Below are 144,179 nucleotides of genomic sequence, written 5' to 3'. Positions count from 1 at the left end.
ATCCTTCAGCCACAGCATCAGGGTCATAAAACAAGAGGGCTGCAATTTCCTCTCTTCCGGCACTGGCTCTGGCAGCATAAGGAATCGATGGAAGAAGGGGACGCTTCAGCTTCTGCATGTGGGTCTTAACTCCTCGCTCAGCTGGGCCTGGGAATTTTCACTGGCTGTGTCATAGTTGGGACTGAAATGGCATTTCCATCTCTGGGTTCAGAAACTTGGGAAATAGTGCCTAAAAGAAAGTAACAACCAACCACTGATGCTTTGAGAGTTTTATAATTTATGGGGTATTTATGCTTTATACATTGTAACTGTACCTCTGATTATTTCCCAAGTTGACTGAGCCAATGTGTGTGAGTCTTTTCGACCTTAAGTATTTTCAATAAAGGCTAGAAGATTAATCTAGAAAGCTGTCTTTTGCCCTTGAAGGAGCATTGGTTTAGGAGGCAGAAGACTTAGATTCTGAGCCATGATTTTCTCATCTTTAGAAGGGAGATAGTACTGCCTTGCCTGCTGTACATGGATATTGTGAACAGTAAGTGAAACACATGTAAATAGATGTTAGAAGTTCTCAAGTCCTAAAACTATTTAAAATAAAGGGAACTTATTATTGCTGTCACTTATAATACATGCATTTAGCTTCATATTCATGCAATGCAAATACTTCACTGCCCATCCTTGAAATGTATCTGTTTCTTTTCTGATATTCTGTAGCAATACTGATCTCTACATTCATGTAGCAATAAATCAGGTATTGCTTTGTGTATCTCAACTATTATCTTGTGTTCTTATTATCAGTGTTTCATGTAATAATAATTTCTTCTTTTCCAATTACACTGTAAATGCCACCCTGATGGAAACAATCTTAAAAGCCTTTATATCCTGTCTGATGTCACATGTGGCTTGCCTTGGCAGGAGTTCTTTAAGAGTGGCGGCTTTTCTGAGCTTCCTCCCCTTGGCACCAGAGCTCGGTGGGATCCATTTCAGGCATTTCTTAACATCATCCAAAGGAATTCTTTTATACTGAATTTCAATAAAGATAAACAAACAAAAAATAAGGTCGTTAAGAAGATAATAGGAACTGAACCCACACTATAGAATGAAACCACATAGAGTTTATTAAGTAGTTCATTTAAGAGCACAATTGAGAGGATAAGTGTGTGTACCCCAAAATAAAGGCACACTAAATAAAATACAAACAGAAAAGTCATTTTGGTTTTGGTGGTGTTTACTATTAAAAAACTGTACTCTGTAGAGTACTAGTGAAACCTTGAGCCGGGGAGTGATTAAGGGGCATTTCTCCCGTGAAGACGATGTTGGGGCCTCAACTGCTTTGTGCTCTTCTGGGTGCCAGACTGACCAGGACAGGACACACACAGCTGGCTACTTCCTTTGACCAATCCTGGTGGGTTACATTAACCAGGGAGAATGCTCATTCTCTCTCTGCCTGTGATTGCTCTAAGGTAAAAAATTGTCATCCCCTTTATTTCTTTGGTCCTACATCCGATCCTGTTTGTTGCATGCTTTTGCACAGTGCTGAACCTGAAGGAAGAAGGGTTTCTTTTATTATCTCTTCTGCGAACTTTCTTGCTTTGGTGACATATGACAGAACACTCTCTCTATGGCCTATGGCAGTAGAAGAGGATTTATAAGATTCCGTGGGAAGAGAACAACTTCAGACTGAAGGCTACCTTTGTTTCCCCCACTATTTATGGTTACTTCCTGGGTCACTGTCAAACCCTCCTTCTTTACCTGCTGAAGTAGGCTGAGCATTGGCTGTTTAACAACTCTGTATCTGCTATATATCTAGCACATAAAAATAACTCCATAAATTTTGTTAATGCGCTTCCTATCTTGGTTTAATGATTTCTATTTTATTGTAAGTGTGTCCTGCAAAGAACTGACATTGGAAAAACATGGAGGAGGTTAGGTTTATCTTTGGGCCCTCCTAACTTTCTCTTTCTCGGTAGTTTTTTTTTTTTTTTCTCTTGAGGGCACACTTTCTTCCAGGTGTCCAGTTATTTTATACCGCCTCCTCAGAAAACAGGGTGCCTTTGGGACAGCTTGTCTTTTAAAATCTGTTCTCAGCTAGTTGTCACAGAGAAAAGATGGTCACCACTGATGTGGGCTCTAAGTAAAATCTTGTGTGTCTGTCAAGAGGAAAAGGAAAAAGGACTTGAGTCATGCACCATTTTGTTTCACCTTATCAGAAGGAATGAATGACTCCTGGACTCCTAGACCAGGCAGAAAAAATAGAGCAAGATAGAAGCCCGAAAGAGATGTATTCTGAAGAAGGAAGGGGATCAAAATGAGTGCCAAGGATTGCCTCTCAGGCCACAGGCTGCTCTTTAACTATGATTGTTCTACAATTTTCTATGTAGAAGACATTTCACTTAATGGAGACAATAAACACAAAAATAAAAATTGAGTAGCTCTGGTTTCTTATTACTGTCTATTCACATTTCACCAGCTGTCCCAAGAAGTGGGCCTGTGACTCCTTTGATCTTCCTTTAGCTCTGACCATGGTTTAAAAGCACCCTTTTTGTTCTTGTTCTCAGGGTTATATGAAAACTTCATCTCCTACAATTTAGGAATTCTGACACTTTTCTTACAGGTAGGTCTCTGCTAATCTTGGAGAGGTCACTTCCTTACACATCTCATACATAAGCTGTACTCAAAGAGTGTTCCTAAGGCACCCACATTATATCTAAAGGTAGTTTTCCCTTTTTCTTTCTAATCAGGCATACTTGTAACTGAATAATCACAATTACATTTCTCAGACTTTGCCAGGCCTTTAAATCATCTTCCACTTTTGGAGCTATGGAGTTACATCAATTTTTTTCTATGTTGTTTGCTTCACTAAATACAGGAAAGGTGCAAGGGCTGGTAAGATGGCACACTGTGTCTCTAAATGAGTTGCAATTCCAGATTGTTAAAAAATATATATTAAACAAGATGTTAATTTTGGGAGTTTATTTGAGCAGTTTATGATTCACGAACCAAGCAGCATCCAAACTGCACATTGAAGGGAGCTCCACCAATGGGGTGGAAAGGGAGGCTTATATGGGTTGTGAGGAAATGTTCTGATTGGCTGATGTTAAATTTTACATAAGGGGGAGCAGATATACATTAAATAGCATGTTATGCTTTTCTATTCTGATAAACTCTTTCTACTGGACCAAAACTGGTTTATCACCAGGGCTGTTTATCTGCAATTCTGTAGGCTATAGTTCATTGTTCCATTTTCTCAAAAAGCCCCTGCAGGTCAAATGTTTTGGTCTTTTGGAAAATCCTTTCTGGGAAAGGGGTCCCTCATGGCAACGCCTAATGCAGGGAGCCCTTTTATTTTACTTGAAAAGATGCAGATGAACTACATCCCAGCAGGGCCAATACAATTGCAGATGTGATTATGGAATTTTTAGTTCTTGAAAATTTGGGATGGGCAGATGTCCTAATTTTCAAAGTAGTGGAAAAAGCTGTATGCACGAATTAGAGACCAGAGGACTTGCTTTCATTTTTGTGCAGAATTCTGGAATGGATTAATAATAATTTGCTTAAAAGAAATGAGTAATCCTCAAACATGATCCATACCAAGTTAACTTTAAAAAAACATGTTGTTAGGTTATTAAACTGGTAGACTGAGTTGGTAGATCTGTACTCTGCAAGACATTTGATATCACATGATAATCTCAGGAGGACATATGGGCTGGATACAAGCCTAATTAGGAAGATTACTAACAAACCGAATAACTTCATTCAAAGAATGATCAATGCCAACTTCAGGGAAGATGTCTAGTGGTATGCTGCAGGGCTCTGTCACTTGCCTGGTCTTGTTCAAAGCTTAGTCAGTGTATTAGTCAGGAATTGACAGGAAAGAGTTGATATATTCCAACTCGATGACTTGAGAATAGTTTAATAAAGGGGCAATTTACAAAGGTGTGGGCATGGTTTAGGGAAATCCACAAAGGATGGTGAAGTACCCCTTAGGTACCAACAGCTGAGAGCCTTTATCACCCCAAGCCTGGAGAGGTAAGAAGGAGTGGCTATCAGGCCCTGAAGGGGGTCACCTGAGAGGAACACAGCCAAACTAGAGAGCCATCCAGGGGCATGAACTCCCCAACCTCACTCGTATCCTAGCCTTCATCTCCCGCCAGTGCGCCAGTGTCTTCCAATGGCAGAATTCAATGAGAAGCCCAAGGGCAAGAGTGCCTGTTGATATAGAAGAGAGTGAGTTTGGAGAAGCAAAAGGAAGTTTTTTAGCGTTCTCAGTGTCTTAGATGAAGAAAAGAAGGAAGAAGGGGCTAAAGTTTGTGAATCTTCCTCTATGTTCTAGGTACAATGTAACAGACTGACATATGCAATCCAATTTGTGAATGACATGAAGCCAGAAGCAAAGATTAAAATCAGGATTCAATAAGATATTAACAAAGTAGAGGTATGGGCCAATAGAATGAATCCAACAAGATGAAATTTAGCAGGGACAAATGTAACATGTTCATTTGGATCCCAAAGACAATTGCTCATGTATTGGCTGAAGGAAGAGTATGAAAAAGCTTTGGGAATTTTAATCAGCAGTCAGCCACTGGGTAATATTGGGCAAGTTACTTATCTTCTCTGTACCTCATTTTTCTTGTCCATAAAATTGGAATTATAATATTCCTACTTAAGTGCTTAGACAAGTATTTAGTACAGAGTGTTTATTAAATAAATAGATATGATATGGTGTGGTGACATTGTTGGTGGCCCTCCAACAATGTCTGTTTGCCCCCTTTTCCTTCCTAAAATAACCTGTTTTATTGAGGTGTCCATCCCTCTCTCCTATCACTCAGGGAAAGGTGATTGCACCCCCTGGAATGGACACAGTAGTTCACCCAGGTTATTCATCATAAATTCAATCTCTTTAACCAATGATCCGTTTGGAAATAGGCATGTGACCCAATTCTCATCAATAAGATATAAAAGGAAGTCTGTCTAGAGACTTCTGGGGAAGGTTTCCTTGCTTTTTAGAAGAGACTTGGAAAAAATCATTTCTCTTTTTCCCTCTAGACACTGTAAAATTGGGATGTGACACCTGGAACTCTGGCAGCCATTTTCTACCAGGCAGAAGATGGAGCCAAACTCAGAAGATGGTCAAATTGAATGAATCTCAGGAAAGTAGCCTCAGAGCCCTAACATACTGTATATGGGGCTGTCTTATGTCCCCACCTCATTGTTTAAGTTAGTTTCCTTTGGTTTTTATTGTTGTTGTTACTTGTAGCCAAAAAGCATCCTAACTTCTACATATGACTGAGAGAGAGAGAGACAGAGAGAGACAGAGAAAGACAGAGAGAGACTGAGATTATAAGAACAGAATGCACTATCCAGATCATTGCACTGGTTGGACGTTATCTGGAGTCATTTACAAGGTAAAATTAAACATCTTGCAAAAGATACAGGATTCATGACTTGGAGTCAGCCAAAGAAAAGAAGACATAAGGGAATATGACGAATGAAATATCTGAAGAGTCATTACGTGCAACAAGCATTAGACTTTTGCACATGTTCTCAAGAGAGTTATGCAGTGAAACTAAAGAGAAACAAAATTCAGTTACAAAAGATCCTTTTTTCTGAAGATAACTACTTTTTAAGAAAGACCACCTAGCTAAATAAATCCAAATTTGGACAAAAATTTAATAACAAATAACTTTTAAAAAGGTTTGAAACAGTGTAACTATGTACTACTTCTCAGAATATAGAATGAATCAAGGTTTTTTTTGGTATGATATTTTTATAAAAGTTGATGTGATAGCATAATATTTCTTTTACTTAAAATTTTTTAGCCTAACCAATATGATGGTTATTTTTCCAAAGATTACTTGAAGATTTCATCAATTTTCTAAAAAGTCTAATGTAATCACTTGCTATTCAGATCATTCACTCAAACACACTTATTGAGTCATTACCCCTATCAGCTATCTGTCTAAGTGTGCTATAACTGCCAGATCATCATTGATTTTGAATGTCTTCCAACAGATACTTTTATCCAAGTCATGAATCCTGTATCTTATGCAAGATGTTTAATTTTACCTTGTAAATGACTTGCATTGCATTTACATTGCATGCTTGGACTTCTACAACATCTGGCAATTATCAGGAGTCTCACCTACAAATACATGGTATCATCAGGAGAGATATAAGTTTTGAACATGGAGGAATTTGGGTGAGAACCTATTTTATAAAGAGCTCATTAATGGTTTTTGCTTCCTGGACAATTTTGTAAGTGTGGAGACCACTCTGCCACCCCACCAATGTAAAGTGTCTAACATGGAAAGCTCTGCTATTTCCCAGTGGAAGTCTTAATACATAACTGGATGATCGCTTAATCAGGATGTAGGAGTCCAGTTATCTTATGGGAAGGTTTACCCTCTTCCTCAACATTACTGTCCTTTCCAACTTCTACTTTGGCTCAGGAGAATGCATGTATACACGCTTCTGAATGTGTGGCATATGCTCATGATCTGAACCTTAGCCTAAGCCACTCATTAACTGAGCAAACGCCTTCTTCCCATGGGCCATGCTGGGTTCTTCTCCTTTCCATTGCAATTCAAGATCCAGCTCCAGGAATCTTCCTCTGATTAGGTCAGCCCTGCTCTACTTCACTAACAGTGGGTCTGACCTATTTTTCTCCTGCAATGAACGTCCACGGTTTCATAATAATCTATTTTAGTTCCATTCATTTTTGTCTTCCATTTTTGACTCTAAGCCCATCTTCTTCCTTTTGTATCTATTTACATACCTAATGGGTTCCATATATACTTGCTACAGAAATGCTTGTTGTGGAAATGATAAAGGACTAGATTCAGACGTGACCCTCATGAGATTCTGAATACCTCATATGCAGGCAGAACTGGTGTCTACATCTTTGATGGTAACTCTGGTCTCCTTTGGCTATAAGCTGAGCTGTTTCCAGTCCTCAACCATAGGGCTCCGGACAGCAGCCCTCCCTTTACAGTCAGAGGCACTCAAAATGGGGACATTCTCATTTCCCCTCCCACCTCTATTCCACCTCATTTTCACCATCTCTCTCCGGTCAGCACATTAAAAACACTGAGAATCATGCTGTGCTGTACAAGGTGTTGTATGGAGAGACTCCCATGGGGACAGACCTTTGCTAGGAGGTTTTTTTTTTTTTTTTTCCATCTGAAGCCCTTTGGCTCCTGGTAGCAAAGGCAACAGTAGACAATCCTGAAGCGATAGACCTACCTCCAAAGGGTTCAGGGTGGGACTACCAGAAGGCAGTGAGATTACACAGACCTTTTCTGCTCCAGCATTTTGGGATCCCTTCAGCCTGTGAGCATCTTCCTGGAGGGGTCTCCAGAAATCCTTTTCCTGCCCCTTAGTTGCAAAAACACGTTCCTGGATTGGTAAGTCCAGAGAGGAGAAGCAACTTGTCCATGATTACATGGCTATTGATGGCTGAGCCAAGGCCAGAGCTGTATATTCTGACTCACGTTAAACCATTCTTTCACTGCTTAGCATATAGTTTAAATTTATACTTGGATATCTTTTTATCTCCCCACTAAGACTGTATTTGTTGCACAATTATTGAACATCTACCATCTGCCAGGCACTATGCTAGAAGATTTGTGGAAATAGTGTCGATTAAGATCTGATTCTTAGCTTTAATGAACTTCTAATGTAATGGGGACTGTAAGCAATGAACAATTTATAGTGCAAGATTTGAGAAGAGTGCTATGGGATCATAGTAGAAGGTGCCATTGTGACCTGGAGAATCCAAGAAGACTTGACAAGGAGGCATCAGCTTTCTAAGGGAAGGGAGGGTACCTTACACAAGTCTGTATTCTTCAGAGAATCTCACACAGTGTGATCTGAGATCTCAGCAGAGTTTAGAGAACTAGCCCAACCTGCTCTTGATCCCTGCTCTGAAGGATTCTAAAGACCAAGTTATCTCTTTTTCTCCTTCCCTTCTTTTTTTTCTCATGCCACTCCATCATCCTGGGCTCCTCTTCAAAGAATTGATGAAGATTAAAGTTCATTTTAGAGCCTGGATGTTTGTCACCACCTGGGAAATGAGAGGCCAATGAGTCACCCCTGGAGGCCCCAGGTTTCTGCTGCTCCCACTGGCTGGAAGGCTGGACTGATGACCCAAGGTGGCTTGGGGGAAGGAGAGGGAGTTATTACAGTCCAGGAAGGACTGCCTCTTAGCAAATGGAAGCATCCACCGCCCAACCATGAAATTCAGAGAAAGAAATCAATGACACGGGTGTTAGGAATACATTCTTTCCCACTGAGTTTTTCCTCCCTGGGGTACAGGCCTATGGAGTGACTTGGAACAGACTCAGCTTTCTGGGTGTTCCCTAGGTACCTGGACTGGCAAAGACTGAGATTTGGCCTGGTTCCCCATCAGGTTCCAGAGGCCAACAGAGAGCCCCCATATTGTGGGGCATTTAGATGAGTCTCTGCCCCCAGGTCCAGGTATTATTCTGCACTGGGTTTCTGCAGCACAAGCCTGGTCTAAACTAGAGGGAGGGGGGTGGAGAGGGCAGAGCCAGTCTGTCTTTAAAAGTTGGTTTCATTCTTTTCTTACTAGGTTGACCTTCAGGCCAAGGGCAAGTAACTAATTCTCCAAGGCTAAGAAGGACTTCATATAGCCGATGGGTGGTTAGAATAGAGGAGTTTTAAAGCTCTTTCCATCTCTGGGATCCGGAATTCCATAAAACAAACAAACAAACAAACGAACAAACAAACAAAAAAAAACCACTTTGCAAAGGCCCATTTGTCTTCTTTTCTATCTTTGTCATTATGCTGTCATTCTCACTTACCAGCGCTCTTACCTTCTCTAAGTGTCAGTGTCTTCAGCTGTAAAACAGGTATAATACTTTCTATTGTTCCGAGTTGTGAAGACCAAATGAAATAATGTACATGGAAGTGCATGATTCAGTGTCTGGCCCTTACTAGGAACATAATCAACATAAAATTTCCTCTTTTTCTCCCTTTCTTTGCTCCTTTTCTCTCATATCTTGCAAAGATATTGATGTCGTCAAGCATATCAACTGAAGCCAGTCTTGTACAAAAATGCAGCTGTCTAGTTGAAAAAGCATTGCCCTACACCAGATAAGCTGTGATAATGCCTGGTGTGGTCCCATTAGTCATTGCTTTCATCATATGGTATTGTATTATATGTATCAGTCATTAAAACTTTACTGTGAAATAATTTAAAAATCATAGCTTCTCAAAGTTGCAGGACACTTTGAACAACTCCTCCCCCTCCATCACCATTATTTTCATAATGCCTCTGACAGATAGACATTTAAACCATTCTTGAATAATTCCAATGATAAGAAGCTCACTACTTTATGAGTTCTGTTCCATTGTGGGGTAGCTGAAACTGATTGGACAATCTTTCCTAAGTTGAAATAAGTTTAACTCCACAAAACTTTGATTCATTTGCCTGAGTTCTGTGAAATTGAGCCAAACAGAGGTAAATCTACTCTCTCTTTCATTTGACAACCCTTTACATATTTGAAGATGGTGATCTCTTTTCTGGCCTCTACAACCTAGTTTATCCAATCCTTTCCCATGTGTCGGAGTTTCCAGATCCTTTGCAATCTTTGTTGTTCTTCTCTGAGGATTCTAAAGTTTGTCAATGTTTTCAAAATGTGGCACCTGAGCCCCACCCCAGGAGGGGTCCGACAGTGTAAACAATGGAAGGTTATAATCTCCCTTGGTCTGGATAAAGGCTGAAAGCATTAGAGTTTTTTTTTTAATCAAATTATTTTTTAATATTTAGTGTGTAATAAATTAAAACCTCAAGGCATTTCCATAGAAGTGCCTATCAAGTTAGACCTTTCTTGGGTTAGACTACAATATTAAGCAATTAAATATCTTAATCCTAATGCATACAATTTTCTCCTTCATTTAAAATCTCTCCCTTGATCCCCGCTTTTGTTTGTTTCAGTCCACTGTTCTTGTCTGTTCACTGAATCCTAATTTGTCAACCCACCTATTAGTTGTTCCACCCAGCTTTGTATCATCTGCAATTTTGAATAAGCAGTCAAATGACAGAGCCCTTTTGCCCAACACTACAGACTTTCCTAAAACTGGCACATACCCATCTTTCCTGAGTAAGGTTGCTGAACTGCAAAATTATTTAATAGTTCTCTCATTAAGGCTATAATCTTGAGAAATCCTGAGCCTGGTTCATTTCTACAGTCATTCATTTAGTAAGTGAATGTTCATTTGTTCATGATGTAGGTGGAGATCTTAAAATCCATACACTTAGCAGACAAAATTAATCAGCATGAGGTTTCTTGATGCCCACTGATGCTACCTAGCCAGGCAGAGTAATGCAGCAATCTTTGTTCTGGCCCAGAGGCAAGATATTCATTCAGTGAACAGTAGGAACATTAGCAAATGCACATGAGAAATTCTCAACTTGCTTGGATGTCTGAGAAGTTGGAGCAAGAGTTGACTGCAGCCTTTTACTCTGGACCTAATTCTGACAACAGAAGGGTTCCTGATCCACCTATGTTCCAGGATGCCCAATATTCAAAGTCCACTCCTGTTTTCACCTTCTGTCATTAACCAGAAAAGAATACTAGCGATTGCATAAAAGATTTCTGCTGTTGAGAAAAACTGTTAAGAAATTCAACGATTTGGACAACTGGGGAAGAAGGATATCTTGTCACTGGGAGGAGGCCTAAGACTTAGACAAGGCAGTTTGGAACCCTGGATGCTATATTGAGAGAAGGAGAGTCATAGTACCAGAAGTAGGTCAAAGGGAGGGGGAGGTTGTGGTATATAATTCTTTTTCTGAGACTGTAGACTCAGCTTGGCCACCTAAGTCATCACCCTCAAGTCTTATCCCCAATATTTAGAATCCCTCAGCACATTGGGGAATCCAACTATTAAGGTCCTAGCCTCCTTCTGAAACATTTGCCAACTTAGTGATGTGGAATTCAGAAACTTTGGGTTAAATAATCATATTTTCATGTAATTTGTAAAGGACAAGGAAGAGGGGTTCTGGTTTAAAATGTCATATATGGCTTATGGTTCCTGATAAAGTTTCTGAACACCTCAATGAAATCAATACCCTTGAAGGACTAAGAGGAAAAGGAAAAAAAAGCTTCTCAACACCCAAAACTAAAAATTATGGACAACTTCATGTGTTAGGTTAAAGGGCTCTGTTGTTGGACTGCTTATTCAAATTACAGATGATAACAAAACTGGGAGAAACCACTAATAGATAGGTTGACAAATTAAGATTCAGTGAACAGACTAGAACAGTGGCCTGAAACAAGCAAAAGGGGTGGGGGTGGGGGGGTAGATTTTAAATGAAGGATGAAATCATGTGCATTAAGATTAAGATATTTAACTGCTTAATAAATATAATAGTCTAATCCAAGAAAGGCATAACTTGATAGTCTTACTTGATAACTAAATAGTCAACTCCAAGAAAGCCCTAAATTGATAGCTTCTATGGAAATGTCTTGAGGTTTTAATTTATTGCACATGAAATAGTAAACAATTGTTTAATCTGCTAAAATAAAAACTGTAGTGCTATCAGCCTCTATCTAGACCAAGGGAGATTATAATCTTCTGTTTCAGTTTTCTAAAGCTGCCAAAATACAATATACCAGAAATTGGTTGACTTTTAACAATGGGGATATATTAGATTACAAGTTACAATTCTAAGGTCATGAAAATGTCTAAATTAAGGCATCAAAAAGAGGATACCTTCTCTGAAGAAAGGCTGCTAACATCTGGAGTTTCACTGTCATATGTTAAGGCACATGGTTGGTGTCTGCTGGCCCTTTGTTCCCAGGTCTCATTGCTTTCAGCTTCTGGTTCCAGTGACTTTCTCTCTGAGTGTCTGTGGGCCCTCTCTTAGCATCTCCAGGGCATCTCTCTCTCTCTCTCTCTCTCTGTGTGCATGTGTGTTTGTGTGTGTATGTTTCTTCTTTTTATCCTCTCATAAAGGACACCAGTAAAGGATTAAGAACCACCTTTAATTGGGTGGGTCACATCTCAATTGAAACAATCTAACCAAAAGTTCCCACCCATAATAGGTCTGCACCCACAGGGATGGATTAACAGAAGATGGCCTTCTCTGGGGTACATAAGAGTTCCAAGCTACCACACCTTCCATTGTCTACACTATCAGACCCCTCCTGGAGTAAGTCTCAGGTACCACATTTTGAAAACATTAACAGACTTGAGAATCCTCAGAGAAGAACAACAAAGATTGCAAAGGATCTGGAAACCCTGGCACAAAAGAAAGGATTGCATAAATCAGGTTGTAGAGGCTGGAAAAGAGATCACTATCTTCAAATATTTAAAGTGCTGTCAAATGAAAGAGGTAGTAGATTTACCACTCTTTGGCTCAGTTTCACAGAACTCAAGCCAATGAAACAGAATTTTGTGGAGGTAGACTCCTGCATAAACCCTGCACCACTGAAAGGCAACATCCTTATGGATAAGCTAGGGAAAGAAACTTCACACCACAGATATTGAGAGTGGGGAACCTTGCCTATCTTGGCCCTTGGGTGGAGGGGGAAAAGGCGAAAGTCTTCTCTGAGAATTCCTAACCTGCTTACCTTCATGTATATTTGGGATCAAAATTCACACCAACTATATGACTTGAAAAACAAGTCCCAAACTGAATATTTACTTTAATGAGAATCTCAGGGTTGGTAGCACCCAGGTACCTGGAAGAATCAAATGAAAATCCTCTCTGTATGAATAAAAAATCCCTACAGATAAATTTGCAAGGACTATGATCTTATAAACACACAGACATGCATACACACAAACACACACAGAAAGATGCCATGGGGGCTACAACCCATAGAATCAGATGCACAATGCTTTCATATATTAGAATTAGCAAATACAGAACTAAATTATGCTTAATAAGCTTATGTAAAAAAGGGTATTAAAAATGTTGCAAATGAAAAGGAGATTATTAAGAGTAACCAAAAAGATTTGAAAAGGAACCAAATAGAATTTCCAATTTATTAAAGAGTTTAAAGGGCAATTTAGCATCACATAAAGAGAAACTTGGTGAATTAAAATATAGACTAAAGAAACCACTCAGAATGCAGCACTGATTGCCAAGAGATAAAAAACTCATGAATGGCATGTTGGGAATCATGGAGGTTAGTAGAAGAAGGTTTTCCGTTAGCCTCATCAGAATTCCACAAGGAAAGAATATAGAGAATGAGTGATGGTGACGAGGGGGCAATATTCAAAGGGACAATGGCTGAGAATTTTCCATCTTTGATAAACTAAACCAATTCTTATATTCAGGAAGCCCAAGTAGGATAAACAGAAAGAAATTCACACTTAGACACACCATAGTGAACTGCAGAGAAACAAAACAAAACAAAAGATCATAAAAGCAGCCAAAAGAAAAAAGATCAATAACCAACAAAAGAATTCCAATTAGATTTTCAGTTGACTTTTAAACAGAAACAATAGAAATCAGAAGACAATGGAATAACATCTTCTAACTGTATAGCTAGAATTGCATACCTTTAAGAATGAGAGTAAAATAAAAACATTTTCACACAAACAAAAACTGAGCATTTACTACTAACAAATCCTAATTAGAGGACATTCTAAAAGGCATACATAGGTAGAAGAAAAATAAGCAAAGAAAGAAGGTATGAGATGGAAGAAGAAATGGTGAGCAAAGAAAAGGGTAAATGTGAGGGAAAATCTAAATAATCATCAGCTGAATAAATAATTATTATAATGTCTAATTGGTGGGAGAAAGAACAAGATAAACTAATTAGCATTAAAGTGTTCTAAGCTTCATTTTCAGGAGGATAATAAGAATACTGCTTATCTTGAGATCTCATGAAATACATGTGCATGTAAGAGTTCTAAATTAGCAGACATAAAAAATAAAATGGATAAGAAAACAAACACAAAATTTAATTCACTTAAAATCTAAATGACTAGAGACATTAACATGAAGTAATGCCACCTGGCTTCTATTGTATCATGATGCTGTCATCTCCATTGCTATCAACAAGCTAAGTTCTGTAACAACTTCTACTATCAGCCATGACCTACAGAAGAGAGCCTCCCCTGAGCTTTATAGTTATTCTGGGGCCCCTTTCACCAACACACACTTTATGGCGTTTGTAAATAATGTGTCCTCTGGGACATCCAGTGGAACATAATCATCTAGCAGTTCTTCTAATTGTACACAGCATATTCATTCCAGCATGACCAATTTCTTGAGATTTTTAATCTCTCATCTACCATCTGTCATGGCAAATCTGGCATTTTAGTTCTGCTCAGTGAGAGCTATAACTTTTTCAATGCTTCTGGGAGCTTTCCTAAAGCAAGTTTGGACCATCTCCTAGGATCCTTGTCAGTGTATTAAATCTTATATTTCAGGAGAATGCTTCCAAGTCAATGAGCCCTTCCTTATCCAATTGTATCTTTTAGATTCTTTGATCAGTCACTCAGTATCCAGTCCCAAGCATGCTTCCCTAGCATCTCCTGATACATGCTGACTAGGTCTTTCAGCTCCTTTGGTATATAGATCCCATTCTCCCTTACCAGGCCCAGCACATGCCTGGCTGGCTTTTGATTTAATGCAACTCTAGTTGCTAGGAGGGGAGGAGGAGTGGTGGGTACTGAGAGGGGCACATGTTAGTTTGCAGTGAAGAGGCCTCTGTACTCCCTTGGAGAGGTAGGGAAGGTAAGAGGAGCCATGTTATCTTTTAATAAGGAGTGGTTGGTTAAGGGCTAAATGTGCAATATTTAAAGGAATCTTGGGAGTCAAAACCAACCATGCAGATGTCCCTATCCTATGTTTTTAGGTCCCAGACTTTCTCATAGATAGCCCTGAATGTGGCACAACAGAACAGCTTGCTTGTTCATTTAACTGTTTTGAAGTTCAGCTACTCTGAATTTTAAGTGTTAGGAAGGGATGGGAGCTTTTTTGTATGCAACCAAATTACCTGCTAATTTTGTATACCACCAAATTACCTGTTAATCTTTTAGATATTATTTTCTCTACATATCTACAAACAAATGATATATCACTCCTATTAGTGCATTCCTGACTCCCAGTACATTCTCTCAATTCATCACTGTTGACATTTTTAACAATTCGAACACAACTTCTTCTAGGGGCTGCTGACATAATACCTGACATCAGTAATAGAGTCATCATTGCCAAAAAGGCTCCAAAATCTTACCTTATCGCCTGCCTTCTCAGGTCACTTCCAGTGCTAAGAGTGGCAGGTTGGGTTCTCCAGAAGCAGACACTGAGGGCTTTGGGTACAAGCTCCTTATGAGGGATCAATACATGTGAAGGGAAGGGGAGGAAGCAGGATTAGGCAAAGAAAGAAGTCTAACTGTGATGCAAGCCCAATAAACCTCTGCCAACTTGGCAGGGAGCTATGTACAACTATTGACCAGTAGAGCATCCACTATTAGGTTGAAAATACTAGAACTTTATATACCACCTTGCTTAATCTCCAGGAAAGACTCCTCTGGGAAGGGCATAACATCAGGCAATGCAGCTTTCTGTTGCTGAAGTAGACCCTAAAGTAGTTTACAGCTGGAGGTTGTCTACTTGCCCAATTCCCTACAGCTGGGCAGCAAGTCCTTCCTTAAAAAGGGGTCTGGGTGGCACATCTCTGTGGCAACAGAAAAATGTTATGGCTGCAGAGCTTTGATAATATGTTTAATATGGCCATTAAAAATTGTGCTAGAATGGGGATGGCATATGCAAATAAGTTTTAAATCATAATTGATGGTGGTATTGAGTATTGAGTATTGCTATGCTCAGTAGGTGTGTAATGTGTGTGTAATGTGTATATGTGTAATGTGGGATAAAGCAAATGAGTACTAATTGAGATATTGCAATTCTACCATCCCTGTGTTCTTGAGGAGAATTTTAAAAAAGTATATATTCACTGAAAAGGCTGAGAAAAAGGCAAAATCAGTAGCAATGAGCATTCATGGAACCTAGAATGTGATCTTGAATTACCGTTTTCTTCTAAAAGAAACCAGTTCCTTTTGGATAAACAATTGATTCAAGGTCTGGAGAATAAATGTATACGATGTATAGATATATGGAATATATTTTCATACAAGATAGCAGGGAAGGTAACAGAGACTACTAAAATCATATCAGCATACCTCAGGAGTCTACTTGAAGAGGCTCCTACTGGCCAATGAAAGGATAATCTGGTGTCAACAAGGACAAGAAAATGAAATATATTTAAATTCATGAATTTATAATGATATTCTAAAAAACTAATTTGTCAGCTTCGGATGAGGACAGAGAATCAGTTTATAATCTTAAAAACTAGTAAATGAAGTGAAAGAATAAGCATTTATTCTGCTTCCTAAATGAACTATACCAAACAGTAGCTGAGGAAAGCTCCTTTATGCAGCTAATAAATGAAAACAAAATGATAGAATTAGAATATCACAGTATCATTACCACGAATGAACTAATGAATCAGGGCGATAAGCGTCAATGTTTGCTAATATCAAAAAAAGAGAGACAACTAAACATTATCTGCTTCTTGATGCAAAAACACCAAAGGGACCAAACATGAGTCTAATCAGGTCTCTAGATCCTGTTGCCAATTTGTAAGAAATACAGGGGACAGAGGAACATGTTGAACACCACCATGAGTATGCAATCAGCAAAATCCCGATAGTAAGAGACTCTACAGGTCAGAAGACCCCGGTTCTTCAACAGATAAATCCTAAAGAAAGAAAGGGATGGACAGGAAGCAGTAGAATAAAAGAGAGTAAAAGACCTCACAAATATTTTGAAATGGGTAGAACTAAAGATTATAGTGTCTAACGATGCATACTTGGGTGCAGAAAAACCACCATAAAGAACATAAGAATGTGATTACCATAAAAGTCAGCACATAGTTTACCTTTTGGAGAAAAAAATTGGGTGTGATTGTGGCAGGGCACATGGGGGACTCCTGGGATGGCTGGCAAAATTCTAATTTTGATATTGGTGGTGGTTACATGGGTATTTGCTTTAATATTTCACTCAGTTATTCATTTTTTATGTCAGTCTCTATATTTGTGTTTTATTTTATAATAATGGATAAACATTTAAAAGAAACAAAGAAACAAAGACAAAAAAATTATTTGTGGGATAAAATTAAAGCTGTACACAGAGGGAAATTTATAGTCTTAAAATGTGTCCAAAAGAAGAGAAGTTAGGTGATAATTAATAAATTGTCAGAAAATAAAAATAAAATCAAACCACAGAAAGTGGAATGAAGGCAATCACGAAGATAGGGACAGAAATTAAAACAATAAAAAAACTAAGAAGGCTAACAAAGCCTAAGTTGAGTCATTGAAAAGAATTACAAAATTGAAAATGCTGTGTCAAGATTGATAAAGAAAAAAGGGAGAAATGGCATATATAAACAATAACATAGCTACAGAAACAGGATAGAGAAGACAAGAATATAACGAAAAACTCTATGCTTATAAAATGTGAAAACTTAGGTGAGAGGGAAAAATTCCTGGTCTCAACATTGTAAAAACTTGCCAAAACTGATCCAAGAAAAAAAAAAAAAAAGAAAATATTAATGTCCCTATAACCATTCAGGAATCAAATAAGTGTTTAAAGGTTTTCCTTTATAGAAAACACCAGTCCCAGACTGTTTTATAGGCAGTCCTCTAAGGATGCCTTCTATCATTACTTCTGTTCAATGTTATGCCAAAGGGCCTAGCCAGCAAAAAAGACAAGAATTAGGAATGCAACTTTAAAGGCTTGGAACAGAAAAAAAAAAAAAAAAAAAAAATGAAACCCTTATTTTCAGATATAATTATCTATATAGAAAACCTAAAATAATTGATAGTCAAATAATTGAAAGTAATGAGATTTATGAAGTGTGCCAGATACAAGATCAATATGTGAAAGTCTTGTATGTCTATACAATGGCAGCATCCAGTTAGAAAATGCATTTATATTGAGGTTTGAGGGAACCCAATTGATAGCACCCCTCACTGCAGTCTGAGTTGTGAACCAGTCAAAAGAGTAGGCAGTTAGAGGCTGAGACACCTTTATTTATCAATAATGTTGATTTGGAGAAGGTGGCATATATTTGTGTGTAAGAAAGAACCATAATCTTGAATTCCAGAATTAGAAAGTCTTACCCACTGAATCACTAGCAGCATAGGAACTCCAAAGCCGTCTCCTATAGGGGAAGGGTTGTTTCTGCTAAGCTTTCTGCAGAGCTTAGAGTAATCAAGACCACATGTTCTTATAGACAGAGCAGCTCCCAAGAGGAAGGGCAGAGGAAGGGGTTGGGCATGAAAGCCAAGTTTATCCTTCCAAACCGTTAATCAGATTATGTTGCTTCTCCTCCCCTGGGGCCAGAGGGAGGGGTGGATAGAGGCCAAGATTGTTTCACAGGTGAAGCTTCCTCCAAATGGAAGAAAGCAGAATTTATAATATCAACCAAAAAAAAAGCCCTTAGGAGTAGATTTAACCAAAGATGGGCAAGATCTTTCATGGAAAAAAAGTATAAACATTCATTTTCATTGTAGGGCATTAAAGAAGAGCTAAATAAATGGAGAAACACAAATATTGTGGTCACAAACAGGAATACTCAAGATGGTCAAGTTGCTAATTTTTCCAAAATCAATCCGCAGATCCAATGCAATTCTAATAAAATTACCAGCAATTGTTTTGGGGAATTTGATGAGCTATTTCTAAAATTCACAAGAATGAGCAAAAGGCCATAAATAGGCAATAACTCTTGAAGAAAAATGACAAAGTGAGGGCTTTGCCCTACCAGATAGCAAGTCTTATTTCAAGTTTTAGTGGTGAAGAAAGTGTGATTTGGGTGCAGGGATAGAAAGACATAACAATAGAAGAGAATAGAGAGCTCAGAGACAGGCCCATCCATACCCCCCAAAAACCACTATATGAAGAGCTGGCAACAATTAGTAGAAGATCATTTAGTAAAATATGGTCCATTTAACAGATGGTATTAAGACAAATGGTTTTCCATGTGGAAAAAACGATTGGATCTCTGCCCCTCACATATACAAATTGTAAATGAATGCAGGGTTTTGATTGAAAAGAAAGCTATAAAACTTTTAGAGGAAAATACAAAGCAATGTCTTTCGACTTTGAGAGTCTTAAACAAGATTCAAAGGAAGCAAACATTATAAATATTAGATTGATAATTTGACTGCATTAAAATTAAAAAAAAAAATTCTTCAAAAGACACCATAAAGAAAGTGAAAAGACAAGCCACAAACTAGTAGAAAGTATTTGTAACAGATTAACCTATAATAGATAACAAACTTATGTGAGTTAATAAGAAAAAGACAGACAACCCATTAGAAAAAAATAGGCCAAAGATATGAACAGACATTTCACAGAGAGGAAACAGGAGTGGTCAATAAACATACGAAAAGATTCTCAACCTCATAAGTATAATTACGTATCTACTAGATTTGCAAAATTTAACAAATCTGACAATGTTAAGTATCATCAAGGATATGGAACAATGGAAATATTCATACACTGCTAATTGGAGTATAAATTGAGAACAGTTTGGTATAACTGGACAGAGTTGAAAATGTACATACTGTATGATCCAGAAATTCTACACCGAGGAATATTTTCTAGAGAATTTGAACAGGTGCACCAATCATAGACAAGACTGTGATTCTGGCATGTTTTTAACAGCAAAAATTAGAAACAATACAAAATCATCAGCATTAGAATGGGTAAATAAATTGTAGTGTATTCATTCAATAAAATATTATATCAAGGTGAAAATGAATGACTAGAACTGTATGCACCAACATGGATGAATGTCATGTTGAGTAAAAAATTAAAAGTCATGAAAGGATACACAGAGCATGATTCCATTTACATAAAAATAAAAAAGGCAAAACAACTATTTTTAATTATAAATGCACTGATAAAAGGGAATGCTTAATAGCAAATTCAGGGCAGTGGTCACCTTCGAGTCAATGGAAGACACACGCAGAGGGGCAATGACCCCTAAGGAATGGGCCTAGTGACAAGAAATTCCTGCATGAGGTGGAGTGTCCCACTGAATGGCTTCCAAGTTCCCTGTAGACTCAGAGACTTTGCCATTCTGTGAACAGGGTCTGGTAGGTTTGGGAGAGTTTTCTTTGAAGAAAAAAATCTCACGAGTTTACACCCGGAGGGAAATGAATGGGGACATTTGGAAGTTGGGCTATTGATTCCTGGACAGTGGCAGTCAGACTTTCCCACACACCCTCAAGTTCCAGCCCACTTACCTTTGGCCACCTCTTTTCACATCCTGGAGAATGCCTTGGAGACAAAAACCATTTTTTGAAAAAATAAAATAAAAGAGAATAAAGCGAGTGCTCTTAATGCTGTAGAAAGAAAGCTCTGGTTTTGAGAGTTTGTTTTATTCTTCTTCGGTTATTTTCTAAGCAGCTTGGCCACAGACTTATTGGAGACAGCTTCTCCACTCTGGAGTGTGAGTTTTCCAAGCATTATAGGCACAGATGTTTTGGAAATCTAAACTGGCTGTCTGAAGCTGCTTTTATAAGTGAAGAACTGTTTTCAACTAATGTGGCAATCCATTTCAAGTCAGTATTTTAAAAGATTTTGTGTTAGCGTGAAAAGAAGTCTTACCTCTGGCCACAGAGGTTGTCAGAACTTCTGTACTGTTGAAATTGGGGGTCCCAGAGAACTGATTCTACAACAAATGAGGACTGTCACCCGCTGCCCCTCACCCCAGCTGCCCTTGGCATCCACCTCTGGAGGTCTTTTCTGTGCCTTTCTCATGTCAGGATGAATTTAATAAGAATTCTGTGTCTTTGGGCCTGGGTTATAATATGGTCAAACAGGAAAATAGGGCCAAACCTTAAAAAACATAGGGGATTAAAATCAACGGGGAAGTGACTTGAGGCTAATTGTAAGGCAATTAACAGATAAGCAGTTCTGACCATGGCAAGGGCAAAGATAGCTCACACACCAAGGCAATTTTTTTTTTCTGTAAAACAACTCAGATTATGGCAGCATCTTTGGAAACACGATTACAGAGGGGAGCAGTTCCAAAGTCTGTTACATAAATCTCAAAGTGCCATAGCTAATGCAACTGCCCTAGTTGGCCTCTGTTCTACAGGAGGCAATTTAGAACGGAGTATCAGGGAAGCTCTTGGTGTTAACTTGCTGGCAGCAGATCCTATGTATCTTTCACTTGTCTTTCAGCAAGAATGGAAAGTAGGAATAGTTTAAGCAATTGAATACAGTAACCCTGGTTAGTTCATGCTCATCAGATGAGTTTATGGGCAGTTATACATATTGTCATTCAAAATTCATTTTTCTTTTTTTTTTTCTGCACCCTTATCTTTTATGGGCTAACATTTGCTAAGCGCATGGTACCTGCCTGCCACAGAGATCATCTTCCTGTGGAGGAGACAGACTTGTGAACAAAATGACAAAATTCTAGATATAAAGAATTAACCAAGGCAAACTATTTCCTGGCCGCAGACCAAAAATAATTGTCTGTGACTGCTTTGCTTGTCAGGTGCACCAAACTGAACCTTAGAAGTGTCCATTGACAGGAACTGATAAACACTGTGTGTCATTTAGGGTTTGGAGAGTTAAAGAATGTGTCTCTATTCTTTTTCTGGCTCATGAATCTCACTATCAGCAGAACTTTCCAAGTAGTGATCTTATATAAGGCGGGGGAGGAGGGACTCAGATGTAAAACTCTCCCTCTTAACCCCGAAGGCTTCTTGCTGTGTCCCTCACTTGAAGGACAGGGGTCTCAGAAAGAATGCTGGGTTGGTTAACCAAGGACATGGGATCATTAGATTTTCTTAAAGATTGCAAAGTTATATGGCAATTGACTCTCCTTGTCTGTCAGGGCTTTTTCCCTGATGACTTGCATATTATCATACCTGGTTTCAGACTGGGGCACAAGTTCTTCTCTTAGAGCTTGCTGGTCTGTCTTTATTCTACAAGAAACCTGAATTCTGAGTGTGCATTACCACCTCATACAGAGCCTTCAACAGGGAGCCTAAATTATACAGTTCCTTTCTCCAGAATTTTTTTTTTCTTTCAGTAAATGAGCAATATCAGCTCCTGGCTGTCTGTCTGCACAATGAGGATTGATTTTCAAAATGGAAAGAGGTCTTCGGGATGGAAGATCCATATTTGGGACCCAGCTCCTACCTTTACTAGGTTAGTGGCTTTGTGTTCATTTAAACTCTTTAAGTCTCAGTTGTCTCATTTATAAAGTAGATTGAAGTAATTTAATGGATGCAGAATGGCTATAAAAATACAAGGCATATTTTTCCAAACATGCCCCTAGAATATTGCAATAGTAAGAAGGTTCTTGCTAAATTCACATGACCTGGAAATTTGAAGTCATCTTTGACACCTCCTTCTTCTTTGTGGCCTGTATCTAATCTTCCACAGAGCCCTGCTGATTCACCTCCACAGCACCTCTCAAGCCTGCCCTGGTGTATTTATTCCTACCATCACTTTCCTAATCCAGGCTTTCATCCCACAGCCATATCTCCTACCCCTTTCTCCCCTTGCCTTTCCTGGTGACTGATAGTCCCTTTAACCAGTGTATGGGTAGATGAGTAACAAAATGATAACACAAATATATAAATAATAGGGGGGATAAGGGGTATGGGATGGCTTGGGTGTTCTTTTTTATTACTTTACATTTTTTTCTTTATTTTGGAGTAATGAAAATGTTTGAAAATTGTGGCAATGAATGCACAACTATACAATGATACTGTGAGCCATTGATTGTATACTTTGCATGGATTATATGGTGTGTGAGTGTATCTCAACAAAATTGCATTAAAAAAGAAAAAATCTTGCAGAGGTGCTCACCTCACCAGCCCTGACTTCAGCTGTGCTGCATCTGGGCACAGCCCTATCCTTTCTACAAAGGAAGTGCCCATGGCTAAGGGGGCACAGAAGTGTGTACTTGCATGGCTGCTGCTGATGTTGATCAGAATAAAAGTGCATGGGGTAATAATTTATTTCTATGAACTGCTTTTCAGGGCTCTGCAGCCAATGGAAGGTTCTGCAAGGCAGCATCACCTTATGAACTCAAGAGAACTTTCAGCCATGGAGAGATTACAGCCACGAGGGAGTTTAGAAAGTTGAAAGCTCAGTAGAGGAAATAATATCCCAAATTAAATGGATTTGAACCATAACAAAATGAGTTTTCCTTGGAAACTGTTTTGTTTCTTCAAATAAAAAACCAAACATCTCAGGCTACAGAAAAACACGACCCAGAGACTTAGGCCGCTTTGGGAGCTCATTTGCTCCTGCCCTGCCTTTCCTTTCCCTTCTCTCTATTTGTTGAGTTCAGAAGGTACAAAGCAGGGTCAGATTTTAGAGTTGTATGAAATGATTTCTTTGACAACTGAACAGTCCCCAGCTTTGTTGTCCAGGAATCAGAAAAGCCTGTGTGACTTTCTAAAGTCAAGAGATGGGAAGTTTTCTTCAGGAGGATAGAAAGAGGAGGGCAGAAAATCTGATCAATTTATTCTATTCATCCCCCCAAAAATTATTTAGCTCATCTTTTTTCCAGTCACTGGAGATATGAAGAAAAAGACTCAGCCCCTATTCAGGAAGGGAGAAATAAGCATTAAATAGATAATTGCGGTCAGTTGTGTGATATGTATAAAGCAGCCTAGTGTGTGTAAAGTAACTTTTAAAGAATAGTTAACATTTGTTGAGTGTCACTGTTGAGTGTAAAGAGCTCAATATATTTCACTAAAATTCAATTGAGGGTAGAGATACCATTATTACCTATTCTTTTTAAATAGGGAAACTGAGGCATGAATTGGCTAAGTAATGGGCCCAAGGTCACACAGCAAGAGGTGACGCTGTAACTAGAGCCAGATCTGTCTGCCTTTATCACCAATAGAGTTAAACACAGAGTTATACACACACTATTTTATTTAATCCTCCCAGTAGACCTGGTAGGTAGGAATAAATATTTTTGTTTTACTAAATGAAGAAATGGAGGCTGACGGATTAAGTAATAACTTGTCTGAAGTCTCATGTCTATTGAGCGGCAGCGACAGGGATTGATTCGAAGTTTGTTTCCAGCAGTAAGCTCTGGAGGACAGTCCTAGGCAGCTAGTCATGACAAACCCATACTCTCAGGCATAGAAGGGGCTTTGGATATCAACTGGTGCCTGGCATACCGCAAACTCTCTATATGGTGTTTGTTCAATAAAATTTGATTTAACCTATTACTTTAACTCTCTCATAAGTGAAGAAACTAAGACTCAGAGAGTTATATGACTTGCTTGAGTTTTCATGGCTATTAAATGAAATTAAAACTAGAGAAGAAGAAATGCTTCTGTAAGAAGCCGAGTGCCTGGTTACTGCAACTGAGGTGAGGGTAGATCTCTGTTCATCAGGATAGATTAAATTACGCTGTGGGTATCTTTTGTTTTTGTTTTTGTTTTAAACCACAGAAAAATCAAATCTCAGTGGCTGAAATGTTTATGAAACATGTTTATTTCTTGTTCCTGCTTCATATCCCTGAGGGTTGATGGAGTACTCGGCTCACTCAGCCTTGGGAACCAGGCTAACAAGGGTTGCACCGTCTTTTGATTTCACCATCTCAACGTGAAGCTTTGGAGTTCACGGCTGCAAGTGAGGAGAAGGTGGAGAATTACATCCTGGAGCTGAAATGCTTGCACTAGAACAGAACCCACATTACTTCCACCCACTTCTTATTGACCAAAGCAAGTGACATGGCCACTCCCAGCTTTAAGGATGCAGGGTAGTGTCATCCTCCCTAGTGCCTGAGGGAGCAGAGAACTGGAAATACTGGTGAGTACTAATGATGCTTTCATCCAACGCATAATGCTTAAGAGCTTAGAACACTTAGGGCTCTGAATCCCACCTGAGACACTTACTGGCTGTGTGATCTTGACTAAGTCAGTCTCTTTCAACCGTGTTTTCCTCTTCTGTAAAATAGGGACAATACTAGTAACAAGTAAAGATTTTAGCCCAGTGTCTTAGTTTTCCAGGACTGCCATGATAAATACCATACAATCCATTGGCTTAAACAAGAAGAATGTATTGTCTCAGGATTTTGAAGACTGGAAGTCCAAAATCAAGATGTCGATGAGGCCATGTTTTTTCCAGAGTTGGTGGTATTCGAGTGACAGCAGTCCTACAGCACATGGCGATCTGCCTCTCCTTCGTTCTCTGGTGTCTACTTTTTCTGACTGACTCTGTCTGAATTTCCTTTCTTTATAAGGCCTCCAGTCATACACATTAAGACCTGCTCAGATTCAATTTGGTCACACTTTAACTAACAACAACATCTTCAAAAAGTCCTATTCACAAATGGGTTCATACACAGGAACACAGATTAAGATTTGAACATGCCTTTTGTGGGGTACATGATTGTGATGGCTAATTGCATGTATCAACTTGGCTAGGTTATGGTGTCCAGTTGTTTATATACATATATATCTTTTTGGCTCTGTTTCTCTGGAGAACTCTAATGCAACGACTCAATCCTCAACACCCAGGATCCGGCACAATATAAGCCCTAAATAAATATTAGCTACATCTATGAGGTCACAACCAGTTGGGAAATGTTAGAGTAATATTTGTGTTTTAAATAGTACAAGCTAGGGGGAGGGGAGTGGTATGAGGGTAGCAAGAATGGACACAAAAATCAGTGAGGAAGTTAGTGCAAGAATCCAGGCAAGAGATGATGATGGCTTGCAAAAGAGCAGTGGTTGCAGGGAGAGAGGGAACAGATCTGAAAAAATTCTGATTCTGATTCTGGTGATTCTGAACTTTATCTTAGAGTTACTTAAATTCTCTCTACTACCTTCGAGGATCATAGATGGTGACCTTGAGGAAGAGTGAGGCACCATGACTGAGCCCTAAAAGAGAAGAGGCTCTTAAAGGAGATGGGAAGAGTAATGGCTTTGAAGCAACCCTTCTCCCCCAAATTAGCCTGGGACAAATGGAAAATAGGAAAATTAGAAACTCTGAAGTGGGTGTTAGGGGAAGCAGTGTCCTCAGGAGGCGTCAGACTTCAGCTAAGGCCAGAGAGAGAGAGTGACAATAGAATGAAGTTTCTCGAGTATGCAAAGGGATGAGAAGGTATCTGTGCTGGTAGGAACCAGAGGAGAGTAAGCACAGCAGCGTGAATACTTGTCAATGGATTGATTGGGGGATAATCACCACTCAGGCTCCAGATCCCTGCAGGGAGGCCAAAACCTGCAGGCATGAGGTCTGAGGGATGGCAGGGTTTACCACGGGATCTTGTCTAATTTATCTGCATGGTCCGAGGATCTAGCGTGGGGCACATGGTTGGTGTCTAACAAATGTTTGCTGAGATGGAAGTGAGACCCACTTTAGGGAAGAGAAAGAGCCTGCAGAGCTCTCTTCCTGGCCAGACCTGAGATTGTCCTATCATTAATGTTGGACTGAGGACATTGGGCATCAAATGACACCACCATCTGAAGCTGGACAGTTTTGCAAGTCTGTCCTTGATGTCAGATGTCTTCAGACATCAAGTGCTGTCACTCTTGTCATTGTCTTTGAGCAGGACAGGGAGTGCCCCTGAGCTGAGATTCCTTGGACAGCCTCCCTGACACAGAGACTAATAGAACATCTGAGGACAAGCTCTCGGGTGTGAGTGTGTGCAAATCTGTGCCTGTCTCTGTTCCCAACAGCCCTGAGCAGACCTTGCACACATGCTGTGGATGGCTCAGCTCAGCTGATCTGTGCATGAGTGGGAGCATCAGCTGTGTGGGCAGTGCATGATAGCCTGGCCTTCCCACATGATGGGGACACAGTTACTCTGCATCAGCTCTGCAGATCATGTGTAGCCAGTGGCAGCCCTAGATCCTCTTGGCAGGATACTCCATGCACTGTAACACACTCTTCTCTTGTTAATAGTATCTGTCCAGGAACAAACATTCATTTACAAAGGAATAAGGAAAACATATTGTGGAATAGTATTAGTCACACTCTCTCTCATGTACCTGCATACACACAGGCTCCTAAGTTGTAAACCAAGCCAAATAAAAATGTTTTTGGATCAACTGTGCCACTGCTCATCTCCCTTTGTGCAGGTCACAAAAAATCTACTGGCTTTTAACTTGAATGCCAAGGACCGGGTTTGTATTTTTTCTATATTCCTGGAAATACAAAACTGCATCCAGCATCTCCTTCTGTCCTCCCTGTGTACATTACCCCGGGGAGAGATGACACTATTGAAATCACTCTGAAATGCCATCTCTTGCTCTGTAGGAAATGGGTCCTATTAAAATTCTTATGATCTGGAACCTCTGGCATTTTGCTTGTGGATTACATGACTCTTCTCCCTGGCACTTGGTGTATCACCTCCAGGTGGGCCCACACATTGTTCAAGAAGTGAGTACCCTCTCTTTCCTTTATGTGAGAGGACAATCATGCCAAAACCATTTTATGGTTATAGACACTGGGAAAACAGAAATAGTTTAAAATCAGATCATTTATTTCCATAGTTTAGATTTTTCTGGTAAAATTGTGGCTCGACAAGCCTAAGTTACTAGTGTCATTAAAAATCTCTTAAGGCCTCTTTTTGGGAACTCCTCCTATAAGCCTGTGTTTCCTGCTCACTCTGCTTCTTTATGGTCTAGTCTAGTATTGGAATGAAGTAGAAAAAGGGAGAGGAGAGGTTGTCATGTGTCAATTTCGGTATTCTCCTAGGGCAGCTGTTAGGGTTTGCTAATGCTGCCCTTTTTCAAAACACCAGAAATGGATTGGCTTTTATAAAGGTGGTTTATTTGGTTACAGAGTTACAGTCTTAAGGTCATAAAGTGTCCAAGGTAAGGCATCAACAAAGGGTACCTTCACTGAAGGATGACTGATGGCATCCACAAACCTCCATTAGCTGGGAAGGCTGGCATCTGCTTGCTCCCAGGTTACATTTCAAAATAGTGTTCTCCAAAGTGTTGCTCTTGGGGAATTTTGCCCTCTCTTAGCTGCAGCTCCTCTTCAAAATGTCATTTTTAGCTGCTCTAGCAGTGAGCTTCTTCTGTCTGAGTTTTTATAGGGCTCCAGTGAAGTAATCAAGGCCCACGCCGAATGGGTGGGTCCACACCTCCGCGGAAATTATCTAATCAGAGCTATCACCTACAGTTGAGTGGGTCACATCTCCACGGAAACAACCTAATCCAAAGGTTCCAACTTAATCAACACTAATATGTCTGCCCCCACATGGTTGTATTAAAGAATATGGCTTTTTCTGGGGGGAATAATATATACAAATTGGTACAGTGGCTTTGCCAGGTGGTATCACTTCTCTGTTGAGTTTGGAAGTTGACAAGGCAAAGAGAGCCAGGTCTTCACATCTTTCCCTGGGATAAGAACTCACTGGGCTGTAGCAAGGAGGGTCACTTTGCAAAGAAACTGTCCAAGTAGAGCTCATATTGGAACATAGGGGTCAAGAAAGAGATGTGAGAAGAAATTTAATGTAGAGAATTTATTCAGCCATTTGTTAAGGAAATCTTAACTGCACACCTAGTATTGTGTCAAGTTCTATATCGGATGCTAGAGTAACTAAGATGAATAAGACAATCCCTGCCCAGTAATTTATAGTCCAGGGGAGGAATTAATTTATCCATGTGAGATACTTGTGCCTATTCAGATGCTTGTGACTTTAACACAGTCACTCCACCTTGCACCACATCTTCAAGTGAAGATCCCTGAACTAGCCAGCTCTATTCATGGACATCTTGATCAGACTTGCCGCTCTGTCTCTGCCTTTACTTGGGGCCTGATCGCCCACTAGATCTTTTTGGATCCAGGCCTCATGTCAGATTCAGCTTCTTTATCTTGATATTCAGGCATTCTTCCATGGCCATTGTTTTATACTCATGTCCTGGACGTCTACTCTTCTCTGCCCCAAGTCACTGCCCTTTCTGACTTAGCCTGCCTGGCCCCTTGAACTGTCCCCTTACCTCGATCAGCCTGGTTCCCTTCCCCAGGAGAGGGTTATATGGCCAATTATTTTTATTAATTTTTTAATACCCACCCTTTTTCAGGATACCTTATGTTATACATATCAAGTCTCCATTGGACAGAGTGGGTGAAGATGCCAGATTTGATCTGTGTACTATGTCAGCCAAGCTTAATTTATTACTTTTTTGATAAAAATACAAACATAAGTTCTAACACTTTCTTCTCTTTCTCAAATGGAAGGTCTCCAGGTCCACTCTGAAGACTAGTACCCTCTAAACCTTGCTCTTCCTAAAGCATAGCCAATTCTAATATCATGAATTGATTTCTCCCTGCTTCCCACCTTTCTTCCTACTATTAGTAGTTGTGTGCTCAGAGAGTAGCAATATCAGGCCATTTTGGCACTAGACCAAGGAAAGCAATAACAGAAAGAAAAGCATGTGGCTATGTCTGTGTCTGTAGTGCTCTGCTATAATGTCTCTTTCAATGCTTTTTTTGAAGAACATGGCAGAAATTTCTTTGCTTTGTCTGCTTTGAGTTATCTATAAGGCTATTTTATTTCCTAAGGGTTATCACTTAAAGTATCGTTTCCTAGAATGTAATTGGCAGACCTCCTCCCTTCTCCTTTAACACCTACTAACATCCCATAGAACTAGACTTTTGTAGAACACACATTGGGAAAAACTGAAAACTCAGCAGGCCAACTCCAGCCATCTTTCCAGAGATTCTGTGATAGCACTGACATTTAGATTTTTCTAACAAACAAATCAAGGTAACACCATGTGTACAATTCCAGATGTATATGGGCCAAGCAGTTGTTGATGCCAAGATGAGTTAAAATTCCCTTTGACCCTTCATGATGACAAAATATCCTCTGCATGGCTGCCTGAGTGACCTTTCTAGAATGTAAATTGGAGTTTCACAGGTTTGCCATTTCCTATATGATAAACATCTAAACTCTAGAGAACAGTCTTCAAAGGTTTTCATGAGCTGACTGCTGCCAGTTTTTCCAAGGTGCCCAAGCACCTTCTTTCAGTTACTCAGTGTTCTATGCTATTCTTTATGTCTCTGCCTTGAAATGCTGTTCCCTCTGCCTGGGATTTCCTCTTGTACTTGTAGTGTGCTCTGTTCCTCTTTCAAGCATTAGCTCAAATGCCTCCTCCTGTAAAAGACCTTCCTTGCCTCTATAGATAGAGTCAAGTTTCTCTCTTCCATGTTACTGTTGATCACATTCACATCTATTCCATTACTCATTAATTGTTTTCATGTCTGTTTTTCCCACCTGACTGTGAGCCCTCAGAGGGCAAATACACTGTTGTATTCATATTTTAATCTCCAGTGTCTAGCACATAATAGGAACTTATGTTTGTTGAAAGAAGGGATGATTAAATAAATGAAAAACAAAAGTAGAGGATGTTATTGTTTGATTACAGATTTGTAGCCAATGTTCAGTAGACTTGGAGTGGAGGGAAATGGGCTTAAAGTTGCATAGTCACCAAGTGATGTATTTCTTACCAACACGGGAAAACATTAAATAAAAGAAAAGATTTGCTGAATGCTGCTATCCGTAATGAGTAAGTGAAGCTACTCCGAGGAAACAATGAGGGAGGCTCCTGTGTCCCTTCATGAAGGACTTCGTTTCTCACCCACTTCAAATCTTCTCAAGTATCCATAGATTCTCCCTCTTTGACTCCTTCCCTATGCTTTTAAAAATAATTTTAAACTTTTTATTTGAAATACTTAGAGGAGAGTTTTAAAAATAATACAAACCCCATTCAGAGAACTCCAACATATTCTTACCCCTCCAGATATACAGATCTGCCAATTTTACCATTTTGCCACATTTGCCTTATCGTTCTATCTATTTATTCATCTATCCATCTATCTGACTTCTATCTATTTATCAATCCATTTTCTGAACACTGAATGTTGTATACAACATGCTCCTTGAACACCTAATATTGCCATGTACATTTACTATGAACAAGGATATTCACTTATGTATTCACCTTAAGTGCAGTCATCAAGTTCAAGACATTTAACTTAGATACAGAACTTACTGTCCCTATTCCAATTTTTTTCATATATCACAATCATGTCCTTTTGAACCTTCATTCCTCCTTTGTTAGAGCCTGTCCAGGATCATGTACTGCCTTTAATAGCCATTGTCTCTTTAGTTGCTCTTTTTTTTAAATGGTGGGAACATACATACAGCATAAACTTTCCTATCTTAAGTACTCCCAAGCATACTATTCAGAGAGATTAATCACATTCACTACATTGCAGTATCTTTACCACTTTCCACAACTAAAATTTTCCCATTCCCCCAAACAAAAACCCCGCACCCATTATGCATTAACTCCTCATTCCCTCTGGCCTCCACCCCTGGCAAGCTGTACTCTAATTTCTGTCCCGATGAGCTTGCGTATTCTTAGATATTTTCTTTGTAGTTACCATGGGGCTTAATTTTAACATCCAAATCTGTAACAATCTCATTTGCTTTGATACTAACTTAACTTCAATAGTTTATACAAACTATTCTTTACCCGTCTATCCCCTGACCTTCATGTAGTTCTTGTCACAAATTACATGTTTACACATTATGAGTCCCAAACCACTGATTTCTTATTACATTTTATGCATTTGCCTTTTAGATCCCATAGGAAGTAAAGTGTGGAGTTACTTTACCACACTCATAGTACTGGCATTTATATTTGCCCCTGTGGTAACCCATACCAGAGATCTTTATTTCTTCATGTGGCTTTGATCTAGTGTCTTTTCAATCTGCAGAACTATCTTTAACATCTCTTCTAGGGCTGATCTAGTGGTGATGAATTCCCTCAGCTTTTGTGTATCTGGGAATGTTTTAATCTCTCCCTCATTTTTGAAAGGCAGTTTTGCCAGATATAGAATTCTTCATTGGCAGCATTTTGCTTTCAGCACTTATTAAATATATCAGCCCACTGCCTTCTTGCCTCCATGGTTTCTGATGAGAAATTGGCACTTAATCTTACTGAGGTTTCCTTGTGCGTGACACATTGCTTTGCCCTTGCAGCTTTCAGAATTCTCTCTTTATCTTTGGTATTAGACAGTTTGATTATAATATGGCGTGGTGTGGGTCTATTTGAATTTATCCTGTTTGGAGCTCATTGAGCAGTTTGGAGTATATATTCATGTCTTTCATGAAATATGGGAAGTTTCAGTCTTATTTCTTTGAATATTCTCTCTGCCCCTTTTTCTCTTTCTTCCTTTCTGGGACTCCCACAATGTGTATGTTGGTATATTTGATGGTATACCACAATTTCCTCAGGATCTGTTCACTTTTCTTCATTATTTCCTCTTTTGGATCTTCAGACTGGTTTCAATTGTCTTATCTTGAAGTTTTCTGAATCTTTCTTACGCACACTATAATCTGCTGTGGAAACCCTCTAGGGGATTTTAAATTTCTGTTTCTGTGGTCTTCAGCTTTCTTTGGTTCTTTTTCAAAGTTTCTATCTTTCTATTGATATTCTTTTTGTGTTCATCTATCATTTTCCTGATTTGTACTAGTTCCTTGTCTGTGTTTTTTCTTCTTTAGCTCTTTGAACATATTTAGAACCATTATTTAAAAGTCTTTGTCTGGACTGCGTGGTATGTGAATGTATCTCAATAAAATGAAGATAAAAAAAAAAAAAAAAAAAAGGTCTTTGTCTGGAATGTCCCAGATCTGGTCCTCCTGATTTGTGGTTCCTAATGCTTCAACCTTCTCCTTTGCCTGGGCAGGCCATCAATTCCCATTTCTTTGTACATTTTGTAATATGTTGTTGAAACCTGGAAATTTTGATATGTTCATGTGTTATCACTGGAATTTAGACTCTGCAGCATCTGTTCCTTATGCTTATATCCTGCTAAAGTTATGACAGAGCTTTCCTTGAATGCCAGTTGCTAACCAAAAGAAGAAGGAGGAAGAGGAGAAGGAGGAGGGATGGGGGGAGAAAACACCTTTCCTGGTCTTTGTAGATTGATCAGTTCAAGTGCTATCCTTCAAGGTATCTGCATTAGTTAGGGTTCTCTAGGGAAACAGAATCAATGAGAGATATCTATAAATATAAGGTTTATAAAAGTGGCTCATGCAACCGTGGGTATGCATGAGTCCAAATTCTGTAGGGCTGGCAACTCCAATGAAGATGTTCGAAGAACTCCTCAGGAAACGAACTGGCAACTTTGACGAACTCCTCAGGAAATGAACTGGCAACTTCAACAAACTCCTCAGGAAATGCTTTGCTGGTCAGCCGAAGAAGAACTGAAATTCCTCTATCTGTCTAGCTTAAAAGTCTTCAACTGATTAACTGGATTAAATCCAGCCAACTGCATTCTCTCATTGTGGAAGACATGCCCTTCATTGATGTCATCAGTCACAGCTGCAGCCAATTGACTAATGATTTAATAAACCAGCCTGTTGGTTTATTAACCAGCCACAAACGTCCTTGCAGCAACGGTTAGGCCAGTGCTTGACCAGACAGCTGGGTACCATCACCTGGCCAAGTTGACACATGAACCCCACCATCACAGTATCCATACAATGAGTTTAGAGAAAACACCAGGCCAAAGCATAGGGGACTCCCTGACCTTTCTGCACACGCATCTTATCTTCAGCATGGGTGTGTGGGCCTAGGAATTCCCCCACTTACATGGTTCTGAAAGTCCCCTTTTCCTAGGAAACAGTTTCCTCAGGGTCCCAGGCACTGAACTCTATGTCTTACAGCTAGCAATTCCTTGTCCCAGGCAGCACAACTTGACTTTGCTTCAACTTTCTGTAGGAGAGCTCTGTGAACTGCCTTCTATATGTGGGGCAAGTTCTGGGATACCAAGTCCCTCAGGTCACCACCAAACAGATTGGTGCAGATATACATGCTCCCAGTATGTGCCTGTGGTTACTCTGATCATTCCAGAACCAGGATGAGGGAAGTGTGCATTGGAAGCATGGGCTGTCTCCCCACCGAGCCAGTGAAGGTTGGGGGCAGGGCTGGCCAGGGCATACCCACTTTTAAGTAGCCTTTTTTTTTTATTTAATATTCACCATGTTACTGGAGTCCTTTAACTGTTTTCTGTAGCTTTGATAAAGTTGTTTCTGCCAGTTCTTCTGGTCATTCAAAGATTCTATTAAGAGATGGAGCTCTGAAGCATCTCACTCCACCATTTTGATCTCTGATGACTCCCTGTGTGTGATGGTTAGGTTCATGTGTCAACTTGGTCAGGTGATGGTGCCGAGGTGTCTCGTCAAGCAAGCACTGGCCTAATCTTTACTGCAAGGACATTTGTGGCTGGTTTATAAACCAGAAGGCTGGTTCATTAAATCATCAGTCAATTGGTTGCAACTGTGGCTGATTACATCAATGAAAGGAGTGTCTTCCACAATGAGGAGAGAATTCAATCAGCTGGATTTAACCCAATCAGTTGAAGACTTTTAAGGGAGAAGAGACAGAACTTTCATTTCTTCTTCAGCCCACTGGACTCTCCTGTGGAGTTGATCGAAGGCCTCATCAGAGTTGCCAGCTCACTGACTGCCCCAGGGAATTGGACTTGTGCATCCTGCCCTATAGAATTTGGACTTGTACATCTCCACAATTGTGTGAGACACTTTTATAAAATCTCATATTTACAGATATCTCCTATTGATTCTATTTCCCTAGAGAATCCTGACCAACAGATCTTGGTACCAGAAGTGGTTCTTGAGAAATAGAATTTTAAAATGGGCTTTTATAATTGGCTTTCTAATCTGATTAGATTCAAAGGCACAATGACTATATTTCTAATAGTCAAGATGGCACTGACAGTCCATGGCATGAGTTGGCAATAGAGATATGCAAAGTAGCACCATTTGATTCTCCTAATGATACTCTTGTATGTGGCAAAGCTCTAGGTGACAGTGCTTTTGACACCTTAACAGAGTTTTGTGGAGTTAAGAGGTATAATGATGTTGGCTGGTTGTTCTTAGATATGCTGGATACAGTTATAAAAGAAAGGGATGAGATGAAGCCTTCAAATTTGCAACTTAAACAACATATGAAAGATGTAAAGGTTTCTATGTGTGTCCTGAAAGAAAATCTTATTTTCTGTGGCTGCAGACAAGATCTCTGAAAACCAGACCCAGAGTCTCTTTGTACAAGTAGCAAATTTACAACATAAATTGAAATCTCAATCTTGCAGGATGTCTGCTATTAAAGTAAAGGCATTGACTGGAAAAGAATGGGATCCTGAAAATTGGGATGGGGACATATGGGTTGATAATGATGGCAGTGGGGACATTGGAACTCTGGATTCTGCTGAGTCTTTGCTAGATACACCTATAATGGTCTGCCTTGAGGAAACAGCTTCCTGTCCTCCAATTTGCCCTGAGGAGCCTGCCATCCAACTTCCACCTAAAGAGATTAACCCTTCAGTGCCTGCTAAACCTGTAATCACCTCTCCTGGGGAAACAGCTCTCACTCCTCTTTCTGGAGAGATTAATCCTGTTTCATGGAACAAAACTGCAACATAATGCCATGAGGTAATTGGTTTGAAGGATATTTCTAATTCTTTTCAGGACCTACCCCCACCACCACTCTTTTCTTTCAGGCCCATAACTAGACTAAAGTCTCATCAGGTCCTGAAAGGTGAGGTACAAAATGTGATTCATGAGGAAGTATGCTATACTACAAAAGAGCTACATGAGTTTTCCAATTTATAGAAACATAAATCAGGGGAATATGTGTGGGAATGGATATTAAGGGTGTGGGATAATGGTAGAAGGAATATAAAGTTGGATCAGGCTGAATTTATTGATATGAGCCCACTAAGCAGAAATTCTGCATTCAATGTTGTAGCTCGAGGGGTTATGAAGGGCGTTAACAGTTTTGGGTGGTTGGATCAAAAGGTGGCTGACATTACCTGAGAAGGAAACGCCAGAATTGCCCTGGTATGATGTAGAGGAGGGGATCCAAAGGCTTAGAGAGATTAGAATGATAGAGTTGATTTATCACGGAAGACCTGCTCACATACCCCAGGAATGTCGAGGAAACACCTTTTACCAGGACTATGAGGAATAAATTTGTGAGACTAGCTCCATCCTCCCTGAAGAGCTCTGTAGTCGCCCTTCTCTGTAGGTCAGATATTACTGTGGGAACTGCTGTCACTGAACTGGAATCCTTAACCACAATGGGGATAATCAGATCCTGGGTTGGCAGAAGCCATGTGACAGAAGTTAATCACCAAAGACAAGGGGCTATCTTGATGGACTACCATAATGGCTACCATAATGGACAGCAGCTCAAAGCAGCAGCCAAAATAATCTGACTTGCAGACACTTATGGCATTGGCTAGTAGATCATGGAGTACCTAGAAGTAAAATAGATGGGCAGTCTACTAAATTCTTGTTTGATCTGTATAAACAGAATTCTAGGTCAAGTGTACAAAAGTCTAACTTGAATTACAAAAACAAAGAGTCATGGCCCCTTACTCAATTCCCAGGCTTGAGACAGTTTAAAGACCCAGAGCCCTTTGAATGAGGGGAAGGCCGGGTACCCTTGGGGAAGGACGTGTTACACTGCCAAAATTTTATACTGTTAATCTTCCTTCCAGCCTTCCCCAAGGGGACCAATGGCCTTTTACCAGGGTAACTGTGCATTGGGAAAAGGGAAATGTTCAAATATTTCAGGGATTATTAGACACTGGCTCAGAAGTGACATTAATTCCAGGAGACCCAAAATGCTACTCTGGTCCATCAATCAGAGTAGGGGCTTATGGAGGTCAAATAATTGATGGAGTTTTAGCCCAGGTCCATCTCACAGTGGGTGCAGCAGATCCCCAGACCCATTCTGTGGTTATTTTCCCAGTTCTGGAATTCATAATCAGAATAGACATACTCAGCAACTGGCAGAATCCCCACATTGGTTCCCTGACTTGTGGAGTGAGGGCTATTACAGTACAAAAGTCCAAGTGGAGCCCCTAGGACTGCCCCTGTCTAACAAAATAGTAAACCAGAAACAAAACAGGATTCCTGGAGGGAATGTAGACATTAATGCCACTCTTATGGACTGAAGGATGCATGGGTGGTGATTCCCACCACATTCTCATTCAACTCTCCTATTTGGCCTGTGCAGAAAACATATGGGTCTTGGAGGATGATAGTGGATTATCATAAGCTTAATCAGGTGGTGACTCCATTTGCAGCTGCTGTTTCAGATGTGGTATCATTGCTTGAGCAAACCAACGTATCACCTGGTACCCTGGTATGCAGCTATTGATCTGGCAAATGCTTTTTTCTCAAAAACTGTTAGCAAGGACCACCAGAAACAGTTTGCTTTCAGCTGGCAAGACCAGCAGTATATCTTCACCGTCCTCCCTCAAGGGTATATCAACTCTTCAGCCATATGTCATAATCTTGTCTGCAGGGATCTTGATTGCTTCTTCATCCCACAAGACATCACGCTGGTCCATTATATGGATGATATCATGTTGATTGGACCTAGTGAGCAAGAAGTAGCAACTACTCTAGACTTATTGGTAAGGTATTTGTGCGTTAGAGGATAGGAGATAAACCCAACAAAAATACAGGGGACTTCCACCTCAGTAAAATTTCTAGGTGTCCAATGGTGTGGGACATGTTGAGATATCCCTTCTAAGGTGAAGGATAAGCTTTTGCATCTGGCCCCTTCTACAACCGAAGAGATGCACAATGCCTAGTTGGCCTCTTTGGATTTTGGAGACAAAATATTCCTCATTTGGGTGTGCTACTCCAGCCCATTTTCTGAGTGATCATAAAAGTTTCTAGTTTTGAGTGGGGACCAGAACAAGAGGATGTTCTGCAACAGGTCCAGGCTGCTGTGCAAGCTGCTCTGCCACTTGGACCATATGATCCAGCTGATCCAATGGTGCTGGAAGTGTTAATAGCAAATAGATCTGCTGTTTGGAGCCTTTGACCAGCTCCTATAGGATAATCACAAAGCAGGTCCTTAGGATTTTGTAGTAAAGCCTTACGATCCTCTGTAGATAACTACTCTCCTTTTGAGAAACAGCTTTTGGCCTGCTATTGGGCCTTAGTAGAGACAGAATGCTTAACCATGGGCCACCAAGTTACCACAAGACCTGAGTTGCCTATCATGAGCTGGGTGTTGTCTAACCTGCTGTGATGGGTAGGTTCATGTGTCAACTTGGCCAGGTGATGGTACCCAGGTGTCTGGTCAAGCAAGCACTGGCCTAACCATTACTGCAAGGACATTCATGGCTGGTTAATAAACCAGAATACTGGCTTATTAAATCATCAGTCAATTGGCTGCAGCTGTTACTGATTACATCAATGAAGGGTGTGTCTTCCACAATGAGAGAATGTAATCAGCTGGATTTAATCCAGTCAGGTGAAGACTTTTAAGCAAGACAGATAGAGGACCTTCACTTCTTCTTCAGCTAACCAGTGAAGCATTTCCTGAGGAGTTCATCAAAGTTGCCAGTTCATTTCCTGAGGAGTTCATCAAACACATTCATCGAAGTTGCCAGTTTGCTGCCTGAGGAGTTCATAGAACATCTTCATTGGAGTTGCCAGTTTGCTGCCTGCCCCATGGAATTTGGACTCATGCATACCCAAGTTATGTGAGACACTTTTATAAAATCTTATTTTTATAGATATCTCTTGTTGATTCTGTTTCCCTAGAGAACCCTAGCTAATACACCTGCCAGGCCATAAAGTTGGGTGCGCACAGCCACAATCCATCATAAAATGGAAATGGTATATTCGAGATAGGGCTCAAGTGGGTCCTGAAGGCATAAGTAAGTTCCATGAGAAAGTGGCCCAAATGCCCATGGCTTCCACTCCTGCCACATTACCTTCTTTTCCCAGCCCAGAGCTATGGCCTCGGGGAGTTCCTTACAATCACCTGGCTGGGAAGAAGAGAAACCTCAGGCCTGGTTTACAGATGGTTCTGCATGATATGCAGGTACCACCCAAAAGTGGACAGTTGTAGCACTGCAGACCCTTTCTGGGATGTCCCTGAAGGACAGTGTGAGGGGAAATCCTCCCAGTAGGCAGAACTTTGAGCAGTGCACCTGGTTGGTCATTTTGCTTTGGAGAACTGGCCAGAGGTGCATTTGGATACTGATTCGTGGGCTGTTGCTAATGGTCTGACTGGATGGTCAGAGACTTGGAAGGAACATGATTGGAAAATTGTTGACAAAGAAGCCTGGAGAGGAGGTATGTGGATAAACCTTTCTGAATGGGCAAAAAATGAAGATATTTGCGTTCCATGTGAATGCTCACCAGAGGGTGACTTCAGCAGAAGAAGATTTTAATAATCAAGTGGCTACAGGTCAGCCTCTTTCCCCAGCCATTCCTGTCATTGCCCAATGACATCACGAACAAAGTGGTCATGGTGGTAGGGATGGAGTTTATGCATGGGCTCAGCAATATGGACTCCAACTCACCAAGGCTGACATGGCCACAGCCACTGCTGAGTGCCCAATCTGCCAGCAGCAGAGACCCACACTCACTGTCAGATACGGCACCATTCCCTGAGGTGAACACCTTGCTACCTGGTGGCAGATTGATTACATTGGACCACTTCCATCATGGAAGGGGCAGCAATTTGTTCTAACTAGAATAGGTTCATACTCCAGATATGGGTTTGCCTTCCCAGCACAAAATGCTTCTGCCAAAACTACCATCCATGGACTTATGGAATGTCTTATCCACCATCATGGTATTCCACGCAGCATTGCTTCTGACCAAGGAACCCACTTCACAGCAACGAAGTGAGGGAATGGGCACATGCTCATGGAATTCTCTGGTCTTACCATGTTCTCCATCATCCAGAGGCAGCTGGATTGATAGAAAGGTGGAATGACCTTTTGAAGACTCAGTTATGGCAACAACTAGGTGGCAATATCTTGCAGGGCTGGGGCAGTGCTCTCCAGGAGGCCGTGTATGCGCTGAATCAGTATCCACTCTAAGGTGCTATTTCTCCCATAGCCAAGATTCACAGTTCCAGGAATAAAGGGGTGGAAATTGAAGTGGTACCACTCACTATCACCCCTACTAATCCACTAGGAAAATTTTTCCTTCCTGTCCCTACAACCTTAAGCTCTGCTGGTCTACAAGTCTTAGTTCCAAAAGGAGGAGTTCTCCTACCAGGAGATACAACAATAATTCCATTGAACTGGAGGTTAAGATTGCTACCTGGCCAGTTTGGGCTTCACATGCCTCTGAATCAACATGCAAGGAAAGGGATTACTGTACTGGCTGAGGTGATGGATCCTGACTATCAAGAGGAAATAGGACTACAACTACACAATGGAAGTAAAGAAGAGTTTTCCTGGAATACAGGAGATCTCCTGGGGTGTCTCTTAGTACTACCATGCCTTGTGATTCAAGTCAATGGAAAACTGCAACAACCCAATCCAGGCAGGACTACCAACGACCCAGAAACTTCAGGAATAAAGGTTTGGGTCTCCCCACCAGGCAAAGAATCATGGCCAGCTGAAGTGCTTGCTGAGGGTAAAGGGAACATGGAATGTGTAGTGGAAGAAGATAGTCATAAATATGAAATATGACTATGTAACCAGTTACAGAAAGGAGGACTGTGATGGCATGACTATTTCCTCCTTGTTTGGTTATAAGCATGTTTGTATTTGTACATAAAGCAAATATCTTTGTTTTCTTCTCTAGCTTCTCCCCTTATCATATGGCATAAATTGTATTGTTCATTTTGTAGTATTTATGTTATAGGATATCAAGTTTAAGAGTGAATGTTACTGCATCTTCCTTCAAGATTCCTGTTTCCCTTTCTGCTCTAGCTATGCTGGCCTCTCTTTTCAGCCTCCAATACTTGTTAGGCTCCCTCCTCCTTCAGAGCTTTGCAGAGGCTATTTTCTCTTCCTGGAAACTCCATTATGTCCTTCCTTACCTGGTTGATACCCTTACTTCTCCTCTCACATTTCGCTTTCTCCGTCCCAACTAGGTCAAATCTCTTTATTTTGGTGCTCATAGCCCCACTCATTTTATAAGCACTTATCATGGCTGCAATTTTCATTATTTTGTGGGTTGTCTTTCTGCTTCACTAGACTGTAAGTCCCATGCCTGATTTTTCTCATGTATAGATTCCACACAGGCTTTAGCTGGGATGAACAAATGAATGAATAAAAAAGCAAAAGTCCAAGTTAAGCAAATGCAAAGTCTGGAAGTCTGTGGGAAACTGTCTGGGGCCCAAAGCTGACAGGAACAAGCAGACAAACAAGGTGAGAGAGTTAGTGTTGAGACAAAATGAGTTTGCAGTGACTTCTTTGGACCAAGGCCACATACATTTGTGTTTCTTTTAAAAGCTTCAGGTTGGCCTGATCCCTCACAAAGTCACAATTCTCTGATAGTTGAGAGGATGACTTGATATGTTGGATTAACCAATCAATATTCAGAAAGAACTCAAGGCCAATGACCATTCTAGTTATTGAACATCTATCAGTCCCACGCTCTCACCTCTAGGGGGAGCTCAAGGTTTCCCCCTCCTCTCACAAGGTGGACAAAATAGAAGGGGTGGAGCTCCCAGTGGGAGGAATAAGGCAATTATAAATGGAGCTGCCTTGAGCAAACACTCTTTCATTCATCTCCCATTGCCCACAGTTGGCTCTTTTTTTCCTTTGCTCTCTTGCCTGCTGTGTTTGCCATCAGACAGGCTTGTTCAAATGAATTCATAGATATTCCACAAAGGTCAAAGTTGCTCCAGTACAAGTTGCTAGAGTGGGAGACAGCATAGGAATCTGGAGCCAATGCTGTTATTAGTAGTAAAGGTGGAGCGTTTGCTTGGTGCATTCTTGATGTCTTTATTCCTTAAGCTCTCATCTTGGTGGGAGGTAGCTGGTGGAAGATACAAATGAACACATTAATGGGCCAGGCACTGTGATAGGCTCTGGAATATCATAACAAGTTAGATGTGGCTCCTGCCCACAAAGACCTCAAGTCTCGCCATTTAGTCAGCCACACTCCTGTGTTTAGGCTAAATAATCACTGGCAAAAATTGCAAGATGGAAGAGTCCTGGTTTAATAATAGAAAACAAACAAAACGAAACAAAGGGTTATAATTTGCCATGAACTCAGAATGAAAATCTAGAGTGATGTGGCAGCTGAAAAAGGTTTTATAATTTTAGGCTCCATTAATAGAAATATACTATGTGGATCAAAGGAGTTAATAGTCCCACTGAAATTAGTGCTGGTCAGCCCACATCTGGAGTATTGTGTTTCCTTCTGGAAGCCACATTTAAGAGGAACATTGGCAAATTAGAGTGTTTCCAAAGAGGGCTGACCAGGATAGTAAGAGGTCTGAAAACACTATTATGGAGGAATGATTGAAGGACCTGGGAATGTTTAGCCTGGGAAAGAAAAGACTTAGGTAGGGGACATAATAGCTATTCTCAAAGATTTGTCATATGGAAAAGGGTAGGGATCAACTCCACTTATTGTTCCAGAGAACACTTACTGGGGATAGTACTTGGGTGAATGGGTGGAAATGTTGGGGAAAGATTTTTAGTTCAGCATAGGAGGAAATTACTAGCATTCAGGCTGTCCAACAGTGGACTGGGTGGTGTCTTTTCTTAGCACTTCACTTTCTTGTCTACTTTTATGGCTCTCCTTCTCAGAGTAGATTCTCAGGCAATCTCAAACCTCTGATCCTTCTTGGTCACCCTAATGAAATGAAACCCTAGGGTTCACTACTATGTGACTGAAAAGTAATAGTGATAACTAACACTGTGCTAAGCACTTTACAGACATAATATACTTGCTTCCTTAATGCAAAGGTATGGGTTAGATATAATCATCATTCCAATTTAACAGATGAAGAAACAGATCTTAGGTAACTTGCCCAAGGTCACAAAGCTAGTAAGTGGCCAAACCAGTATTTGAACCCAAGAATTCTGCTTCCATTAGTCTGTTCTCCTAACCTCTGTGCTATACTTGCTTCTCCCCCACCAAAATATAAATTCATTAACCCTTCTCCCCCCAAAGAAAACCCAGGATGATTTAGGAGTTTGGATCAATTTGGTCTATTGGAGAATCTCAAAGACATGGGAGAGAGGAAGGGTTTTTTGTTTTGTTTTTGTTTTTGTTTTTGTTTTTTTTTTGGTTAAGAAAGGGCAGAAGTGGAAGGCAGATATGAATGTGTAGTTTGTGTGAGTGTGTTGAGGGCAGTGTTGTTCAGTGTGTTCTCTTGGACTTGTCACTATTTTCCACCTGAACTGTGAACCATGTCTTTGTTAAAAGAAATCAGTACTCAGATCCAGATGTTTTCCACATGTCTCCAGGCTGAGCCCTCTTAGTGGCATAGCCGAGATTCTGATTTAAACATCAATTTCTTCTGACACTCTCTCCTCATTCCACTTGGGATCTGGGTATTCCATTTTAATTGCGTCTTTATTGCTTTACATAGGATAAAGCCTTTTATAATGAATAAAAAAATTGAAAAGTTTTTTCCTTATAAAAGCCTCTCTGACTCACCAAATACACACAAACCACAACCCAATAAAGCTGTGATTAAGGTCTGTGTAGAATAAATCTTTCAATGAGTAGAGCTTTGCTCTCTGTTACCACAAGTCATCCAAACCCTTTGATGTATGTTGGGCCCTCTTGTTCATGGACCTTTGCTCTATCATCACTTTCCCCAGCCATCAATCTTAGGCCAGTGTGATTGCTCAGTGGAGAAGACGACTTGTCCAACAGGAGGTTTCAAGAGAAGGCTTCCTGGAACATGTGAAGAAAAATCCTGAAAATGACCCAAGTGAAAGGTAAGCTCAGAAGAAGAAATCAACAGCAAACTGATAGCTTTCCCAGCTGGAAACTTTGCTCATGCTGAACTCAGAGACTAGTGGAATAAGTGAGCAAGACTGTTTCAGAGGGAGTTTTGCCCATATTTTGGTTTTCTGGCCCTTGCTCTGTGTAGAATCATGTTGTAAAATAAAAAAAAAAAAAAAAAAAAAAAAAAAATTTAAACCCTGTCAAATAGTCTCTGAGATGACATATTTTCCAGAGATAAATTTATATATACCACCTGAGGCTAGAAATCAGTGGCACCAAATATCTAGAAGTAAACCAAAAAGATTCACTAAGTTATCTGAATATACGGTTTCTGGTATACACAAAATGCATTTACTTTGATTTTATTGCTTCAAGCAACTATTAATTCAGTGAGAATTCAGTGGCCATCTGTTCTGATAAACTTTAGGTGGTTTGAGTTCTTTGCAATATATTTTCTAGCAAAACATCTCTTAGGGCAGTGGTAAGCCACATTTTTTATTGTGTTCAAAATCTTTTACCCAAAATAGAGTTATATTTTTATTTAATGGGTAAAATAGAGATGGTAATTACAGCAGCAACTGTTACAGACCCAGAAAGGAGCCAACTAAAGAGAGAAGGAATAGAACTGGTTATTTTTAAATAACATTCTTCAAATATGACAAACTGTAAATAAACTGTATATTGCCCTTTGAGGGAGAGAGCCTGAGGTGGAAACTCCACATATGGCCATTGAGAGGTCTGGTTTGGGGTTTTCAAATGCTTCAAGTGACTCCTGACATGGTTTGGTATGAAATTCATCCGCTTAAAGACAAAGGGAGACAAACTCTTTGAGTCTGATGGGAGCTACTTGTTTTATGCGTTTAACTGTGATTTTTTTTTCATTTGTATGAACATTGCCAATAGTTATATCAAGTGTTACATAAACTCTCCTGGGTGCAGTAAAAACAGCCTCTCTGGGGAGTTTTAGGACAGTCCAGAATATCTGATGCTGAGAAGTCAAAAGCTTTGATGAGGCTGACTTTTCATTTCTCTCTCATCAAGGAGAGGAAACTGAGGACCAAGGAGGAAAGAAAGCTTGCTCAGATTTATTTTGAGAAGCAAAGACTGCATTAGGCCTCCGTCGTGGTGTTTTCCTTGTCATTTCACTGCAAGTGGGATCAAGCCTGGTGTGTGGGGCAGGTGCCTTTGTCTCTTCCTGCCCCATTTCCAAATGCACATTGGAAGCCTGGCTCACATACCCCTGCCTCCTGGCTCCCCCTTGGAATGAATTCCAACCTCCTTGAGAATGGGATGTGGCCCCATCATTTTCTGCCTGGCATCAAGGAAGGGGAGTGGAGCAGACCTTGCGGAACACCAGCGCAGGAGCCTGAGGCAGAGGTTGGCTTTATGGCAGCTGGAACTAAAGCCAGGACTGTTCTTCCCGAGGCCAATTTTGACTCTGAGAGAAAAAGAGATGAGCCAGATCCAGGTTCCAAAGTGAGAACTGAGGTCGAAATCATGGGGAGACCTTGTTTGGTTTAGGACCTTGCTACTCAAAGGGTGGCCCCCAGACTAGCAATGTGGACAACACCTGGGAGTTTGTTAGAAATGCAGACGCTCGGGCTTTCAGCTCCTCGCTCACTTACTGAATCAGAACTTGCATTGTAACCATCTCTCCAGGTAATTCAAGTGAGCACTTAAGTTTGAGAATCACTGCTCAGAGAACCCAAAGCAGGGTCAGGATCAGGGTCAGTATCAGGTCACAGGATCAAGAGTTTGGAACTCAGCAGGGAAGAGATGGGAGCTAGAGCAGCTCCAGAATAAGCAGATGAAAGGCCAAGGTGGAAGGGGAGCAGGATTACTGCCAGCACCAGGAGAGGGTTGAGGCATCCATGTGCTATGAGTGTATGGTATATGGTTATTCAGACTGAAAACTAAAAGACAGAAGTCCTGTATGCAGCTGCCAACTTGGATGCTAGTGCTTGGAGGACAGGGAGCCTAAATTGTTCCTGTAGCTATTCAGGGTCTAGCATAGCACCTTATGCAGCACAGATGTGCAATCGGTCTCTGCTGAACTGCATGGAGCCCACTTGGCCTCTCCTGTCAACCACACAGCTTGGGATTATTGTAGTGGAGGGTTGTCACTGATTCTGCATTTCCCTTCAGGAGTTTCGTGGTGAGATGATGACATTTTGGCATTTTTGTCAGCAAAAAACATTCTGCTGGATCAGAAAGGATCTCACTATCACATCCCTTGACAATCCAGGCAGATCCCCAAGAGATCCGAGCTCCTGCCTGGGTGTCAACACGTCAGCATGCAATTTATGCAAGAAGGGAAATGGACCTGCTGAATCTCTGAAAAGTAGGTGCCTCGATGCCAAGACCAGAGCTTTGCTGTGCACTTGGGAAATTCTTATTGCCAGCCTCTGCAGAACCTCAGGAATGAGCTCTGCTTGCAGCAGCCTTCTCCTGGCAAGAGTTAACTCTAAGGTGCAGCTGAAGGCATGTGAAGGCTGGAGAGCCAGCTCAGGGGATTGCTATTGCAATCAGAAGGCGGCCCAAGTCAGAGTTCCAAAGCCCTTTGAAGGGATGCCAGCTCAGACACATGTTTCCAATTATCATACGCAATCTCGAGACAGTGTGCAAGTTGCACTTTCATTATGTCAAAGTGAAAGGAATGGTGAGGGCGAGATAAAGGGGGAGAGGCAGCCAAGCCGGAGACTGCACTTAGTTGTGGCTCCAAATGTTAGCCAAGGCGCCAAACTGGCTTCCAACCCAAGTCCGCTGCTAGGGGCACAAGGCATCTATTCTGAGAACCTCCCCTTTTCCTAATTATTTTAGGGGTAGAGGGAACTGAGCTGATATGGCAGGAGGAGGAACCATCTTCAGGAAGGTATTTGAACTAGCTCTTCAATATTTGGTCTGAACATGGACAAGATTTTGTGGAAATCATCCAGGGATTTTACCTTTGTACACAGAGCTTCACAAGCTGCTTTATTTATTTATTTTTCCTAAAATTTCCCAAGTTCTGTATCTGCAGAAGAAGTGAGTTCCTTTGCCTGTTGCATCAGAACAAGGTGAAAGAATAGAGGCAGCTCTTCTCTCTCTCTTCCATCCAGGGCCAGGCAGACTCTTGTTTGGATTTGACCTTGTTTGTAATTCTGGAATAGATCCCAGCACAAGACAATAATTTCACTCAACTTCTTTTTCCAAACATAGTTCAAAGGCTGTTTTCTTCAGGAAGTTGTCCCTGGTTTACTCTTTCCATCTGATTGCTTCTTATTACTGTAGTCATACTTTCAATGTTTATTTGCACCGATTTGCATGTTGCTCTGTGTTTTTATGACAGTGTATGGGTGCATGTGAGCATAGAATGTACATTTTCTGGCTGCATCTTAGCTCTCAGATTATATATACTGTGTGTGCATTTGTATATTGTATATATATGTGTGCATATATGTATATATAGCTGTGATTAAACATACCTCTACAGTTAATGTTTCACATATAATAATTTACCATGTGCCAAGCACTGGACTAAGTTCTTTACAACTCAACATTGGTTCTATTATTACCCACATTCTACATATCAGAAAACTGAAGCACAGAGAGATAAGGTGATTTCTCACTCAGCCAAGCCAGTGGGGGGGGCCAGGATTTGACCCAGCCAGTCTGATCATGCTCTTCCCAAGGCTACCAACCTCTGAAAGCACTGGCCTCAGGAAGAACCTTGTCTTCAACTCAGACCATCAATCCATTTTACTGCTGGCACCTGGTAGAGGCAGGGGGCAGGGGTGGGGATGGTGGCAGTGGAGAAAAAGATGGGAATAAATTCTGTCTCACCCACTCTCAGACACTGACAGAATGCCTGCCACACGCCAGATTGTGGCCCAGGTGCTGAGGAAAACACAGATGTGACACATCCTTGACTTCAAGGAACTTACAGGTGCCAGGTTGGAGGGATTCTCTTCAGTTTGCAGATGCAGGAAAGTCTGCCCAACTGGAACTTGGTCCTGGGCTCCCTGAGCCATCTCTACAAACCCAAGTAAACTTTGGGAAGGTCAGAGCTTTTCAGTTATAGACCTAAGTGAGTTAGAGCAAAACAGATCCCACGTGCTTGACACGTGGAAACTCTCAGAGCCAGGGGTTCATAAATCTGCCAAGGACTGGGGGAGTAAACACATCCCAGAGAACCGAGGAGCATTCTCTGGCAGGGATGCAGGCAAACAGAGCACAGCCTTCCGGCCACTCTCCTTAGGGTATGCTTAGTTTTAGAACCCGGAGGCTCACTCAGAGCTAATGCACGTGAAGTGTTTAGTACTCTGCTTGGCACAGAACAAGCTCTTAATAATGTTAACAGTTACTATTAATACTGCTTGTCACAGCACGACCCCATGGTACATCTATAAAACTGTCTGTTCGTGAGACTCCTGGCTTTCTAACATCCTTTCAGGGTTCCTCAGCCATCCCTACTTTTCAAAACTAAAATTTATTACATATTTCTTAAGTGCCAGGCACTTGTGTTTATTTATATATATTTTCCCATTTAATTATCTCTCAACTCACAGAGAAGAGTACTATTGTTAGTTCCATTTCACAGGTGAAGCAATTGAAACTCAGAGATGTAAAACAACTTACCCAAGGTCACACAGCTGATAAGTAGAAGAGACTTGCTTGACTGACTCCAAAGCCTATTGTCTTAACCACTACACTGGGACCTCCAGAATCGAGGGTGGCCTTCCTCAGATTCAAGCAGAGTCTGAAGCTGAAAAGTTGCTGTTTTTGCTCTTACCCTCCTGGGCCTGGCTGGGCTGCACCCACGCTCCCTGATAGTCCTCTGACCAGAGGGTTTCCCTTACCTAATCTACACATCCACCAGTAAACAAATAGCGAGTGCCAACATAGTTGTTACTCTCCTATAGTTAACACAAAAAATTGCTAAGTTTGGAATTAATTACTTTGCCTTATACTTGCATAGGACTTGACTGTTTATTTTCAAATACACAACTTCACGTCATGCTCACAATTCTGGGATACAGGAATGATTCTTTTCATTTCACAGCTGCAGGAACCAAGCTCAAAGAGGAGTGGTGGCGTGCCAAGTTTTCACAGATAGCAATGAGGGAGCTGGGCCTAGAACCTGGCTCCGCCGGTGCCAAGTGCAGTGTGTGATGCCATCACCCTGGGCTGCATCTTCAGGCACCAGGCTGGGTGGGTGACCTGGACTCCGAGGGCCAGGTGGCTCCCACGATCCATTCCGGCCTGTGGAAGACAGACTCGGAGGTGAGTGCTGAGTTTCGGCCTCTTGTGTTCTTGAGAGCCCACAGTTCCACTCAGTCTGCTTCCCCAGCCTAACTGTCCCTTTTCTCCAAGGAGTGGAGAACGTGTGGCCCAGGCGGGATGGCCCTTCGGGCATTTCAGGTCTGGGGCAGATGCTCCTTTCTTAATTCAGATTATGCTGAGGAGAAAGTGGTGAGCTTTTAGGAAGAATATTCCTTAGTTTCACAGGGATGAAAGTAACTGCTTGGTTGTTGCTGAAAATTTGTATCCCCGTTGCTAGTTGTCTGTTAATCGGGAAAGAAGATCTTGGGGTGGCAGTTCTCTGGCAGCAGGGCAGTCGGGGACAGACTTGGAATATAAACTAATCAGGCACATATTGCTCTCCTCTCCTAGAACCAGTTTTGTCTCAAGCTGATGTGAGAAAACGGCTTTGCTGGGAGGCCTAGGCTGTGTCTGCCTTTGGCGGGCCATGGGGATGCTTTCCAGGGAAGGAAGCTGTGGAGTGGGGAGGCATCTGCCTTTAGCCCTCTGGGTTTTGGGGAACCAGGGCAGAAAAACCTCAGTGAGGCCTGTGAAGAAAAGGTAGCTGCCGTTCCGCAGCAGAACATAATGGGCGGTTTCAGGCAGTTTTTTCAACGGGTCCAAATGGCTGAGGCCCTCGCGACCCACAGCCTCTCCCAGGGGCAGCCTGGTGGTTCCAAAAGCCAGAGCTCCCCCTTTTGTGTGGGAGCAGCATCCAAGCTGCGGAAACCACCGACCTCAGGGTTGTTTTTGGACCGCTCTGACGCTGTTCAGCCAAACTGATATCCCCTCATATTGTGTGAAAACATTGGCTCCCACGCTGTGACTCCAGCGTTTTGGCCCTGAGCAAATTTTGCCTTTGAGGATGTAGGGTGGTGTCCTGGCTGAGGGGGACCTCCTCTTACCATGAGGGGCAGGAGAACAACCCACACAGAAATGAGGCCCCTGAGGCTCTGTCCTGCCTCAGGGGTTCAGAGGCTAAATCTTCCCTCTAGGCCATCCAGAGGAGCTAAAGACAGGATTTAGATGTCCCAAGTGTCTTGCAGAGCTGGGAGTAGCTCTCGAGGACTCCACACTGGCGTTAACTGCTCACAGGCAGGACCCAGCAGGCCTGCCCAGCCTCATGAGAAAGGGCCCCCAGGAACTGTTTATAGGAGGGGCTTTGCAAGGCTGCGGCCATTGGCACCGGAGCCCAGTAAAAAAGCCACAGACTCAGGTCAGTGGGAGGGCTCCTTCCCCACGGCCTTTATCTAACCAAATATCTCAGCACAGAATGTTCTGGTTGGTGTTTCTTGAGCATAAATCTTTATTCCAACTGCAGGAGCCTTGATAGAAAAAGCAGGGCACATTTCACCATGCTTTTACCCTAATCAAATGTCTCTCATGCCAAAGCTCTCTACATTTCTAATTTGCCCTATTTGGAATGGGTGGGGGTGGGGAGGGACAGTAAAAGTTGCAGAGGGAATGAATACGACCATTTGCTTTTTATCGGAGGGACAATTTGGGCCTGTTCTCATAAAAACCAGAGTAGGCATTTCACCCTTGGGGGAGGGGGGCTGAGGAAGCAAAATTTCCATGTCAGTGTAAGTGCCCTGTTTGGGGAGAAAACTGTGGCTTCAGGAAAAATACAAAATGAAAGTTTCAGGGAGAGGCAGCAGTCTGAGGCTGGGTAGAGCCCAGCTCCTGACTGCGCCGGGAAGCTCTCTGTTACTTTTGTTTCTCTTTAAGACGCTCTTGATGTAGTAAGTATTGATGAGCTCATTTAAAAAAGAAAATAAAAAACACTATGAAAGGTGTTGGATTTCTTGGAGACAGGGGGATGCTGGTGAAGATGAGATCACACCCCCTTTCCTCGTTCTTTCTCTCTCTCCTGTTTGTTTTCCCCTCAGCCAGGGAGGAAACCCAGGTCCTGGTAGAGCAGGTGGCCAGTGCCCGTGGTTCCCTTTTCACAAGGCCCACCTCTCCTCCGTGTCTTCCCCTTGTTTATTAGTGTGGATTCTCACTCCATTGTTCTGTCTTTTCTCTCAGCCTCTTCTCTAGAGATCCCATGGCCCGGGCCAACTTTCGTCACTTGTGGAAATCACCCAGTTAGGAATAAAAAAAAAAGTTTTCAAAAGTTCTTTCCCAACAGGCCATTGGAAGTCGCTGTTAGTGGGTGGCAAGAGTGTTGGAGGCCCTGAGGTTTTCTCCGGGTAATGAGTCTTTCTGCAGGAAGCCACTGGAGGAGAACTTGAGGACCAGCCATTTAGTTCTAAGGCAATCTCAACATGAAATCAGATCTACCGTGACAGGTCTCATGAGATTATTTTGTTACAACTCTTTCAGACAGCTTTTCAGCAAAAAGCAGACCTCCCCCCTGAAAACCAGCTAGCTGCACAGGTCTTTGGGGGCAAGTCTCCTCCCCTCTATGTAAGTCCCTGCAGGACCGAGCCTGGGCTTTTCTGAGGTCAGGAGCAGCCTGGCGCCCAGCAGTGATCTGCCTTCTGAGGGGGCTCCGTGAACTTCCCCCAGTGAAGCAATCAAGACTTGTGGATCCAGGCTGTGGGGCACTAATCCAAGGATTAGGAAGCTCTGGCTCTGGAATGCAGAACAAAGTTGCATGCCGGCAGACTTCCCTTCCTAATCATGCCTAGTTTAGGCTAATATCTGAAACCAGTTTGCCTTCCCTGAAGTTGCAGCACTGGCTGGGGGCAGGATGACTGAGATACTGAGAGTAATGAGAGAAGGGCCAGCACACGGGATGCTTCCAAAAATTTAATAAATAATGATTTTTTAAAACTGTATAAACTATAAATTATCATGCAGTCCTTATAATTTAAAATAATTTACAGGTTGAGGTAGGGAGGGGCCCAGTAGAGGGTGGGGGGGGTCAGTGGAAGGTGGGGGGAATTGGGGGTCTCCCGCAGGTCAGGTTCTTCTCCCAGTCTTCCTGCTGAGCACACACACGCAGGCCGTGTCGATCCGGATAAACCGCCAGGCAGCCTGCTTGCCCTCCTTGGTCAGCGCCTTGACAAAGGTGTGAGTCGTGGTACAATACGAGTTCCAGTGCTTCGAGTCAATGCCCCTGCACCCGCCGTCGACGGGATTGGGGTCCCGGCACTTGGTCTCAAAAAAGTACTGTTTGAATACACTGTTGTTAATGTTCACTTCCCCCAACACCATCACCTCCTTGCCCTTGATGTCTGTGGCGGTGGTCTTATCCCCAACCCACACGCTGACACTGTCACACACTGAGAACTCCCCCCTGTGGAAAACGGGGTGGGACGAGGACCGCTTGCTCCTGTGAGTCCTGTTGAAGGGGGCTGCACCACCGTTCTCCAAGTCCAGATCCTGAGCATCCACGGCGACAGGTGGGGGCTGGGTGCTAAACAGCACCCGGGGTGAACGCAGCCGCCGCTTCTTAAAGAGTTTGGGGTCCACAGTGATGTTGCGGGTCTGCCCTGCCACCCTGGCAGCTATCGCCCCAGGCGGGGCGCTGTGGGCTCTGCGGAGGGCTGTGTCAAGGGAATGCTGAAGCTTAGTCCAGTGGGCTTGAGGGATGGCTTGTCCTGCTGGGACATTGCTCTCTGCCTGGGGTTCTGCCTGTATACCGATCAGAAAAGCTGTGATCAGAGCGTAGAACAACATGGACATTACGCTATGCACCTGGAATGAAACAGAAACGAGGATTATTACATGGAGGACTAAGTATTGCAAAAAGTCGCCTTTTCCTGGTTCCATCAGAGTTGATTGCCAAGAGGATCAGGTAGAAGTTTCGTCTGGTAGTCTATAGGTAAGGTGCCCCTAGAATTTATCATTCAAATGGGGACAGTTTTGAGAGTGAAAAGGGGTGCTGGCGGTGATTACACTGGGACAAAGGGCATAAACTAGAGCTGACAGACAAATTGGGATACATGGTTACCCCACCTACAGGGTGACTTTTTCCAAGGAAGGACAGAGCCACTGAAATTCTGCCCAATTGCATGGCATGAACTTGGGACATCACTTATAAATCATTTGAGTTCCTGCGCTGCCAGCTTGTGGTGGCATTGGAGGGAGTGGTATGTGTGCATGTGTATACTGGGCAGGTAGATGGAAGGCGTTGACAGCTTTCCCTAGAACTTGTGTCCTGGATGTGACAGTGCCTGCTGGTCCTGCCCAATGGCTTTGATGCCCCTGGGATGGCACTGGGATAGGCTGCTCATAGGACCCATTTCAAAGTATCGGCATCGAATAGTACCTCTACAGACCACAGTACTCTGAGATCTGGTGACTCCAAACCCTTGTTGTGAATCTGCAGAGAATCATCTTTGGCACACAAAAAAAATCCCTGTGGCTCTGGGTCCATCTCAGAGCTTCCATCTACTCAGCCATCACATAAAAGCATGATACTGATAATTATTCCTGTTTGTGTGATGTTTTTAAGTGTTTCAGATATGTTCTAATTTCACATTAGTCTGTGAGTTAGGTTAGGATTTATCAGCTCTCTTTCACATTCAAGGAAACTGAGCCACAGAAAATTAACTGACAGGTCTCAAGTCACAAATAAAAACTGGACCAGAAACAGAATCCAGAGTTGACTCCTTACTAAGAGAGTCCGTCATTCCATCTCTCCCTCCCTCCCTTTCTCTTTCATTCTTAAATATGCCTTTTCTTGTTATGATTTGTTCTCATGTGAGTACAGAACAAATGGCATGAATCTATCCATCCCTCAGGGGAAGTGCAAGGCTCTTTTGAACATGTGGACAGCCCCTGATGCTGCACTGCAGTTACCCATCAGCGACCATCCCCTGGGGCAACTAATTGTGGAATTAGCTCGGCCCTGGAGGTCTTTCACCTGCTTCTGGTGAGCTCCTATTCACACATGCAGACTTGTACCAAATGCCACCTTCTATGTGAAGCTTCCCCTGATCTTCTTGGTAGGGTTAAAGGCATCCAGAGGGTGCTCTCCAAACTTCCAATTCTATCTCTTCTCCCATCTCTCCTCACTCACACAGGTATTCTACTCCTTATCTATCCATCCAGACTGGCTCAGATACCACCTACTCCTGGAGGCCTTCTCAAATCATCCCAGTTAAAAGTAATTTTTTTTCCATTCTAAATTCCAGAATACTATATTTATGCACACATGCGTGTGTGTGTTCTCTACTGCTAAATCAGTATAATGAAAAAACTCCACTGGATCTGGGGTTAGAAAAACTTGTTTCAATTCCTAGCTTGGCTACTTATTAGCAGAGAGAAGCCACCTAATCCCTCTGAGCCTTTTCCTCATTGATAAAAGGGAGACAATAAACACTAGTTCACAGAGTTGTTGTTAGGATTAAATGGGTGTTCAAGATGGTCAGTCAAGGACTTTGTCTTCTTCAGTTCCACTGCTGAAGCACACTCCACTATTGCTGAGGACACTCCATCCATGCATTTTCATAGCACATTGTCTTATCTCTATCAGACTTCTTCCAAGGCATTGCAATTATTTGAGTCTACCAGTCTATTAGTTGTAAGGTCCTGGATGGCAGAGCCATGTCTCATCCCCCTGTATAGCTAGTTATACCATCCTTCAGCATGTACCTCCCTTGTCTTCCCTGGTGGTTTGTGCATTACCCTATCACTCCCCATAGTGTGTGGTTAATCATTTATGCATCTATTTCCCTGAGAGCTCTTTGGAAGCTGTGCCATTTGCATTTTAATATTTCTGGGACCATGTGCTGTACCCGGCAAGTAGCAGGTCCTCAAAAAATATAAGGATAATGACCAAAAGAGTAGACAGTGGATGGCCAGAGAAACTCACCACTTGACTTCTTTCCACCATGGTGCATGGTTTCTTTTGGACTTTGTGCATATGAGCACATGCTGTTTTCCCAATCTGGTTTAAAGTAATGTATTCTTCTCGATACTATGCTTTTATTTAGCTGGAAATCGGCAGCTCTTTGGGGGCATACCAAGAAGGAAACCACCAAATTCTTTTCTCTTTGGTTTCTTTGAAAAATGATTGTGTTTCCTTCAGTTCTCCAGCATTCCCTCCAGTGTCAGCCAGCCCTGCAGAGGAGGTGGTGGCACGTCTGGGCTTCTGACCACCATCCGTTCTGTTGGCTGATGGTCGCACAGATAAATGTCCAGCCAACTCCTAGAGAACTGATTATTCAGTTGGCAGTTAACTCAAGCCTTTTACTTTTGTTCCTTCTCTTGTTTCGTTTCTTTCTTCTCAGTACCATGATCTCTCTTTCAGAGGGTAGGTGAAAGGGGAAAAAACAAAACTGAAATTCATCCCTTTATGTCCAAATTAGTAACACTTGTTAGAATTTGCATAGGAAGAGGAAAAAATTGATTAAAATCTACAGTTTTTATGGAATTTATGGTCCATACTGCTCCTTATTCCCCATTACCGGAAGTTCAAATGTCATTTCATAGTCTCACCTTTGATGAGCTCACCTTCCTCTAGGGAGTCAACTGACATTTCTGTGTGATTGATACCCCGATCTGGATTTCTAGCCCAATAGCTCTTTTAAAAGCCAGTTCTGAACCTCCAGCTTCCAGAAAGGCAACGCTCCATGGACACTGGATTTTAAATGCAAGATATCTAAAATAAAAATTTTCAGACTCATAATCATTATGATCATCATCTCCCCCTCTTCCTCCTCTTTCTTGAACCCCAGCAGCCCCATTTTGGACCCAACTGATAATTTACAAAGTAGATCTACAGCTACTATCTCTTTTGATAATCTTTTCCCATCCTCCTAAACTGCTTCTCTGCATTTTCCTTTACTGTTAATGGAACCATTATTCCTTCACTCACCAGTACCAAACTTCAGACCATCACTGTATTCTGCACTTTGCACTTTCCCTTGTGCCCTTCATCCAGTCATCCATCCACCCTTTGTGGTTCTGCAGCTGTAGCATCTCTTGGAGCTGTACTTTCCTTTCCATTCTCCCCTCTTTGCCCTAGTTCAGGTCATGGGAATAGCCTCCTAGCTGATGCCCTGGACCCTCATCTCTCTTTTTCCAATGCCTACTACTCCTGGCAGCCCACTTTAGCTTCTTAAAGCACTGCTCTGATCACATTTCCCTGTTCAAAGGAGCCAGTGGTGAGTCCATTGCCTAGTGACTCAGTACGGAATCCTCATGGAGGCAATCAGGCTCTGCTCCCCTTCTCCTCCCTCTCCTCCCCTCACATATTTTGCATTCCAGGCAAACAGAACTCCTCAAGGGAAGTTCCTGCTCTGTGCTTCCACCCCACTGCTTTTGCTTGGTACTTCTCCACACCAGGACTGCTCCCCTGGCCGCTCCCTGTGCCTTCTCTGCTTTCTACCTTTGCTGGATGCAACACTCTCATCGTCTTCTAACACCCAACTTAAAAACCACCTCCACTGGGGAGTTCCTTCTAATTCCAAATGGACAAACTCTCTCCCTTCTCCCCATCTTAAAGCATTTTCTTTTTGTTCTCTGAGGGTAGTTGTGTTCTCCTCCTATTCTCTCCCCTAGGCTGTAAACCCCTGAAAACAGAAAAGCATCCTGTCCTATTCATCTTTGTTACCTCCATGTGACCTAGCACTCCCAGACTTGCTCCATCTCAAAGAATCAGAGTGTAGACAAGTCTCCTTCCTTCTTTGTTCTTAAATGTCTCCTGAATGATAACATTTAAGGTATTTTCCAACTCTGGCATTCTTTGGTTTTATGCAAGTATACAATTTTCTACCCCACCTAGTACTCTTCTTGTTCTACTTAACTGACTTCATGAAGATCTTAAACTCTAATGCTATTTGTCATTTCAGTCAAGGTAATGTGTGGTGCCTGGCATTTAATCACAATGAAGATTTGCATCATGGACAGACTGTTTATTAAGGTTTGAAAATGTTGCAAATACTTCTCTCATTTGGGTTTTAGTTTAAAAGGTGCTTTTTAAAAAAATAATGTTTGCTTTACTCATAAAAGGAGTGTGTTCCCTAAGACCTTTTAAATTTTTTAAATGTCTCTTCTTTTAAAACATCAATAGATTAAAGAAAAAGGGAAGAAAAGAAAACTACTGTGTTTTTCTTTCCAGTAATATAATGCATAAAGAACAGTTTAGAAAAGAACATTCTCTCCTTGGTTGAAGTGAATCAGGGGAGGAGTTTTATTTATTTACTTGGAAAAACAACCTTTGAAGCCTTTCTACTGAGCAGATGACAATCCTCTCTGTGGCTTCACTGACCTGAGCTCTGTGAGATGAATGATTTGTTGGAGGAAGATGCAACTAGGGACTCACACGTAGAAACATGTTCTATTTAATGGGTGAATGTTCTTCATTTGTTCTGCCCCTACCCAGAATGGAAGATAAATGGCTCCGAATGGGGGCCCAGTTGGGGTGCCTTTGAATCCAGGTGCTTCTGGGCATCTCAGCCCTCCTGCCCTCTTCTGGGCCTGGGGTACGTTCTGTGGATTTCCATTGGTTCACACACTCTAGGAATAGGAGAAATATCTTCTGCTAGGTGAATGATCTTCACAGTTTCTGGCCTCACCTGCTGGACAGAGCTAAGTAACTGGCCCAAATATTTGTTGTGGGTGGGAGGGCTGATAGTACTGGGAGGCTCACCAGTGGTGCCTATGGAGGTGTGCTATGGAAGGGAGTAAGATAATTCCTGCCTTAGGGAGAGAGAGGAGCCAAGAACCATTAATGATTCTTGGGCTAGAGAGCAGATCAGCTGGATCAGTGAACCAGGGTCACTAACCATTGGCAAGAAAGGAAATTCTTGTGGCTGAGGAAACCCAGCCTCCTCCTTCTCCATCTCACTGGCTACATTGAGAGGAGCTCAAGGGCCATTTCTTGTTTTACATTTGGCCTGTGCTCTAAATGTAAACTGGCTGCTGTCTAAGGTTTAAAGACTTGGACACCCTCGGTTCTTAGAGTCTGCACGGAGCGTGACAGGAATTCTGTGACTCCTCAACTCCCCAGGGAGGCATCCCAGAGGCATCCTGGACAGCAAGAGAGAAAGGCATCGGCAGCGTAAAATCCAGCGACCCTGCTAGCATCTCCCAGACAGGATTTACTGGGAGGAAGCAGGGACTGGAAAGGACCTACAAGAGCATCAAGTCCAGTGTTTTCCAAACTTCAGCACGCATCAAAATCACCTGCTGGGCTTGGTAAACCACAGGAAGCTGTGCCCCACCCCCAGAGTTTCTGATTCAGTAGGTTGGAGTGGGGCCTGAGAATCTTCATTTCTAACAAGTTCCCAGGTGACACAAATGCTGATGGTCTGGGGACCCCACTCTGAGAATCACTTATCTAATCCAACCCTTTTACTTTATAGAGTAAAGAAATGAATCTAGGAGAGGCTAAGTGACTTGGGGTTATGTAGCTAGCGAGTGGCAGAGGCAGCATGTGGAGTTGGGCCTGCCACTCACCTGGGCACCTGTTTGAGGAGTGAGGCCTGAGGCCACACCTAATTTGATAGGTCCTGGGGTACGTTACTCAGCCCCAGCATCGAAATGAAAATTCTGCCCAAAAGATTCTAAGTTTTACCTTCGTGATGCCACAAATTCAGATACCTGGGAACATGTGGATATTCATTGTTTTAATATCTGATTTATCAGGTTTCTGGGCATCAAAAGTTCTTAAAATGCCCATGGTAGAATTATGTAGCCAGAAAACACTGGCAGGTGCAGGCACTGCGGATTTATAGGTTGCCTCCAGGACAGGTGTGCTGACTGCTTAATGAGAACAGAATCTACTCGTCTGAATTCTTAGAGGCACATCTTAAAGGTGAATGCAGTGAGATTATAATTATTGTTATTATTGTTTATTGGGCATAATTATCTCATTAACTATCACAACAACCCTGGAAAGTAGGCTTTATTGTTTCCATTTTACAGATGAGGGAAAAAGACTGAGTAAATCAGGTAACTTGATCGTGGCCACACACTTGGCAGAACTGGAACTCAAAGCCAGGCCTGCCTGTCTGCAGTGTTGGGGCTCGTCCCCCAACTCTGCTCCACTGGCTGGGAGGATGTGGAGTGATTATGAACCTTCTTTCCACAAAGTCATCTGCTCAGAGTGATCAGAGAGCTGTGTGGAGGGTTGGACTAATGTTTACTATTCACGGCCCTGCATTCTGTGACTTCAGAGGTGGGCAGCTCTGATTCTAAGCATGGCCCTGGAAGCATGGGGCCAGCCTGAGAGCACAAGGGAATTTTTGTTGTAAACAGGATTGGAGGGTGACATTTGCCTGGATCACTAAGAGCCACCCAGGCCCCAGCAGTTGCATCCAACTGCCTTCCTCAGGCTGGGACTTATTTCCAGCTGTCCAGTCACTTGGGACCCCTGCTCCTGGCAGCTCCAAAACTAGGAAACAGATGCCTCTCAGGCGCTTACCTCAGCGTAGCCAGGACAGAAAGCTGCTCCCTTGGAAAAGCCTTTATTGGGCCCGGACGCTGAGCTGAGCTTGGGTCCAGCATGCCATCCAGCCCCCTGGTCTGCACAATCACGGGCCAGGACTCTGCAAGGAGAGAGCTGGCTTTAGACAGCCATTTCACCACAGTCCCAGGAGAAGGATAACCATGCACCAGGCAGGAGGGGAGGACACACTCCATTTCCCTGAATTCTGGGATTTCACCAGTGTCTGAGCCTATCCAAAAAGGTAAAAGAAACCAGCTAGTGAAATTGCCAAGTGTCTGCCTCTTGTCCCTGTGCCAAAGCCTCTTGGTTTGTGCCCGGACACAATCCATGGCTAATCTTACACCTGGTATAGGTGCTTCCAGACCCACACCAGAGTCCTGCTCCAGCAGACCCCTAATCCAGCTCCATCATTGAAATTCTCTGTACATTACACATGAGCATACACCGACCCAACTCTAGAGCAGCTTAAGATAAACCATACAGAAAAAAATGTCCCACCAGGTCAGAACAAGTACTAACTTGATGAAACTGCAGATGAACTATGTTAGCAAATAAGACAGCCTGACCACTTGGTAGATAACAGAGATCTTACAGAAATACGACAAGAATATCAGGAAATAATGCTGAAAGTAAAAATCAGGAATTGGAAGCTATGGAGATGATATGATGAGAGAAAATTCTATTCAATTTAGGTTGCAGTTTCTAGATGCAATGGGAAGTTTCTATTTCCCCTCATTTCCATATACCTGCTTCATTCATTCATTCATCAAATATTTCCTGAGCACCTACTGGCACCGTCCTAGGCGCTGGGGCCACAGAATAAGGTTCCTGCTCTTATGAGGCTAGTAGTCTTAAGTGTAAATAAACAAAATGTCTTCAGATTCTTTATGTGCCATGAAGGAAATAAGCAGAGTATGGTGATAGACGGTGACTGCAGGATGCAGTGAGGGGCCACTGTAGACCGGGAAAGAGCTGTCTGAAGATGTAGCCTTCAAGCTGAGATCTGAAGGATGAGAAGAAACTGAGGCGAGAGCAGTCCAGACAGAAGGAACAGCAAGTGCAAAGGCCCGGAGGTGGAAACAAGTCAAAGTTGCTGAGCATGTAGGGAAAAGACCCATGAAATGAGCTGGAGAAATAGAAGGAGCCAGGTCTGCAGGGCCATAATAAGGAACCACGGCTTTATTCTAAGGGCAACAGGAAAGGAGTGAAGTGCTTTAGAATGGGGCATGACATAGACTTTTGGATGAATGTATAAATGAACTATTATGTTCTACTCATGTCCTATTTCTGTAAGATCCTTCTATTGCTGAGCTTGTTGTAGGGTAGAACGGAACACCCCACCACTACAACAGCCCCCCCCCACACACACACACAAAGTTCTAAAATGACATCTTTATCCTCCCTGTCTCTATTCTCTTTCCAACTCCAACAACCCCTGGACCCATAATGTTTATCTCAGTGTGGAACCCCAGCATCTCTCTTCCTTTGACCTCCTTCCATCTTGTGCTACTGGAAGCAAATGACAGTGAAGCTACCATGGCCCCCAAGCCTCCCACGATAAAGATGAACCAGAGAGCAAGGGAGATAGAAAGGGCTCTGGAGTGATTTTTATGTAGAAATAATAAAATTAAGGACTAGGATAGTTCCATTTCTCTTCCATCCCCACTCCACTCAAAATATCCTTTTTGCCTCAGATAGTACCAGATAAAACTCCCAATGCAAAATGGGAAACATATTCAAATACCCTTAAAAAGTTAGACTCTGGGGCAAAGAATGTTCTTTTCACACTCTCTTGGGGTTGGTCTTGGCACAGGAGGGGGAGGATGGCGATGTCCTCCAGGATTAAGATGTGGACCCTATGGCGCCTGGTTCTCGTGCTCAAGGAAACAGAATCTGATCTCGTCCACAAACCCTTCATCTGGGTATGTGGCCAAACCTGACAGAGTGCTCGACTGGGTCCAAGAAACCTGTATCCTGGGTCCATTTGCTCTGTTACTCAGCATCTCTAAGCTGGAGCTTCTTCCTTCACAGGATGAGGAGCTGGCACAGATGGTAGTTAAGGTCCCTTCTATCTCCGATTGTTTGTGATTCTATGAGAGCTAATGTTTTCCAACCTCTATCCCTACTGAGTGCTTAAGTAATACTTTCCCCCAACCACTGGAGTTCATTTGTTTCATTCATTAAGCACTTAAACGCACAGACCATACTACCAGCCACTGTGTTAGGTGATAGGGACACAAAGAAGAATAAAACATAATAACTTCCAAGAGCAAATAATCTAGAGAAAAGGAAAGGCAAGCACAAGAACCAGCATTTAGAGTACAATGTATATGTGCTTTGTATGTGTGATTATATTTGACATGATATGGAAACAGGGTAGAGGGAGGAATTAGTTATATCAGGCCAGACTAGCCAGAGTCTTATGTTCATAGAGGAGGTAACATCTGAATAGGGTTCTTAAGGATGAATAGAAGTTCATAGGTGAAGAAGGGAAGGAAAGGTATCATGGAGCCACAGAGTTCAAGGCCTGGATGTCCAGGCTAGATGGCCAGCATGGCTCAGAATAGGGGTACATGGGAGAGAGTGATAGGAGTTCCTTATACATCACTAAGGAACCAATGAGTTTGAAAGCCTGTGGCTGTGCACTGCCCTCTTGACTTTCTCTGAAACACAAAAAGTTTCTATTTTTAATCTATGGGACAACCAAGGAAGTTAGGAGTGACTCTGAAAATATTCTGGATATTCTACTAGAAGCCAGGATAGTTTCCAGTCTAGAGGAAGGAGTGAAGAGGTCGGTGGTATGAATCAAAAATTCCACAACTCTTAGGCAGACCTGTGATCTTGGGGGATCAACTCTTGATCAACCATGACAGGTTCCCTGCCCCAGAGTACAGGTCAAGAAGGTGCCCCATATATCTGCAATCTTTGGCGCAAGCCACCTTGGTGCCTACCAGTGTCCCCTGCCTATCTCATCTAGATGCCTGATTGCTATATTTGACACCCTATCTAGCATCTTCTATGCCTTTGACCTTCTCTTGTTCAGTTTTCGTCTCAAGAGGAAGCAATTCCCTGTCCAGAAAATAATGAATGATTTTCATATTGTCGCTTTTTAGTGTTACGCTAGTGAAGGTTGGGACTCTAAAATAAAATCCAATTTGAATATTACCAATTTCTAATGCAAAGATAATAAAGACAAACAACCAAAATGCACATCTACACTTAAAGCCCTGTATGAATGGGGTAATCATTACTTAAGCAGAAATTGGATGCCTCCCCCACATTTGATAAATGCATGGAAATAATTCCCAGCTCATCTCAGGACCATGCTCTGTTCCTTCCTATAGAGCACAAGGGGATATATTAAAGTCTGGCCTAACTCCTATAGAGCCAGATAACCCTGACCTGGCCTGGGTCTCATGCTTTCAAAAAGCGGTTCTCCAAATGTGGTCCACAGACAGTAGCATCAGTAGTACCTCAAAACTGGTTAGAAATGCAAATCTGGGGGCTCCACCATAGACCTATTGAATCAGTAACTCTAGGGGTGAAGTCTAGTAATCTGTGTTTTATCAAGTACTTCAGGTGATTCTGAAACACAAGCTCAAGTTTGAGAACCATTGCTTTAGAGGGTCCCACTATGCCTCTCCTCCAGCTGCAACCTCCCCAGGAGTGACGGATCCGCAGGGCAAAGAGAAAGTGCCCACCCAGAGCCAAAGCTCCTCCCTGCTTCCAGTCCATACTCCCACGACTCAGGATCCCACTGCCCATCCAGCACTGAGCCTGCTTCCAGGGCATGGCCAGGCCTCTTCCCCAGTTCACCCTCCTGAGGGCAGCAGCAATGCTAATGTGGACACATCTAGGCAAGGAGAGCTAAGGAGCAACTCTCCTAGGGAGAGGAGTTTGGGTGAAGTTTGCACCTGTGGGCCCAGGGGTTTGCACACCTGGGCAGGAGGGCCCCTTATGGTATAGGACAGGAGTGGGAAGAAAAGGTGGAGCCTCCATTACTCTCACCCAGGCCTTGCAAATGTGAGGGGCAGACCTGTGGCCTGGTATTACAGAGCCAAAACTACTCCCTTTGGATCTAAAGATGAACTTGTTCTTTTCTCTGAGACACTCACTGCTCTGCAAACACTTAAGGGAAACCCAGGTGTGCCTAACTTTGTAAAATCAATCAATGTGCCCCTAAACATCTCTGTGGAATTTGCTTTAGAAAAATCAAACCATATCTTAAATTACCCCAATAGCTGACCCTCTGAAAGGTTCCTATAGGAAATCCTTGAGAACAACACCCTTAAATTTATCTATTGTGCAAATAATCTACTTCATCTATAATTTGTGGATTTCAACAAGCTACAACTGATAATCTAACAGTGTTGACAATAACCAACAATCTAACCAAGTCAAGCACATTGGAGGGTTTCATATTATCCAGGAGTTTGGAATATCATGTGGAGAATCTTTTTCATTAAAAGGGTGATTTTCATAAATAGGCTTGAGTGACTCAAATTGGATTTTAAGATGGTTGTAGGTTCTCTGTGTCACTTAAATTAGGCAAACCTAGTTTCCTCACTGTGTTCTTTGGATTCCAAAAAAGAGAGTAGTCACCAATTCCTTGGCCAGCAGGGCTCTCTCTGGGTTTGGAGGGAGTGAGCTAGAGCTAGAGGAAGAGAAGTTTCTTCTGAAGGCCCCTGTGGCTAAGCCTATTTGTATGGCTTACTAGGTTGATGTTTGCCTCTGAGTATCCTTCACTGTATTAAGGTCTTGATGATATTTTGGTCAATTAATTAATTAATCTAATTAAATCTAATTAATCTTATTAAATCTAAGAAGCTTAGATTTGAGGAAACTATCTGAGCCTCTGCTGGTTGTTTACCAGGGAGTGATGGGCATCAGCTGCAGCTATTGCAACCTGATAACTCTGTCAAGCAGCATCCACCTAAGTCCTACATGCTCTAAACTTGTGGAAGATTCTCTCTCTTCCTGGCTCCCGCTTTCTGCTGCTCTCCACCAAACCCTCTAGAGCAGTGGGTCTCAACCTTGGTCACACATTGGAATCACCTGGGGAGTTTTTACAAAATCTGGATGTCTGTGTCTCACCTCCAGAGATTCTGATTTAATCAGTCTAGGGTTCAGCCTGGGCATCAGGATCTTTTAAAGCTCCCCAGGTAACCCCAAGGTAAAGCCAGGGTTGAGGACCACTGCTCTACAGGGTGAATGGGAAGCCCAACGTTGGCTTTGATGGGCTAGCACTTGAGAGAAATTATCAGGAAATTAATATATCTCAGAGAATATAAAGTGCGGTGTGGTCATGTTACAAGCAATAAGAAGGTAGAGAAAATAGCTCGTGCCCCCCCACCCTTCTCACCCCCAATTGCCTATATATAACTGTTCTTTGTGCTTCAGAAAGTTTTCTTTTTATTCCTTGCATGCCACTTAAAATGTTCTTTGGTGCTGGCATTATTGTTAGCTTCTTGATAATAAGCAAAGGATTATTTCCAGACATTTTCAATACCAAAGACTTCGAGATGCTTGACCAGAAAGACTTCTTGGATCATTCCTTCCCTGTGCTCAGAAGCAATGGCTCATCGCAAGAGCAGTCTGCACTGCGTCAAAGATGCTAGGGCAGCTGGTGTGGAACCACAGCCTCCTTTCCCCTAGTTCCCACCCACTAGAGTTCTGCGAGTTGGGAAAACTCACTAGGAATTGTAGGTGCCATTGCTGTGATTTTCATTGCTGTAACTGTTGCCCTTATTCCTTCCTCTCTCTTTTAGTTCTTACCCTGAGCCTGTACCCAAAGGGAAAAGGAATTTAAAATCTTTACCCTTGCAGGTCAGTTTTCCTAGTTTTTGGCCTAATCTGAAATTTTCTACTATGGAATATGATCATGAGGTTTGCTTACTAGAAGCTCTTTTTCTGGGAAAAAAAAAAATCAATTTTGGCCATTTTGAGATGATTTGATGTGTTTTAATTGTTTTGTGGTTTTGGCATGTCCAACAGGGAAAACAGGGCATCTGGCACCAAGGACTTAGGAAGGCATTAAGGTTCAGAAAAATTGCTGTTCTTTCAAATGAAAGTTTCAGTGCTGACAATTCTAAAGTGCCTTGCCACATTTTCCTAAAAGAGAAATGGTCCTATGGCTCCTTGGGAGACTCTGGTTGGAATTACAAAACCCTTTCTAGCATTTTCCCAGAGATTCTGTTAGGTCAAGGAAGGAGCCATTGTGGTTGGCTAACCTTGAGTTCAGAATCAAAGACCGTTTGCTATGAATGTGAGTGGCCATTGTGTGTTAGCTGGCTACAGACTAAATGGTATTTATCTGACTGGATTCATGGGCTATGCAATGGCCAACACCACAGAGAGGTCTTCGTGAAGTGGCTAAATACAGTGACGTTAATGTGGTAGAAGAGAAGACATCTCAACACACAGCAGCCTTCCGTTACAGAGCTGAGGGCAGTCTATTTTCACAAGAATGTGCTGCTGAAATAACAGTCCTTGTAAAATAGCCCATCATCTTAGTAATATTAATAATATATCTATCATCTACATTCAACTGCCAAAAACAATCCAATAGTTTTTCAAACTTTTCTGCGACCCTAAGAAAACATCTCCTTGGTTCCAATTGGCTGATCCTTAAAGCACAAGAAAAAGACTCATTTCGGCTCTGTTTTTGGCCTTTCCCTAGTCTGTTCTTCCCATACATGGGACTAAGGGCAAACAGCAGTACTGGACAAAAAAGGGACTCCCAGTTTGGTTGGAATCAAAGTTTACATTTGATAATATCAGTACCTATTGAGGTCTCAGTTCACAGCAGACCTCTGATGACTACCTGGGATTGAACGCACGCATGAAAACAAAACGTTGCCTGTGAAGGTTAACACAGATCCAAGCCCTTTATGTTATTATTTGCTTTATAGGATTAAATGTCCTAAGCTCTTCTTGAGCTAGCCTTTTCCTCTCAGTGTGTGGTATGTTTTCATAGCAATAGGTCAAGACATGTTACAACACATAAGTCTATAATGCAATTCAGATGTAACATCAGAAATTAAGATGGGCTAAGGATCCATAGCCCTGACCCGGAAAAATCATGGCTTAACAGATCCACAGGGTTCTGGAGTTTTTAAAAAGTCAGGAGTACATCTTCAATGAAGGAGGGATAAGGGATGAGCCATGGGACTCGAATGTAAGGATTCCAGTAAAATGCTGCCCTTACTCTTTAAGGAGTCCAAGAAATGAGGCCATTTCTGTTTGAACAGCTGGACTTCAGTTTCACTGCAAAAATCGCTGCACCTCAACCACCCTGCATCCAGAAAAACATGGATCACAAGTAGCCAGCACCTAACACATCACAGAGGAGAAACCAAGTCCCAAGGACACATCAGGTGCCTTCCTACTCCACACAGCTCTGGAATGACAGCTGCCACCACATCCCAGGCTCCATCACTTTTCTGTGCTGGCATTTTCTGGCTTGTTTACTGACTTCACACCCAGAAAATCTGACTCCAGGCATGAAAGAGATAACTCAGCCCAGTTTTGCCCAGGCATGCGGCACATGTAAATCCTAGGTAACCCAGGGCTCAGATATGAGCTGGAAATGAAGAATTTCCATGTGTGTGTTTGTCAGGGACTTTGTGCTATTTTAGCTATTTCCTGTGTGTCACATTAACTGTCCCAGTCCCAAATGGGCTCCTAGCATGCAGTAACATATATGCCTGATGGGGAATTCTGGAATGTCATCGATGGTTAACTATCATGAAGGGCTATTTGACAAGCAGCTAGCTCTTTCATTATTTCAGGACGAAAAGGTCAGGGGAGATGAAAACCTGCCGTCCCCTCTAAAGTAATTTGATTCTCATATAATTATATTTAAGAACATTCCTAATCTCTAGTGTTTCTCCTTTTAGGTTTCATTTGACCATGACATCATGAACAAAAGAACTCTGCACTGGGGAAATTCACTCCAGAGCTAACAAGAGACCCACAGAGTGCATGTGTCTCCAGGGAACCAGAGCACAGTTAGTAATTAGAAATTCCAAAGTTGAGGGCAGACAGTTTTCCCCATTCAATTCCCCTACCCCCTACCCCTACACACAAATAGAGAGAAAGAGAGAGAGAGACTGGACATTCATCCTGTTGCCTCCAAAGAGGTACAGGTTTGGATTTTTAAGATTCAGAGAAATATAAACTTATTTATTTTAGAATCTCAGTTGATATTTTCCATAACCATATACTGTTAGAGTTTGTAAAGGGACATAAGTGGTTCTGCAGTCCAGCCGCTTCACTTACAGAGCATTGCCTATCTACCACTTATCAGCTGTGTGACCTTCAGCAAGTACTTAATCTCTCTGTGCCTTGGTGTCTCCACTGTAAAATTGCAATAATTATACCTTCCTGAAAGGATTTTATTAAAATAAGCATTTACCACAGTGGCTGGCACCTGGTTGATGCCAGACACATATTAGCTATTCTTACTAATATCATTAAAGACATTTGGCCAAAACCAGGCAGCTAGTCACTGGCAGAGCTGGGTGCAGATGCCTTGTGTCCAACCCATACCCCCATCTGACTGTCTCTAGCTGGAAGAAATTGTTGCTTTTTGTCCCAAGCTTTGGTCAGAATGGCTGGCCATGCATATACTTAGTGGCACCAGTCTGCAGCTGCGTGACTATTATTTCAACCATTTGCCAACAAAGATGCTGAGTAACAACTTAAACATTTGCTTTTGAAGGGACCCATTTTTAGCAGCCATGTTGTAGTCAGAGGGGGGAAACTGCTCCAGTAGCACAGCGATTGCCAGCTATCACAAAAACTGGCCAGGCACTGTAAAGTTAATAGCATCTCTGCTTAGGGTAATCGCTGCCTTTCTGGGAAAGTGAATCATAAGGAGAATACAATACGAAGGTATCTTCAGGGCCAAATTTATACTCAGTTATCCAGGGGTTTGGGACCAATTTAGGGATCTGTTAGATTAACTTCTTGAAGTCTCAGGAATATTTCTACCATAAGGCTCTCCGAGAGTAGGCACTTGATGAATGTTTATTGAACAGGGTGGAAAACCCTTCACACAGCTGCACCAGATTATTCAAAGTAAATCATTATTTTATATTATATTGGGAAATAACAAGTGGTCTCAATTTACATTCCTGGGTAACTAGGTGAGCCTCCCTTCCACTTTGGTGATATGGCATGTCATTCAAGAAAGAGAATGCCATTTTGGTGGGCTGACAGGTGCATTGCCAATGAAATGAGTATCTTAGCTCTTAGCAGAGCCTCCTAGTTCCACTTTTATTGCAAGCACTAAAAAGTGTACACAGGTGTTGTGCAAAACAAACCCCTCCTTATTTCCAGCTTGCTTATTTTTCTTGTTCAGAATTTCCTTGGAGAATGCTATGCTCCAAACCAATGTCTGGTGATGTTGTGCAATCCACCGGGATGGCAATCACCTCATTGTTTAGTTACAACCCACGAAAAGATGAAAAAATAAAATTAAAAAGCACAGCGCACACATTCAGAATGAGGGTGGAGACTGTGCAATGAAAATGAGAAACACTTGTTTGTATTTCACTCCTTTCTTTGTGAATCAGCCGAGTTCCTGGCACCAGGCCTCAGTCTGTGAAGGGCGCCGGCCCTCGAAGGCCTTCCAGGGACTCATTCTGCCATGTCCCATCTACAGTGTGACCTCCTTTGTCCCGAGGAAGGAGGGTGCAGGCCGGCAGGACTGACGGCCCCTGCTCACTCCAGGCCCCAGCACCAGGCTTGGCTCCTACTCGGACCATCTGCTGCAGCACCACTGGGTCATCCCGTGTGATTGTGCATTTCCCAGTTATTTTTAAGCTCTGCCTCAACCAGAGTTTGGTTTAGCTTGTGTAGGAAGGTAGTTCCTCTTTGCCATCTCCCTGCATGGTGTCCTCCCATCTGTGTCCTTCTGGAAAGGACTTTCAGCCCCTGCTTTCTTTTTAAACCGTTTCTACTTTCCTTTCTTCCCACGGATCTGAATTCCATATTTCCAAAACATATATTCAAGCTTTTTGAGGATAGAAAGCAAAAATAAATAAAATTTTGAACAGCAACAACAAAAGAACTCAACAAACAAAACGCTCCCAAACCATAACTTGCAGAAGAGTATATATTGGTCCATGCATGTTTGTTTTGCCTATGTTGTCCCCAAGAGAGGAGTCATCTTGAAAGACATGTGTTGTGGTTATAGGCAGAGACCAGGACCAGATCTTCTGTGCACTTGTATTCATTAATTCCTAGAACTCAAGCACGCTCCATCTCTCTCCCCATTTCTGTAATCAATCAAAGCATTTATACAAGCCAAGTCTCTCATTCAGATCTATGGCAACTGTATCTTCAGCTACCACTAGCACTACCACCACGTCCACTGCCATCACCATCACTACCTCCTCCATTACCACCACCACTCCCCATATCACCAGCACCACCCCCATCATCACTACCACCACAGTACCACCACCATTATCCCTCCCCCCGCAAAGGATTAAAGGATTTTTTGGAGCCCTGGTAGTCTGACCAATTTGTTCCAATGCCTCCTTTTAGGCCATTAACAAAATCAGCAGAGCCAGAAGAGAGCTAAGCTTGGAGGTCACTTAGCTTCTTCCAGAGTAGTCAATAAATATGTAACTCCCATATAACTCCCAACTGAGTTGTGAGTGGAGCTGGGTCTAGACCAATTCAATATTCTTGATTTCCAGTGTATTTTAGTATACTTATTTTCTAGCTAGCACCTTTTCTGGAAGCTGTTGTTTATTTCTTTCCTGAGATTTTTTTTTTTTTTTTTTTGGTCATACTTTATATTTCCAATGATACAGATGGCAAAATTTATCAGTTTAGACCCTGATAAATCTTAAAATTATCTCAAAAGAGGAATATCTATGACTGTCACAAGGACATATACATATAGACACCCACATACATTACACGTACATACACTCACACACATATTCAAAAAGGCAGATAGGAATTATGTACCTTGATCCTCCAAAACAAGGCAGATTCTTCCACTTCCCTGATGTCATGTGTTAAGGATAAGTGCACAATTTTTGCAAACCAACTCTGAGTTTTTCCATTTCTTCATATCTGAACACAAGTGAACTTTGTGCTTAAGCCTCTGGAAACTGGGAAAGCCCTCCCTGACCCCTCCACTCAGCCTCTAGAAGGAGGTGCTACTGTGATGAGTCCCATTCCATGGCAGTGATTGGCTCCAGCTTTTGTAAGGCACGTGCTCCCCGAGAGTTAAAGGCCAGGCCCCGAGTGTGGCTCCCTTCTGGCCCTTCCACCCTGATGGCTGAAGTGGCCGGCTGTTCCAGGAGGAGGCCTGGCCAGCTCACTGGCCCTCTTCTTCCTCAGATACTGAGCCTTCCAGACCAAGACTGGAGATTTGGATTTGTGCATGGGGGAAGAGTAGAAATCCCCAAAAGAGTCACCTCAGGCCTCTGGCTTAGATTGTCTTTGGGGCACCGATGAGAGTAGAGTCACCCATATTTTAGGTATAAAATCAAATGCAATGTAATGTGATTTGATTAAATATGTGCAAGATGCTTCCTTAACATAAACTGTGGGTTAGAAGTGAGTACAATTACTACCAATGATAAATAACATTTATTGTGTTTTATCTGCCAGAAAACATTCTAATGGCTTTCTATATATTGTGTTTTTTAATACTTATAAAAAAGTCTTCTGAGGTCAGTGTCATCCCTATTTCACAGATGAGGAAACTTCAACTCAGTGGTGAAGCGGGGAAGTGCAAGGTTACATAGCTTAAAGGGTGTCACCACGGACACGAACTGCTTGCTTTCTGGTCCACTCCTCCCTACCTGACTCTATGTCGCTTACAAACCTGACTATTCAAAGGAGTGACAGTTTTGTCCCCTAGGTTTCATACTGAGGGTGGATTTCTGCTTCTGTGATATGGATAATATGTAGGTTGAAATCTGCAAATTTTCTATTCTTGAAATTTACCTCATTACTTTTAATGATGGAATTGTAAATTCTCAGAGGCAGATTATAAATCTAGTGCTGACTTTCTAGTTTATAAAATACCTTGACTTCTCTGTTTATCTGCCATGGGGCTCGCCTTGTTTACAAGCAGGCCCGTGGACCACACTCCCTCCTTGCTGCAATATTCTATCTCCAAGAAATATTTTTTGGAAGGGCTGCTATTCTGATAGAAATGTGGTTTTGGAAAATAGATATTTAGAAATGTACAGTGGTTCCTTACAGAGCAGTATATAAGAGTTAGAATGTGGCAATTAAAATTACTTTCATACAGTTTCTGGATAAGATTTACTCTGAAGACTGACAGCATGAAGGAAAACCAGGGGGAAAGTAGGAACTCCTCACTCTGGACTAGGAGAACCACTCACTCTGGACCAGGATGTGATTTTCTATTGGGTGGTGTTTTGGGTATGAAGACCAAGCCAGAGGCTGATGGAGCCAAGTGGCATCTGTTAATATTTCCATTCATGGACATGCAATAGAAAACCATCTCATACATTTACAGGAAAGCATTGAATATAATATCTTTGTTGAGCTTAATCAGAACCAGAGTAAAATTCCAGTTGACAAGAATAGAAACTTAACCTAATGATTTCAGTTTTAGTCCAAAGAATACAGTGTTTTCTCTGCCTGTGCTGTCACTTTCTAAAACAAGAAATTACCAAGCAATGACTTTGATTTGAGGGACGAGTAGAAAGTGATAAACACTAAGCAGAAACGTAAAGAGATCGAATGTCAGGGGTCCTTGGTGGATGATCATTCAGAAGTGGATTCGGTTTGTGGGGTGTTGACTTTTTTCTCCAGAACTTGCGTGAATTACTCAATCAGGGTTTAATTATCCAGGCTTCATGTTCTCAGCAGTGAGTGCTTCACAGAACAGAAGAGAATCACAAGGCAAAGAGGCAAAGAGTCTATTGCCATCAATTTTTTTAAAAGGCAGACAGTTTCTTTCATTGTTTGCAGGTGAAAAGGCTTTTTCCTAGAAGAATGAGAATCTTACACTATGAAAAATAGGCCACCAGCTAAAATACAAAGTGCCTCCTTCTCATTTGCCATATTGAAGTGAGTAGATGGTTTAATATTAGGAATCACATTGTTTTGTGTACAGCAGATTGCAGTTTACATATCATGCTCTGGAGTTAAAATCTGGAAGTTCTTCTAGCCCACCAGTGTACTATCTCCAGAAACTCTCTTTAAAAGAGATAAGGCCACTGTTTTCTAACTTCTCAAGAATAGTGTATGATGGAGCAAATCAGAAGAAGGTTCTTCACCAGTGAGCAATGGCTAACACTTAAAGGGTAGCAGTGACATGTTGGCAGACATAACAGAAGGGCACACATTGGCCACTAATTATGCAGCCTGGCCCTGTCCCAACAGGCACCGTGGGGGATTGTAGTAATGCTGGCACTGAAGAGGCCCTGGCTTTGGTGTTGGATCTGCTGATTACAGTCAGGAGCCTGCCTGCGGCTGAGCCCAGGTCAGGACAGAGGAGAAATTCTTATCTTGTTTCCCATCACCTTGGAGTGTGATGAGTTTTTGTGGCATGAATGAATGAGTCCTGAACAGATGACTCAGACCAGGCCAACACCTGCGTGCATTGGGGCAAACTAAGTGAGATGGGATTCACCCTGCCCTTAGGAAACCTGGCATCATCGTGGAGGGAGAGGGAAGCTGAAAAAGTGGAAAGAGAAAGACAAAACGATAGTAAGAGTCAATAGAGAAGGAGGGGAGTGGCAAAAAGAGCAATGACAGCAAATGAGAGGAGAGAGTGCAAGAAACGGAAGGAGAGGAAGCAGGCAAAGGGAAAGGAAGGTGGAGAGGGAGACACAAAGGAAAAAGGGGCAATAGCAGAGAAAAGAAGAGTAACCAGAGGAAGGAACCAGGGAAAGAAAAATGGGAGATGTGCAAGAAAAAGACAGAGACTGAGGAAGAGCTTTGAAGATGAACTCAGTCTCAGCTTCTGAGCAGCAAGGAATTGCCACACAAATGAGTCTCACCATCCTCAGCCTGTGCTGAGATGTGGTTCTCAGATTTCTCTATAGAAGGTGGCCAAGGAATAAGTAATATCATTGCCATTTATGATTAGCAAGAACTTCCTGAAAAGAACCCAAATTTCATCGAACCAGCTTCTGGTAATCTTATAAGATATCCCTGATACTGCTTCAAGTAATAGTCTATTAGAAGAGCATGATTTCTGCTGGAAAATTTCCAAATCTGAGCCAAAATTCAACTATAACATTGCCTTGGAAGAATGATACAGTGATTTCATTCCATAGGTTAGCATAAGGCCACATCCCAGGGTACAGAACATCTCCAACCCAAATGTCCTCCATCGCAGAGCTGCTGTGCTGGGCGTGCCAGACAGGCCTTTCAAATAAATGAGACTGAATGACTTCACCATTATCAGATTCAGAGAACATGCCTTGGAAAAAGAAATCATGTGTAGAAAGGACAAACGGACAACATCAGGGGAATTGGGGTTTCCCATTGATGCTAGGATCCAGCTGGAGTTGGTTACAGTGTAAACTTTGTTTAATCAAATCCTCTGTCATTAATAAAACTCCAAATCAAATACAAACACAGATAAATGATGATGTACTTGGATTTCAGTTGGGCTTGCCTCATTGCTTCACCAGGTGCCATACACAAATCGGGGATGCAGGCTGCTGGAGCTGGGGCTGCAGAGAGGCTGTCTTGGGGATGTGCTGCCACCATGCCACTTGTACCACTGCCATCTTCCTGTCACTCTGCTCTGTCGGTCAGGGAGTAGGCTGAGGAAACCAGAGCCTGCCCAAGACCCACAATCCTTCTTGCCTCAGTGCAGCAAGTTTTCAAGGCAAACCAGAAAGGTGATGTGTCCAGAAACCACACCATAACAGAAATGGTCAGATGACGTAGAGGTGTTACAAATTCAGGAAAGCTCCTACCGGGAGAGGGAAGAGAACTGCTTTCCGTTGTTCCGGGGACACAGCTGGGATGACTGGGCAGAACTGGACCTCTACATGAGGTTTCGAACAATATTCAGCAAAAGGAACAGGCTGCCTTTTAAAGTAGAATTCCCCATCCTGAGCAGTGTTCAGCTGAATAACTCTCTTTACAAGAGCATTCTTGACTTACAGATTTGATTATAAGCCACCAGGAAAAAAAAAGCAAAAGGAGAGAGAGAGAGAGGCAAGGAGGGAGGGAGGAAGCAAGGAAGGGAGAGAAAGAGAGAATGACGAACAATTTAATAGCTTTGTTCCACCAAAAGAGCATGTGAGGCGGAGGCTTGAGGGTGTCCTCCTTCAGTCCGTGTGGGTGCCTACTGACCTCTCATTCTGTAAGGCTGTGTGTGGTTTCAGTGTTAAAGACTGGTATTTTTTATACAATATGGTCCTTTTGCAAGATAACTGCTTCATCTGGTGTTCAACCAAAGAAAGAGCAATCTGTTCTCACATTGGAGGAAAAGCTAACTTGTTGGATTTATTGGGAGACACTATGTTATTCTCCAATACAGAGCCTTCCTAAGGGGTTTTCAAAGGTAAATTGGGCTAAACTTCACAGTCCTCTTATATAGCCACTGACTTTAGAATGCAGCCCCTGCATGAGACTGGCTGGGCTCTACCTGATAGGAATGCAAGGGAAACAAGTCCTATGGGCAGGGAGGGCAGATGGTATTTAACAGGAGGCTGCTGGGTGTACTGAAATAATTGTGATAGACCCTGAGCCACCCATCAAGCCTGAGATCTGCTCCCTGCTTGTTGGCAACCCAGAATCACTGAAGTCCTTGGAGCCTCAGTTTCTTCCCTGAAAGTACAAATGCATTGGTTTTTCGGTGTTTCTCAATCTGAGGAGGAAACTACATGCACACGCCTGGATCCCACCTTTGCAGATTTGGTGTATCAGATGTGGAGTGGGCCTGGAAGTCTGTATTTAGGTGATTCTGAGACACATAGTACTGGTTAAGGAGCACTGGGTCTGGACAACCTCAAAGCTCTCTTCTACTTCCAGTGCATGTCTCTGCTGTCCTCCCAACTTTCCAGGGATGACATGAATAGATGCTTTCCATTCATGCCTAGAGAATGCTAGCTTTGAACCCATTCCACAAGGGGAATGAGCAGATCTGACCACTGATCTGGCTGTCTTTGCTTTACGTTGAGGCCATTCCCCTAATCCTCAAATGAACACCACTATGACTGACACTCTCTGCTTTGTACTCTAACAGGGCCCCTTGGTTATACTGGCTAGCACTTCTGACTATGCTAGTGAGGCTAGTACAGAGTATGTAACTGCTGATTTAGGAAGCCAGGTCTTGATAATATTATAATAAAATAATTTTAGGTAGATGCATGTATTAAGCACAGACATAGGGGAAAAAAAACTGGAAGGAAATACAGCAAATGTTAGCAGGAGTCTAGTAAAAGAGTTATGGGTGATTTTTGTTTTACTATATATGCTTTTCTTTATTTCCTAAGTATTCTATAATGAGCCATGAGTAGCTTTTATGATCAGAATAATATATTTTAAAATAACTTGACAATATTATATTTCAAACTATAGAAATATCCAGTTTTTACCTTTTAATCCCACTTTTGAGACTTTATCCTAAGAAAATAATCCAGAAAGGGCAAAAACTATACTCATGCCTTTCTTTTTTGCTAAGTAATTTACAATGGCAAAGTCAGAAGTCAAATATTCTTCAGTAAAGAGATAATTAGTTACTTTGTGGAAAATGTTTCTCAAGACCTTCTGTGCAGTTATTAAATATGAAAACTGTGAAGACCATGACAACAAGGTAGTGCTTATAATACTATGTGAAGTAGGGTCAAACAAATTAGAGAAGAATACGCATGAAATCATTGCAACCAAGGGAAATCATGTGTCAGAGGAACCAGGCCAGGAAGTGAATAAATAAAAATAAACATGGTTGTATCAAGTGTTAGAATTTTGGGTGGTCTCCTGCCCTCTTCCTCCATTTCCCAAATGGCACCTAATGTTATTATAATGCCATTATAATGAAAAGAAGGTCCATAACCTTTTCCATATGTCCTTTCCATAAATCCTTCAGGTTTAGGACTCTATCCAATGTGTTTTCATGGTAGTGTCTCCCCCATGTTGGCTACCCTGGGCTCTGTTTTCATTCTACAGTGGCATAGTCGGTGTTGCCGACTGAGGCAGCAGGTTTGTTTGATGGCCTTGGTAGGTATGGATGGGGAACATGCTCAACCTACGAGCAGCAACTTTTGTTTACTCAATTTACAGTCTTACCAAATTGACTGGAGAATAAAAAACTGATGAATGGTTTTGATGTGTGTGGGCGGACTCCTGATACATGGAAATTCTTGTGTGTGAATGCAAAGGGTTGAGGACACATTCTCTATAAGCCATTTGTAGTGCATTTAATTTATGTTCATCCCAGGCATTGGAGAGAGGGGGAAGAGTCAGAATGAAGAAGAGGAGGAGGTGGGGGGGGGGAACTAATGTAATGACATTCACTACTTGCCAGACATTATACCAGGAGCTTTTCAGTGCATGGCTCATTTATGCTTATGATCACTGTGGGCTAGACAGGCATTCCTCTTGCTGTACAGATAAGGGAACTGGGACTGAGAGGTTAGGTAACTTGTCCCAGGCCACACAGGCCAGAAAGAGGACAGAATTATCACGGTTTTTCATTCTCTGGGCACATACTACCTGATAATCCATGAAATAAAAAAATACACTTACCATTACTCTAGAACTGATTTTAATCTTTTGTCATCAGTGTTTCTCAACTGGAAGTGATTTTGCACTGTGCCTCCCCACCTGCCCCCCAGACACACATACCAAGTGAGCATTTGGCAATATCTGGAGTTTTTGGTGTTGTGAAGGGGGAGAAGGAGGTGCTACTGACATCTAATAGACAGAGGCCAAGGATGGTGCTAAACATCTTACAATGCACAGGACAGCCCCCCACAACAAAGAATTATCTGGCCACAAATGTCAATAGTGCTGAGGTTCAGAAACCCTGCCATTTCATAAGGGAACCCAGTGTAATTATCCCCACTAAATTCACTTTCTCATTCACTTATGAAATTAAGTTTCTGTAGTTAGGAACAATTCTCAAACATATAAAGCATCTGAAGTACTGTATGTTTACCAATCACACAATTAGGAATCACTCAGCATTTGTAAGTCAAATAAACATATATAAAATCTGGGCAATAGTAAATGTGTATAAAATCTGGACAATAATGCCATATTTAAATCTGAAATGTATGAAGGCAGTTTACAGTGAAATTGCCAGCGAGGAATTAACAACTGAAGTGTTCCCAATTGTGGCTAACCCTAATCTGTATTAAATTCAACAACGAATAGCTAAACATTCACTTGATTCCCAGGGTTCCCATATATAAAATCAGAAACTTGGCTGTTCTCCGAACACTAGGTCAAATGGCTGAATTTTAACACGTTAACTTTCTCTATAAGCAGAGAGTAAATTGCTTCAGTTTGCTGTGGCTTGTCTATCTGGAGAAGCAGAATGTGTTAATTTTGTTACTTCTATGGCATTAAGATGGTCCCTGGAAAACTAGAGCTAATGAATTATTCAGTATTTTTGTGGTTCATCAGAAATTTGTGGGTACAACATTGTACTAATATTTGAGAAGGATTCTTAGAACCCTAAAACTAAAAGGACTTACAGGATCTAGTTTAGCCTTTAATCAATCAACCAGTATTCATTGGCTGGTCTCTGCTTGGTGCTGTAGGAATACTATGCAAATATAAAGCATGAGCCCTGCTCTTAAGTAATAAATAATATCGGGGGAGAGATATGACAAGTGCACAAGAAATATTCAACTAACAACTTGGATTCTAAAGTGTGTCGTATGGATTGTCAATAATGCAAAAGTTCAAAGAAGACTTTATCACGAGATGGTAGATATTTGTTTATATGTTCATCTCTCCTTTTACATTGACAACTGCCTCAGAGCAGGAACCCTGACACTTTCTTCTTTGTAGTTGCCTTAGGGTCTAGCCAGAGCCTAGCCTGCAGAAGCCAAATAGTAAATGCCCACTTAATAAATGAATGAATGGCCTCAACATAGTCTGGGAAGTCTTGTGGAGGAAGTGGACCTTCAGCTTGGTGTTGAAGTTACGGTAATGTCTAAATCAGTGTTTCCCACCCCAGGGATGTTAAAAGAGGTTTGGCAAAACAAAATGCATTTGGTCAAATGGATTTGGGAACTGTTGTGTTAAGATTCACTTATTCAGGCTCAAACTTATTTGACCATGGAAACATTTTTACTGAACACTCAGTAACACAAACATAACTCATTATACCACGAAGTTCAACTTGAGAACAACCAGTCTAAATCTTCCAAAGAAAACGGCTTCTTGAATTGATCAATGCTTTAAAAATCTGCATTGTAGAACCAGAATATTGTGAATAGTGAAGTTTACTTAGAGACAGGTAAAAGAAAGTTCTGTCCCTTTAAACCAGGTGTGTGTGAAGGAAGGACCCAAATACTTTTTTTATGCCTTACTTAAGTAGCTTTCACAAGTGGCTTCTTTGCAACTCTGTTTACAGAGTCCTGCTTTGGCCTGTATAATAAATTTGGATGACTCTTTCTTAATATTCCCAATGGGCTTGTACTCTGATTTTTAAAATGTCTTTTGCCCTGAACTTCTCAATTGGGTTTGATGAATTCTCAGCAGATTACTGGCCCCAGAGCCCTAGATGATCTGGGACAGCTTTGTTTGTTTTTCTGTAACTCTGCACTTGCTTTGATTTTGGTGGGTTTCCTAGCATAACTCCAAATTATAAGGATCACTTATGGGTGCCAACTCACTAAAAATGTAATTTCGAAAATACTGATCCCATTGTTTCTATACCTTATTAAAGGCTTTTCTTTACTTGAATATATAATGAAGAAATGATCCTACATCTTTCAAATGTACAATTGTTTTTCCTTTTCTGATCAACTTTTGAAACAAGTCTTCCAGATCCCAAAGGGTTTTTATTAAAAGCCAAAGCAGTGAAAAAAACATTTGATTGTGAGCTGGGGAGTTGAGTAACTTTCTATTGCCTACAGGAGAAAATACAAACAGATAGTGACACAATGTGTGAATTATTTATTTTTAAACATCTGAGCCTAAGGAAATGTTGAACACAGAGCTAAGTCCTTTTTTTTTTCCGCAAGTAGCTTTGATTTTAAGATATGTCGGTAACATGATTCCTAGTACACTGTGTCATGTTCCAGCCCAACTTTTAATAATTTGAGCCACAGAGGATTCCTTCCAAAAGAACCAATTATTGGAAAGACCACATTAGAGCATAGCATCATCTATAGCAGGGATAGGGACTTGGATCCTGTGGATGGCAATGTAGAGAGGCTCAGGTCCATCATCTCGAACAAATGGACACGGTTCCAAAATTGAGGAACAAAGTTGTCTGGTTCCATAGAAATGTAGCAGAATCAGACATGAGCACAAATCCTGGTGTGTCTGACTCACCACGGTTTGTCTACATGGTTCTGTGGTGCACAGATGGCAAACCCTTCCACGCCAAGGCAGACTTCATGACCTTGCTGGCTCAGACCCAATCAGCCCTTTGGTCCCATTTACTTCTGCCACTTCTCTCAGGCCTTGGCCCTGAATGTTCGGTCCTGGCAAAGGTCATTGAAAACATCGCTGACTGTGACTGCATCTCACTGTTTTCTCCATCAGACAAAGCTCTATTTGTGCTGCTTTTCTCCAGAGTTGCTGCCTAAGTCTTAATGAAACATTGAGACCATCTCTCAAAAACTTCAACAAACTCTTGGCTCACAATGCCCCTTCCAAATGTTATGAACTGAATTTAAGTCCCATAGTTCAATTTAATTCAACCAACAGGTATTGAGCATATGATCCATGCAGGTGTACCATGTTAGGAACTACAGGAATTACAGAGATGAGTAAGACTGGTCTATTAAGGGTGACGAGATGAGAACAAACAACTAAACTGAAATATAGAATAGAAGTATATTGTTGATTCACTCTTTGATCAAATGTATATTGAACACCTACTATGTGCCAAGGCACTATTCTAGATACTGGGGATACAGTAGTAAACAAACCAGAAAAATTCTCTGCTCTCAAGGAACTTAAATTCTAGTGGGAGAAGGGTAGATGGACACAAACAACCAGCAATCAACAAAATGTCAATTAATGATAAGTGCTAGAAGAAATAAAGCATGGTATGGGTTTTAGAGCTACATGTTGGGGTAGTATTGTTTGGGATTGCATGGTCAAGGAAGGTCTTTCTGATGAGGTGATGTTTACAAAGAGACCTGAATAAGCCTGGGAGAGAACAATGCAGAAATGTGGGAAGAACATTCTGGGTAGAGAGGATGGCCAGTGTAAAGGTCCTCAGGCAGGAGCATGGTTGGCTGGGACAGAGTGATCACTGGGGAGAGTATTGGAAGACAGAGACAGGCAACCAGGGCCAGCTCCTATAGGGTTTCCTGGGCCCTGGTAAGGACTCTGGACTTCAATCCAGCCATTAGAAGGTTTTGAGAAGGTAAGTGACATGACATATTATATTTTAAAAGGAGCACTCTGGTTGAGCATGTACGAGAGTAGAAACAGAGACACTGATTAGCCAGCTCCTGTGATAATCTGGGCGAGAGGTGATGATGGTTAGGACCAGGATGGCAATGCAGGGAGATGAAAAGACACAGTGAATGAATGTTTTTTGAAGGAATAGGGCCAATAGGATTTCCTGACCGACTGTGATATGGAAGAGTGAGGGAAAGAGAGGAATCAAAGATGTCATCCAAAATTTTTCCCATCCATAGGGATGGAAGGATGATTTACTGAGACAGGGAACACAGGGGGAGCAGATTTGAAGGGCAGAAATTAAGAATTTAGGTTTGGACATGTTAAGTTTGAGATACCTATTGAACACATAAATAGAGAGTTCGAGTATGCAGTTGAATATAGAAATCTTGACTTAAGGGAAGAGGTCAATGGCTGAAAATATAAATTGGGAATATGAATAGGTGATCATTAATACCATGAAATCGGGTGAGGTCACCTAGAGAAGGAGTGAACTAAAGAGGAAAAGTTGACAGAAGAGTCAACTTCTAAGACACTCTAATACTTAGAAGTCAGGGAGATGGTCTTTAAAATAAACTGTGAAGAAGGAAAAACAAGGGAGTATGATGTTGTGGACACCAGATAAAGAAAGAACTTCAAGGAAAGGATGGCCATGTAATTTATTGATCAAGCCAGGACACTTTTGAGAGGGAAAGGGCACACTATTGAGATTTCCATGAGGACAGCAGGTGTAAACAGGACTGTCGTGGGCAACCCAGGGTATCCAGTCACCTATTCAAGAAAGACAAAGTCATCAGCTATCTCAAATGCCATCACACATTTGAGAAAGATGGAGGTTGAGAATTTTTCATTGGGAACATGGAAGCTGTTGGTGACCTTGATGTGACACAGGTTGAAGAGGTGGTGTGGACAAAAGCCTGATTGGCATAGGTTCAAAGAGAACAGGAGAAGAAAAAGGGCAAAAAGAAACACAATTTTTTATATGAATTTTGTCTTAAATGGGAGCAGAGAAATGAGGCGATACCTGAAGAGGCATTTGAGATCCATGGAGAGCATGTTATCTTTATGAGGTCTGAGGCAATTCAGAAAGGGAACATGAAAGCAGTAAAAAAATTAAAAAAAAAATGAAAGAATGGGAGAAAGTGGGTTCTTTAAGCTTAACTCAACTTGAGCATTACCTATAGGGGTATCTGGGAATAGATCTAAGATCCAATGGAGGATGGAGGACTTGAAATGGACCTTGAATTGGACCTTGAATATTTGTTTCACACTCACATACATCTCAGGTAAATTCAAAAACTAAAATAACTTATATGTGTTCATTTGCCCACTTACATTTTGCCGCTCTTGATGTCATCTTTAAAAGTAAATAAAAATGAAATCCATATATATAAAGCTAATGATAACTAAAATTTATCAAATACCTAATATGTGCCAGGTATTGTGATAAATAGTTTAAATGTATTATCTCATTCAATGCTGATAGAAGCCCTATGAGCAGAGTTATTTGTTCTCGGACAAATGAAGAAAGTGAGACTATATATATTTGCTTAGGTAAATCTCAAAAATCAACCAACCAACAAACAAATTCATTTTTACTTACTGTGTTACTCAGCTTATCTAAATTTAACCTAGAAAATCTCAAAGACACACAATATAGTTTAGCTCAAACTTCATTTGTAAAACAGTCAAAATAGTTTATTAACTAGCTAGCATTTTAAGATTTAATTTTTTCTCAAAGAATATTGCATATTAAAAAAAAAAATTTCCCCGTAACCTCAGAATTTGTTTATGGCAAGTTGAACACTAGTTGGAGCTTCCATGTAATTTTCTCAAACTATGCACAATTCCTGAAAAGCCATGATTTTTAAAAATTTCAATTCCACCATCAGACATAGCTACTGTTAGCATTTGATGACATATCCTTCCAGAATAGTCTATGTCACTCAAACTTTCATACTACTTTATCTATCTAAAAGTACATTATTTTGGATACTAACCTGACCCCTCAGAGTGTGTAATGAGAAAGGGGAAGGCCTTTCTGTTGTCCAGTTGGTTAAAATGTAGTTTTGTATGGTGGTGGTGAGATGGATTGAAAGCTCTGGTAATTTTCCAATGCAATGGCACTTCTGTGGAGCTGCCATCTGTTTGCAGGGCAGCTCTGAGGGGTAACTCAAGTGCCGTGGGTCTGATTTCAACAAGCTGGAGAGCAGTTCCTTTCTACAGTGCATTAGTAAGTGTGCACATCTGCTCTGCCTCCAGCTCCAGAAGCCGATGGAAAGTTGGTCTCGTGGAGCTCGTGGTCGGCTTGACAACAGAAGACAGTAGTTGCTGTTGGACTCTGCCCAGTCCTTATGGAGGTCAAGTTTTGACCCAGAGCCTTTTGGATCTGAGAAACCAGGCTAGTATTGTTCTTTATCATTAGTTGTGCTGTCTCGATTAGGAAAAAAAATCTATGAAGTCTGGGTACAGAATTCTCAAGTCTGGAATTCCTCCCACATATGGAAAACAAGACTCACTCAAGGAAACAATGCCACTGTGTTTGTCACCCACGTATTTGGGGATCTGACCATAGAGAATAATTGCTCTTTATCCAAGCGCTCTTCACCTGGGAACGATAAGGAGTTACCACTGCGCCAGCCACACTCCGGGGACTGCAATCAGGGGATTATGTGGCGGCAACATGAACACGGCGGGCTCACTACAGAACTGCAAATACACCCCGGTTGCTGGCAGGAGTCCCGTGTTTACTGTAATGTTGGGAAATTATCAGCAATAGAGACGTTTTATTTAACAATATTTAGACAATGAGTATAATAACATAAACAAGTTAATTATTTCAATGTTAATAAGAAAAACACCTCTTCATCTTCAGTCCACCATGCATTTCAGCAGAGTAAAATCTTGGCGCCGTGCTTCAGAAGGTAACGTTGGCTTTCACCTTCCCTCCCCAAAGGCTGCCCCTCCCCTGAACCTGCTGTCCAAGCCTTTCCCCTGTCCTGGGATTTCCATCTTTTCTCAGGGCCTCTCTCCCTTCCAGGGCTCCATGGGGCTTCCTGGGGTAAGGGCTGCAGCTAGCCCAGATGACGCCTTTGTGTGAATTAGAAAGAGGTGCCCTTTCCTTAGGCAACTGCAGCTCCGTGATGTGGTGAGCAGAGCTCCAACTCAGCCCCTTGCTGATGACTGGACAGAGCTTCTCCTTCCACAGTGTCTCTCTGATTCACAGTGTCTGGGCCAGGACCCTTCCAGATCACTGCATTTTGCCAGAAGGGTGAGTAGATAACCATAGACTCCAGGGCAGTGTCAGGAAAAGGAACAGAATTGGAACTACACCAACCAGGCCATCCTTACAGTACACAAGGGGAAGGAGAGCCCCAGGGAGGGAGTTATTAACATCTCTGCAGGGCAGCTAAGGACGTCCATCTTCATATCCCCCCACCTTCTGTCTGAGTTACTTTGGGTGGGTCACCCTGTGCTGGCCTCCCCCTCTATATCATGTGTGATCTCCAGCCACCCTCTCCACTTGGTTGTCTCCTCCAAACTCTAAATATATAGAACCTTCCAACAGCAACCTCTTTCTCCATCACCACCTCCCCCATCCCCCTGGCAGACCACCTGCCGGGTCCTATCCTCCCAACTACACCCCTCTTTGGAACCTCTCCCTTCTCCCTACAGTGTGCAGCTTGATAATCTGGGAGGTGAATTCAAGACTAAATATTAGTAGCTGGCAATGCTGTCCTGATCATTCGTGGTTTTTACTTTTGGGTGGAAGCCTCCCGGAGACTCACTGTCAGCCCAAGCAGTGGTGCCTGTAGTGGGGTTATGGGAAGATAATTTTTGGTGGCTTTGCAGGACTCCTCCAGGTATACTCTGTGTATTCACACTTGACTGACTGAGAAACCTGGCTAGGAGAACTGTTGGTTTCACTCAGCTTTCATATCTAGACTAGAGGTCAGGACAGTAAATGGTTGAGCTTCCACAGCAAAGAGGGTGCCTTTTCCCATATGGGTCAAGTGTGCAAGTCACTGGATCTCTTCCAGGAGCTGGAAGATGACCGGGGAGGGGGGGGTGGTGGTGGAAGAATTTCAAGGGTGTCCAGCTTCTTTTCCCAACCAGACCCCATGGCTGGTTTTTTCCTTCGAGATTCTCCATCTGACAATCCTGCCTAACTGCCTTAACTGTGCTCTGTACCACCGTCCACAGCCACTGTTTCTGTCTGCATTCTTTATGCACAGCAGACACTGCACACACAGAGACACACATATACACACATGTACACACACACATGCCCTAGAAACAAGGGCGTTTCCCCTGCCAGATCCCCACCTTGGGACTAGCAGCCCATTCTTGTTTCCTGCCAGTCTTTGTGAAAACTCAAAACATACTCTTTCTTCTGGCAAATCTCTTCAGGGAACCGGGGTGGGCATGGAAATGCAACTGTAGCAGAATCAGTTGAGTTTAAAACTTGCCCAAATGTCTACATGTGAGCCTTAATCCTGACTTACCTGGTGTTTTCTGTACTTAGAAACAGACTGTGGAAAACTGCAGCGGTGCTACTTCCTAACCTCATGACCTCGGCAGGGCTTCCAGTCCCTGGATCTTGTGCCCCGAGCAGCCCGAGTTTTATTAAGGAAGAACAATGTCAGCCTAGTAACCTCAGCCAGGCCTCAAATTCCTGAGGGGTCAAAGCCTGGCTTGAGATTTGCCTGGCCAAGTGTCTCATACAAAGCCGGGCCCGCGTGGGTGGTTGATAAATATCGTTAGATGGCGAGGGGGTGACGAAGACTGGAAAAAAGGGCTCTTTCTTAGCTGCTTGCCATTAACTCGCCGGGATGTACTGGATCCTGGGAGATGCCAGACAGCCCAGGGTCCTGAAATATACAGTCCCAAAGGCTCAGGTCACTTGTGACAGCACCTTCCTGAGAAGAGAGCTTGGTAGAGTCACAAAGGAGACCAGCACATTTGGTTTCAATGTGCTTGTACTACCCACAGCTAGGAAGCAGGTGGAGTATCTGAAACCTGGGGAGTGATGGTAAATAGCTCTCCAGAGGCAAGGCTGGGAGAAGCACTGATTTGTAGCAGCCACCGCTTCCTGTGGTGTAAATATTCCCACCATGGCTGACTTGAAGCTACCAGCAGGACGTCACTGAGCATGAAGTTAGGAAGAAAATCTCAGGATGGTGCAAGTGTGAGCCTGTATGAGCCAGCTAAGCACACCGCTGTCTGATCTCCCCTGCTCTGTGAAGGAAGGACTTTCCTTTATCTTTGGAGCATCATTTCTTCTCCTTTTTCTACCTGTCTTTCAGATCTGATACCCTGCCTCTGAATACACACCCTTTAACAGCACATGGGCTCTTGCTCATCGCGTTTCTCAGAGTGGAAATTTCCCATTCATTTGTGTGATTATTGATTATGAATTTTCTTCCTGGCTAGTCTATAAGCTCCACCAACACAGGAACTTTGCATAATTTTGTCCATCATGGAATTACCAGTGCCTAGCTAGCATAGCTCTTGGCACAACATTGGTGTTTAAAAAACAGTCAATAAAAGAAGAAAAGAAATGAACTGAGATCAGAGCTGGGCTCTGATACTAACCCTGTGATTTTAGACAAGACACTTCATCCACTAGCTGTCTGATTTTCTTTCCTTTCTTCCTCCAACACCCCCCCACACACACACACATTTATAAAAAAGGACTACATGATTTCTCACGATCCTTTTAACTTTAGGATTCTGTGTATAGAGTGTGTGTGAAGGGTTGTGTGTGTGGGGTGTGGATGTGTGTGGGGGGTGTGTCTATGAGAGGGAAAGTCAGGGACAGATGGCAGAAACCTGGGGAAGGGAAGAAGAAAGTCTTATAATGAAATATTTTCATTTCCTTTTCATGTTCAAGGGCACCGGATCACAGAAGAATCCATCTGACAGCCAGCCCCATGACATACAATTCATCCCAGTGCTTCTTTTCCCCAAAGGTTCATATCTTCCTTGGAATTAACCAATTTGATATAATCTCTTGTGGGAAGGTGTAAGTTTTAAATTTCCTTACCTCCCTCTACAGCTCAGAACAGTGCAGTGTACACAGTGAGTACTTGTTAATACCTGCTCAATAATTAGTTTTAAGACAGACTTCACCTTTGTAGTAAGAATTAATTCTAATTACCAATTTCAGTGAGGCCAAAAAGTTGCTCCATTTTTGTTTGCTAGGAGCACACAGGTGGAAACATTTCCAGGCATTTTACCAATTTTGTAAATTGTTTTGATCAAAAATGAGACAACCCTATGTTTATTTCTCCCTGACTCCAAGGAAGTTAGAGGACCTTTGTCTCAGGAATTTCTTTTCTATCCCAGTTTAGCAAGTTCTGGGAGGGCCACTGGTAAAAGCTGAGTTCCGGGCCCCTATGCCCTTTGTTGGTTGCTGAATAAATTTGTTTTATGGAGATGGCTCTCTCGCCTTTGTGACCATCCTAGTACAAGGAGTGAGAGTCAGGAACCACCTTCGGGGCTGTGGCAAGAAAGGAAAGAGGCTGTTTCCCAGTCTGTGCATTGCATGACACTGCCTTTACATGTGACAAAGCCACCTGGAGTCAGCAAGGAGTGGTCCCCAGAAAGCTGTGAGAATCATTGTGAGCTGGCTGTAAATGTCCTGTGAAAGGAACAGACCTTTGAGGGGAGGGATAAGCACTGCCCCAGCCTAAATTCTGGAATAGGGCCCTAGGGACCCAGGTTGGACCTGTCTCTGTAGAAGCCTGAGCTGAGAAAAGAGATAACCGAGGAGCCACATGGGGAAGACAGGTCGTGATAACAACAAGAAAGCAAAACATTTGATGATTATATACCTGGTGCTATGCTAGCCACTTTGTGAGCATTATTAAATATAATCCTCACAGCAACCCTGTTTTTGGCCCTATTTTACCAATGGCTTAACTGAGGCTTAACTCCAAAGGAGCAGGAAGTCACACAGTGACATCATGACATTGAACTTCTGCATTTCTTGTATGAGGAATTCCTTCCACGTGTTTCAAACTCCTCTCCCTTTCCCTCTCACTTTATAAAGACCTAAAGCTCCAAAATATTTCTGTGAGTCATTGGCTGATGTCTGGCATTTTACTTTCCAAGATATATAATAGGTAGATAGCTGCCATTTATTGAACTGCTTTTCTATGCCAAGTACTGTGCTAAAGGTTACATATATTATTTCATTTAATCACTACTCTATGAGGGAGGAACTATTATTGTTCCCATTTTGCAGTTTAGGAACCTGAGAACCAGAGAGGGTTTATATAATTTATTTTAAGGTCATACAGTTAGTAAGAGGGAAGGACCAAGGCCAGCCTTTTTCTTGCTCCATGGCCTGTGAGTGGTTCTCTGACTTCTAACCAGGAGAACTCGATGGCTGCTAGAAACCTTTGCCTATGGGAGAAGCACCGGTGTGAGCCTTTATCAGCCATATATTTCTTAGCATGCATGAAGGTTTGATGGAGTAGAAGTATGAGAGCATCAAACCTCTATATACCAAGAAGGGGGACCTATTGATTGAAAGGGGCCCGTGGCAAATTGGCAGACAGGTTTTGTGATCTGAAAGTCAACGTGGCATGTCAGCAGCTCTCTGAGGAAGGAGGGACAGTCAGCTTCCAGGATGTGTGATGGACAACCTCACTGCCTTAGCCCTCCCTACAAGGCAACTGCCCCAGCAGCTACGAGATGACATCTGCCAGAAAATCCGTATTTCTATGGACTGAGTCAGGTCAAAATTAGATACTAGGGTAGTCCAACACATCTGAATTTCATCACCATTATATCACTCCTTAGACCTTGTAAATTCTCATGGTGACATTTTTGGTAGGTCAGAGTAAGCTGTCCACATCTAAGGTATGTTAATGTTAGGTCTACTTTAACAGACTAATAAAATGAGGTGTTGGCCAGTCAATCTCATATAATCATCTATTCTGAAGTGTCCAAGCAGCAAAACGAAACTGAGTTATGAGTAACTGTCCTGGGGTGGTTCTGTGGGCACAGACCCTGGCCAGAATCAGATTCAAAGTTCTTCAGGAACTACCCTTAGAGCTGACTCAGAGATTTCCCTCTGGAGATGACCACTATTTCTACCTGGTTCTTCCCTTCCCCCTAAGCTTAAATTTCCCCTTCCTGGTCCTGTTGTCCCCATCATCTCTCCTGACTCCTCTTTCAACCACACATCTTGGACCCTGAGCCCTCTAGCTTTGTTCTCTATCCTTTCACATATTATAGTCCACAGCTGGCTCTAACCCACGGGAGGGCCTTACCAGGTAATCATATGCTTGAGAGGAAACCAACCCTCAAAAGTCCTGCTCTGTTTCTAGCTTATCTGGAGAGGCAGGAACTCCAGAAACTAGCAGTGCAACTCCTGTCACACCTCCTCCAGGAAGCCTTCCCAAAAATGCTGGAACCCACTGGGCTCTTCCTTTCCTAAGCTTTGATAATAATCCATGTCTGTGCCATACTTCTCATTCATTCATTCAACAAATATGATAATCTGCTTGTTGAATACAACAAAGTCCCTGCTCTTATTCTTATATTCTTGTGGGGGAGACATATAATAAAGAAGAAAACAAATAAATGCTATACTTAAGTACTATGCAATAAAGTAGGATAAAGAGATAGAAGATACTGGTGGAGGTGGGGATAGATACTTTAAATTAGGGTGATCAAGAGGTGATATCTGAGCAGACCATAAGTGATGAGCAAAATCTAATGATGTCAAGATCTGTGGGTAGGAGCATCCTAGATAAAGGAAATAGCATGTATAAAGGCCCTGAGACAGAAACAAGGTTAGTGTATTGAAGATGTAGCAAGGAAGTTAGGGTGGCTGCAGCACAGCAGCCAAGTGAGGGACAGGATATAAGAATTCAGAGAGACAGAGCCTGGGTGCAGAACATATAAGACAGGATTCTCCACTTCAGTATCTGCTGACATCTTAAACCAGATAATTCCTTGTTGTGGGGGATTGTCCTGTGCACTGAAGGACGTTTAGCAGTGTCCCTGGCCTCTACCCGTTAGATGCCAGTAGCACGCTACTTGTGATAAGCAAATATGTCTCCAGACATCACTAAATATCCCCTGGGAGGCAAATTCACCCTGGTGAAGGAACACTGAAATAAGGTCATGATAAGAGTATGGATTTTATTCTAATTATAATGGAGAGCCATTGGAGGGTTGAGAGCTGGGAAATAGCATGACATGATTTACATTTTTAAAAGGGCACTCTAGCTGCTTTGGGTTAAAAGACTGTAGTGGAACAGAGTGGAGGCAAGGAGATCTGTGAAGAGTTTCCTTGTAGTAGTCTGGGTGAGAGGAGACAGTGCCTTGGACTAAGGTGGCAGTGGTGGGGATGGTGAGAAGTGATTAGATTCAGAATATATTTTGAGAGTCAAGCCATCAAGACATGCAGGTGGACTGGATATGATAGGTGAGGAGGAAGGTATGAATCACGGGTGATTTCTAGATCTGGGACCCAAATAGGTGAGAGAATGATGAGGTCATTACCTAAAAAGAGGAAAACTGAAATAAGATTAGGAGAAAAGTAGTTTGGGAGCCCCAAATCCTAAATTTGCAAAGTCCATTAGATATTCAAGGGGACCTGACAGTAGGCAGCAGAATGTATGAGCCTGGAGCCCAGGGCAGAGGTCCAGACTGGAGATGGACATTCAGAACGTATAAATTGTATCTAATGCCTCAGGAAGATGAAGTCATCTAGGAAGAGAGTGATACAGAAAAGAAAGAGAATTTGGACTGAGCTCCAGGGTGCTTCAATATTTAGAGGTCAGGAGGAGAAGCAGAAGTCCACAAAGGAGACTGAAAAGAAGGAACAATGAGGGTGACAGGATGCTAGGAGAGCTTCGCATCCCCAAGGCATCCTGGCACTGTAGTTACATGCCACCTTAGACTGTCCTTGGCCATGTCTCCAAGTGGCTGGTGAACTCTTATTCAGTTATGGTCCTCAACAACAACCATTACTGTAACCAAGTTTTGGGCAGCCAAATGGTTTAGCAAAAATCACCTTGCTCAATCCTCATAACAGCACTAAAGGTAAGCACTATTAGTCCCATTTTACAGCTGAGGAAAGTGGAAAAATCAGAGGGCTGCAGCAACTTGTCCTCAATCGCATGTGTTTTAAGCCCTACCCCTGGGATTAGAAGCCAGGACAGCCTGGTTCCATGTTCTTGCTTTTTCCACAGGGCTCCTAGGCCTCTGCCTGCACAGGCCCCTGCTCTGACACTCCCGCCCAGGCTTACGTGATGTGCTTCCCCATCTGCTGCAGCAGTTGGGACGGACAGGCTGGTCCTAGGACCTCTCGCCTAGGGCAAGTGACTATTAAGATCCCTCACCCTTCTAAAGGGCACAGCTACCACTTGCATCTGGAGTCCCACAGTCCTTGTCCAGGGTTTTACACATTGCACCGCTAATAGCTACGTATGAGGATTCTTTACCAGAAATTTTCCCATCTATTAATCATATGCAATGCAACAGCCCTATCAGGTAGGCAGGGACAATGCTGTTCTCATTTGACAGATAAAGAAACAGAAGCTTAATGACCTGGTAATTCCACTCCTAGGTATATACCCAGAAGGACTGAAAGCAGGGACTCCAAAAGACACTCATCCACCAATTTCATAGCAGCACTATTCACAATAGCCAAAAAGTGGAAACAACCCACCAGATGAACGGATAAACAAAGTGTCACCTATACTACAATGAAATACTATTCAGCCATTAAAAGGAATGAGCTTCTGATACATGCTACAATATGGATGAACCTTAAAAACATTAAATTAAGTGAAATAAGTCAGATGCAAAATGACAACTATTGTATGATTCCACTTAGGTGAAATATCTAGTATAGGCAAATTTATAGACAGAAAATAGATTAGGATTACCAGGGACTGGGAGTGGGGGAACAAGGAGTTATAGCTTAATAGCTACAGAATTTCTGTTCGGGGTGATGAAAACGTTTTAGTAATGGAAAGTGGTGAGGTGTATCACAATATTTTAAAAGAAATTAATGCTACTGAATTTTACTTTAAAATGGTTAAAATAGCAAATTTTATGTTATATACATATTACCACCAAAAAATTCTTTTAAAAAAAGGAAAGAAACAGGTTTAGAGAGGTTTTGTGACTTGCCAAGTTACAGTTAGTAAGAGGCTGAGCCAGGAATAAAACTCATCTCCTGAATATCAGTATTTAGTGAATTGAAATATCTACACCTATAATCTATACTATAACATTTTTCTTTCTTACATAAAAACTCTCCAAATCCATGTAAGAAAAAAACTACAGACAGATTTGTGGAATTTCCCCAGGTACACGTGTTACCAGTCAGAATTCTGTAACAGGACCACGATCATTTAAGAAGCGAAAATGACTGGAAGATGGACATTCTGTGCACTGTGCCAATTTAAAAGTACCTTTTTGTTTAAAGGTAAATCATAAAGGTGCTTGAAAAAGAACATTTGAAACATATTTGTTGCTTTATTAAGCCCTCTACTTTCTGACATGGTCCTCTCTTTTTTTGGAAAAATACACAACACTTAAAAGACCCATCCCCCAAATATTTCCTTTCCTTTCCAAGTTACAGAGATGCTGACACATGGGTATGAAATATGAAGTTAGGCTTTGGAGTCTGACTTCTTCAAAAAGGGAAATTTTTTTTTAAAATTTCTAATTGTTCACACTTCCCCTGTGAAGCGACAGACACAACCCCCTTGAATCCAGGTGAAAAGAAAGGTACTCTATTTCACATATAAGGAACATTCTTGGTGGTGTGTCATGTTCTGGAACGATTGTTTCCATTGTCATTGTAAATTTCAGAAAGGATAGAGATAGCCCTTCCCCCCACCCCCCAACAATGGACACAGAAGAAGTCAGTCAGCATTTGCCTTTTCCTGAAAAATAGGTACAACTGTGATGCACTTTAAATGGCCTCTTTGCTTGCCTGCAGTCCACTCAAGGTCTCCCGTGCTTGGGTCAGTATAATCCACCTGCTCCAGAGGGGGCTGGTTATGAAGTGACAAATTTCTCCCTTCTGTTGTAAATGTTTTTTCAAACGTGCAACTAGCCAGGCAACATTAATTTTATACAGAATAATGGAATGAGTGGTGAAGGGGAAAGGAGGATTCTAGGACAGAGATGAAAATGATCTCTAGAACAGTTTTCTCCCCTTTTGCCCCATTGCCCTGCACCTAAGCCTTAAATCTTTGGTCTAGACAGGCATTTGCATTTGAGGAGACGTCACTAATAATCCTCTTTGAGTCTTAGTGGTGCAAATGGCGCCCCGTGGGAGGGCATTTTATGAGAAGACAGTTGGAATGAGCCCCGAGGGAGCAAGGGGAAATATAGAAGAAAGGGAGGGAAAAGGTACAGCTTTCATTGAACAAAGAGGCCAGCAGTTTGTCATCACCAACTTGTCCTCAGGGGTTACATTAGTCAGGCTCTCAAGAAAATTGGGATCTGCCACCTTTGTGGCTCCAAAGTAGAATCTCTGTGTGGGTCATTCCTTCATGTACCCCCAGCTGGGAACGGAAGGGCTGGGGTCAACGACAGTTTCTGGGTCGAGTTGAGGGCTGGAGTTAGGATTAGGGTCTGGTTCACCAGAGTGTCAGCTCCAGTGTCAAAATTAAGAGCCTTTAAGCTTTTATACCAGGAAAAAGGCATGAACTCTCTACATCTGGGGCAGCCTGGAGCCTCACTCATGAGAAAATGTTAGGCTCTTTGCTCTGGGCAGGACTTCTTTAGAATTTTGACAATGTCAACATTTTAATGGTATCTTAGCCCTGTCAGCCTTATAAAAATATACAGAGAAGAAAGGATGTGATTTGTGGGAACAGAAGCTTGTTGCACAGTCACTGCACCCACACTAGGACCAAAGCATTTATCCTGATGGCAAGGTCAGGAAAGGCCCTGATGGCTCTTGATGGTTCCTACGAACAGAAAGGAGGATGTCGTGTGTCCTTTGGACAATCAGTCATAGTCACGGCTGAGGGAATGGAACCACGGAAAGACGGCTCTGTGAGTTCGAAAGACAGTGTGCAAAGACAAAATATGATTGTCGCTGCTGCTTTGCTGGATTTGCCAGAGAAAAGCAAACCTCAGGGATGAAAACTTTTAGGGATGTCATTAGTCCTGATGGTGGTTGAGTGGTCATGAAGAAGATAATGAAGGAGGAGGAGGAGGAGAAAGACAATAGGAGGAGAAATGGAAGAGGTGGAGGAGGGAAGGAGGGGAGAGGTTGAGGAGGTAAAAGGATGAGAAGGAGAGAGGCAAGAGGTAAAAAGAGAAGGAGGATGGGGAGAAGTGGAAGAGGGAGAAGAGGATGAGAAGAAAGATGAAAATAGCAGCTCTCATTCACTGAGGGCATTCTTGGTGGCAGGTACAGTGCCAGGTACTTTATCCTGGTAGATTATCACTTAATCTACCAACAGACCCATGAGGGAGTTAGTAGTTTCACCTTAGGATGAAGACACCGATGCTTAAAGAACTTAAGTTACCCAAGATCACACAAAGAATGACAGAGCCAGGATTTAACCCCAAGTTTGACTGGTTTCTGAGCTACATCCTTTTATAAATGATGTAGTCTTCTATAACAGTAGCTTTCAAAGTTTTTTGACCATGACTCATGGTAAAAAAAAAAAAAAAAAAAAAGTACTTTTTCCATCAAGAGCCAGTTTACACACACATGTGAATATACATATATATGACTTTACAAAAGTTTCATTAAACATCACTTTCCCTTGGTACATGCAATACATATGATTTTTAAATTATTTTACTCTATTCTCTTTCATTAAAGAGAGAGGGAGAGTTGTACCACTGAATTGACTTCACAACCTCCTAATGGAGCTCAACCTGTACTTTGGAGAACATTTCCTTTCTTCTGTTTTATGGCAGTTGATTTGAAATGTTTTCCAACCTTTTGCTTGATGCTGTTAGATACTGAGCATCTTCTATGCTTCCGAGGCATGCCAATAATTATGCACTCTGGACCATCCCTCTGGTGAGGGGGCATCATTAATAAAACATTTCAGAAATCACAACTATCTGACAAAACTGTTCGCTTGGAAAAGAGTCAGTCCAGGAAACCATCCAGAAAACATAATCGCTGATCTCAGGCACCGACTGGTAATATTTTAAGCAGTTGATGCATGCTTTTGCAAAACCGATGTTTGTCTCATGCTCTGAGTTTGCCAATTACAGAAGAAACTATTTTCTGTTTTCAGAACTAAAGAACTCATCTGCTCTGATGGCACAACATGCAGTCACCATTTAACAATAAAAATACGAGGGGTGGCAGGGGATCTATTCAGTCCACCGTGGAGAGTAGTAGTGGTGTCTTTCTCAATTTTCGGTGAGTACATGCAGGATGTGAAATGAGATGGCCTTTCTGGGGAGTGGGTCCCCACCCTGGTTTAGGACTGTGAGATGGTTTTGCTCCCACAGCTAGGAGCAGCGGCAGGGTTGGTTAGATCAGATTTAGGTCATGGAAAGTGAAGTCCCGATCAGGTGGCTTAGTATGAGCGAGTCCTGAGGAGCGGCGGACGGTGACTTCACTCCAAGCAATGTGCACGCTAATTGAGAAAACATGTTCCTGGGATGGCCTCATGCAAAAATCCAGATTTACAATTTCTTTTTTTATTCCTAAGAATTCCTTGAATATTTGCCGTGCGTGTCTATACAGCCTCTCATAGCACTTCTCATTCTTACCGAGCAGGGTTGTGTTTTTCCGCTGCGGTCTGGGTCAGGATTTTTAAAGGGTGGGATTCTGGCAGAGGGCAACTAGGCAAGCAGCTGGGAGCATGGGGGAAAGCAGGTAGAGGGCAGAAGAGGAGAAAAATAACTTACACCTTCTTGGCTTTTCCTGGGGTGGAAAAAAGCAACCACAGCCCAGTTCCTTCAAAAGCAACTGTCTGCAAAGCTCAGTGCAGGTTCTTCTTATTTCTGTCTCTGGGCCTACATTCACGTGGCCTTCCAGGTCTGGGTAGACCACCCGGCCATCAGGAACAGAGCTCAGGCTTAGTGGCCCTTGCTACATTCCAGGCTCTGTACTGAAGGCTTTCTGTCGCTTTATCTGCCCTTTGACATTAGCATTATGACCCCCTTCCGCAGATAAGGAAACTGAGGCTTACAGGGATTAGGTAATGTGGTTTTACAGTTAATAAGAAGCAGAACTAGGGATCTGAAGCCAGTTCTGTCTGACTTGGTGCTGGGGCTTCTTCCCTAAAATCCTACGGACTACTCGACAGGTGAACTCACTGTCCTCCCCCCGCTACGTGGGACCTGACTCCCAGGGGTGTAAATCTTCCTGGCAACGCAGGATATGACTCTTGAGGATGAATCTGGACCCAACAAAGTGAAACTGAGAACATCTTTTTGACCAAAAGGAGGATACAAAATGAAACAAAATAAAATTTCAGTGGCTGACAGATTCCAAATGGAGCTGAGAGGTAACTCTGGTGGGCATTCTTATGCACTATATAGATAAACCTTTTTAGGTTTTAATGCATTGGAATAGCTAGAGGTAAATACCTGAAACTATCAAACTCCATGTTCAAACTCTTGAAAATGACTGTATAGCAATGTAGCTTACAAGGGGTGACGGTGCAATTGTGAAAGCCTTGTGGATCACACTCCCTTTATCCAGTGTATGGATGGATGAGTAGAAAAATGGGGACAAAAACTAAATGAAAAACAGGGTGGGGGGGGATGATTTGGGTGTCCTTTTTTACTTATATTTTTTATTCTTATTTTTACTTTTTCTGGTATAAGGAAAAATGTACAAAAAGTAGATTGGGGTGATGAATGCACAACTATATGATGATACTGTGAACAAATGATTGTACACTTTGGATGACTGTATGGTATGTGAATATATCACAATAAAACTGAATTTAAAAAAAATCCTATGGGCTCCCAGGACGTCCCCTCTTCCACTAGGCCTCCTTGCAGGACTCCATACCCCTCAGACCTCTCCCTTCTGGGAGCTCTACAGCCACACAATTCAGCATTTCTTCAACTAGTTTCTATTTTGACACCGCTCTCAACCGCTCCAAGTGTGTTAATCTGGGTGAGAAGATAAAAATGCCTGTTCTTTCCGTAGGGATATTTTGAAAATAAAGAAATTGCATGTTCAAATTCAAAGTTCTGGCCTTTATTGAAAAGCTGTAAGATCTGGTCACACTGGCTGCATCTTGCAAAAAACACATGGCCAGTGCCTGTCCTCTTTTGATGGGGCATGCCCTCTCCATTTCACTGCAGTTCCCACCACTCCTACGGTCACAGCCTCATGTACATTGTCTGATGAGCCTCTGAAGGCATCTGAGTTTGAGACTCCTGAGCAAGCTCCTGGGGATAGGATCATGACTTGTGTTTAATGAGTCCCCCACAGTGGCCAGCCCCAGGTGACCACATTAATAAATACCAACGGGAGAAGGAAAATCAAGCCAGTAGGCTGATATCCCATGGGCTTTCCTCTCCTGTGGGGTGGGGACTGGCCCTCCTTTAACCACAGGTGACATCCAGTTAGCAATGGCTGCTCAGCCACTCTTGGTCTTCTGGGAGAGCACAAGTCCTCTGCTGCCATAGCATCTGCTTCCTCCTCCTTCCTTCTCTTGTAAACTTAAGATACATAAAATCCTCAAGACATGGGGGTGTTGTCATGTAGGGTAAAGAACCAAAGCACTCTTACAGCTGCCAGTAAAAAACGGTCATTCTCAAGAAACACCTTATTCAGAGAGCACTGTATAACATTTCTGAAATAAAAATCTGAGGAGAAGTTTGCTTCTGAAAGAAAATTATAAGAGAAGTATCCATGAATCTCCTTTTACCTGGATATTATGAGGCAAAGGTAATTCAGAAGATGAAATGTTTGGCTAAAATTCTATCAAAAGGAGACTGTTAATTATAGAAGGCTAAAACCTAGGTGAATAAATTCCTAGAGAAGGCTCCAACACTACCAAAAAGATATCTTCTCCCAATGCAACAGAGCTTCATGCACAGAGAAACAAAAAATGCAAAGATGGCTATTGTCTTCCTGAAGTGAAAATGCAAGATCTGTCCCATCAAGGGAGAACATGAGGGAAGGAATATTTTTTGTTGAGTATCTGCTATTTGCCAGTTTTGTGCTGATGTTCCACTTACATCATTCACTGGATGCACACAAAGCCCAACACAGGTACTACTGTTGCTGTCATTTTGCAGATGTGGAAATTTAGGTACAGACATTAAATGATGGAGCTCCAAAGTGAACACAGATCTATGTGACTGCAGTCTGTAGGGCTTAAAAACGGGAAACCAGCCCATAGTCTGAAAGGCACTTGCCTTTCTAGCCTTTCTCCTGCTATTTCCCTTAGGGGCCTGCTGCTCTAGCCCAAACTGTCTACTTAGGGTCACCGATGGCCCCTCTGCTTTTACCCACCTTCCTGCATCTCTTCTCTAGAGGTTGCCTCCTGGCTGTGGTGCCTCTCTCTTTTCTCTCTGCTCCTCTACTGCCTAGCATCCTCCAGGCAGTTAGAACCCAAAATGACTTTCCCTTCCTTTGAAATTACAGCCCGAAGGAAACCTGCCTCTTTTTGGTATCTCCCCCACACTCTAGGGGCTCAACACATGGTTATTGACAATGACCACGTGGTATCTCAGGACGATGTGGTATCTCAGTCTGCTGAACTCTGAGGAAGGTCTACTCAGGTCCAAAAACAAGATAGCGTTTCACCAGACTGGACAAGTCAGAAATGCCAGTCACTTTAACTACATTTCAGATTCATGGTGATGAGGGGCTGAAGATGGGATCCCCCTCCCCCCGCCACACACACACACAACCTGTGCAAGGGCTGAGCTCAGGCAGCTTCCACACAGCTATTTGCCTGGGCTCAAGAAGGAAAAGCACAAGAAGTCTGCATGCAGGGGGAGATGATATATACTACCAATCCCAGCTACTGAAAGAACAGCCAAAGGAAACGGGAAAATCAGCCCAACCATACAAGCTAGCAAATATTTTGTGGTTAATGGGAAACTATTCCAGTAGTAGTGGATTGTAACTGCCCATGACACGGGATGGCTTCTGTGTGAAGCTTAGGCCATTCATTCCCACTGACCTCACACTAGGTCCTTCCACTTGCAGGTTCTCCACTTGCAGAAATGACCTCAAACAATGCCAAAGCACCTCAGCCTTCTTTGTTTCATGGTAAATTTTCAGGAAAATCCTGACTGTCTGACTCTGACTAATACTACTATTAATAAAAAGTCTTTCCCACACATGAAAGAGCTTGGCCAATCTCCCAGGCAATTCAAAAACATTTGCTAGTTCTACCTGATGGATCTCATCATCAGATCAACTTCATTTGGGAATCTCCTAAAGTCTCCTGCATCTTCCCCCACCCCCTCATTAGGAATCAGCTCCAAACTCTGCCAGCACTGGTACTATTTTCACTTTTTCTCTCTTGCTAGTAATGACTTCGGAGTAAGTAGCAAATAGGTATTCCTATAATTTCCTCCAAAGATATTATCATTTTAGACCTTTACACTATGAATAAACAAATGGTTCTATCTTTTGTTCTCCAGTGAGAACTTGGGGCAGAGGTGAAGATAATGTGAACTTCTACTTGAGAGTAAACCAGTGTTACAAGCACCATCTCTCCAGTGTAGCATGACTACCTACCTTTTTTTTTCCCCCAATTAAATGTCTCATTATTGATTCTCATTTATTCTCACAGCTTGGGCACAGTTGTATTAATTTGGTATCAACATATACTTGTGCTATATTGAGTGCTGAGTGATGGGGAGGGTCCTGCTTCCTTGTCCCTGCATTCAGGGAAGGGACCTCCTGATGCCAATGTGTGATCCATTTAGTAAAGGAGAGAAGGATTTCCTCCCAGTGCTGTGCGCACCCTAGGGCAGGCAGTCTGCCTGTGTTTTTAATAGCATATGGCAGAGAAGGAAGTTGCCATGCTCTAATACCACTGCCCCTTCCCCCCGCCCCATCCTTTCTGGTTTGTTTTTCATGTGGGCCGTTTGTAGTTCTACACCACTGACAAAAGGCAAAGGATGACACCTGGCTGGACCACAGCCCTGAGGTTCCTGCCAATGGCATCCTGGAGCCACAAATGCTGGCTTTAGGAGGAGGAAGCCCAGGGCTGGACTTCTGAAGCCCCAATTCAATGATTCAATAATAGATACCCCAGCAGGAGGGCCTGAAGGAAAGGCCCTTATTGATAACTTCCAAGGGGGTTCTCAACTGCGAGTAATAATGTTCTTTTAATGAGCATTTGGCCATAAATGGGGCAATTTTGGTTGTCACCATGACTTCTGGCATTTAGTAGGCAGGGGAGGGGTACTGAAGTCCCTGCATTGTGCAAATCAGTCACACAACCAAGAACTGTCCCTAAATGCCAAGAATCCCATTGTGAAACACCATTAATCCAATACACTTGTTTTATAGATTGGGAAAGTGAAGTCTGGGAAAGTGAAGTCTGAGACGTTTAGTGACTTGCTCAAGGTCACAAGCTACTTTCCTGTTTTTCCCACAACTGAGAAAACTAACACAGCAAATTTACCCAAAATACAGGGGAAAAATACCAAGAGGTCATTTCAATGTCTCAATCTGATTCCCATTCCGTCATAGTCAGAGGCCAACAGGTTATAGAAACATCTTTAAAACATGTAAAGTAGCTCATAGGATAATGATGAAAACATCCTGAAGCATGAGAAATTCTTCTTTATTGTTTGTTTTTGTTATTCTTCTGGTCTTGGCTAAACTTTGTGGCTGAAGGTCTATCCCCCTTGGCTCAAATAGTGGCATTTCCATGTTTGTGCACACCCAACTGAAAGACTAACTACCCTCAAACCAGAGTTGTTCCAACTGCATGTCTGCCTCAGGTTCTCACCATTAGAGTTAGGATCTTAACTGTTTCCCCACTGTCAGGAAGAGAGGTCCCTGGAAATGGGTTGAGGAAGGGCCTCTCATTCCCCTTTATTTGCTTGATGCTACCCCATGCTGTTCTGTGAAACTGGTCTACCACAGAATTGATTCCTCAGGACCAGCCAAGCCTGAAAGCTGATGGGCTAGCTCACGGTTTGCAAGATCAGAGGTACCAGTAAAAGGAAAAGAAACCCTTTGGGGACACAGAGATATCCAGAGATCTTATGAAAACCCTCAGCAAACCTTCCACTGCCTCCTGAGAGCAGCAAGGATATTAGCTGCCAGCAAGGATCACTACGACCTACTCTGGACTCCAAAATCCTTGTAAGTTCTTACCAGGAAAGGGTAAATGGCTGGGCCTTGGTCCCTGGTCTGGCACTGATGCATGCTTGGGGATCTGGAATTTGTATCTCCCGTATCTCCTTTGTAGTTTCTCTGCGGCTCCAATACAGTTGTGGTTGCAATGGAGCATTCCATGAATGTGCAGCAGTGCTTACCACTCATTTGAAAGTAAAGTTATGCGATTTTCTCATCAGTTTAATCTCAGTAATGATGAGAAACTTCCCTCAGGCTCCTGCCCTGCCCTGCCCTGCCCTACTCTCCCTGCTGATGTCGGCAGCTGGGGCCCCCTTCCTGGCCAAGGCAGAGATTTCTTGATGGAAGAGGAGAGCGTGCAGCCACATCCCTTGGCCCCACTAGTCCCCGAGACAGGATAGTTGTGGGTGGGCAAGAGGGGAAGGTGAGAACTCACTAAAGGCTAAGGATAGGGAAAGGGTCGTCAACACTAGCACGACTGTGGGCCCAATTCTCCAATCCTCTGGCTAGCCGGGGTTGCTTTAGGAATAAGATGGCTTGCCCAGGGAAGGCAGCAGTGCCAACATTCGGTTATAAAATCATCAGAGGTATTTTTACAGTTTTATCAAAACATGTGTTCCCATGCCCCACCACCTGCCCCAGACCTTAGTTTGTGATTTGTGGTGTCTCCTAACATTATTTTTCCCTTCAAGGCTGCCATTTTTTCACCTGCATAAAAATGTTGGGAGAAGTGAGGGGGAGGGGTTTGGCCCCATGCGAAGTTAACTCCATCCCCCTCCAGTCACCCAACAGGCCATGAAGGGCCATTCCGCTGAAGGGATATTCATTCCTTCTGTGAGTCAGTGTGGACAAGGCCAGTCTCAGTCCCCACCACTCGCACACCCCAGCCTACATTCTCCTCTGAGTCTCTGGGAACACTGCCCATCACTGATGGACATTCGGGTTGCCAGGTTGGCACATAATTTATCCTATCAGAGGTCTGATGTAGCCTTTCTTCTTTAACTCTGCAGAGAGATAGCGTTTCAGGCATTCAGTAGGAAATGGTGACCACTGGGCGAGAAGATGTGGTGGAGGCCAACTGTTGCCGCAGTGCTTGCAATGCCTTGAGAAGGAGAAAGATTTCCTTCCAGCAGACCTAACTGACAGCTTAAAGAGTTTGAAGAGTAGCGGATCAGATCCAGGAGAGAAGTTACTGGTGGGCCCTCCACCAACATTTTCTGAAGTTGCAGAATGCAGCTGGTGATGCACGTGTTGGGGGAGGAGAAGGCTGGGGCTGGCAGTGGGTGTGCCCAGAGGATGGAGCCAGGACAATTAATCAAGTGCCTTTTCTCCAGGATTTCATTGGCCTCAGATGACAAATGGGGCAGGGACACTGAGGAGAGCACTATTTTGGTTTCCAGCTGGGAACGTGCACTCAGTTTTCCTTAATACCCACAGCACCCAAAAGGCTTTGCTGTAATACACTGTAATGCATGAAACACCCATAAATCATCCTTCAAACTGTTACAACTTCCAACCTGGAACAACTTGGAAAAACCAGCCTAGCAAGCAGGCTCTTTTTTAATCTCTTAAGTCACAAGAGAAGAGAAAGTTCAAGCAGAAAACACCTTCCATAAGAATCTCAGAGATTTTGTTAAAGGAGGGGAGTTGTAATCAAACAGAGCTAAGCAGCTTGTTTGCACTGGCTCAAAGATGCAGCTCCCTGACCCCTGAGTTCTCTCTTTCCCTCCCCTAGGTCTTCGCCGCCGGGACCCAAGGCGCCGCCCCACCGCTCCACGCCAGCTTCTCCCACACCTGGCGCAGACAGCTGGGGGTGAGGCATATGACCCAAGTAGCACGGCCGAGCCTTGGCAACCTCAACCTGGGCATGTCCAGCGCGGCTCTGCGGAGGTCTCTAGTACGCCGGACCCAGCTCATGCAGGGCGGGGCTTCCCGTGTCAACCCTTGGGCCCTCTCTCTGGACCCCCAGTCGGCCTGCAACGCGCGGAGGAGCCCCAAGAACTCTGCTCCATTCCCTGCATCAGGTCTAGCGCGCCGTGCCCCGCTCTTCCCCTCACCTGGAAGCAGCGTGGCACTTTCCAGACTTGGCGCACACACCAACCCGCGCGCGCTCTGCACTCTCTCTCCGCTGAGCAGACGACCACTCCTCCCGCCCTGGCGCGCTTGCAGCCCGCGCATCCCTCTCTCCTCCACGCGCATTCACTCTCCCTCACTTGCGCGCTGTCCCCTCCTAGCCCTCGAGCTAGTCCTTGGCACGGCCCTGCGGCTTCTGCAGGCTCCAGGGGTGTCTTTCGGACTTAGGGCCATGCGGGGACTGGGACCTCAGCGACCAGAGAGCGCGCTGTTCCGGAACTCGCCCGCCCACCGAGGGTCCCGCGCCCCCGCACCCACTCGGGACACTCTTCTCGAGTCTGCATCTCAGCCCGCCGTAGCCTCAGAGAAACCCGGAGACCTCCCCAGACCGGGATCCATGCATACTCTCCAGGATTGCCCAGCCACCCCTGTCCGCACCCTTGCCCGCACTACGCCCCTCTCCGAGCTCGGCTCGGGGCAGCCTGACTCACCGCTGCGCTCCCCTCAGGCTCCCGGCGCTCTCTGCTGTGCCGGAGCGCCGAGCTGCTCTTACACAGGATTCTTCAATTCTTAGCCCCTCCTCCCCGGGCTCCTGAGTCACACCCGCTCCAAATCCTGCCCCCCACCCCACCCCTCCTCATCCCAGCCCCGCACCTGCTTTGGCGGGGCAGAGGTGCCCGGCTGCAGGGTCCTGGGGACTAGAGATCGATCGCCCCCAGGAGGGCCGGCGGGACCCAACCAGCGAAGGGTTCAAACCAACAAAGGTCAAAGGGAAACGCTGGGGGGTCGAAGGCAACTTGTACGCCAGGCCCAGAAAGAGTTTTCCTGTGACATCAGGTAGGGGTGCTAGCCCGCGGATGGGTTACGGGCCGGGACTGGGCGAGGTTGCCGGGTGCTCCGTTCACCTCCCTGCCCTCCCCGGCGGCGCCTCCAGCGTCTCCAGGATCTGCTCTGCGCCGCCCTTGCTCCCGGGATGGGCTGCACCCTACGCGGTCCGAGCACTCCTCTTCCGTGGCATCTCTGGTCACCCTGGGAGAGGCGAACAGTCGGGGGAACTCCACTAAGTGCAGGTGCCTGGGCTCCTCTGACATGAGAAAGGGCAGAGGCTCTGAGGGCCAGATCCAGCTAGAAGACCCAGCCCGGGCGAGTATGGCATAGGAATAAGGGGCAAAGAACTTAAGGCGTCAGGATCTAGTTCCCGGGCCTTAGCTTATGGCCCCGGATTCTGTGGGCCTCACCGGGCTCCCTAACGCCTCTGAAATTGTAGGCAAATCTGTATGTTTCTGTGGGGAGTGTGCCTTTCTCTGGGAAAAGGGCCCCCAGCTTTCATCAGTTTTGCAAGGTGTGACCCCAAACTGGCCTAGACAGGGAATCTTCTGCCCCACCCCATGCCCTAGTACAATCCTCCATTACCCCCACTGCAGGACCATAAATGAGATGGAATCTCTTGGCCTGCCTTTCACTGTTTCCTGGATTCACAACCTGCCAGAGGAGCGTCCATGGCTGATGCCTGCCCTTCTGCTCCACCTTTTACCAACATCTAAGCCAAAACTAGCAATGGAGAAATACCCCTAAAGTCAGGTTTTCAGCAAATGCATGTTAGCAGTATTAGCAGTCTAGAGCCTAGGAAGCCATCACAGCACAATTTCGCTGAAGACAACACTCCCTGGTGCTGGGACTTAGCCAGGCACAGGGGCTCCTTTTGTACATTCATGGGTGGTCCTTAACTCACAGTGGAGAGCACTTGAGTGAAGTGGGGCCCTGCCTAGATGCTTCCACCCCCTTTAATACAGATAGGTCCGAGGTCTGGACGATACGTCTGAGGTCTGGACTTCTGTATTCACTTTTGCCCCTATACCTAAGTTTACCCAACTTAGGCATGCTCTGAGAAGGAGTAGGAAGAAAGCCCCAGAATTAAAAGTCTGCTTTAGTTTTGGTGTGACTTCCTTATTCCCCGGCAAAGGCTTGTCCACTTCTGATTTGTTCAGATACTGGCTAGTGAATCAACACACTTTGGAGGTGAGGGCAGGAGGCCAGGCAACACCATAAATGGCACTGTCTTTAGAAGTAGCGTCACAGTCAGGGTGATCCATTAGGAAATTTATCATGGTCAATTAAACAAAGGAATTTCTAGGCAATAGAACAAATTCATTCATCAATCATGTCGAGTATAAACTTGTTTGAAAGTACCCACCGTAAGCCTTACATAATAGCTGTCCGAGAATTTAGGGATGAAGTTGAAAACTTTAGAGTAATAGCAATTTGGGGTTGAACACAGAGCTTTTGTATGTGTCCTTGTGGCATCACCCAGAAAGACAGAAGGATTTAGGGCACTTGTGGTTGTTTTTCATGAGGTGTGTAAGAGGGAAATTTAAAATGATGTAAGTAGAATATAAGCCTTGATGTCCCAGCCCCCCAATTGTTGATTATATTCTTATGGCACATGTTGGTTTAATAAGAGCTCCTTTCCATCCTGAGTAGCTCTGTTTCTATCCCTGAACTTTAAGGATGTTGAGTAAATAAGAATATGTAAAGAACAAACAATAACCCCAGAGATTATTGAGCCCCTACTATGTGCCAGGTGCTGTGAGACAGACATGGGGGATGGGACAAGGGGACTTGATTATTAGGCCCTGACCACATTTATCACAGTCTCCTCAGATGCTAGCACACAGTAGGTGTTCAATAAATGCTTGTGGAAGCCTTTATTTATCTGACAGTGGTCAGTGCCATTTGTGGCTGTCAGACAACCCATCCATATTGGATGGGTTTTCAGCAGGTTCCAGATCAGGGTGGCCTTGGCACAGAGACCATAGCCAGGTGTCTCTTCTCTTGCCTGTCCCACTTTCATGAAAAGCCTATATGGAAATGCCCTTCTCCTGGGTCGTGTGAAAAGAACTTTAAGGCCTGGACCAGCTACATTTATAGGAATGGAAAAACAGCTGAGAGGGCAGCGGCCAGAAGGAATGGTGCAGACAAGCAGAGGATAAGAATGTTTTTCTGTACTAGATTTTCTCGAAAGAGCTTTTATCCAGGGTATCAAAATAACCAGCAGCTGATGGATTTGCTGACTTGGAGCTTGAATTGTGGCGTGTACGGTAATTGTTCTTATTTCTGAGGATTCAGAAGCCTGAAGCCATCGAGTGCCTCGTCAACAGCAACACTCAGCCCAGCACAAAGCTCCTGCCTACTGCTTCATTCCAGAAGGCCAGGACAAAGTGCACATGCTATTTAAAACACCCAGAGGCTCAGCAGCGATTTGCCAGCAAGGATGAAATCGGCGGATCTGCTTGCTCTACGTGTGAAGCACAGAAATATCTTCCCAATTGCTGGAGGAAGTGATAGCTTCATCTCAAAGGTTTTTGTGTGTTTTTCCTCCCTGCCTTCTAATCAGAGTGAAGGAAAAAACTTCAGGAGAGGAAATATTTCATAATGTTTAGCGCGATGACATGGTTACACTAATCACAGAGATGACCAAATCCAGCCACCTCATTTATGGATGAAGAAACAAGGGCTCAGCCAAGTACTAATAGCGAGGGTCAGAGTCAGAACCAGAACCCGGGCCTCTTGACTTCTAGGCAGGAATCTTTCCACTGGACTCTCTGAGGCTGAAACAAAGACCTCCCAACCCCAGTCCACAGGGGAAGGCAGAAAAGCAGCAAAGTTAGGTCAGTGCAGAGAACACTGGGGCTGGGGGTCGGGGGGGCCCCCTTCACCTCTGAGGCCTGTCCCTACCTCCTCCTGGGATCTGCTCCTAGCATTCACCCCCCTCTCTCTCTCTCTCTCTGATAGCTTCTTTTCTCCATCTCTATAGGTTCCTTCCCTTTTACTTGCAGTTTTCACGTGGCTTTTTTCTCTTAAAGAAGTGGCTGGCCCTCCTGCTGGCCCAACCACTGGATTTCTCAACTTCCTTTCACTACCAAATTCCTCAGCAAAGTGATCTACACCCACCGTTTCTTTGGCTCCCCTTAAACTTCCTGCAATCTGGTTCCCATCTTCTTCCCCCTCCCCTTCCCTTCGCCCTGCCTAACTGATATTGTCTTCTTAAAGGTCACCGGTTGCAATAACACTACCATCACCAATATAATAATAGCAGCATTTATTGAGTACTTCCCTCATTTCAGGCACTGGGCAAGACTTTTATAGGCCCTATCAGTAATAAGGAAGCTGAAGCTTTAAGAGTTAAGTCATTTGTCCAGGTCTTGTAGCTGGTCAAATGGCAGAGAGAGATTTGAACCTGAGCCTGTGAAGCTGAGACCTCCACCTTCTTTTAGCCAAATTCAACTGACATTGCCAGTCATCTGCCTCCTTGACTGCGCTCTCTGCAGCCTTGGACTCTGCTGATGACCTCCTCTGTCTAATGCTTTCCTCTGGAGGCATCTCTGACTGTACTTACCATCTACCTCTCTGATTTCTCCTTCTGCCGTTGTACACCTGTGCCCGCCGCCACCCCCACCCTGGGCTCTGTCCTGGTGCTCTACACTCTCTTCCATTCTCACTGGTCCAGGTGCCCCCTCCTGATATCTTGATTCCAACCCACAGCCTTCACTCAGTCACTGACATTTTTGAGCATCCGTTATATGCAAGGTGCTACCTAGGTTCTTGTTCCAGACCACCCAGACAGGCACAAGGCAAGAACTGTGTTGCTCTCTCACCTCTGACCCTCAGCCCCATGCATCCAAATCCTTGGTCCCTGTCCTGGGCAGCAGCCCCACTGATCCCATCATTGGAACAAGTCAGCCAATCTGCCTGGGCTGAGGACAGTTCAGCTCTTCTCCAGCGGGGGCACCACAGCCTAGGGAAGATACCAGCTTGGAGCTGGGAAAATTTAGCCCAGCTATCCTGTCTATCCTCAGAGGCTGACTGACCTTGGGAGAAAGACCTATCCTTTTTGAGTCATAATAACTATATACAGAAATATTTATCGAGCAACTGCTGTGTGCTCATCCTGTTTTAGGTGCTGGGGATTTAGCAAGTGAACAAAAGTCTCTAACATGGAACATGCATTTTAGTAATTTATTTCCCTCATTTATTAAATATTTATTGAAGGTACAGTAGTCATAATAAAATAAAAGGAAAATCATGGTTTTGGTGAGTTTGATCTTGGTAGGAGGGTGAGACAGAGAAACAGGCAATGGAGAGTCAAGCCAGCTATCTGGGGATTGGATTCTCTGCACTGCTCTCCTGACTCAAATGGTTGTAAACCTCCAGCTTCTCAGACTGTCTAACCCTGACCCCAACATCCCCATGGCTGCCACACCTACAGCCCAGATCAGGTCTTCACTGGCTCTGTCTTCAAAGAGACCTCTCCGTCTCCTCTCATAAGGCAAGGCCTCTATGCTCTCATGAGCCTGTGTCCAAGGCAGGTGCACCTCTGTGGCCCTTATTATGCTCCCAAGTTTTTATCTAGGGCCTCACCACTCAGCTCCCACCACCCCTGGAGCACAGCCAGAGTCGGGGCCTTCCTGTTGGGGCCACCCCAGAGATGCCTCCAGGGCAGAACCCTCTCCCCTGATCACATTCCCCTCTGTCTTCAGGTCTGAGCACTCATTAAAAGCCTGTTCTGTGGCAGGATCAATCTTAGATACAAGGAATCACAGATCAAGAAGAAATATTTCCTGCAACATAGGAACTTACTGTCCAATGGGGAAGCAGACACATAAACTGATAAGATACATGTATGGGAATATATGGAAGCTCAGAGGATGGAGAATTTGACTAATTCGGAGCTTCAGGAATTCTTCATTGTTGTCCTATTGCACTTAACATAAATTCCTATTCTTTAAGTAACTTATGAGGCCCTTTGTCATCTGGCCCCTCATGTCCTTTCATCTTTCCTTGCTTCTTCCATTTTTTTTTCTTCTTTTCTCTCCCCCCCCCCCACCTCTTTATCTCTAGCCTTGGTGATTTTTTTTTTCAGTTCATTAAACAAGCTGGGCTGGAGCCACTATGTCCTGTATGCTATTTCCAATGCCTCAAAAACTATCCCCATGTCCCTCACCTCCTTCTTCATTTGTCCCATTCTTTTTCCTTTAAGACTCATGTTAGAATTTTAAATGATACTTTTAGTGGGGTGCTTCTCTGATCTGTCACTTCAAGTCTGGGTACCCTTTTTAGGTGCTTCTATAACACTCTGTATTGCCCAGAGCATATGTTTAATAAAACTTTTTAAATGAGCTTTGAACAATTAGTAAGAGCCATGGAAAGAATGTTGGGAAAGGAATCATTTGAGATAGAGGGAACAGCTTGAATTAAGGCATGCAAATATGAAATAGTGTGGTGCGTGCCAGAAGCTGCAGCCAGTTCAGAATTAATAGAGCATGAAGTTGCAGGAGATGAAGCTGGAGCAGTCACCGGTGAGGTCAGGGAGGGCCTGGATTTCAAAGGGTAGGACCGGATACAGGGAGACCACCTGGTATCTATAGTCACAGTCCAGGTGAACAATGATGATGGTGGTCTGAGTTGAGCAACGGGAGTTGTGGCAGACTGAGAAAACAAAGCATGTTCTTAATCTTTAATCCCATTCCTGTGGGTGCGAACCCACCATAAATAGAACATTTTGAAGATTTTTTAAGTGTTGCCAACTGAATCAGGATGAGTCTTAATCCTATTATTGGAGGCCTTATAAAGAAAAAATCATGGGGATGAGCCGGAAGGAAACTGGAAGAGAAAGGAGAGGACATCACCATGTGACAGGAAAGCCAAGAAACACATGGATTGCTGGCCAGCCAGAATGCTTCTGATCCAGGGAAGAAGTAAGCCTTTTAAAAGCCAATGCCTTGGTTTGGATTTCTGGCCTCTGAAAGCATGAGCCAATAAATTCCCATTGTATAAGTCAACCCATTGTGTGTTATTTGTCATAGCCACCTGAAAACTAAGATAGGAGTTAAGTATGGAGAGGAGACATATTCAAAATAAATTTAGGGGATAAATTCTCCTATGGGGAATGATTGGATGGGGTATGAGGGAGAGGAAGTGGTCCCCTGGATTACCCTGGATTCCTGATTGGCCTGATTAGATAAATGGTGGTGCCACTATGGAAATGGGACATCCAAAGGTGGAGCCAGGGTGGTAAGCTGGGAAGCAGAGTTTAGGGTTTGGCAGGGTCACCCCATCAATTCCAAACTCTCTGCTGTAGTACACTGGCTGAGGTGCCAAGGCATATGTGGGGTATTTTCCAGAGACCTGAACCCAGGAAAACAGGCCACGTTCTCCATTGTTCTCAGGTTCCCTCTTACTTGTCTATTTTTTATAATACCCACTCCCCACCTTGAGATGCAGGCACAAGAGTGAGGGAGAAGGAGGTCCCCGGGCAGTGACTGCCCAGCCAGCCCCTTCTTTCCTCCTTCCCATTCTCCTCTCTGGGGCTAAAGAGGGGAGCCTTTTCCTCCTCCTTTTCTCGTGTCAGAACTCCTCTTACTTCACATCCTGAGCTTTCTCTACCATATGGCTTAGCGTAAAACTCCATGATCAAGACCTCCCAGCCTGGGCCTTGATATTTTAAAGGGTCCCTAAGGGATTCAGAAAACCTTTTTTTCTCTTGAGAATGCTTGACTTTCAAAATTTTTTCTTGCTATGGACTCAGAAATACTTTTCTGGTTGTAGAGAGCTGAATACTGACTCTTTCTTTTTGCATTCCAGAGGCAATAGTCTCAAAGGTCCCATGTGAGAACCACATCCCTAAGATCCATGATAGAATGGAGATCACATACTGGGAATTACAAAATAGAATATATATATATATATATATATATATATATATATATATATATATGAGTATACATATATGTATACATACATACATATATGCATACACACGTATTTGTTATACTTACACAATAGTCAATAGACTTCTATCCTGACTAAACTATAAAATCCTTAGGAACTTTAAAATCCTAGTACCCATCATAACACCTGGAGTATAGTTGGTTCTCAATAAATGCAAATTATATGAATGAATAAATTGAGGGTCAGAGGAGTTTAAGTAACCAGCCTGAGATCACACAATTAGCAAGCAACTAACCTAGTCTCTTGGCCTACAAAGCCCATCCTCCTCAGAATTGTACCTAATTGACCATTATTTGGGGATATTATTTTTCTTCAACTTTTTATTTTGAAATACTTTCAAACTTTCAGGATAGTTAAAAGAAAACAAACCCATAGAGAGAACACCAACAAACCGCTACCCCTGGATACCCAGATTCACCAATTTTAAAATTTTACCACATTTGCCAAATCATTCTATTTATCCATCTATCTATCAATCTGTCTATAAATCCATTTTTGAACAGTTGAGTGTAGGCTGTAAACATCATGCTCCTTGAACACTTAATACTGCCACGTACATTTCTTAAGAGCAAGGATATTTACTTGTGTAACCACCTTAATTAAGTGCAGTTATCAAGTTCAAGAAATTTAACTAATGTAGAACTTACAGTCTATATTCCAATTTTTTCATATGTTACAATCATGTCCTTTTGAGTCTTTTCTCCTCCATTTTGTTGGATCTTGTCCAGGATCACAGATTAATTGTCATTGTCTCTTTAGTTGTTCTTTTTTTTTGTTTAGTTGTGGGAGCATATATACAACATTAACTTTCTCATCTCAAACACTCCCAAGCATCAAGCATACCATTCAGTGGTATCAATCACATTCACTATGTTGCAGTACCTCACCACCTTCCAGGGCTAAAACTTTTCCATCTCCCCAAATAGAAACCCTACACCCATCATGCATCACCTCTCCATTCCCCCTGGTTTCCGCCCCTGGCAAGCTGTACTCTTAATTTCTGTCTCTATGAGCTTGCATATTCTCGGATATTTTCTGTAGTTACCATGGGGCTTAAATTTAACATCCTAAATCTGAAACAATCTCGTTTGCTTCAGTACTAACTTAACCTCAAAAGCATACACAAACTGTGTACCCCACCATCCCCACACCTTTACGTAGTTTTTGTAACAAATTACATGTTTATATGTTATGAGTCCACAACCACTGATTTATCACCGCATTTTATGGATTTGCATTTTAGATCCTGTAGGAAGTAGAAAAGGGGAGTACAAACCAAAAATACAATAGTACTGGCATTTATATTTACCCAAGTAACTTTACTAGTAACCTTACTAGAGATCTTGATTTCTTAATGCAGCTTCCATCTATTGTCATTTCCCTTCAACTGGCAGAACTCTCTTTAGCATCTTTTGTTTGGAGAAATTTTCAAAAGACCCAATTTTAGGTCTCTCCATTCATTTTTTGTCACTCTGCTGACTAATTTAATTCCATTGTAATCTGCCCTACTCAGTCCTGGGCTGTATTCCTTGTTAAGTAAGCAGCAGTTTGAGACCAGCCAGGAGTCCTGGCTCCTCTTTCAGGTACTGGAGGTGTGCCTTTCTCAGTGTGGAATTTCAGGCTGAGCTGCTGTCTAGCAAATGTCAAACACACATCGCCCCTGCAGAGAACACGTTATTGAAATAATCTTGGTTCAATCAGGACTTCATCTCCTGCAAAACTGTGTCTGCCTTCCTCTAGGGGGCAGCCTCCTCAGATCACCCTCAGGACTAGCCTGGGATTTTCTCAGGAAATGGCCTGGGATACACACTGGCCTTGAGATGAAACTGACTTCAACCCATTGGTTCTCCCAGGGGTATCTGCATTTCAGTGGGTGACAGAGCTGAATCATGACAGAAGAGGTTAATTAGTAAACTGAATGAAGTAGATAACTGGGGGAGCACAGGGAGTGTTGCAGGCCCAGGAATCATTTTACTTATGTTATAAGGTTGTTCACAGACAAACTGCATATATTTCCATAGATTATGCTCTGTCTTGTCTCTGAGCCTTTGCACATGCTCTTTCCTCTTCCTGGAATGTTTTTCCCTGCTCTTCATCCCCTTCTCTAGGCTGGCTCTGTCTCCTCTTTGAAGCCTCAGTGCAGAGGTCCAGTTTCCCCCTCTGTGGCCCCACCGTCCCCTCTGAGTGGGCCTCCACAGCAGCCACATTCTATAACAAGGGCCTGCCTGCTTGTTTGCCCTGCTCTGATCCATCCCCCCACCCCCACACACTAGCTACTCCCTGGGGTGACGGGGGCCATTGCATCCCTGGCACCTAACACCATGCCTAGAATACAGTAGGAGCTCCATTTTACATACATGCTCCTCAATTCTTTATTTACTTTTCTGTGGATGTAACTAAAACATGCATAATATCTCTTTCTTAACTAATACTTTCCCCTAAGAGAAGTTATATGCAAAAAGAACCCAGGCTTCACAGCCAGAAAGACCTGAGCTCCTAATTCCATACTATCACTTAGTGAGCTGAACACCTGCAAATTAAAATTATACCTGCTTATAAAGCATATGAAAAGTTCAGTATGGTGGGTGCTCAACCCAGCTTTGGGGGCAGCTCCTCCTCCACCACACCCCCACATGCACCCACCCTGTCATGGGCTGAGCCAGATGGGATGTAGTTATATTTGGGTGGACCGAGGAGGCTTGAGTGACCATCACAAGATTGGAGAAAGAGGGGCTGCCAGATGCTTCAGATGCTTGGGAACAACAGAAGATGAGTATTCAGAACAGAATTATTTTGCTCCCAGCATCCAGCTCCTGGAATGTCCTTAGTCTGTCTTTTCTCCCTTATTCTGCAAGCCTGCAGAGCTTCTTTTTTTTTTTTTTTTTTTTTTTTTAGGATAGAGATTCATTTATTGGCATTCTAATTTTAAAAGTTCTCCATCTGCAGAGATGACTTTGATCTTCAGCAAGAGTTTATTTCTTCCTATTAGCATCACATTATACAATCTCTGACAGATTAATCACAGCTATTGTTGTACTGTTTATTCTACACTCTGTATAATTTTACTTTCAAAATGTTATTTTAATTAAGAAGGAAGTGCATTTGGGGAAGGCATTTTCTTGACAGACGGGCTGCTCAGGCCCTACCAAGCAGGTTATGCCTCGTGCTGCCTGCAGCGACTGCGTCTCAAGCAGTGAGCTCAATCCCCAGCGACAGGGAGGAAGGGAGTCCTGGGGCTTTGTGATATGATGGGAGGACTGTGAAAAACTTAGCTGAAGCCAAGTTATATATATTTTTCCAAGAATTTTTCTTCCTTGTCTTTTTGAAGTGAGCATGTCTTTGTTCCATGTGGTGTAAAGACTGTGGCTGGAGTTTGACTGAAGGCTGTGTAGGCATGGGGGTTGGGCCTGTGGCCTTCAGGGTTCCTTATTCACCTGGGCTTAGTCCAGCCTGACTTGGTCACTTACTACCTTTGTGACCATGGGAAAGTTACTTAGCCTCTCTGAGCATCAGATTCCTCAGAAGAGGAAGATTCCTGTTAGGAATGTACATGGAAATGTTGGGGGTTTAGACAAGGCGATATATGTAAGGTGCTTTTTGATGTTTCTTGGCACACAGTGAATGCTCAGTGGAAGGGGTCATGATTTAACTCCTCAGATGCCTTTGCTTCTGCTCAGATAAGGCCAGGGGTGTTGAGAGGAGCCCTGTGAGGGAGAGCCAGGCTTCCCCAACTTGAGAGTTTTGCAGAGGGCCCACCCCTGACTTGGAAAGTAACCACTTTGAAGCCGCAGAATCCAGAAACACATTTCGACTTCACCATTTTACCCTCAAGTTCTGGACCCAGAGCCAGATACCAAGTTGGTTGGAGCAACAAGTTCACTTTTTTAAAAATAAAAATAGTTTGTGGTGAGGGAAAAAATGCTTGCACAAGAGGCCCAAGAAGAAAAGCTCCTATGTGTGACGTAGGCCCACTGGATGGGGCAAAGAGTTGGTTTAAACTCTGCCTCTGATGTGTACTTTGGTGCAGATGGATCCCAATTATCTGGCGTGTTATCAATGCCAATATCATACTGTCAGACCCAATTGGTGTGATTAAGGTGCTGTCAAACCCTCTTTAACCCTGCTTGGAAATGAGTCTATGTCTAATCACAGAGGAAACAGTAGTGGAAATATCCTGGAAATAGAACATACTCATAAAGCCCCTGACCAAAAAGCTGCAGAAATGGGGAAAGGGGAAAAAATCCAAAATGTCTGGAGGGTAAAACCATCATTCCCACTTAGAATCCTATATTAAGTCCCATCAGAATAAATCTCAAGGAATAACCACGTCTTTTGTTGCACTGGAGTTTTGTCTTTTCAAACATTGAGGCCCCTGAGATCAGGTGTTTGGCTCTTTCAATCTCTGTATGGGCAGTACCGAGTACAGTGGTGGCAAAATTTGTCTTCAAAAATAGTTGTTAAATTGAAGTAAAGTTATTCCAAGAAATGGGCCATGTCTTGGGACCATTTTGTTATAGAGAAATCTTTGTTGTAATGAGACTTAAATGCTGTTCATTTATAACAGTTGGGATCTGTTAGGGTGGAATAAAGGTAAACGTGGAAGTAAAAACTAAAGACAGAACATATGGCATTATCATTAATGGAATTTAGAATGCAGTTAATATATGAAATAGGCCGTTTGTCCGGGATCAGTGCACAGTGTCATATTGTTCCAAGTGCAGCTGTAGCAGTCTTTCCAAGCTCCTTGCACATGTGCAGGGAAAGACAAAATTGGTTTGCACTGGAAGAAAAGGAGGTTTACTCAGGACATCAAGGACAGTGTTTGCAGACCTTTCAACAGAGGAGTAAGACATGGATCATGCCTTTTTATGGAGACATTTCTTTTCCAGTGAAAGCAAAATCACTGGAAACACCCTGTCTTAGCTAACATTTTTATAGGCATTGATATACTTTTTTGGCACTTTTAGGTAATGCAGATCTTCGTTTAAACTTCAGAAAGAAAAGTTAACATGATTTCCATTTATTCTACCCATTTTTCAAATGCTGGGGCCCTTAAACAAACACTACAAGCTCTTCCTCTGGCTGCCGATGGCTCTGGGGTTTGCTATTTGGCTTCGAAGGCTGTGAATCTCTTTTGCAGTATTTTTCTCTTCAGATTATTCTTTGCCTTCTGTTAGAAGAGGAGACTCAGATCTGAATCTCCTTTTGGCCCTCACCACACTGCTAGTCTTGGGAAATTTCTTATTGCTAATTACCTAAAAAGGTGATTTGGCTTCCCTAGACTCCAGAATAGATCTAAGGCAAGAGTTGCTAAAAATGGACATTGTCCAAGGTTTACAAAAGTCAGAGAGGGGTTCCAATGTTAGTGTTTCAAAGGGCTGTTTTAAAAGGTACAACTAATAATAAAAATCTAATAAAAATTATAGCCGGGCATTTGCAAATTTAAAGTATGACATAGAACTGCCTAATACAAACGATTCTAGTTGGTGTGCTAGGATACAGTGTGCTAGGATATGAAGAGGCGTGTTGGCACTGTCTGTTTTTAGCTGTGCCCGACTCATGGGGAGCAGCTCAAAGAATGCTTTGCAAGAAGAATGGCACAAAACTGGCAGGGCAGAAAAATAGCGAACAAGAGAGAGGAAGAAGGGACTTGAATGTGCCCCATGCTTTGAAGGTGTCAAACACACACAAAAAAACTGGTAGGATGTATTATTTTCAATTCCTTTTAATGATTTTTCTTCTTGGATTTGGTTTTTGCATCAGGACCAGTGAAGTCAAGTTTAGGGTCATGGAAGGATTTGGAATCTTGAAGGAGGAGGCTCAGGACTGGTTGATACAAAATAGTGAAGGAAGTAATGCTCTTTTTCATTTTCTTCCCTTCATCCCCTCCAAGGCCCATGCACAGCCAGCAGCCTTTCCTGTGCAGGCTGCACATGGGCTAGAAAGAGAGCACTGCACTAGGAGTCAGGAGTCCTCCCCTTTGGATCTCAGGTCCACTCTAATTTTCTACCCAACCTTGGGCAGAATCATCTACCTCTCTGGACCTCGGTTTCTTTGAATGAAACAAGTAACATGTGTGGACTAGATGGTTTCAAGGGTTTCTTTGATTTGCAAGTTGCTAAAATAAATTGATCTCCAGCGAGTATTTTTATTTTGAAATAAGCTGCCTGGAAAGGGGCCATGCTTATCCAAGAGGAATGATTCCTTAATGGTGAAATTTCAGGCATTTTGCCTGTAAAATGAGAAATACAGTCCTTATATTGAACTGTGGGGGGGGGGGGGGTGAGGTTTGTGGTGGAGGAAGTGTGGTTGGAGGGTTGAAGGCTTTTTCAACCTTCCAGTTGCCCATACCAAAAAAAAAGACTCCTTTCTTTTTCACCTAATATCCAATTTATTGGCAGATCCTAGTGGTTTATCTTTATATATCTAAAATTAATCATTTTTCATTATCTCCATTGTCTACTTATGACCCAAGTCTCTAACCCAGATTATAGCAATACTTTCTAAACTGTATTCTCTGCTTCCAGCCTTACCTCCTTTCGGTCTATTCCGAACAAAAGCTGTAGTCAGACTGATCTTGCTGAAACTCCTCTTCCCAAAACCCTCTTTGGACACCTGTATCAGTCAGTTTGAGCTAGATTATGCTGAGGTAACAAATGACACCAAAATCTCAGTGGTCTAACCTAACAAAGTTTATGTCTTGCTCAAACTCCATGTCCAGTGAAGGATGGCAGAAGGGCCCTGCTCACCATGGTCACTCGGGGACCAGGCCTGAAGGAGGCTCCCATCTCACTAAGAAACTGTCCAAGTCCTTCTCATGCCCTCCAAAGTCCTGCGTGATATAACTTCCCAACCCCATTACTTCTCTGACCTCATTTCATTCTACTTTCCATCTCTTTCCACTTCAGTTACTTAAACCTCCAGGCAGACTCCCCTCAGGGCCTTTGCACTTGCAGTTCCCTCTCCTTTAAATGAGATATTTGCATAACTCACTTCCTCACCTATATGATTATAATTATTATTAGTAGTATTATTTACTGAACTTAACACCTGCTAATATAACATATAACTGACCTTTATTTTGTGGCAGAGTGTAGACATTGAGAGCATGGCCTCTGTGTTAATTTCAAATCCACAATTTTCACTTCCTAACTGGTGACCTTGGGGAAGTTATTTATAATCTCTCTTTCCTCAGGTTTTTTTTTTTTGAAAAATGGGGATAATAAGAGTACCCACCTCATAGGATGATGGTGAAGGTTAAATATGTAAAGTGCTTAGAACAGGGACTGGCAAACAGTAATAGCATTTGCCATTCTTATTTATTGTCTGATTCCTCATGCTAGGATATAAGCTCCAGAGGGCAGTGATTTTTTTTGTCCAGTTTCTATCACCGACCCCCAGAACAATGTCTGGCACACAATGGGCACAGCATAAATACTTGTTGCATGAACAAGTGAGTGACCACTTGAATGACTAGCACGTTCAGCAAACTGGCCAGCACTCACTCTCCTCCCCCAGGGTATCCAGGCCTTAGCATAGGGAGGAATGCAGAGCTCCCCTGACCAGGCTGTATAAGACCTGGACATGCTCAGGGTCCCTGAAGCACCTGCTTCCACTTCTGCTGGGACTTCTCTGGTTGTAATGAGGTGTGATGTGGGCTCATTTTATTAGGAAGCATCCTGCTACACTTGCATCGGATGGATCCCAGCATGCAGGTGAAACTTGAGTCTGGTCCATAAGGGTGGACACTTCACTGGTGAGTTAGTTTGGGTTGACCTGCATATTCTTCTACAGTGCCAGGTATGCTTGCTCCTGTTGCAAATTGGCAACTTGCCATTGTCATGATTTCCTGTATTCTGTCTCCGGTAGGGAGCACTGAAGGCCCATCAGCCATCACTGGGTCAGGCACACAGTAGGTGCTCAATGAAGGTTTGTTAAAGTCTGAGCAAATGGATTCAGAAACCCACCAGAGTAGAAGTCAAACTGCAGATGCTCTCCAGTATGTTAGAGGGAATTTTGAGCCTTCAGAAGTATGGGAAATTGCAACAAGAGCTATCAGAGCCTAATTTTTTCTTTGTAATTGTACAAATTAATTTAACAGCAAAACTCAAAATATCTTAATAAGGAGCATCTGGATTCCTGGGATATTGTAAAGGATTTTAATTCAGCGTATCAGACCTCCACAGGTGGGTCAGCCACCTGAGGGAACTCAGAGGGAAACCAACAATTTCCTGATCTTTCCCATCTAGGGTGCACTAGAGCTTTCTGTGGTGGAACTGACTTAGGATTACAAAGCAAAGAGCAGATATATAGAGAAAATTTCTGGCAGTGAGGACACGTGAGGGTGTTTCATGTTTTTAAATATGTTACATATGGCAGTCTCTGCGGTAGATAGTGTGAGGGGAGCCTCAGGGAGAGTATCAGGTACCTTACACTTGATTCTGTTTGCCAGCTTCAGATTCTGTGCAAGCCTGTGGGGGATCTTTTTCCTGTTTGTAGCTACGCTGAACCTTCAGGACCTGTGTGTAAAAGGTGAGCGGGATGGGAGTATTTCATGATTGACAGGAGATAAGGGAAAATTACGTGGTTCCTTTCTTTTTTGCTGTGGAACCCTGGTCTGGGAGAATGCTGGCTGCCTTGTTTTCTCATAATTCGTACATCACTTTCTGGGTGCACCCTACTCCCCAGATCCCTGTTCAGGCCCCCTTTCTCTGGGGAAAACAAAGGGCTATCCTTGTGACTTGCTTGGGGTTTAGCGTTTAAGGAACAATTGTGAAGCAGGTAAGGTTACCTGTCCTCATACTTTCCTGCCCTCCCCTCAAAACCCTTGGTGACTCAGACACGTTCACTTTTTTATTAGCCTCAGTTTCCTCATCGAAAAAGTGAGATTAACCATAGTATGTATTTCCATACTGTCACTCTGAGGATTGACTGAGATGGTTCCCACGATGAAGTTTAAGTATTCCTGGAAGCATCAACACTGCCTCTTGGGAAAGGCTCTGACACTACCGATTCACATGTTAGTAGATTTAATCCAAGAACAGTTGTGTTTTAATCTGAGGAGCAGAGCAGCCATGGAAAGAGCTTCAGCAACGGCAGAGCCCTTGGGGGAGAAGCTTTTTGGGTTTGAGGCTCAAGTGCCCCTTGAAAACCACATTAAGTAGAGAGTTACCTGTTCCTTCCAAGAAAGACTGTCCCTGCTTCCTCCCTGAAGACGATAGCGGGGGATGGTGAAATAATGATTAAAAAGGGCTTGTAGGTCCTTTGCAATCTATGTCACCCCCTCCTCATTTTTGCTTGAAAAAGAGACTCTTTATTATACAGAAGCCTAAGATACATTCTCTCTGCCCTTGTTGCCCTACTTTTAGAAGTTTGTCATGATCATATTTGCCTCAAACTTTTCGTCTGGAAGAGACCACCTGTTCTTGCCATGTTTGCCCCAGTGACGAAAACCTCTGAGTTCCCAGTCTATTAGAAAATTCCTAATAAGCAAGACTTTAGTTCTAGTACTGATTGAATATCAGCTTTTATCAACAGTTCACATAAAATTCCCAAGTCAAATCAGAACAATCTACAATATAGGCCTAGTTTGGCATCTGTCTTTAGGGCACCGCCAGTATGGGTTGGATTCTGCCAGTAAAATCTGTTTAGCTTAGCAGTACTTCATGCTAATTGGTACCATCAAGATATACGTGAGCCTGAACTTTGATCTGATGGAAACAGACATTACTGAAACAGAATTTTGTTTGTTGGCTCAGGGCGAGTTGGCTCCTGGAATCCTTCTGCTGTCAAGTTGCTGAAGGGCCATTTGTTTATGGAATTTGTTGTCCAGGGAGGAATGTAGTCTGGGGAAGTGAATTTAAAGATATTTATTCCCACAAGGATAGACTCATTTCGAAAAAAAATACTTTTTAAGACTTTTCTGCAGCTACTGCTATGTGACGTTTGGATGTGTGCATGCATGTGTTTGTGTGTGTGTGTGTTTTAAGACTATGAGGCCCCAGTTTACAAAAAGCCAACTTACAGAGCAAATGGTGATTTTTCACACCAAAGGTGTGTTTTGCATTGTCCCTTTAAATGCCCCAAATTTGGAAAAAAAAAAAAACAAAAAACAAACAACCATCCAAATTCAGTTACATACAGTATTTCAGAAATGGGATGCACAGTGTAAAGTGAGGCACACCTATAAATCATTTTATTAGAAAGCATTCCTAAGGATAAACCAAATTTTTTGGGCTACATTCTAGAGCTCAAGATACATAAGATATGCATTTTCAAATGACCCCTTTTAATTTATGATTTGGGATTAACCATTCCAAGGATTAATAGTGAGTTTAAGCGTACAAGGTCACTGAGACAAGTTCAGCCTCTTTTATTTGCTCATGCTTATGTTTACTTACTCTCTCTTTCTTTTCTTGGTCCTAGGGGTTTTGTTTCTGAAATTTAGCCTGCCTCCTACCCAGGCTCTGCTAATCTATTGTGGTAAGTATGCACTCTTTGTATTTTTAGAAGCCCTCCCCAAGTCCCTTGGTGATAGATTTCCCCCATCTGTTTTCGTGTTCCTTGAGGGAATTTCCACCCACAGAATCAGTGGTGAAGCATAAGATCTAGGCCTCAGGCAATCAGTAGTCACATTCCCGTGGCCAAAGAGATTGGCTCAGGAATGGGGCATGTAGCCACATCATAGCCAGTGAGATGTAGTGAGATTTTGCTGGGAATTCTGGGACAGAAGGAGATGCCTCCATCTAGGCTGTCCTTCCAACTTGAACCTGAGGCAATATAAGCCAGAATTGCTGTAGCCATTTTTTTTTAATGGGGCAAGAGCTTAATGAGAATGGAGCCTTCAGAGAGTAAAGGGAGCTGAGATAATGGGAGAGAGAAGCAAGGAAATCATGGCAGCCTTGAACTCCTGTAGTCAGCTGTGCCTGAAGCTGGAACTGCCTCTGGACAGGTAAGTTATTTGGGCCAATGAATTAGCATTTTGATTTAGACTAATTCAGGCTGAGTTCTTTGTTACTTGTAGCTTAGCCTTAACTGATAGAGAAATATAAAGACTGACATGTTCTAGGCCCCACCCATTAAGAGTTTCCATTTGCTTCAGGATTAAAGCTATTTCTTTCTCCTCCACCCCATTTTTGATTCTCCACCTCCTAAGTACAGGTGTGTCTCATATTGGAACACTCTGAATCAGAATTTTGTTTCCTAAGTTGTTTTGTATACCTGCTTCCTAGCTGGAAGGTAACACAAACAGTTACTATAATAAAAAGGCTATGAAAACATTTAGACTGAGCCCTGTTTTCGTTTCCCTCCAGGTTTCTCTACACTGTGGTTTCCACAATAAATATTCATATACTTTGAGTTTATTTTGAGCCATAAAAGGTTCCACAGAATCAATCTTGTAAAAGTTACAAGATTGTTAAATAGTTAAGACTGAGGCAACTCCTTGGGTGACTGCTTCCGCTGAAGTACTGGAGTCTCTGGCAGGCAGTGCCAGTCTTGTTTCTGGTGGATGGAGAGAGTGGGAGGCTGGCAATCTTGGACTTTGGTTAAGTAATTAAGAAAACATGGCAGATGGTGAAAAGATTGGGTTTTTTAAGTTATGTAGACCTGGGTTCGAATTCTGACTCTCCTGTGCAACCTTGTCCAAGGTCACTTTACCTCCATGAGTCCCAGTTTTTTAATCCATAAATTGGTATTATAATAATAATACTTACCTCATAAAGCTGTTGTGAGGAGTTTAAAGTTCCCAAACAGTGCCTGACAGATAAGCAGTCAATTATTTCTTCTCTCCCTCTACATAATACATGGGAACAAACAATGGCCTAGAAATCAGGAGATCCTAGCTCAAGCCCTGACTCTGTTCTGAATCACTATGACATTGACCAAATTGTGTCTTTTTTTTTCACCCCTGAAGTAGCAGAATCAATATCATTATTGCCATTTTATACCTGAGGGAAATAAGTAGTAAGTGGAGTTGGGAATTACAATCCAGCTTAAAAAATGGAGACAAATTCCATCCATCCATCCATCCATCCATCCATCCATCCATACTTTATTTAACAGATATTTATTGGAATATCTACTCAGTACCAAGCACCATAATAGGTGCTCAGGGTACAATGAAGAACACAAATAGTCCCCAACCTCATAGAGCCTAATGATCTATGGAGTCGAGTCATTTCCTTTCTAACCTCACAGGATAATTTAGAGGCCCAAATGAGAGAAGGAATATGAAAGTGCTTTGTCAAGTAAAAAGCATAGTAAAATGCTATTATTAGTCTGTGCTCAAATATGTTGATAACATTGCCCATACAATGAGCTTTCCCCTAATGCCAATATGAAATTGAGAAAGTGCCTAACATATAATTAAGGGGAGTTAGTTTAAGAATCTTAGTTGAAACCCTTGAGCTCTAAAAGAAAACATCAGGGCCTAAAACCATATGTGGCCCCAGACAAGCAATAAAGAGGGCCCTGCATTAAATCCTTGTGCCTGAGGAGGTGGCTCTGGCTGTGCTTCTCCCACTGTGGCCCACACTTTCTGTCCTGGGTCTGGTTCTTGCCTTGCAGCCTGGCCTTCAGATGGATGCTTTCTTTGGACTGACTGTGGACTGGTCTCTGTCACTCAGATTTCTTTGGCTCTACTCCCACAACCCAGCCCTGACACCCAGAATCAACCCTGTCAAGACAATTTAAACATAAGGAAGAAAACCCAATTGTGAGAAAGTTGCTTTTAAAAAAATGTGCTTCAGACCTGGTCACTCATCTCATTGGCATCTGACTGAGTGCCGCTGGGATGCCTGTCGGTGGATGAGGTCCTGGACTTTAGGACGCTGTTTTGTGTGGCACCTCATGGACACTGGGCTTCCAGGGAGCCTCAAGAAATGATGAGTTTTGGGGATAATTTGGGGGATGAGAAAACTATAGGCCATAGCCTCTAGCTGGTATGGGAGCACGCTGTGGTCATTTTGGTTTTGTTATCAAGCCTGTGGCCTGTAGGGAATCTGAGGGGAGGGCATTGGATTGGTCAGGTTTTCAGTTTCTGACAGGTGGAATCCTTCAAGGCTCCCCATGCTCTCTTCCAAGAGGACTACATGCCTTCTACTTTCTAGCCGATCTTCCAGCAGGTGCCAAGGAAGCCCCGTGAACTCTGAAGTGAAGGAGAATGGCACATTTACTAAATCTGTTGCTCCCTGCAGGCAGTGGACAGAAAGCCTCCAGGACCTGTGCCCTACCTCTCTCCTTGGATTTGAGCTCTCTGAACATGATGCTCAACGGAAGGGAGTGTGGGTTTGCAGCTCACAGCAGGGCCAAGGTTGAGCCCTTCGCCGGCCAGGTGTAACTATGCTTCCTACTTGCTGCCTGCAGAAAACACCAGTTCCATCCTATCTTCAAGCCAGCTGACTGAGGGTCTCTTCCAAGTTGGTTAAAATCACATTATCCCAGCCCCCCTTGTGTGGTGTGACTCCTAGTGTTCCACAAAAATTCTCAACTGGAACCTGTGCATGCCTTCTATGCTAGAGCTGGGAACAAAGAAAAATGAACATTCCCAGTATTTTTCCCATTCCCATTCCCTTTCCCTTTCCTACTAAGAAGACCTTAAATGAAAAGGAGAGGAGCGGGGGGGTGGAGAGCTTCATACCAGAGGCAAGTTTGCAGTGAGAATCTCTGAGTCTATTTTCGTCCAGTACCATCTGGACACAAATCAAGAATCTAATTTTTCCCACTACTTTCTCTTTTTCCCCCCCTTTGTACTTTAGCTGACTCTGAGTGCACAGAGCCTGAAACCAAGTCTGGACCACAGAATTCCATTAAAACATAAAGAATAAACATAAGGAAAATGTCACTGAGTTCCATGGATTATTTCCCCCACCTATAGTGACTGCAGCAGCCAGGGTCCCCAAACCCCACCCCCACCCCCCACCTTAGAGGACCTTCTGCATGTACCGGAAGGTACAGCAAGAGCCCAAGTGAGAATTGCAGTGGCTGGTCCCCTCAGGGTGCTGCCTGACACCTCAGGCTGTGTCTGGAGTCTGCTGTGAGTGTGCGGATGGGGGATCTGAAGTCCAGCCATCTGATAGTCATTAGCCAACCTCCAACAAGCCCAAGCAACCTGCCAGTGGGTCTGGCTCAGCCTGCTCACTGGCTGCAGACAGTGGGTCCTGGAAACCCTCTTAGCTTAGCAGCATCACCAAAGTGACAGAGATCCTTGATGTAGGACTAAAATACCACCCAGTTCCTTCCTAGTTCTGGACTATTTCCCCTTCTTCCTCACAGCCAATGAACCTGGCCAGCCAGACCCATGAGATATCAGTGCAGTGGATTTCCTTAACATTCTAGCAGGTGGGGGGTTCATACCAGTGGGATTTGGTTAGAGGAGCAGATTTCCTTTAAGGTCATTGGTGCTAGAGGACTTTGACTTGAAAATGAGGTACCTGACATTCTAGGCCGAAGGTTTTCTATAAAAATGAACATATTTATTCAGAAATCTGGACATTGGGAACTTAGTTTTAGGCTCTCTTGTTTCACCTAGAAGAACCACCCCAAGACAAAAGTAAGGGTTTTGTTTTTTGTGGTTTTAGGAGAACTTTGCTGTGAAAGAAGTAAGCCCTGGCACAATCTGATTCTCCAGCCTTGTTCTCATTGCTGGATGTCTGGGTGTTCCTTGTGTACCTGCTGGGGTGGGAGAGTGTGCTCATGGCAGACCTGGGCCAATGAGACACTCGGCCCTCAGCCCTCAGGGGCTATCTTGGGCCGGGCGCCTGCTTCTGTCAGGGTAAGGAATATTAGGAAGCTCCTCATCTGACTGAGCCTCCAGGAGGAGGCCAAGAGCCAGCTGGACGCCTAGTGGGCCTCTGGTTGCCAGCAGGACAGATGTATCAAGTCAGGTTTATGAGAAAAGTTTTCCCAGACCACTATGTCCAAATTTCTGTCCATCCCACTATAACCTCTGCAGTTAGATGGATGAAAAACAGACCAGTCAGCTTGGACCAGAGCTGCACAGATAAGAACCCTAAGGAGAAATGAATGGCGGCCATTAGTTGCTGTTTCCACTTGAGCAGAAAAACCAAGGACTGAAGGAACCGGAAAGGTGTGGCCTCTGAATGAAACTTTAGGTGAAGAGATAGCAGTGAATGAATGCAGGGCATGCTTGCATAGGGGAGCATTACCAGCAGGCCCCATGGCTTACTGGACCTGGGACCTTCTGGATATAGATATGACCATAAAAAGAAAGTGGACAGATTCCCATGCAGAAAAAGTGACCTCTCCTCTGAATTCCATGCTTGGAAAAATACTTATTTAATGGGAAAAAAAAAAGTCTCCACACAGCAAAACCTGACTCTTTTGGATGATTAGGCCTAAGAACACAAGTGAAGCAAAGCATGGAGGACATGCCAGCACAGTGCACTCCCCTCAGGAGCAGACGGCTGCCTCGTCTGAGTTCCCCAGACCTGAGAGAGTGTGACTCCGAGCCACGGATGCGGAGAAATCTACCTCCTATTTATATGTGTGGCGGGATAACTTTGCTAAACATATACTGATCATATTGAAAAATTATCTGACTTCTTTTAAAAGCTGGTTGTTGAGTTAGGCGAGCCATTCATCTAGACTGGAGCAGCCTGGTTGAACCAGCCAAGGTGGCCATAAGTGTTGAGTTCTTTGCCATAAACGGCAGGAGAGGGGAACAGGAGATGGTGTGTTCATGGGGCAGCTGGCAGCAGAGAGAACTGCTTGAAGAACCAGGAAAGAATCAGATCAGGGACGTTTAAGAGAGTGGATTGTAGAGGCTCCTCTAATAGAAAAGTAGTGTTGGTGTGATATTTAAACCCTAGGATTTTACATTACAGCTGATACAAATGGTGCTAAACCTGAAGAAATGTATAGGTAAGAATAATAGGAAATTAGAAAATATCCTTTGTTTTCCTTTTGTTTTTTATATTGCTCATTCTAATTTGTTAGTTTTCCAATTTATGTTTAAAAGGCAGTTATCAGCTTTCTGTTTAATTAGGATGCAAGAGTCCTTTCCTTAACTCTTCAAAGTTTACTTCAAAATTATTTTAAACTTATGGAAAAGTTGCAAAAATAGTAACCGAGTTCTTGTATACTTTTCACTCAGCTTCCCCTTATGTCACTATCTTACATAATAATACATGGATTAAAACTAAGCAGTGAACATCAGTTCAATAGTATAGCCTAACCTACAGACTTTATTCCACTAACATCATTTTTCTGGTTCAGGATCCAACTGAGAATCCTGTATTGCATTTAGTTATCATGATTTCTTGGTCTCTTCCAGTCTGGGACAGTTCCTCCATCTTTCCTTGTCTTTCACAACCCCACTGCATTTTTTTTTAACTTTTTGTATTGAGATAATTGTAGATTCACGTGCAGTGTAAGAAATAATACAGGGAGATCCCTTATCCCCTTTATCCAGTTTCCCCCAATGGTAACATCTTGCATAACTACAGCACAATATCACCTCTGGGAAATTGACATTGATAGGATCCATGGACCTTGCTCAGGTGGCACCAGTTTTACATACTCTCATTTGTGTCTATGTGTGTATTAGTTCTATGGAATTTTATCATGTATGTGGATTCATGTGATTGTTATAGCATTCAAGACACAGAACAAATCCATCATAAAGATCCATACTGCTAACCTTTTATAGGAAGAGCCACCTCTCTCCCTGTTCTCCCCCAACCCATGGCAATCAGAATCTGTTCTCCATCTCCAAATGTTTTGTCATACTGAGAATGTCATATATATAGAATCATGCTGTCTGTAATTTTTGGAGATTGACTTTTTTCATTCACCATTATTTCCTTGAGATCCATCCATATTGCTGCATGTATCAGTAGTTTCTTTTTCTTGCTAAGTAGTATTGCACTGTATAGAAGTGCCACAGTTTGTTTAAGCATTCACCAGTTGAAGGACCACTGAACAACCTCAACTCTTTTGAAGGATACTGGCCAGATTTTTGTAGAATGTCTCTTGATTTGAGTTGCTGATATTTTCTCATCATTAGATTGCAGTGATGCCTTTTTGGCAAGAATACCAGAAGGGATGTCCCTTCTAAGCGCATTATATTGGGGAGAACATGATGTTAACACTCTTACTAGTGATATTACCCTTGATCAGTTGGTTTAAGAGGTATCTGCCAGGTTTTTCTGTTGTAAAGTTATTATTTTTCCCTTTGTAATTAATGAATATATTGGATGATCTAGTTTTCCTTAATGGAACTTTGATAAGTATGGAGGGTGCATGCCTGGATTTCTTAGTTTATCTTGCCCCCAAGCTGTCTGGGCCTAAACCACCATGATGCTTTGACTATCAAAAGCAGAGCCAGAGCTTGTCATGAGGTGACAGTGACTATAGCAGAAGGTATTATCCAAAGAGAAAACTAAATGCACTTCTTAGAATATATCTTAAAATATCAAACTCTGATAGGAACTAGAAATTTGGTGCTGAGGGTGATGCCACACCTTTCAGTTGTTCCTTTTAGCAGGGCTGGGCAGCAGCTTAGAAAGGAGAAAACTTGTCCATTTGGAAGTAAATGCAGCTGAAAATGTGCAATGAGTGGCTCCATGCCAGACTCCTGGAGGGAACAGTGAGAGCTCGAGGCACTTCCCCAGCTGCTCCTCCTTGACTCCGGATATGATTTGGAAGGTGTCCCTCCTTTACCTGTGGCCAGTCCCTTCTCCAGCTGTGCTTTGGTGCCTATCCCTTCTGCCTTTGTGGGAGCTTTACACTTCCAAATTATCAACTTTCTTTCTTATAATCAATCATTCCATCACAGCTGGAACCATCAACACAACACAGATCAAACACATTCAAGTCTCTCCGATCTTAAAGGCCACAGTGACAAACAAGTGCCCTGAAAATCCCAAGGCCTCCAAAACAACAAGGACATTTCCATTTCCCTTATAAGTGACTGTTTCAATGACCGTGTGACCCAGTTTGACCAAAGTGATGCCAGAGGAGGTTTGCTGGGAAACCAGCCCTCTGGGTACATAGGGATCCCTTTATACCCATGAAAAGGGCTGATGAGGGAGCCAAATATTTTTACCTGCATATGGGCAGGAAACTCCATCAAGATGGCAAAGCAATTCATCATTATGAGAGATTTCTTAGACAATATTACGGTTATCTCCCACTGAGGCAAGGTGGAATGAAAATCATTTTGAGTGTAAGTTTAGAGTGTCAGTAAATTAGAGATAACTTTGGACTGCTCAGCACAGTTGACCATACAAAGTTTTAATTATTAATTTTAAATGTTTTTATTAGATAAAACAATAAAGCCAGTGCTGAGGAATCCTCTGATTCTGATGTGATTGCCTTGGTGAGATGATCCCATGAGGAAAAGGCTGTTTTTCATGAATGAAGTTTGTGAGGAAAGTTCTAGTTGCCTGAGCCCTGGTCATGGCCTGGGGTTACTACAGTTGGTGCTGAATCCATTCTACTAGGATGATGCACCAAGACCCAGTCCCGTTCCTTCTGTTCCCTCTGGACAAGATCCTTGGCAGAGATCCACATGTATCTGAACTTTAGTCCACGCGAGCCATTAACACCACTTTGTCACCCACCATATCCATCCCTAAGGGGAGAGTGCCTGGACCATGGTAATATCCTTTCCTGGAACCAGGGCTGGGAGAATAGGGAAAATAGGCAATTAGAGTCATTTCCTTCTTTTTCTACTGACCCAAGAGAGAGAACCCTTTCCCTTTTCATTAATGTTCTGTCTTTAAGAAGTGCCTAATTTGGTCAGATTGTGCTGCTGGGTTAGGGAGGCCAAGAAGATGCTGTTTTTAATTTCCTTGTATAATTTAGGAGTCATGTTCAATCCTAATATGTCTTCCACTACAAGTGATGAAGTTTACAAAAGGCTAACAGCATGGCCTACGCTCCAGTTTTAGAAAACGATATCTCGGCAATCAGATGCTGGTTGTGCAATACTGTTGCCACAAGTTGCGGAGTTTTTGTCTTAGTTCTTCATACAATACGAGGTTTTATGCTGTTTTCACAATTGTAATCCTAAAGTATGACTGTTTTTGTATTTTGCCCGTCTTTACCCTCTTTAACCACTCAACCTGGCTGGATACATCAGCAATTTCTGTGTTTAAATCCTTTCAGGCAGCTGCTTGACTTACTAATATTATTATCCTTGCCCCAGAGATTACTCTGAAGCATTTATTATTGAAACTTCTTGCTGGGATAAAAGTTTCTTATTAATACTATTTAATTTGGATGCATCTCTTTTCAAGCTTTGCTACCTACCCTTTTTGCTTCATAAGTTTAGTGTGATTTTCCCTTATTCTTACCGAATGTCTGAAACATAATCCCATCGTAAATGGCAGAGTTATTGTGTTTTGCTTATCTATCAATTATCCTATTTTTCTGCCTTCAAAATATGTTCTACTTCCTTTTATCTCCATGGCTCTCATCCTAATTCTTGCTTGGACAACTTCGGTAACTCTTAACTGGCTACCTGTTTCTATTCTTGCCCCTATTCTGATTCATTCTCCACATAGCAATAATTATCTTTACACAATGTAAATGAGATTTTGTCACATTTATCTAGAATAAGAGCCAGTTCCTTACATGGTAAATCTGACCTCTACCAACCTTTTGAACTCTTTTCTTGCCACAAATTTCCTCTCTTTAGCCTTCACCCTGTTTCCAGTCTCTCTGAGCTCCTTCCTGCACCATTGTCTTTTCATGTGCTTTTCTTTCACCTGGGACCTTCAGTGATGTCACTTGGTACCTGGAAATTTGCTATGGTATCTGGAAAATCAGTAAAATTACAAATCAGGGCTTTTTTTTTTAAAAAAAAAAATATATTTTCTAGGACTCTTCTTCCAGTTCCAAATTTAACTCAAATGTTACTTTTTCAGTGAGAGCTTCCCTGACCAGTCTATATAAAGGATCCAAATAGAATCCCCTTCCATTACCAAGTAATTATCAGATTACTCTGCTAACTTCCTTCATAACACTATGCTATTTGAAATTGACCATATTTGTTTATTTAATCATCTGTTCCACCAAAATGTGAGCTTCATGAAGGCAGGATGAATGTCTGTTTTGTTCTATTTTCAGTACCTAGAACAGTGCTTGGCACATAGTAGGTGCTCAACAATTACTTGTTAAATTTTGAATAATCAGCTCCTGTCTCGTCTTGCATCTACCAATTATCTTCATACTTATTATCTTGGTGCACTCCCGACAGACTCACCCTCAGTTGTTCCCTTTAAGCTCCCTATTCAACCCTAGACTACTCCCCTCTAAGAAGCTATCCCCATTACCTATGCCACAGAAAATAGAGGGCTCATCAACTTGCTACCTCTCACCTATCAATATTCATTCACACCCATCCTTCCTTCATTTCTTCCCATCTTAGAAAAAGGTCTCAACCCTTTTTAACCACTTGCTGTGCAAAGATGGCTGCCAAATCTCTCTTGTCATCAAGGATGTGGCTGGCTGACAAGAAAGAGAGTTCTCTCCTTATTCCTTCTGAACCCACTCTGACCTCCTGTATAATCTGGGGTCTTGTTCTTGTTTAGTCATCCTCTTTCTCTTCTGTAATTCCAGACTCTCTTTCTCTTACATGGCTCCTTTCTCCATAGCTATTGCCATGTTCCAGTGAAGCCTATCCTACAAAACAAGTGAAGAAATTCCTTGACTTCCTGCCCATCTAGCCTCTTTCCTCCCTCTTTACCTCCACAGTCATACTTTGTGAGAATTATCAATACATGCTGTCCCCACTTGCTTACCTCCCAGCCTTTCCTCAGGCTCCTCCTGCTACAACTTTTCAGAAGCTTCTTCCAATACTCAAGTCATTCTGTAACTCTTCATATTACTGGCAAGCACTTTCTTCTCAAAATTCTCTCCTTCAGCTTGTGTAACCCAATGTTTTTCCTCTTCTACCTCTCTGCTAATTTTTGACACAATTTATTAAGCATCTGAAGTAAGAAGTAGTATTACATCCTTACCTTACAGATGAGGAAAATGAAGCCTGTGAGCTTATTACTTATCCAAAGAAGTGGCAGAACTTATACTCAGGCAGTTCGATTTTAGAGCCCCAAATTTTTAATCACTATGCCTTATGGCTTCCCTTTTCTTCCTACCCAGCACTCTCCACCTAAGAAATCTCATTCATGGCCTTATTTTAATTTAACAGGCCAGTCTTTTCTTCTGAGATCCAAGCCTGTATATACAAACTACTAATGTGGAAATCTATTCCACTCACCCCCAAACACCTCAACTACTTCTATTGTATTCCATCATCCCACTGTTCATTTATTCATTAATCTAACCAGTATCTATTGAGTACCTATTATGTGCCAGACTCCACCATTAAGTATCATGGCTATAATCAATGGTGAATAAAAAGAGTTTGACCCTGCTATCAAAGAGCCTATCACCTAATTGGGACAAATATATAAATGACTATAATGCAATGTATTAATTGCTACAACGGGCACAAGTATGGTTTGCTGTTGAAGCACTTGGAGGAGACCTAATCCACTCTTGGTTGGGTTATTAAATTGGTAGGTCAAGAAAGTGCTTGTAGACATAGCATAATTATGGCAAGGCATTTGACCAAGTTTCTCCTTGTATCTTTTTGAAAAAGACAGAAATTAATCCAGAAGAGAGTTGGTTAAAGAATCATTAATTGGACATTGTTGATTAATGAATTGACGTAAACTTGTGGGGGATCCTCAATGGCATGTCAAGAAGTTCCATATTGAGTTCCACCCATTGTGATGTTATTATGAATAGCTTAAATGAAGACATGGTGGACATGTTTGTCAGATTTTCAGATGACACCAAGCTTGAAGAGAGAATTAGAATGTTTGTTGCCAGAATAAAGTTTCAAAAAACAAATAACGACAACAACAAAAACTAGGCAGCATGGAACAATGAATAGGAAGAGAGATGCAAGATGGGATTTGAATGCTAAGTCCTACATTTTGGTTCCAATAGTCAAATGGACAAATACAAGATGAAAGGGATATGACTTAACTGCTTATGAAAAAAATATAAAACTTTGAAGGATAAGTTAGTCATAAGCTCCGTGTAAGCCAAGAGTGCAACTTGCTTGCCCAAATTGGCAAATTACTAGCAGGGCCATATTGGAGAAAGAAGAGAGGGGATGTTGTAGGTTCCTCTGTATCACTGCACTGTTCAGGCCACATGAGGAGTTCTACATTTGGTTTTTACAACTACGTATAAGAGAAAGATTGAGCTGGGTTCAGAGGCAGTTATCAGTGTACTGAAGAACTTCTGAAGGAAATGGGAAAGACTGAAGACTAAAGAGAAGATGTAAGAATTACTTCCTGAAGACTTCCCTGTAATTATTCTATGTAGATCCATAAGGACCCTACTAATAGGTAGAAGTAGGTGAAGGAAAACTTTGGCTCAAAAAAAGGAACACTTTTCTCATAATTAGAGAAATGGGTATCTTTTTAAAGAGCTGAATATTGTATCACAGAAAGTTACAAGGGGGTGTTGGAGAGTAGTGGGTGCCTGTTTCAGTTGGGTAGTGTTCTGGTTTACTAATACTGCCAGAATGCAGAATACTAGAGATGGATTGGCTTTTATACAGGGGGTTTATTTGGTTACAAAGTTACAGTCTTAAGGCCATAAATTGTCCAAGATAAGGCATCAATACAGGGTACCTTCATTGAAGGATGGTCGATGGCATCTGAAAACCTCTGTTAGCTGGGAAGGCATGTGGCTGGCATCTGCTTGCTCCCAGGTTGCGTTTCAAAATAGCATTCTCCAAAATGTCAGTGTCAGCTTCCAACAGCCATCTTCAAAATGTGTCTCTCAGCTGCAGCTAGCAGTGAGCTCTTATAGGGCTCCAATGAACTAATCAAGGCTTATGCTAAATGGGCGGGACCAAACCTCCATGGAAATTATCTAATCAGAGTCATCACCTGCAGTTGGATGGGTAACATCTCCATGGAAACAACCTAATCAGAAGGTTCCAATCTAATCCACACTAATATGTCTGCCCCCACAAGATTGCATTAAAGAATATGGCATTTTCTGGGGGACATAACATATGCAAACCAGCACACGTAGTTAGACTAAATATCTCTAAATATCCTTCTAACGTCACGTGTCTTTGACTCTTGTGGGAGACGCTGAGGTGAAGAGGGAGAGTAAAAAGTAACACAGTCTGCAAGCAGCAAAAGAATAGATTTTGCAAGCTTATACCTTGGAAGATGCATGTTCTTTGCCCAGCCTTCTGGGCACACAATTAGCAATCACTAGCAGCAGTGTTATCTTTAAATGCAAAGCATATGACATGGATAAAATGTACACATTTCATCTGACCAAGCAATCAATAAAAGAAATAGCAGTGGATTAATATGCCTAAATATATATTTACGTGTTTAAATAAGGGACCGGTTCAATTTCAGCTCAAGAACAATTTTATAACCCAGGATGGGTGATTTTTAAAAATTGTTTGCTCTTTGTGAAGAGAAGAAGGAAATTAAATACACAGAACACTGTTTAAATAACATCAAGGCTATGATACAAGAAAACAAAAGGCAGGAAATTCAAAGTTGAGGTGTGATGTGTTAGTCTTCATTCCAGCTGCTATGTCCATTCACAGTGACAGCTGAAAAGGAAACTGGAACACTATGTAGGCACAGTGTAAAATGTATTTACTTAAGAGAAAACATGGCAAAGATCTTTCACTCTATTTATGGGAAAAGATATTAAACACTGACTCATCAGAGTGTCTCAAAAACACTTTACAAGTTCAGAAAATATTTGCTAATTTTTGTTTTACTTACCATATGTAAATCAGCTGTCTTATTCAGGAGCAGATTTTCTAGAAATTGATTGAGTCAAATGAATCTGCTAGATTTCTCTTTGGTTTCTAAGGGATTAGGTCAAAATAAAATATTATCTAGTTCTGTTGAAATAGACCACATGGATAGAACAGAAAACTGCAAGAGAAAACAAAGGCTACTGGGAGAGTAAAAAAGATAATGCTCTCCCTTCTTTTCAGCACTGGTCAGAGGAGGAAGTGGCCAACGTGTGGGCATATTTGTCTGCTGTCCAATGGATAATGATTCTTCCATTGTGGGACTGTCACTAGCTGCTCATTTAGCTCAAGGTCTTGCTTGCCTGAAATCCCCATCGTGTTTAAAAAAGAGGGTGGGGAGGATGTGTGTTTTAGGAACTGTATTCAGAAATACATGGAAAATTTAGAGTATGATGGCTTTGAAAATAAAACAAATCAAGAGTCCTGACACATACCTGGGGCCAAGGCCCAGAGAAAGGACCAAAGAAAGCTTTTCTTTGTTTTCTAAAAAAAGGACACCATTAACCTGTTCTTGGAAGGGCACACACATTGAGTTGTCCATTCATTTGCTTTGATCTGTCCAGAACTTTTCATGTGGTGCATCTGCCCTCCTTTGCTTGGAGGTCAAGGCCACTAACAACCCATCTCAACCAGCCTTTAGGGCTTGTTCCCCTCATTCTGCCAATCGTATCCTACACAACAGTCAATCTGGACTACTTGCATGTCTGACTTTGCTTATTTGTCAATTCTTCCTGTGAAGTTTTTCTACCCTTTCTCATCCAGCAGTTTATCCTTAGGGCGAAGCTCAAATCTTTCTTCTTCAACTGTACCAAGACCACACAACGTAGTTTTTTACTGTTCCTTGATTCCTTATTGTCCTCACATGGTAAATTATAGGCTCCTGGAGGATCAGAAGCATGTCTTCAAAATTCTTTATTTTTTTATTCTTTCCATGCTGTATTGATTTTCATATTGTCAGTGGTCAGTGACCTGGTGCATAGAGGAGTATGCCATAAATTTTAGATGACTAAATTAATGACACTGGTAAAAGAATAGAATTTATTCCCCTTTAGTAGCATCTGTTTACAAGCAAAACATTTATTTATGTTGAATGTTTTTGTGTTTAAATCATGAAGTCAAGTTCTTTCTGGACTTCACTTACTTTTTTTCCATTATCATTATGTCCATTGAAATAAGATGCCATATGCTTTAAAAAATCTCTTGAAAAGGCTTGGGATAGATAAGTAATATTGCAGTGCCATGTGTGTTTTCTGGGAAGCATTCTAAGAGTGTAGCACCATGCCATAGATGAGTGTTGTGCTGCCCAGATCCCCTCCCTGTTCAATGGAGGACCTGTTGCTCAGCCACAGGATGTGAGGTCAGCATTTGAACAGCTTTGGATATCTTAATAGTCTTGAGTCTTCTGATCCATAAACACATCTTGAACAATATATTTAAAAATTATTAATCTCTTTCAACAATGTTGGTATACATCTTACACCTATTTTGTTAAATTTACCCCTAAGCATTTAATGATTTTATGTATAGATTTTTAAAAATTTTCAATTTCTTGTTGTAACTAGTACATAGAAATACAGTTAATTTTTGTGATTGACCTTGTGTCCTGTAGTTTTGCAGAATTAACTTATAAGTTCTAGTAGCTTTTTTATAGATTCTTTAGAATTTTCTATGTGTGCAATAATGCCTTCAAAAAAAGACAGTTTTCCTTCTTTTGTTCTAATTTGTATACCATTTGTTTTTCTTTCTTTATTGCATTGGCTTGGGCCTCAAGAAGTGGTGAAACCTAAAATCCTTCCTTTATCCTGATCTTGGTATGAAATAATTCGGTCTTTTATGTTTTGACCATTAAGTATATTTTAGGTAATATAGTTTTTCCTACGTGTCCTTTATCAGAAGCAGTTTTCTTCTATTCCTAGTTCCTGTAAATTTTTAACACAGATTGGGTGTTGAATTTTGTCAAATGCTTTTTCTGCATCTATTGAGATGATCATATTTTTTTTTGTTTTGTTTTGTTTTGTTTTGTTTTAGTCTGTTAATGCAAATGAATGATTTCTAAATGCTAAATCAAACTTGTATTCCTGGGATAAAACTTACTTGGTCATGATGAGCTATCCATTTTATATATTTCTAGATTTTATTTGCTAAGATTATGTTAAGGAGCTTTACATCTATATTCATGAGGGATATTGATGTGAACTATTATTTTCTTGTAATATCTTTGTTTCCTTTTGGAATCAGGGTAATGCTGGCCTTATAAAGTGATTTAGGGAGTCTTTCCTTTTCTTCTATTTTCTGGAAGTATTTCTGTAGAATTGGTATTAATTCTTTCTTAAAGGGTTGGTAGATTTTTTCCAGTGAAGTCATCTCGGCCTGGAGTTTTCTTCATGGGAAAATTTTTAACCATAAATTTAATTTCTTTATAGATGATTCACTATTCACGTTATCTACTTCTTCAAAAGCTTTGGTAGTTTGTCTTCCAAGAAATTTGTACATTTCATCTAACTTGTCAACTTTATTGGCATAACATTGTTCATAATATTTTCTTATTATTCTTTTAATTTTTTTAGGATCTATAATATGATGCCTCTTTCATTCTTGATATTGGTAATTTATGTAGTTTCTATTTCCTGATCATTCTGGCTACAGTAAGATGACCAGCCTTCTCAGTTTACCCAGGACAGGGAGAGTTACTGAGATATGAAACTTTCATTGCTAAAATTGGGAAAGTTCTAGGCAAACCAGGGTGAGTTGGTTGCCCTAAACTACTACAGTCCTCTCAATTTTATCTATGTATTCAAAGAACCAACTTTTGGTTTCATTGTTTTTTATTGTTGTTATTATTTGTCCATTTTCTATTTTATTGATTTTCATATTTACTTTATTTCCTTCCTTCAACTTTCTTCAAGTTTATTTGGCTTTTATTTTTCTTGTTTCTTAAGGGAAAGTTTAGAAAATTGAAATGGACCTTATTTTCTCATATAATAATTTAATCCTATAAATTTCCCTCTAAATATTGTTTTGCCTACATTCCACAGATTTTGATATGTTGTGTTTTCATTTTTATTTGGTTCAAAATATTTTCTGCTTTCCCTTGAGATTTCCTTATTGACCCCTGGGTTATTTTTAAGTGTGATTTAATTTCCAAATATTTGAGGATTTTCCAGCTAATTTTCTGTTGTTAATTCCTTGTTTGATTCTACAGCAGCCAAATAATATCTTTGCCTGATTTCAATCCTCCTGGTTTTATTGAGATCTGTACTAGGGTCCAGGATATGGTCTATCTAGGTAAATGTTCTATGTGCTCTTGAAAATAATGTTTATTCTGCTCTTGTTTGGTGATGTGCTCTGTAAATGCCAATTAAGTTGGCTGGTTAATAGTGTTGTTCAACTCTTCTATATCCTTACTTATTATTATTTTTTGTCTATTTGTTCTATCAATATACTAAGAGAGGGATGTTGAAATCTTCAACTACAATTGTGGTTTTATCAGTTTTTATTTCATGTTTTTTGACTGTCTGTTAATAGGTGCATTTATATTTAGGATTGTTATGTCCTCTTCATATATTAACCCTCTTATCATTATGAAATGTCCCTCTTTAATTCTGGTAATATTCTTTTCTCTTAATCAACTTTATTTAATATTAACTTTATTTGATATTTGATATTTATGTTTATTTGATTTTTGAAATCAACTTTATTTGATATTTATATTTATTCAATATTATATTTATTTGATATTATCAACTTTATTTGATATTTATACTTATTTGATATTTCAAATCAACTTTATTTGTTATTTCTTTTGATTGGTTTTGCATAGTATACTTTTTTCCATCCTTTTACTTCCCATCTATCAGTGTCTTTATATAGAGAAAGGGTATTTTGTAGACAACATATAATTGGATCTTAAGTTTTTCAATCAAATCTGGCAATCTCTGCATTTAAATTGGCATGCTTAGCCCACTTATATGTAACATAATTATTGATTTAGTTGAGTTTAATTCTAACATCTTTCTTGTTTTCTTTTCTTTTTTTTCCCACCAGTTCTTTTTTATTATTATTATTAATCTAATATTTTTATTTCAACTCTTGACTTATCAGTCATACCCTCTTTGTTTTATTTTAGTCAGTGCTCTAGCGTTTACAATATATATTTTTATCTTATCATAGTCTACCTTTAAATATTATACTTCTTCATGTATAATGTAAGAATCTCACCACCATATACCTCCCTTCTCCCTCCTGTTCTTTGTGCTGTTATTGCCATAGATTTTATTTATACATTTGTTATACATATACAATACATTATTACTTTTTGCTTTAAACCATCTATTATCTTTTAAATAGATTTTTTAAATCAGAGAACTAATTGCATATTTGGCATTTCTGGCATTTTTCATTTCTTGGTGAAGATCCTAATTTCTAGCTGTTATTATTTTCTTGAAGAACAACTTTAACACTGATTATAGTGCACATCTGAACTTTTTTCCTGAAAAAAGTCTTTATTTCACCTTCATTTTTGAAAGATATTTTCCTGGATAGTGAATTCTAGATTATTTTTCTTTCAGTATTTTTAAGATGTTGGTCCACCATTTTCTGTCCTTATTTTGATGAAAAGTCTACCATCATTTGAATCTTTGTTCTTTATGTAATTATCATTTTCTCTTACTGCTTTCAATAGTTTCTCCTTATCACTAGTTTTCACAATTTGAATATTATATGTCATAACATGATTTTTGAAAATGTTTATTCTGCATGCAGTTTTTTGAGCTTCCTGAATTTATGGATTCATACTTTTCATCAGATTTTGAAAAATATATGCCATTTCTCCTACAAATATTCCTTTTATTCCTCCTTTTCTCTTCTTCTCAGACTGCATTTACATATGTATTACATCACTTGATATTGTCCCACAGAACACAGAGACTTCTCACTTTTTCTCAGTCTTTTTAGTCTCTGCACATCATTTTCAATAATTTCTATTGCTATGTCTTCAAGCTCAGTAATCATTTCTTCCATGGTATCTAATCTGTTCTTAATCCCAATCAATGCCTTTTTCATTTCAGATATTGTATTTTTTAGTTATATATTCTACTTATATTGTTATATATCTTTTATTTATCTTCTTATCACACTCATGTTTTCCTTTACATTTGAGCATAGCAGCATATTTATAATAGCTGCTTTAATATCTTTCCTGCTAATTTCATTGACACTATCTTTTCTGATTTTGTCTCTATTGGATGACTTCTGTCCAGTTATGGTTACATTATATTGTTTTTTTGTATGTTAGTAATATTAGATTGAATGCTAGACATTGTGAATTTTACTTTGTTGAGTGCTGATTTTTGTTATATTATTTTAAAGAGTGTTGAACTTCATCTGCAGGTAATTAAGGTATCACAGATTAGTTTGAACTTGATTTTTTATGCAATTTTATTGAGGTATAGTCACATACCATACAGTCATCCAAAGTGTACAATCAATTTTTCACAGTATCATCATATAGTTGTGCATTCATCACCACAATTTTTTTTAACATTTTCATTACTCCAAAGAATAAGAATAAAAATAAAAATAAAAGTAAAAAAGAACACCCAAGACATCTCTTACTCCTTTTTCTTCCCTGTTACTCATTTACTTTTGGTCCCCCTTTTTTTCTACTCATTTGTCCATACACTGGGTATAAGGAGTATGAGCCACAAGGTTTTCACAATCACGCAGTCATAGCATATAAGCTATATAGTGCAACTTGTTTTAAGCTCTTTAAAGGTGGATCTACAGGTGCCTTTACAAGTCAGCCCTAATCCTAAGGTTTGGCCTTTCTGGGGTCTGTGTTAAATACCCCATTTATTCATCAGTGTTTCTCCACTCTATTGAGAGGGAACTTGAATTCCTGGTCCTTTGTGAGCTCTGAGAAATATTCATCTTATAGCCCTCAGTAATTGTTCTTTTCTCAGGTGCTATTTTTGTTTGGACTCATGGGATTTCACTCTCCACATGTGTATTTAATCCTTATGCCAATTTCTAGAGTTCTTTCTTGGTGTCACTTCCTTCTTTTAGGTATGCTACTCTGCAAATAATAGCTAAATTGCCCTTGAACTTTGATATCTGTATTCTCAACAAAGTGATTTCTTGACTCTCTTTGACTCCTTCCTTGAACTACAATCAGGGAATTACCTCCTGGAGAAAGCCTAGGCAATAGTAGGACTCACCTCATTTGTTTCCTGTCTTTCAGGCATCATACTCCTGCACTGCCTGTTTTCTACCTTTTACCCCCATGGCTGAAAGAGGAAGTCCCTACCTGGAAGGTTTTTTGTTTAATTTTGTTTTAATTTAGACTTATAATTCTATAGCTATAACAAATATAATTGAGAATAATGGAACCCACACTTTGGAATAAGAAACTTTTTATATCTTACAGTACAATGTAGGCTTATATACATAACAAAAAACTACAAATTATGTACAATAGGATCTGAAAATTAATCTCCATTGCTTTCTCATCTAGGAACTAATGATTTCTCTGTGTCAGTGGGACAAATAGCAAATAGTCTGTGTTCTGGTTCTATTTGGATCCATTCTTCCAGGTTTCTTGATATTTTCCAGTGGATATCAACAATTTTTCTCTTATCCACACTGCTCTTTGATGAGCCATCATTTTTTTGTTCCAAGCCCCAATTTTCAGGCAGGGGTCTGTTTATCTACTGCTGTGAAACAAACCACCCCAAACTTCATGGCAAAAGCAACAATTATTTTTTATGCTTATAGGTTCCATGGATCAGAAATTCAGACAGGATATAGCAAGGATAGCTTATTTCTGTCTACGATATCTGGGTCCTCAGCCGAGGAGACTAAAATGGCTGGAGAAGACTCAAACATCTGAAGGCTGGAATCACTGAGCAGCTTTCTCACTCACATGTTTGGTACCCAGGCTGGGATGGCCTGAAGGCTGGGTTCAGCTGGGACTATTGACCAGTTCACCTACACATGATCTCTGCATGACAGCTAGGTTACAAGAGGCAACAATCCTGAGATGGAGCACCCAGAATAAGTGTTTTAAAGACCAAGGCTGAAGTTTCAGTGCTTCTTTTGATTTAGCCTTAAAAGTCATGCAGTGTAACTTACCCTGCATTCTCTTATTTAACCCAGACTTAAGGAGAAAGACTCCACCTCTTGATAAAGTAACAAGCATGGAAGAGTGACGAAGTCATGTTGAAGAAGAGTGCATTGGATGGGAGATGTTTTGGCCATCTTTGGAAAATAAGTGGCCACAGTCCTCCTTCTGGCCACAAAAATGTACATCCTCCCTACAATCAAAATACAGTCACCATTGCACAACTATATGATGATACTGTGAATAATTATTGTACATTTTGACATGAAATAATCACATATGATATGTGATTTCATTTCAATAAAATTCCATTAAAAAATACATTCACCTTTCCCCTAAAACCTTAAAGTTCCATTCTATTGCAACATGAGTATCAGGCTCTAGATCTAATATCTCATCATCTAAATCATGTCCAGATGCAATCTGAAGATTTATGAGATAAAGAGACAAGTTATCTTCCCCCGCAGCAAACACAATATATAATGGTGTTACAGGATGGCTGCAATAGATTCTCCTGTTCCAAAAGGGAAAACAAAGGGTGCATAGTAATCACTTGTCTACAGCAATTTTGAAATTTAGCTGGGCATATGTTGCCAGTTCCTTGATGAGTGCCCAGTCCTACTCTCTGGAGTTGTTCTCTATGAATCTTGGCTTCTCCCTGAGTCATCCTTCCTTTTCCATGATAAAAGTTCATGTTTGCAGCTGAGTAGTTTTCTCAGAATTCTTCCTGCCCATAGAAGTTATGGGGTCTGGAAGCTTCCTTTTATTTTATGCTATCTTTGCTCCTTTTAGTTCAAGCTGTTGTAATTTCTTTAAAAAAATTAGTGAGTTTCTTATTTATCAATTTATACATCATTCCATTACACAAAAGCCATGCCCACGAGTCTCTTCAAAATTAGCCTTCCTCTTTCTTGGGTTCCCTGTGAAGCTTCTGTCACAGGGACAGCATCGTCATGGTTCTCAGAAGCTCTCTTGTTTAACAGAGAGTATCTGCAAGCCACACACTTAAAATCTTGAAAGGGTTATTGTCTGTCTGAAAGGATCTGTTAGATACCACCTTCAATATTTCTGAATTATGCCTTAAGCCCCTTTCTTACTTTGAGAACTTTTTCTGGCTGGAGAAAATTGTTCTAGGCCAATTACACTTCCTCCAAATTCTATTTGAAAACTTAATAATTCCTTCTTTTGATAATCTCTCTTTTATCTCTATCCTATGCTATATAGCTAAAAGAAGCATTCTGTTCAGAAATCTCCTTAGCTAAATCGTCAAGTTTATTATATATATTTCCTGTTTCCCACTGCTGTGTGTGGAGAATGACTCTATAAAATTACGTCCATGTCCTGATCCCTGGAACCTATAAATGTCACCTTTTTTTAATCCAAGTGGGGCCCAAATGCCAATACAAGTATTCTTATAGGAGAGAGGCAGAGAAAGATTTGAAATATACAGAGAGGAGGAAGCAATGTGTCAATGAAGCAATGCAGGCAGAGATTGGAGTTATGAGGCCACAAACCAAGAGTGATGGTTAAGTTCATGTGTCATCTTAGTGGGTTTTGGTATCCAGTTGTTTGGTCAAGCCAGCATTGGCCTTATTGTTACTATGAGCATGTTTCATGGACTTAAATCATTAATCAGTTGATTGCATCTATGACTGACTGTATCTACACTCAAAAAGAAGATTACCTTCTGCAACAAGAGAACTCTCAACCAATCAGTTGAAGGCTGAAGAAGGATTTCAGATGAATGCTGCATATACTACACTACAGTGAGTAGGAGAGCCACTGTGGTGAGCCTTGAAGCCTAGGGTGTGGGCCTGAGTAAAGATGCTGTGGGTGCAGATCTTGGTAGTAGTAGCAATTATTCAAACGAGTTATATGAGGAAATGACCCAAATGCCCATGGCCCCCAGTCTTACCACATTACCTTTTCTTTCCCAGCCTGCAGTTATGGCCTCTTGGGGAGGTGACAAGTAGGTCTGGGGGAGAGGTAGTATGGATAGACCTTTCTGAATGGGTAAAAAACGTGAAGATATTTGTGTCTCATGTAAATGCTCACCAGAGGAGAATTTTAATAATCAAGTGCGTAGAATGACCTATTCTGTGAATGCCAGTCAGCCTCTTCCC

At 42.1% G+C, this 144,179-nt stretch overlaps 1 protein-coding gene across 2 annotated transcripts; it reads right to left on the bottom strand.

The window, feature by feature from the left end:
* Window positions 1-51,868: 51,868 nt before the first annotated feature.
* On the bottom strand, window positions 51,869-103,819 carry NGF (nerve growth factor). Of its 2 annotated transcripts, XM_037815127.1 has the most exons (3): window positions 103,801-103,819; window positions 59,386-59,509; window positions 51,869-52,706 (listed from the first exon to the last, which is right to left on the bottom strand). In XM_037815127.1, exon 3 carries the CDS (start codon window positions 52,692-52,694, stop codon window positions 51,969-51,971), a length of 726 nt encoding a protein of 241 aa, XP_037671055.1. In that variant the 5' UTR covers window positions 52,695-52,706; window positions 59,386-59,509; window positions 103,801-103,819; the 3' UTR covers window positions 51,869-51,968. The 2 variants fall into 2 exon arrangements, with proteins under 2 accessions (XP_037671055.1, XP_037671048.1); XM_037815120.1 differs by lacking the exons at window positions 59,386-59,509; window positions 103,801-103,819 and adding an exon at window positions 55,834-55,951.
* Window positions 103,820-144,179: the final 40,360 nt, after the last annotated feature.

The sequence above is a fragment of the Choloepus didactylus genome, chromosome 2, assembly GCF_015220235.1.
Source record: "Choloepus didactylus isolate mChoDid1 chromosome 2, mChoDid1.pri, whole genome shotgun sequence".
Taxonomy (NCBI): domain Eukaryota; kingdom Metazoa; phylum Chordata; class Mammalia; order Pilosa; family Megalonychidae; genus Choloepus; species Choloepus didactylus.
Note: the sequence above shows the minus strand (reverse complement) of the source record. Positions and strands in the feature narration are given on the sequence as shown.

Bases quoted from the DNA above. Each gene is read 5' to 3' on its own strand.
- NGF (XM_037815127.1), bottom strand. From the start codon at position 52,694: ATGTCCATGTTGTTCTACGCTCTGATCACAGCTTTTCTGATCGGTATA.